This window comes from Aquila chrysaetos, chromosome 3 (assembly GCF_900496995.4).
Source record: "Aquila chrysaetos chrysaetos chromosome 3, bAquChr1.4, whole genome shotgun sequence".
Taxonomy (NCBI): domain Eukaryota; kingdom Metazoa; phylum Chordata; class Aves; order Accipitriformes; family Accipitridae; genus Aquila; species Aquila chrysaetos.
In genome coordinates, this window is record NC_044006.1 from 32,701,252 (window position 1) to 32,815,170 (window position 113,919).

General features: G+C 43.9%; 1 protein-coding gene across 1 annotated transcript; it reads left to right on the forward strand.

Moving 5' to 3' along the window:
- The first annotated feature begins 11,768 nt into the window (after positions 1-11,768).
- LOC115339805 lies at positions 11,769-79,911 on the forward strand. Its single transcript, XM_030010297.1, has 3 exons — positions 11,769-11,860; positions 13,952-14,010; positions 77,419-79,911. Exons 2-3 carry the CDS (start codon positions 13,961-13,963, stop codon positions 77,879-77,881), a joined length of 513 nt encoding a protein of 170 aa, XP_029866157.1. The 5' UTR covers positions 11,769-11,860; positions 13,952-13,960; the 3' UTR covers positions 77,882-79,911.
- The last annotated feature ends 34,008 nt before the right edge of the window (positions 79,912-113,919 follow it).

Sequence of the window (113,919 nt, forward strand, 5' to 3'; positions counted from 1 at the left end):
CCCAATTCTCTCCCCCATCCCACTGTGGGGGCAGGGGGGCGCAGTGAGCTAACGGCTGCGTGGTGTTTAGTTGCTAGCTGGGGTTAAACCATGACAGTGAGCCAGCCCCAAGATCGGAGGAGAAGGGATCTGTGCCCTGAAAAAGATGTGGTGGCCGTGGGAACAAGCAGCATAAGGTAAGGTGCAGTGAGATCGGATGGGTGACAGGGCTGACACATCCTCTGGGTAAGTATGCGACAGCTGAGCAGAGGCCCTCCCTGAGGCTTGCATGTTCATGTCCTGGCCTCAGAGGGCCAAAACTCGAGCAGAAATGTTATTCCTATTAACTGCTTTTTTATCAAAACCGTTCGGGTCAACCTCCTAGCTGATCAGGGCAGAGTATTGATGTAGGCAGCTCAAAACCAGACAGCAAGCCAAAAATTACCTGCAACCACATCTTTCTTTCAAAAAACACCTCTGGTTATTTCAAGGATTTTGGCTATGGAGGCATTGACCACCCCTACACTGAACACAAGCCCCTTGGGATGCTTGGGAGCCCTTGATTGTGGGATCAGATGGAGGCACAGGTAACCCTTGCGAGCCTCCCTTGCCAAAGTCCCGTGCCGAGTGTACCACCCCGGCCATGTTTCCCCAGGCTGCCCTTGTGTACGCCATGCTTCACCAATGACACTAAACCAGTCAGGGGGTCAAATAACATGCAGGTACGCATGGGGCAGTCCAGATGATGGCTTGGACTGGAGGGTTCCTCCCAGTAACATACAACACATCTAGAAGCAGCAAATGCTGGTTGCTCCGAGAAAAGAAGAGTTCTGCAGCCTGGAATGGGACCTTCAGAGAAATCCAGGGACCCAATGGCTAAGGAAGAAAGGGCTATTTTATAAAAGAAAAAAGTAACTAAGCACATCTGTATGCAGCGCTGGTGAAACCAAACTGGGAATAGTGAGTGTACTTCCAACATCCATGTTACCAGAAGTATTTGGAAAAAGTCAGCAAGCACATAAAGAAGAGCACCCCAAACCAATTGGACAACCAGAGAGCTATTCTCTGCTGAAAGGCTGGGAGTTCAATCTGTTTAGCTCATCAGAAAGAAGACCAAGGAATGATTTGATAGACAGCAGATAAGCACTCTAAGGGATGGAAAATATTGGGTATTAAAGAGCTCTTTTAATCTCATGGAGAAAAGGGACAGCAAGTATCAAAGACTGGATGGTGAGCTCAGACCCATTCAAATCTGAAACATGGCACACATTTTTAGTATGAGGGTTGATGGGCACTGCGAGCAAACTGCCACAGAAAGTTATGGATTTCCTCACCCTTAATTATTTCAATGAATTATTAAAGTCTTTCTGAAAGATATGCTTCAGGCAAACATGAATATCCTGTGCTTCGTACAGAGATAAGTGTGTTACACAGAGGGACAGAGGAAGCACGAAGAAATGAGAGTAGCTTTCTGGCCTTGGACACAACCACCAAGACTAACCTCCTTCATGCTCTTAGGGGCCCTGGTTGCCCCCTCAGAGGAAGAAGACAGATTTTTCTGGACAGCAAGTCAGACCTGGGGGCCTGTTTCTGTGCTATGCAGGGGGACTCTGATTACTCTGCTCCTGGCCTTGCTTCAGTGCTTGAAGACCTTTGGCAGCAATGCAGAAGGCAGGAGACTCTTCTTTTTGTTTGCATTTTGGGTATTTGCAGAAATGTCTCTTCCATTAGCCTCCCTTTCTAACATATGTCCAATCAGCTGCGCCTGTTTGAATTATTGCCTTCTGGGTTTTATTTCCCTTTTTTCTATTAAATAATCCACCTTGTATCTCTGGCTCTGTAAAACTAGCATTACTTTGTAGGATTTTTACTGGTGTTTACTTGGTTACCCTTTAAAACTCTACTAACCACCAATACATGTCAAAACTGGTGTCCACACGCTGCTCACTGCTGTTGGATGCACTTGACAAACACTAGCTGGCAGCACCACATTTGCTGCATACATTAGCATATTAGCCTATAAAGTTATTCATACCAAAGTGCATTTCTGCTGTTTAGTTGAAATCCTATCATCTTTACCCTTGCAAGGCTTTTCTTGGCTGAACATGCAGTTGTTTTGGTCGTTTCCTCGCCAGGCACAACACAAAGGCCTTATTGACTATTCTTGCTCGAGTGAAGGAAGATACCTAGAAGAGTTTTGCTTACCTTGTAGGCTCCAGCACATAAAAGACTTACTCTGATACCATTTTCAGCACAGTGGGAGCCAGGGCTGCTGAGAGCCTGGGTTATTCATATTAATTTTTAATTCTTTGTTATTGCTTCTAATATACTTCAGCTGTTGACAAAAATAGTTCTCTGTACCCACATTTTCTATCCTGTTATTTCCACCTTTGGGCAGCCAGTGTCCACAACCCTGTGAACTGGGAACCACCTCTGGGAACACAATTTCCCCCTTCCAAAACACTGAGAAAGCTGAAGCTGTTCCTCACCACACCAAGGAGGAACCTGACAAAAGGTGTGCCAGAGCCAAAGCACAAGGCAGCAGATGTCCCACGGATGTTCTCTGGGCTGAAACCCCGGAGAAGGCACCTCTCCTGCACAGGGAAGGATGCTTTGCACTTACTGTGAGCCCACTTTGGGACCCCCTGCACTGCCTGGCAGCAGGCATATGCTGGGGACAACCACAGCTGCAGATCTCTGCTGCCTCTCAGACGTTGTCCCATACAACCTCCTGATCTATACATAAAATCCCCTGGCTGAAACGGGGTGGCATTTCTGAGCCAGGCTGGTTGGTCTGGCCAGGGCATCCGCTTCCAGCTAAGCTGGTGAGGATGCAGGTCATAAGCATCTATATTATGCTGGTCCCTCAACACCTGCACAAGGATGGGCATGACTCCTCTCCCACTGAAGGCAGGAGGAAAGAGGGAAGCTTAGCGTATCGCAGTCGGGGCAATATGGGCCACGTCCTGACCATTTCTCGTCGTTTGCTTACTGGGATGTAGCCAAGTGAAAATGCTGTAACTTGGAGTTGGAAATCATTGATGTTAGCTCTGAACATGAGGACAGACACAACAGGTCAGAGGAAGGTCCGCATGGCTAATGGCAGAGGAGCAATGTAGGGTAGTGCTTCTCTGTTAGACACGCTCAGCCTCCAGATGCCGACAGCTTGGAGGTTGATACCTGAGGTTGAGGTGCTGCCTTCATATTTAACAGCCTTTCATGGGGACTTCTTCCCATCAATCTACCTTGCAGTCCATGTAACTTCAGAGGCACCATGTCCTGAGATAACAGGTTCCTCAGCGCACCTGTGGCCTGCGTGAGAATCATCTTCCACCCTTTGTGTTGAATGTCCTCCTCGAGATTTCAGTCGGTGCCCCCTAATTCTCCTGCTGAAAGAGCTACCACAGGTATAATTCCTGCTTTGGAGGCAAACCATACCACCAAGACCTTAAGCCATGGTATAAATTACAGCAACCTTTCATCCCTCCAATGAATGCCGGCACCAGGTGGCAGAGGAAAAAGAAATTGAGGCTGATCTCTGACACCCACCTTTATTCCCTTTACTGAGCCGCCTCCAGCTTTGGCTGACAGTCAAGTTCTGCAGCACAAAAATCTGAGACCTTGTACATGTAGCTCACATGAGCAGCTCTTCCTACAGAAAGAGCCCCTTGAAAGCCAGGGAGCTGGCCCAAGAACAGGTTTTCCTTTCATGAGAAAAGGTTGCAGGTTCAGACTCTAATTTGTTTGATAATTTTTTTATTGTGCTGGCCAACACGCTAAAAAGAGATTTATTCATGAAAAGGACAACGTCAGCATCTATTCCCTGTGCAAACAGATGAGAAAAAAAATTTGTAAACAGCAGAAGTAAGAGAGAAAGCATGAAGAGCAGCATACTAAATTACCCCTGCCATGTGGGTCACTTTGGAGAACGTTTTTATTTTATTTATTAAACAGCTTCTGCACAAAGTGTGTTTTGCTCGACTAGGGCATCGTACAGTGAATATTAAAATGATGCTGTAGCTCTTAAGTGCTGGGGGCAGGGGGAGAGCGGAAACACCCCTTTTATCCTGGAGTTATTGTTTTATAAATAAAAGGTGCTGATGACACTGTGTGTACAACACAGATAGGGCGTAAAGAATCACTGCAGTGGCTTGATAGGGATGATCTGTAGCTGAAAACCCATTAACACAGACAGTAGGTGAGGCAAATGTGCTGAAATGTCAGGATGTGGAATGCCAGGAGAACAACCCTTAAAATAGTTCCACCAAAAATAGCCTCTGTGGACAATAAGAGGGGGGGTTGCCTTCATTTATTTGTATTACCAGCTCCTTGATACACCGTCCCTCGAGCACTCCCAGTTGCAGACAGAGCGGGAGGCCAGGCAAAGGGCACACTTTCGTCCCACGCATATGTGCCACTGCTGCAGTCCACGTAGGGATGGGAGCACCAATCAAAAAGCAAAGCCCACCGCCCCTGGCGTGCTGGGGCTGCCGCTGTCAGGGGAGGAAACAGTCACCTCGAGCGGCTGGCAAATACATCGGGTAAAACTACAGCTCCCCAAATGCTTCAGAGCAGCTCTCTGCAAACAGCAGCAAATCCTCTGACAGAGCCCAAAGGAAATAAATTGAGTGATGCCTGTGAGCTGACAGGGTCTGTGCGAGAGGAGAGGACAAGCACTGATGGGGTGGCTCTGATGGGGAAGCAGACTCCTACACTCCATCATGCCGAGCACACACCTATTTAACAACCTGAAAAAATCACCTCTTCTCGGCATCTATGCTACCTGCAAAGCTGGACCCGCCCTCAGGAGCTGCAGGTGGTGCCCACGCAGTCTTCATTTCTCTGGGCGAGCACCACTTAGATGGCTTTAGAGTTAAAGCCTTAACAAGAGTTAAAGGGAAGGACTCAGCAATGCTTTTTTGCTGCCAGGTACATGTCCCAGCCACATCTCACAAAAGGACCTAGAGTCAACTACACCCATCTTTGGTTTCTGCAGGGAAAAAAAGTCCAAAAACCAGGTGTGTAGGCAAGAACCATGTCACCATGTGTCCCTGAGCATGATGGCCAGAGGACTAGTTATGCCAGACTTAGCTCTTGGTGCACACTATAGGCATGACCCAAGGCAGGGAGGGGAAGCCCCCAAGGAGAAGAAAACCATAGGAGAAACCCACTTTTTGGCATATGGTGAAATACAGCTATGTCAGCAAAGTTTCATTTGCAATATGTGCAGTGAACATAGGTGGGAATTCAGTGCCTGGATTTGCAGCCAACAGCTTGTGATTCAGTGTGATGACTCAGGACTTTCAGTTTCTCTGCAGGCAAAGGCTGCTCAGACCTTACTCAGGCAGAATTTCCATTTTTCATGACAAGAGGCTATGTCTTGCTCTCCTAGCTCTTGTCCTGATAAAGCTGATATTGCTAACTCACAGCATTTCAGAAATTTTGTACACAATAACCATAGCCCTGAGAAGAGTTGTAACCATTGTTTGTTGGCTTTATAGTCACCTCTTCTGTGCTTAGAAATGACGTTGTCACACTCTTCCTGAAACCTACTGATCTGATGCTGCATCTGCCAGATCTCCCTGGGATCAGGAGGTGAAATAGTCATTCTTGCACCCTCTTCCCTCGGGTACAGATGTTAAAGGCGACTCTTACTCCCGATTTTGATTTTGTAATGTGACCGCCGTGTATTTCCATGTACCACCTGTGCAGCATCACCCTATGCAAGTCCAAAGGGTCCAACCTCTCCTTGAAGCAGAGGGCATTCAATGTGTCCAACACCTCCCGTGCTTTGCCTACCTCTAGGTGACAGCAGAAGATGGGAGTAAGATTTATACCAAGGTCAGGCATAATTAAATAACACAGGATTTGGAATAAATGAAGTATAAACAATTCAGGTGTTGGAAAGGATGAGGTGGAAGGAAATCTGAGTGAAGCTTTGACTCTAGAAAGAGTTGAGTGACCACAGACATTGCAGCACTTGGGAAAGTATAGGAAGGAGGCAGACTGTAGCCTTTGGAAGCATAAATCATAGATTGTATCTATCTTCTCCAGTCATTAGGAAAAAAGAATGAATGACAGAAAAAGAGAAAGGAGAGGAGGTCAACAGAGAAGGGTTAAAGGTTAATTACCTGATTGCCAGAATATGAAAGGTAATGGCCCCAGATGCCTGTGAATTTCCTTTCAAAAGAGGCATCATCATTTAATACACTCTTTTATTACCACTTTCATGTCAGCTTCCTTGTGTTCCAAAACGGTCTTTTCTTCTGCTATTAATATGATAACAATTCACATACCGTTTTTGACATGTTAGGTAAGGGCAGTAAATCTGTTAGAAACATAACCTGCTCCTGCTGAAGTCAACGGGAACTTTGCCACCAATGCCTATGGTGATGCGGAAGGTCCGATTCTGATGACTAATGGCATTACTCACATCTTTACTGGAACATGTTGTTTATGAATGATTCCAAAATGTTTGTTCAGAGAGCTCGATTTAGATGCAAACATTGCCAGCTTGTACTCCATTTTATGATATCGGGAGCTCTCGAACTCTGGTGTGTGTCACCTGTAGTCTGCAGGCTGCCTGCTGCTCTCATTTTAAGTGAGGGATTTGCATTTTGGAGGGCAGGTAGCATACAAAGGGCTCTTTCTTACAGCAAGCATCGTACAGCATGGGAAAGCCAGAGAAGCAGTCTATATCTAGGTTTCAAGGTTGAAACATTACAAGCAGGTGGTGGGACTCACAGTCCGTCCCTGGTCCTTTTCCACTGCTCAATGAATGGACAGTCCCATTGGAAAGGATGAGTATCAATGCCTTAGATTCAGCCAGTTCACCTCAGCCATCCTATAGAAGTCATAAATCAAATTTTTGTAGGCCCTTTGCTCTGGGCAATGGCCCTAGCTCCATCATCCCCTGATGGAGGGCAAAGGACATGACAGGGGATGTCCCCTGGGCCACCGTGCAGCTACGTGGTCACACATGGATTGGTACCTCTCCGCGGGTTTCCTAGGTCCTGCCCCGTAGAGGGTTGCTGAACCCACATCTGCTACAACAGGGTCCAAGAAAGGTCCTCTCTGGGGGTGAGGGAGGGAAGCAGAGGGCCGTCTCCTTCCAGGGCTCTGTGGGCAGAAGGGCAGTAGCAAGCCTCTGAAGGTCTGAGCTGCAGTCTGCTGCTTTCACCTCTGCTCTTACTCCAAGCACATGGCCCCACGTCAATACTAGATGGGGAAATCGTTTGTGTTACGCCTTGACCTCACAGGTAAGCTCAGGGCCTCATTTTAAATATGCTTAGTTTGTGGTCACCAGTGTCTAGGACTTAAATAGATGTGGCAGAGCAAGGCAATATTCTCTCTCTATTGCATGGACAAAGGGCTGGTGGCTGGCAGGACAGCAAGGCAATGGTACCCACAGCTCAGGATAGGAGCTAAAACTGAATCTACAAAGTCTTGCTCCCAACACAACCCACAAGCTCACTCTTCCTTGCAAGGCTCTTCAAGTCAAGCTCCTCTGCTCAGAGACGAGAGAAAGAGTTCACAGTACTATAATGGGTAAATGGGGTTTACTGGCTTCTAACTGGGGTAATACGGCACTTACCCTCTTCTCATGTATAGTGAATAAATCAGAGTTCACCTGCTGCTTTGTGGAGAGGAGCTTGAAGTGCCTGGGTAATCAGAAGGCAGCTCTGAACATGTCCTGAGGGTTGCCTGATGGCTGAACTACTGCATCTGCCTGCCCCCAAAGGATGGTAAAAGCTGATGTACAGATCCAGTGCATGCAACTTATTTTTGTATCCTCCAACTATGCCAAAAAAGTATTTTACACTTCAGCAGAGAGCTAGTCTCTACATAAACGGGCCACTAAACAGAGTTATGCCGTATTGGCAATTCTCAGAACATCAGGCATGGATATTGCCATTTTTCGGGATGTGGGATGTAAGATGAATAGATTTCATACCATGACTTCCAAGCCTCCATACTGGGACTTCTGATCAACTGCTCTATTCACCACAGTTATGGCAGCTATTTATGTTAAATAGATTACAGGCTGAGCAACTTAGATTTTCTCTGAGTGATGTGTTGTTTCAGCTTCTTTTACGTTAAAATTTGTTTGCATTAGTGAGGAAATACCATACTCACATTCCGCTGGGACAAAAATTTGCTTGTGGACTCCAGTTTATCTATTTCTTGTTAGAGTAGATATGTCTTCTGGTAAGGGGCCAAACAGGCTGGTTCCTGGGTTCCAGGTGACCATTAATTATTGAAACACTTAATTCTTTACACACGTCTTAAGGAGACCTCTACGGCAGATACTGTGGGAAAGACTTTGTCATCTCCCATTAAAATAATTCTAACACATTTTCAGCCCAGATCTTTACCCACTGAAGTCACCAACCTAATTCCTAGAAATGTACCCTAGCAGGCAAGTAGTACCTCTTTAACTACCATAAGTTGCAAGACTCAAAAGTAATCAACTCCTTATGTTATTCGCAGCTTTGCTATTTATTGGGATTAGAGTCAGCTTCTTTGGAAACACTTTCTAGCACTGTTTAAAGACTTTCAGTTTTCTGTTTTATGTAATTTAACCACTCGGAAGCTTTTGTTCAAAAATAACTCTGCAAGTATTCTTCTACCATAACTATAATGGGATGATTACATTTCTACAGAAATTCTGGAAATTTATATAAATAAGATGACAAATCTTCCTCTGCTTGAGTCAGGCTGCTTGTGTATGTTCCCCGCCCCCTGCCATTGATCTGTGCTACTGATTCATTAGTAGATTGGTTCTCATTTTGGTAGAATTACCAAAACTTCTGTTGTCCCCCTTGTAAGAATCCCTTAGGTAAGGAGGGAGAAGCTACAGGGGTATCATACTCAAGCAGGGATGCAGCCCTTGTTCTTCAGTGCCTTTGTCAGGCTCTATAGTCCCATGTCCCCACCGCAGGCAGATGTTTACTTCTGTCAGCTCTGCAGCCATGGGACAGGGAGAAGAGCTGGTGAAAGGGTGTTTCAGGTGAAGGTGAGCCAGAGACTTTACCCGAGTACTGCTGGGAGCAAAAGAGAGCAGAGGTTTGCATTATAGTTCTTTTGTAACCTGCTCCTCCTGAGCTTTGCTGCTTCTTAGTAGCAGTAAGCATGTAGAGTATCTGTGCACCAGAAAGCCTTCCTAAATCAATAGTCTCCTGTTGCTACATAAATACCTAACTGGAGCAAAGATGTTTATTTTAGAAGTGGGAGATGTTGCTCCTGTGACAACGTTTTATTATAATGATTTTGATCCTGAACCTGCAATCTTTACACCAAGACAAGACTCCCCTTGATTTCAGTGCAAGCTTTGCCTGACTAAGGATTTCAGAATTAGCTCTTTGCTTTTATTTTTATTGAAAAACAAGCCTGGACTTGACAAGGAAAAACAGTAAGTGGATCATGTCAGGGAGACAAGTTCCTATGAGAAATTTCTAGCAGGAAAAACACAGCTTTACGATTACATGGCAGTAAGTTGCAAGGTTAAAGTTTTAAGAATTTTCCAGGAGAAAAAAATGCCAATGCACTAATGTGCAGGGTACCTATTCCATCAGGGGAAAAGGCCCAACCCAGCACACACCTCTGGTACCTCTCTGTCAGAGGCTACACAAATAAGTAAAGGTTGCAGCACTGAAACGAGTAATAAGAAAATATTTCCATGAAATTTTAAAACATCCATGGAATTAAACACATTTTGACCTAAGGATTTCTGAGGGAAGATTCCACATCAGTCTGGCCATACTTTATGCCACCAAAAGGGCCCTGATCCCAAGGGGGCTATAAGCCTACCCAGGAGCAGCAGCCCTGCACCAGCACTCTTCCCTCTATGAGAACTACCTAAAAATGCACCATCTGCAGAGGGGAGCCACACGGCACCCACACCCCGCAGGGATGGGGAGCACATAAAGCTCTGCAGCTAATAGTAATTGCAGAGGCTCGGAAATGGCAGCAGAGGGGCTGGGGGGGGGGGGGCTGCTTGGGGCCAGGGGGGCTGCCCACCAGCCCTGCTGTGCCATGCAGGCAGGCAAGAAGTACCAGGCGAGCAGGGCAGGAGAAGGAGGCCGGGAGCACTTGGCGTGGGACAGGCAAATGCAGAGTCAGGGCTTCACTCCGTGCCTGTCCCCTGCCCCCCAGCATCAGTGGACCCCAAAAAAGCCTGGGACAAAATGTCAGTGGGGCAGGTGCATTCACTGGCTAGCCTAGCAAACAGGGGCTAACGGGGCATTTGGATGGGTTTGGGGTCTTGTCTGTGTTTGGGGTCTTGTGTGTGTGTGTGTGTGGGGTGCGTTTGTTTTAAACCAAAAATTCCTGAGGGTCGTGAGCGTGTTGCTCAGCCCGCAGCCGCTTGCTCAGCCCTTGTGTGTGTTTCGGTGCCTTGCTGAAGCAGGTGGGTGCCCCCGGTAGCTCATCCCAGCTCTGGTTGGACCAAAACCAGGGGATCGGTGATACTGCAGGCACGGAGATGGCAACGGGGAAAGCGGGGGGTGCATTCTCTGGGGGTGGGTTGCTACATGAAAGAGCAGCAACCCCAGTGCCCACATAGAGGGCACAGGAGCCCGCATTAGGCAACTTGGCGACCTCAGGCATGCATTTCAAAGGTGGGCAGCCCTGAGGGACACATGTCGGCCAACCCCGCAGCCCCTCCGGTGCCCCGCGCAGGGGGCAAGGCCCCAGGGCAGGATCCCATCCCCCTGCAGAGGGGGTTCCGCCCCCCGTTAGGAGGCTGCGCCAAATAACCGATCTTCAGAACCAGAGGTGCACCGGCAGCACTCAGTAAAACCCAGCGTTCAGCTCATCCTCACAGCGGGCTGCCAATCCGTTTTAATGGGATTTTGTAGCCCCCTTGATCCCGCTTTTTAAAAAGAGACAACACCGGGGTCAATGTGTTTAAACTCATTCCTTCATAGGCGTGAACCGCCGGCATCTTCCCTCCGCGAGCAAAACGCGCGGGTGCGGGTGCAGGGGCGGCTTCTCCCGCCGCGCCCCCCCCCGGGCCCCTCGCTCCCCGCCGCGCCGCCCGCCGATCACACACCCGCGGGACCCACCTGCCCACTTCAAAAAGGCCTTGTCGCACCAATTTTTTTTATTTCCCCGGCCCGCCCCACGCCCGAGCCGCGGATCCCTCCGGCCACCGGGGAACTCACTGCGGCGCTATTAAGCGATCGGTACCGACCCCCGGGGGGAGGCAGGGCAGAGCAGGGCAGGGCAGCCCCCCGCCCCCGAGGGCGGCACCTCCGAAGGTGCGGGCCGGCAGCCTTGCCCGCCGGGCTGGGGCTGCTGCACGGGGTCCCCCCCCCCGGGCGGGCGGGCGAGCAGCCGTGCCGGCAGGCAGCGCCGGGCGCGCGTGCGGGCGGTGGACGCGTTCTAGAACGCCGCGGGGGTGGGGTGGCGGGGTGGCGGGGTGGGCGGTGGAATCGGGAACGGCTCCGTTCTAGAACACCGGGTGGGTGACACCCCCCAGCCCCCCTCGGCGGCGTTCTAGAACCCCGCCCGTCCAGCGCGTGGCGTGGCGTGGCGTGGAGTGGCGTGGCGCGGCGTGGCGCGGAGCTCCCCCCCCCCCCCCGCCGCGGCCGCCGCCCGGCGGGGCCCGCCCGGCTCCGCAGTGTAGGGGGCTGCCCCGTCACCTGATCACCGCCGCGCGCGCGCGCTCTCGGGGGGGGGGGGGGGGCGGGCGCGCGCGCGCGAACCGCCCCCCCCCCCCCCGAGGAGCGCTGCGCGGGCGCGGGGGCGGGGGTGCCCGGTATATACGGCCCCGCCGCCCCCGCCCCTGCCTGCCTCCTGCAGCAGGGGAGGCTGCGAGCCGCCGCCGCGCCGGGCCCCGGCAGGTGGGCGAGCCGCACCGCACCAGGGCTGCTACGGGGTGAGTGCGAGGGCAGGAGGGAGAGGGGATCCGGCACGACATCCTAACACCCAGGGGGGGGCGGGGGGGGAGCGGCGCCACCGCCGCCGCCGTGGGAAGGTGCCGGGGGGGCGGCGGCGACGGCGTCCGCGGGGCGGCGGCCGCGGGGGTCTCGCCCGGGCCGTACCTGTTGCGGAGCTCGGGGGGCTGGGGGCGTGGGCGGCGGGGGTGTGGAGTTGGGGGTGGCGGCGGCCGGCAGCCGCCCGCGCCGGTGGGTAGAGCCCCGCGGATCCCCGGAGGTCCGGCCGGCCGGCCCGCCCCGCCGCAGGGGAGCGGAGCGGCTTCGCCCTGCCCGCCCCGGGGCCGCGGTGCCGGCGCGGAGAAGCGCGGGTGGCGGGCCGGGCGGCGCGGCGGGGGCAGCCAGCGGCCGGCGGCACCTGCACTACGGCAGCCCGCGGGCGCAGCCCCCGGCCCGGCCGGGCTCTTACCGGAAAGTTTCTAGAACTCCTTAAAACGGGAAGTTGCGTTAAAAAAAGCAGGCAAGCTCCCGGGGACCGGGCTCCCGTGCCGCCGCGGCCCGGTGAGGACGCTGGCGCGGAGGCTCGCCTTGGCGACCTGCCCTTCCCCGCACCGCACCGCTGCGCGCGGGCTGGCGGCGGGCGGGCGCGCGCGCGGGCGGGCGCGCTGCCGGAGCGGGGGCGCGTGGCCCGGCCTCAGGCTGCCGGCAGCGGTGCGCTCGGGTGCTGCGGGCGGCGAGTTCGCTCCCCGCGCCGGGCAGGTCTGTACGGGGAAGGGTGGCGAAGGCTCGCCGCCCTGCGAACAGCTGCGGGGGAAAATGGTTTTGCGGTACCTGTGTTGTCGGGGGAGGGGGGGCGAGTGAGGGTTTGGGGGTTCGGGTGTTTGGGTGCTGGGTTTTTTTTCAGTTAAAATCCCTCCAAACTTCTGCAAGCATCACCTTCTAGCCACTCTTTGCCTCGCAGGATCGAGCAAAAGCTACAACTAATTTTTTTTTTTCTTACGTTTTGTTGGGAAATCCACTATAGGAAAAAAAAACGAAACCCTGTTCTGCTTGTCGGTGTGTTGGGAAGAGCAGCCGCTCTCCGGGAGCATGCCTTTGCCGGGCAGGTTGTGGGATGCCAGTGCTGCGCTGGTGTGTGCAGGAAGGTTCCAGAACGGCGGTGGTGCTGCCCGTTCCCCCAGCGAGGCGGGCGCTGCCCACTCTGCGGGAGCGCCCCGGAGCACCCACCTCTCGCTAGGGACCGCGCAAGGGGAATGAGCAATCAGGCTTCCACACCGATAGAGCACATCTCGCTGTAACCCGGCGTGGGGGGGGATGACAACGTAAAGCTTCCACGCTGGGTGCTTGTGATGAGGAGAGGTCGGCTTCCCTCGTGCAGTCGTGGTTCGGTGACCAAGCTGTAGCTCGGTGCAGTCAGTAACAGGGAAGCACCGGAAAACGCCTTTGCTGTGCTGCTTCTACTGAAGTGTTTTTGAGAAATCCAGGTTGCTACAACCTGGAAGAGGTTTAAAACGGCAGTAGTTGATGATGCTCCCTTTTAACAAGTCCTTTCCTCTGGCAGTAGAGCACTAGCTCTCTTTGTAGCATAGGCGTTAACACGCTTTATGCAGCAGGATGGGTTCTTTTTGCTTTCTAACAAACTAGCCCAATTACACAAAATCTGCTGAGAGGGGCGACCTACTTGGGGAGAAAAGGCAAAAGAGTGTTTGAGGAGGCCTTGATTTCAAACATCACCTCGCATGTCCTACCGTTTGTCCTAACCAAGCAGGGTTATTACCTCCTGAAGGTGTGAAATGCATGGTGTAAAGGCTTGCTCCTTTTTTTTTTTTTTCCTTGCTGCTTTAGCAGGAAGGAAATAGTTATTCATTAACATACATTTCAGGTGTTTCTTAAATGTTCTTGTATTACAGCTGTAACATCAAGAGGTTAAAATACCTAGAACGCTTCTCATTATCCTGTCTCTCTCAAACCATATTTAAAATTAGAGCATCATTAGCCAAGTCATAGGTGGTTCTGGGGAAGTGGGGGATGTTTTATGGTTGAAAGTCGCAAAGCCAACAAATAACATCTTCACAAATACCTGGGTCTTGCAGGTCTTCAACATGGTTGGCATTGCCACAGCTACCTTCCTGCATGCGGCTCAGTGCAACATGTAAGTACAAGAGGTGTTCCTGTGAATGCTCGTGTGTGTGGATTTTGGTAGATTAATGGTTTCTTGCCCCCCTCTTTAAATAGGCGGGTTGATTGCGACAAATGGGGAACGTAGCATATTGCAGATGTTTTTGGTTGGGAGGCATCATGGGTAATATTCGAAAGGCTCTGCCTTTCGTACCAAAAAAAAAAAAAAAAAAAATAGTAACTAGGAAAGAATTTGCCTGTATTTCCAGTGCTTGCATCCCAGCACCTATTCCCTGTGAAAGAATGAGATATATTTCAATTAATTTGTGGCAATGTTATGGCCTTTCTTGAGCCATTGAAATGTCAGAAGGTAGGTACCCCAAGAATTTAATTAATACCACTCAACAGTCAATGAATACATGAAAACCACAAAGCAAAACTAAGGTATGATAACAAATACAACTTATTTCATGTGAAAATAGTGTTTTTAATGTATTAAGAATATAAACTGTCTTACCAGTGTGAAACATCTACGTATTAAATGCCTGTTCAGAAGGGGGGAGTTGGCCGCATTTCACCACAGGTTAAGTAATTGTGGGTTAATAGGATTCTGTCAAATACATGCTGGGAAATATTAGTGTAAGAAGTAATGATTCTTCTTAATATGCCTGCATTTTACCCTTGAAAAGAAGTCCACATTTCTGAAAACTTAGTACTGCATAGATGCCTGATGGCTGTCCGGAGATGTAAAATAGGTTTTAAAAAGGTGCTGTAGAGGGGATAAATAATAGATGCTCATAAGATCAGTTTTAGAAATAGAAGCGGGGGATGAATTGGGCCTTCCACAGTGAAAACTGTGTCCTATCTGCTTATTTTCCCTTTGATACATTAGCCTAAATGATGCTCCATTTTGACTTGTGTTAATATTATTGTTGGCTAGTCTGTCGGGCTTGTGTTTTGAAAGATAGATGAGGGTACAAATTCTTTTTAATTAAACTGAGTGTACATAGAGAGACCTAGGAGAATGTGATATTACTTGAAATTGTTTCGAAAACAGAAAATATCTTCTGTACTTTAGCAGTGTCTTCAGTATTTTCTCACAGTGTGTAGTTGGTATTCAGTGTTAAGGTATGGCTGCCTCAAATCAGTCACATAAATAGTGATTAAGTAAATGTGACATTATTTCATGAGAAACTTGTCATTTACTATTCTTATGAATTAGGTGGTTAAATTCATGTGTTTACTGAAAATCTTATAACTTGGATTTCATAAGTATAAAGTTTTTAACATTCTTTTCGCATACTGTGCATTTGCGTAGTAGTGTCAATACATATGCATGGTGCAAAGAGAGGAAATCGTATTTACTTCATCTTATTTTAACCTTTACATTTAATATGTAATACACAGAGTGAGGTAGATGCGGGGGCTCTGTGTGTAAAAATCCTTGTTCTCAAGATATTTTTGGGAAAAATAATTGATCAATATAGGCTTGTCTGTTTTTTGGGGGGGAGTGGGTGCTTTGAAGAAGGGTGGGGTTGTTTGTTTGGGGTGTTTTTTTTTCTGGTAATTCTTCATTTTTAAAGAATTGGTTTCCTACTTTAAGAAACCAGCAAAGGAGGGAGAGATGTGAGACCTTATTGCAGGAAAAGGTCAGTACTATCCTGTTCCTTCATTGTTTCATTCGTGGGGTTTTTCTTCCTCGAGTCTGACCTGCCAAAAGATTGTTTGGGAGGAGAGGGAAAGAAGAGAGTGTGTCTTTTAAGGTAGATGCCTGTATCGGAGGGGATGCTTAATTAGAAAATTGTAATACAGCCCTACAGCCTAATGGAGTGAGAAGATGACAATTCTCAGCCAGCTGGGTGGGGCACAATGCAGTGCTAACTGTAAGCCTTTTGTCTAATAAAAATGTCTGAAACAAAGTGATTGTCTGGTAATCAGCATCCCACTTGACCTTTTTAAAGACAGGAAAACAAAGTTAATTAATGTATCTTTCAGTTGCCACCCGGTATGTCGGGATTTTTGTGCATTACTAGAGAGCCACGACTTTTGCAGCTTTGGTTCCTATCACAGCGTGGCTATTCAGAGTTTGAAAGATTATTTGTGAAATAGTGCCTGTTGGAATTATTAAAGCCTCGAGCAAAAGAAAAGCCCTCTATACAGCTGCTAAATTACTTTGCCTGACTGTTTTTAAGGTTTCTTTTCTTGTCAGTGCAATGAATTAACTTCACCAGAGTTTCACAGGGTTGCTGGAAAACACAAATCTTGCTGTTCCTAAGCTGCACTTTAAGTCTCCTGTATTACTGAATAGTTGGAATTACTAGATAATTACAGAAAACCTAGTGCATTATGTAAGTTAAATGTAGGCATTGTTTAAAAACCTTATTTTAATGAGATAAGGCATTCTTAAATGCTTTTGCTAGAAAAGTGAATTTGAGCTTCTTTAAATGCTGAAAATACTGCATGATTATTAAAGAATTTGTAGCGTTTCGTAAGCAGGATGCTTGCAAGACGCTGTTATTCTTTTAAGGCTCTAGAATGTAAAATCAGGTCTAATAATCCCAGGTATGTGTAAGCAGCTATTTAGTTTTGCTAAATTTGAAATGGTATAAATTGTATAGCTTGTGCAAGAATCCAGTAAGCCTGAATCTATTGAAAATTGTGTAGTACAAGAGTCTGATTGTTCTGATGCAGAAGATCATCAGTGGGAGGGGAATTTTATATGGTTGTGAGGTACCTTGGAAATAATAAAACTAATAATTGTGCTGGTTTGTTAGTCCATTAAATGCTTAATTACTTCCTTTGAACACGATTGAGGAGGTTCATTTACAAATTAATACTTGTTTTTAATGCTAGGTGACAGTATCACCACTGAAATGCAGAATTCTCTGTGGTTTACACTTTTTGTAGAGACAAACAATTTAATTTGCATGTATCGGAAAGAAAATGGTGGCTTCTCATCTCTCGGTGAAGACTGAATAGAAAGCTGATGTGGTGATGTCTTAACACTGGGGCACTGTTTTGCAAGGAATAATGTATAAGCTGAAGTATCATCATAAAATTAGCCAAACTTGAAAGAGAGCAGTAAACGTTTTGAGATGCAGTTCCTCTGCTGCACTTAATATCTGAATGTTATAATGGGTGTCTACGTTAATAGAACACACTCAGGCTTATGTATTGTATTATAGATAAAATAGGGAATGGGCTAAAGAGGGGGAATGTAAGTGCTATCCAGGAACTGATTTTTCTTAAGCTTACTGTTGGATATTCAATGCTAAGATGAAAAAGTATAAATGGTAAACAGTACGTATTTATCATCTGTGCAGTATTGATCTAGATGAAAAGGAAACAAGTAAAAATCAGCATTTTAAATAGAACTTAAAAATGAATCTATAAGACTTTGAAACCTGTAATCAGTGTAAATTGGAGGGGAGGAGAAGGAGGGGATTGGGGGAACGGTTGCATGAGTAGAGCACATGCTCTACTTCAGCTCTGTATAAGGAAGTAGGTATCGTGATGGAGAAGATAAAGTGACCACCTAAATTTATTGGATTCCAAATCAACTAGTAGCACTTGTGAATTATACGGGTATTTCTGCAAATCAGTGTGTTGTGTCTGTGCTTTGTTGGAGCAGCAGACCTATTTGCAAAGCTGTTTGTCACACTGTCGTTTTTATTATAATAGGGCTTATATGGAAATATTCCTGCAATGCATCTAAAGAAAAGACAAATGGCAGCATTTATAGAAGGTGGCAGATTATACTGCAGTGTGTGTGTAGGGAGGAGGGGGTTGGTGTTGTGTCATTCCCCCCATCCCAGCTCCCTTACTAAAGAGGGATTGACATTATTTTGTTTAAATATGGTGCGTGTTACATTGGACTAATGTAAAGATTAACACAATAGGGCCCTTAACCTGGTTAAGGACTCTGGGTCCTGCCCCAAGGTAAATAATGAATACGGTTTTGTTTGCTGAGCGGGTCTTACTGTGTGGAAAAATAGCTGGGAGTCTGTTCTTTTTTCTTTTTAACTGCTTGTCTCGCGTATAAGTCAATTAAAATTAGGAGTGTTTTGGAAGAAGTTTGGCCTTTCTAACAAGCCAAGAGACTTGGATTTTGTTGTTTTATTTCAGCTGGAGGGCCTGATCCCATTTTAATATTTTTGTCCTTAAAGAGCAAAAACATCAATTTCAGGATTAAAAAAAAAATGGTGACCTTTTTAGCTGATGTAAAGGAGCGATTGCTCTTGTGGACTTGTGCTGTTCGTCTTCTGTAGTGAATGTGGTCCTTAGTAATTCAGCAATATACTGTTAATTTTTGTGTAAATTTGGAATTTAATTTTTCTTAAAGTGTTAGAGGGGAAAAACATGAACAAGGAAGGCAGAGATGAGATAAAATGGTATTTTTTTTTTCTCAGTGGGAAAGACTGCTTTCCCTCCTGAATAGGTTTAATTTCTCCATCTTCTCTAGTAAGGGGTAGCATGCAAAGGGATGCAAGTCTTAGACGACGATGCAGGCTTTATTTGCAAGAAGGTGCAAAGCTGGACCCAAGTTCCTTGGTGTCCTGGTGGGTCACACCTTCCTCCCCGTGGACCCTACCTGGTGAAGGATAGGTCTGGCTGAGTTTTTGGCTGCTCTTTGTTCTGGTGAAAACCAGCGTTCGTCTAGGAAGCTGACAAATAAGAAATAGGTTATTTTAAGGATTTACTAAAGTGTGAGCTTAAATTAGAATGCTTCTGAAGACAGATCTAGTCTAGATTTAGACTGCAACTGAAAGAAAAGTTGTAAATTATTATTATTTTGGTTAACTATCAAGGTAATGATGCCACAGGCAGTTTTGGAGTGTATTGCAGTAAAATGGCTGCCTCCAGTTGTCTTGGCTGTGCTTGCAGCAGCACGAGCTCTGCCCCAAGTCCTTCATCTGTGCTGGCTTATGGTCCCATTAGCCAAGCTGAGAGCCCTTTACTTTGAGATGCACCTTGCAATTCTTGCATCCTTGAACAGCTCTGTTAGCACAAGCTGAGTGTTTTCACTCAGCTTGCTGGCATGCTATGGACTTTCATCCTGAGTTGCTTGACTCATCAAGGCTTCTTAAATATTTTCAAGGTTGACACAGAAAGCACTGGCGTCACTGCAGCCAAGGAGAACAGTGCTATTGACTGCAGTTGAGGTGAGGTGTGCCCCGCTGGCGGTCATATAGTGGCTGTGCATCCCTTTCCCCTTGCACGGTGTCCTCCTGAGAGAGGAGGGTCTGCAAAAGACACCATAAGAGTCTCTTACCACCTGCTTTCCAATTCAGTGTTAGATAACTTACCAGAACAGGGTTACCCTACCCTAAAGAAAGAAAACTGTCTAGCAGTTAAGTGACTCATGCTGTGCATGTCACACAGCTGCACAGAGGCAACTGGCAGCCTCGCTGTGCCAGAGCAGGTACTAGAGCTTCGACTAGTCTGGTTGCAAGTCACCCTTGAGGACTTGCAGGTTTACTGGAAGCACGGTGGAAACACTCTTGGCATGCTGTGGTAGGTATTGCATTGGTGAAGATGCTGGTGGCTGTATCTTAAATCTCTGCTGTTGACTGATCATCAGGTCCAAGCGAGCCAAGGAAGGACCAGACATAAAACTGGACAAAACCCAGGTACTTCCAGTGTGAGTTATGCCCTGCTTTCCCCCTGCCCCAGTCCTGGTATGTTACTGGTCCTGAGAGCCGTTGAGGATGGGCACAGCCTGAGGAGCTTGGAGCTGGCACTGGCAGGGCAAAGCTTGCTCCCAAAGGGGAGGATGATGTTGCAGCTAATTCCAGATGTACAGCCTCATCGTATCCTCTAGTGGTTCTCTAGCTAGGCTGTAAAAAAAAAAACAAACCAAAAACATTTTCCTTCAAAGCTTCATCTTTAAAAGTTAGAGGCGCTGCCTGGTGACTAACTCTAGGATTGGAGGATGGATGTACAGGGACTTAAGACAGCTCAATCTGTCACAGATGCCAAGCCTGACCTTGGATGCATAGATAAGCTTCCCTCCAGCGTTGCTTTTCCAGCAAAGAATTGGGTGAGGTGGTGGAAATGGCATTTATCGACTTCTTGGGAGCATGCTGTGAGGTCTAATGTTTGTAAAGATGTTTGTGATCCTTTGGGAAGAAGTACAGTGTGCTCCTGGCTGGCACTCCTGCTTCATAACCCCCTTTGTAGGGGTGAGGTGGGAAGCATGGTTTGAATCTCCACTCCTCAAAACCTGCTCACTGTGGGCTCCTTCAAAAAAGACAGGGACAGCTTTCCTGGATAAAGGGGTAGATTCCCAGAGCATTTGAATGCGTTATCCAGCTAGCTGTCAGTATCAGAGCTGCTGAAATGGGGAGTGTACATGGTTGCATGCAGCCTTCTTTTGGGGAAAGGAAGGTGGTTTTTTTCCTTGTTTTGTGTTTTAAGTGAAAGCAATGTCTGCTGGCCAGAGAAGACTGGGAAGAGCTGTGTGCTTCATAGCCTGCAAAGGGGGCTTTGACGCTGCTTGGAGCCAAGCAACCAGAGCGTGGATGGGATTTACAGCTGTGAGTGATGTGCCCTCTTCCCTCTGCAGTGTGCTCAGCAGGAAGGCTCCACATCTGCCTGTGGCTTTCGCCCCTGGACAGCATCACTTGCTGGATTATGGAGGCTGTCATTTATCATCACTGTCTCTGACTGTAAAAGACAGTCCAGCGCTCCTGACAAAGCGATGGGAGGATTGGGTATGGTCGAGAAACAGCTTGCAGGGTTGTCAGGCTTTTTTTAAGTAGGAAAGTGATTTCAAAGGAGGAAAAGGAGGTTGGGAGTTGGGCGGGAGGGAAAGATCCCCAAAGACCTACAGCAACAACTTTACACTTGCACAGAGAGTTGAAATTTGCATGAAGAATGAAAAGTGGTATAAATAAGTGTGCCTGAGCACAATTGGAGATAGGGATTATTAAAAAAAAAAGGGGGGGGGGCACAAGGGCTTGTATTCAGAATGGTCAGCAGGCTTAGTATTCCTTCCAGGGAAAGCTGATGGGAAGCTAGTAGAGTTTTCTGGGAGGGAAGATGCAGCATATGTCAGAAAAGGGAACTGGTGGGTCACCTGGATGCTGCAGGGGGATTGCTGGGGTTTGGGAGCACACCAGGCGCAGGGGACCTGGGAGCATGCTTCTTGCCCTCCATGTGCCAGGAGGCTGGTGTCTAGCTGGACAACAAACAGCCTGTTTGAAGGTGCAAAGGTTGAATAGTAATGGGATTAACAGCACATTTGCAGTCTAAAAACTAACAAGTCCTGGTACTTGGCTGGATCGATTCTATTCCCATTAAAATATGCTGGTTTTCTGCTTTTGGTTTCAGCAGGTAAAACTACTACACTGAAAGAGTTACCTCACACTGGATAAACTGCACAGGCTTACCATTAGCATCTCCTAGAAAGGTGTTAAGTATTCATGTACCTGTTTATACTGAGAGCTGTGGTGTGCCCTGTGCTGCTTTTTTATTTTAGGGCTTGTTACCTATTCATGCAATGTCAGTACTCTGGAGACCCAGTCTTCCTCCAGATATGTTTTCAGCAATATTAAAGTGACTGTATAAACCCCATTTGCATATATCTTGAGCAGGGTTGACAGTTTAAAAGATAATCCAACAGCGTTAGGAAAACAGGTTGGAGGCTCCATGCAAATTCAGCAAGCTCTTCCATCAGAAACCAGAGTGTGAAGGGGCATCTAGCGGGATGCATCTGCTGCTCTCTGGTACCTGTACTGCCCCAGTGACACATGCAGGACCTCCGGTCACTACCAGCAGTTGCAGGAGAACAGCTGCTGACATTGTGCCATCTGTGTCCATTGTGCATTAAATCCTTGCAAGGCTTGCCTGAAATGTGTGGCAACTTGCAGTGGAGCCAGCCTGCGGAATTGGGGTGTGAGTCCCTCCTCCTGTACTGCGCTGCCTTTACCACCAAGGTGCCTTCCTTAAAAGCCACTAATCTGCTGTCTCTTGGAAAGTGTGTTTGGGGTTTTTCCTATTGACTGTCAGCTCCTGCCTAGTCACATCAGTGTCACATAATCTGCTGCCCACATGTTTCTCAGTTGCCATCCCAGTCTCGATGACTTCCCCTCATGGCTCACCTTGTTGTTCTAACCTGGCTGCCGCTGTGCCTGCAGCAGATCTGGGTGCTGTCGCAGGCTGGCATCGCTGTGCAATGGTGCTGTGAATTGCAGGTCGCGCAAGAACTTGCATCTTCAATGCATCCAGGAGAGGTGCAGATGTAAGCTCAGGCTCCTTAGCAGCAGGGATTTCTGAAAACACATACCCGATAGGCAGCAATGGCAGCAGCAGCAGTAGAAAGCTTCAGTAGGTACCTCCACCCACAACCCATTTCAAAATAGTAATGAGAACATTCAGCAGTTGGTAGTCTAATGTGTCTTGGGATATACTGATTTTTTTTTTTTTTTTTAAGCTGGCTTTGCTGTTTTTTCAGGAGTCATGTGATCAAAAGTTAAAGGGGTTTTATTTCTCTGAATCTCAAAGGTTAAAGTGGCAACAGTTTCTTTGTGCTGTTTGACGCAGGATCTAGCCATAGCCTGAGAGCACCGGAGCTTCCCTTTGGTGCTGCGTGGCTAGTGGATGATAACATATCAAATACCAAGGAACAGCTGAACAAAAGCTCTTTTTAAAACAAACAAAAAAAGCCCTATGCCCAACCTTACAGAGGCCGTAGCATTGCTGGTTCTTAAACTGTTTTGCCTTGTTGGGCTAGGGTTGGAAAGTTCTCTAGATGCATGTGCTGTCAGGGGAACAGAAAAGACTGAGTAAACCCTCTGTTCCTGCTTCCAAAAATAATCCAGGCTAAGTCAAGCAATTCTTTAACTCCACCTGTTCTGAAACTTGGGGGAAAAACGTAATTCCTGCTACTTTGATTAGGTCAGAAGGTGTAACTGATGCCTCAGGAAATGCGGAGGGAAAGGGCTGTAAGGATGCCTACGGCTTACCTGCTGTTATGGAGCTACCAAAAATGCAGCTGAGTTCTTGCTACAACCTCATGAAAAAGTTGGTGAGGGCAGTGTTAGAAGTTGTGGTGTTTAATCGCCTCCAGACTTCGGGGAATAGAAAATTGAGGTAATACAGGAGATGTTTCTGTCAGGCAGAAGAACAAGCTGTGGGTTGCTTTGCAGGTACCAGTTCTCGCATTGTCTGCATCTTGCTTTACATTGCTTGTTTATGTTATAAATAGGTCAAGGCAGGAATATGCCTTGTTTATACAAATCTGCAAAAAAACCAGCATGCTTCTGGGTGTTGTGTAGCTAACCTACAAGGGGTTTTGTTCTTGTATCTGTTTCTGGAGGGGCCAGGCACTGTGTGTGATCTGCGGTGCTAATGGGAACGTAGGTGAGAAGCGAGACGCAGAAGGGCCTTTGCGCAGAGCAGCGTGGGAACAACCTTTCCGTGGCTCTCGCCCAGACTGAGAGGAGTTTAACCTTGCAAACTCTGAGCTGTCGGAGGATTTGAGGGAGCGAGATAGGGAGTGCACAGTTTGGAAAATCGGCATTAGGGGTTAATGCTGCCTGAGGGTTTTGACCCCACAGGTGCGTGCCTGGGGCTGGTGGGAAGAGGAGCCAGCCAAGGGGCTTCCCCTCTTGCTTTTGAATTTGTCTGGTTTTTTTTTTTTTTTTTTCTTTCCTCTTTCTCTTGTCTGCCCTCTCATCACAGGATTGATCAGCCCGGTTGTGCCCTCTCCTGCAACCGGGCGAGCAGGGTGAGGCCCCTTGTCTGCCAGCAGCACCCCAAGGGGGCACGGGGAGCAGGGCTGCGGGGGGGCCACCAAGGCATCCCGGCCTGGGGACTCCCCACCCTGCGGGAAACGCAGCTGTGCCTGCAGCCCCTCTCCCTCCCTTAAAAACAAACTCGCAGGGGATTCAATAAAAGGTGAAACCCAACGTAGTAATTCCAGAGAATGGCTAATATTTTATTACTGGGAAGAAATCGTCTCTCCCTGTGAGTAGGAAAAAGGAAAATGTGAGAAAGAGCGTGTTCTGTAAGGACGACAGGGTGTGGCTCAAGCATCAGTAACAAATGCTGGAAGGAAAAAAAATGCTCTTTGTTCTGCAGTCAGGTGGGTTGACAACTATTCTCACCCATTCCTGGCATGCATAACACCCAATGCAATTAAAAGATCGGGGAAGGCTTGACATACTGAAATTGCTGCAAATGCAGCAAGCAAAGAGATTCAGCCTAGATTCTGCTGCCTTTTTTTTTTTTTTTTTTTTTTAGTTTTTAAACAATTAAGTTTCAAAGCTCGTCAGTATCAAAATTAGCATATTTGTGTTTCATGCAGCTGCATTGTTTTAATATCAATGTTTTGTGTGTTTAGTGCTTCAGATGGTAAGTTAAAGCTCTCTAGCACCAAAATTTTTACTGGCCTATGTGTGACTAGAATTGGACCAAAGTGTGTGTTAAAGTGTATTAAAAATGTGTATATCCATATACGCATGCAGTACAGCAAATTGACTCATAATGACTGTCTTGCTAATTGGAAAATAATTTCAAAGTTATTCCTTTTACACTACCCTGGTTTGTCTGGCAGGTTTAGTAACACTTTTTAAAAAAAAAAAATAAATACATGGAAAATAAAAATATATTCACAGTTGCTTTTAGATTGCTACAGGCTAAAGGAGTATCTTGAGCTTAAAAAAACTATTATCTTTTTTTTTTTTAATGCTTTGTTCATTCTGCTGTAAGTTGGTTTGAGTAAGTGACTAAAATGTTGCTGTCTTTTTTCCCCCTAAGCATCGGAGCTAAAACTTGGTCTCATTGCGGTTGCTGGCGGGAAGTGAAATCCTTGTGTAAGTGAAATACTATGAACTTGTTTGTAGACAAGCAAGCTGGAATGAACGTATAAAGCAATGAAAAGAGGGTATGGCCAATATACATCTCCTCTCTTCCCATTTCATATAAATTCTTTTAAGTTAGGGGTCAGGAATTTGGATAGTTACTTATTTTGTGTGTCTGTATAAATATATGTATATCTTCATATGTTCTAAAAATGTCTTATTTTTTTTTCTGGGAGGAAGAGAAGTCTACTCGCAAATTTACATCTTGTGACATTTCCTTACAACTGCACGCTGGCGTATGTACTGCTAGAGGCCAGCCCATCATTTCTTGGTAAAAAGAACCTTTCAGCTCGGTTACCTCCTGTAGAGAGCTAATTTTCCAGCAGTCAGGCTTGATCTGGATAAATAATTAGAGAGCGCGAGAGAGATGAAGATGATCACATCAGCGCTGTCTGTAATTCAGTTAATACAGCCAGACCCTGTGATTTCGCGTCTGCAGCGTACTTGCGTGGTCTCAAAAGCCGCAGAGGCAAGCAAGCAACAAAGCCAATCGGTTACATTTGTCTTGGAAGAATTAGCGGCACTTTTCATTCATTTGTCGAAAGCCAGCAAACAGCTGCAGCATGCATCTGCAGCACGAGAAGGTGATTCTTGACACGTTCGCTCTCTCCCCCCCACCCCCCCGTATGCAAAAATTTCATCACGCAATTAATGCTGGGGTATTGCCATCCTTAAGGATAGCTTTTTTTTTTTTCCTTTGCGGTTTGAGACGTTGCAGTGCTTTTTATATTTGAGTTAAAATTGGTATCTTGTACAGTGGAGTGAAAGCTGACTAGGTGAAGCCTACCATTTTGGCATTTCTTGATTTTTTTTTTTTTTTTTTTTTTTTTTAAATAGCTGGTCAAAATTATCTGATAGCAATACTAAACTGCAGCGATGATGTGCCTGGTTCCTTCATAAGCGGTAGCATTTCACATGACTTTAATATCAGTGGAAGAGATCCAGTTAAAGCAAACTACATTCTCATTAAGTCTTTGAGGATACTTTTATTCTTGATGCAAATTTGTTCCTCCTGCGTATGGTGCTATAAAGGGGTTAAAAATACATCTTTGGTTCACTTTATTCCCAGTGGTAGCTCCATCGCATTTATACATGGATCAGATTAAAATAGGTCAATATCTTCTGTGGAAGGTCTTTTGACACTTTGGTGCATGACTGCAGTACACCTACCTTGAGGATGAATGGACCCGGAGGAAATCCATGCATTAACAAAAACACAGCCTAGGGATACTTTAGGATCACATTCCTTTATTCATCAACTAAATCAAAGGCTTGACAGAGGATACTTTGTCATCAAGTCAGTCTAAATAATACTTTTTAAGGTGACAGATAACTTCTGCTGAAGAAATAAAACCCTGTATTTAGATAGGCAAGAAACATCTGAATGGTGTGGGTTTATTCTGTTCTTTATACTGCATCATTTGCATTAAAATATATATGTATATGCTCTAGCTGAAATTTTTCAGAACGTTATTAAAAAGAAAAGTGTGTATTCAGGAATTGCCTTATGGCAGGAAGTCTTTGTCTGCCCGTTTGCTTTATTGCAGTTGTTTACTGCCTTGAATTGATTTTGTCTACCAAATCAGTATATTGAGGATGGCTGAGGAAGGCAGGGTGGAGGGGGGGTGTGCAGTTCTGCAGTTAGCAGGACCAAGAAGCTGTTTGCTGCCTCATGGTGTGTAGGGTTTTTTTTTCCTTTTTTAAAAAAAACAAAAAACAAAAAAAAAAAAAAAAAAAAAAAAAAAAACCAAAAAAAACCCCCTTGGAATTTCCATATTATAAAGAGGAAGAGACTTCTTTTCGATATAATGGTGCCATTAACATCTATTAATAATGCAGACAGGGTAAGTAGCTGGAGTTGGAGCTCCCTGGGGGCCTCGTAAAACAGATGTGCACTATATCTTCCCGGATTTGATAGCTGCTGGGGTCGAGGGGGTCGCTGTGGTTCCCGTTTATTTCCTCTGGCAGCGGTTTTCTAATTTAAGCACCTCTGTCTCCTGGCTACAGTTGCCTGCTGTGATGTGGAGGGGGTGTTCGTGCATTGTCATGCCTGCTGCCGGAAAAAGGGGCACAAGCAGAGTCGCCCCTGCCTTGGTGCTGCCTGCCGGCTTGCTCACTCTCGGCGCTGTCTTCTCAGATGCGTTTTCTGTTCAAGGTGATGGAGCTGGGCTCTTTTGTTGATTATTCCCCCCCCCCAAAGAAATTAAGGTAAGCATTTCCTCCTCCTTGCAGCTGCAAATTTGTTGTTTGGGTTTTTTGGTTTTGGTTTTTGTTTTTTTTTTTTTTTGCATGGGAAGGAAGAAATATTTCAGCTTGCAAGAGCATGTAGTCTATCGCTTGAGGTGAGGTCTAGCCCCTGGTGGGAAATGTAGTTGCTCTATCCCCATTTTCAAGATTATGCTTCTCAGTTTTAATTTAATATATTCATGGTGCTGCCTCTGAATAGATAGCGCTGCATGTTCTTTCTATAGCTGTCTGCGTTTAACTTGGAGAGGGTGGGCTATGCCAGAAGGACTTAAAATATAGAATAAAAAAAGAAATTTCTTTAATTGCGGATGACTCTGCAGAAGTAGTGATAAAATATTAGTGGTCATAGTGTGTGGCAGAAAGACTTTATAATCAGTACCATATCGGATGTATTCACATCATACAGGTTTAGGATTGCCTTCAGTCAAATATGAGATGTGAACATCTGTCCCTGTGTGCACTTGTATTGCAATATAGTCTTGCTGTATGTGTTTAAATGTAGAGGTATGCACTTTTGCTAGCTTGTCACAGATGTGAGGGGGGGGGGGAAAATCCTGGTGTCAGGTCCAGATCCTTTTCAGCTGCTTCCACCAGCTGTGTGTTACAGTTAAAAGTTAGAAATGTGCAGAAAGGTAATGTAACTCCTTGGAAAGGAACAGACAGAACAGTTCTTTCTCCACCTCTTTTATTCCTCCATTACTATGTATGCAAATGACCGTTAGTCTCTCACTGCAAGGAATACTGTATTATATAGGGAAGCATAATTTCTGCTGTATATCCTACAGTAATACCCTCAGCTGAGAATCAGGTTGCATCTGCCTTTTCAGAAAGATGAAGATACATCAGGTAGAACAAAACAACAGAGGCGCGAGCAGGGTTTTTTGGAAGTGCTGTGTAAGCCAGTCTATGGGATTTCGGCAGGGAGCCTGCAGAATAGGGTGGATGGACCTTACTCCTCCCCAAAATTCGTTGAAAACTTAAAATAAAATTTGCCTCTGACTTATTACATGCTTAAAAACACTTGCTGTACAGCTTGCTTTCTGTATACTGAGACACTGTGTATTAGCTTGCCTGTCCTTGTGAATGCACACTGACATACCAGGCGTTTCACTTAAAATGGTACTGTGTGATTGCTACCAGACGGCTATTAAATTGGGGTGTGAATGGACATGTTAATAACTTGACTACCTGTCATATTTTAAAAGCATAAATATTTATAACATTTGTTCCTCAAATGTTTTCTTTCTCTAATAGTGTCCAAATCCAAAAGACAGAAATTAAATAATAAATTTTTTTATGTAAAACTTGGAGGGGAAAAAAAGACTCAAAAACAAAACTACACTTTTACGTAAAAGTTTGTTATTCTTCTCTTTTATTAGATCCAGGCTATACTTGCAGATGGTTGTCTTTTTTAATATATTGATTGTTCCTCTTATCTTTCTGATAGAATTCCAGTGTAATACTAATATGTTAGACTTCAAATATATATGTGCAGATTTTACAAAACATCTAAATTAGGTATTGAAATATGTGTAACTTTAAAATGAGTACATTTGCAAATAACTTTTAAAAATAGAGCCATTTTTCTTGGGAAAACTTGCTGTCTGTTACTTCTGGTAATTTTGGTTGCTGAATAATACAGAACATTTGCCCCCTCATTACAGAAGAGGTCAATAAGGCTCATAACTGACAGGTTCAAAAGAACAATAAAATGCCATGTGTTTTTAATCGGATACTTGAGTCAATGTTTTTTATTGATATTTTGCTAACTTAGTCTGTTTGGTAAATTGTTATGCATTTATGCAATATTTGTATCCTTCAGCCCTTTTTTTTATGAAATCAGTATGTGAAGCTATGACTGCTGTTAGTGCTTAATGATTCCTTTTCTCCTGGCTCTATAAAAATAATCCCTTCAGAATTAATTGAAGACCTAAACATTAAACAGCATAAGGAGAGATTGTAGGACCAAGCTGTATGTTTTGTGATTTGCTTATTTGTTAAAACAAAACCACCAAACCTGAGATGTTTGGGTTTTTTTTTTGTTTGTGGCATCAGTTGCTTATTTGGGCCCCCTTTTGGATTATCAGTGGCAAATCTTACATCCAAAATGCAGTTCAGATGTGTAGTATTTGGTGGTTTAATATTTAATGACTGATTATGATTGAGATTATAGATAATTCTTCTTTGACCTGGTAGGAGTTTCTCTGTGAAATGAAGACAGACTGTGGATTTTGTGGTGTTGGTGTACATTTTAGTGTACGTTTTCCCCTTACTCTCCCATGAGGGGAGAATAAACACACAGATACAATCAGTAATAGGAAACAGTAATTTTAATGACTTTTATACTATGCTTGTCCTCTGGATGATCAAACCATTTTTGTTAAGGTAGAATAATAAACAAAGCTAGAAGCAAAATTGTCCACTTAAGGAACTTGGTTAAATATAAGAATACATTGCTAGAAGTCAGGCTTCCGCATTCTTTGGGAAACAAAGGAAAGATCCTCTTTCCTTTGTTAATGGTATTTATCATCATTAACTCATTAGTTGCTGAAGGCAGAGATGAAATGTTGGAGGGATTAGAGATGATCCATTGATAAAATTCACATAGGTTCTTTGAGGAATGCCTGTGTGCTGGTATTTTGCAGATAAAATACACACAAAAATACATAAGCTGCACGCACTGCTCCTCCTTAAATAACACTGAATTTTTATCCTGTGTTGATGCATGTGTTTAATGCTTTCTAAATAAAGAAGAACAATTGCAGAATTCCTTTTTATCTAAACTTTGGGTGCGCCCTTGTGTAAAATGGAAATGCTTTGTGAGGCATCCATGAGAAGGGAACAAAGTAGGAGGTAATATGGGGCTGCTTTATATGACAAGCTGTGATTCAGCCTCTTCTGGAAATATATCATTGTAATTTTGTCTGAGCAGTCTTAATTTTTTGAAGAGTTAACCTTTTTTAAGTGATCATCTGCAAAGCAGGATCAATTGTGGGTTGACACACAGCAGTATATAAAAATACATAAATATATAGATGTTTTTCTTTGAAAATTATCTTTTTTCTCTTTATTTACATGTTGAGGGAAATATGTCCAAAATGTTAGGAATATTTTTTTCCTTTAGGTAGGTATAGCACTTTTGCATGATGCATACTCTTTGCTTTTTTCAAGTCCAGTGAGTTCTACTCTAATTGAATTTTAAAGAACTGTGTTTCAGTGGATGCTGCACTACATTGTGTCTTGCTTACAAACCCACAAATAATTTGCACAATTTTTTAAAATTTATTCCCATTAAATCATATATATGTGTTCCTTGAACTTTCTGTTAAAGGGGAAACAAATTATTCTTTCTAGTGACTCTTATGGTTTTGTGTGAGATCTTGCAAACCTCTAACCAGGATCCTTACTGCAGCTGCTTATGATAACCTCCAGCATGTTGATGTGAGGGGAGGAGCAGAAATCTAACAGCTCACACTCCAGACACCTACGCTGATTGCAATAGAGGAAACTCTGTACAGTAGCAAAACAGAATAGTAAATATAGAGTAAGAAATCATGAAAATGTAGGTCCCCTCTTCATAATTATAACTTGCCACATCAAGCTGAATACTCTTTTCTGTATATGATGCAAGTGACATTACTTGCAGGGGAAAAATCCTCAAATTTATTCATTGTATTTACTATTTATAAATGTATGTTTCTGTGTCTCCTGATATCTGATTGACTGACCTCAAAAGGAGGGCTTGTTCTTCTCTGGATTGTGACTCTAGCTTCATACTCGTACAAACAGATGTAGCATTGGTGGTGACAGCTGAAGAGCAGCGGTGATAAAATTTTCTCCATCTTTCTCTTTTGTTCAAGTCAGATGTACAGTTGTGTATATTTATTTGTGTGGCTTTGTACATGTGGCAGAGTGGCTGTGAATGTACTTGGGAGTCTCCAGGGATTCAACACGGGTACCATGGATGTGCAGGGACAGCGCTTCTAGTACCCTTTTTGAGTTTCCACAAGCAGGAACTTGAATTACTTTTCCCAGAATCTTCCATCAGGGAGCAGATTATTTTGATCACAGAAGGATATGAAGTAGTTATTTATCGGATGTGCCTTTAAAGACAGGAGGCTGCATTTGTGTACAGAATAGGAGACAACTACTGATTAATTATGCTATAAACCACACATAGCTTATAAATGTGTGCATGATAAATGTCTGTATCGTATACCCTTTTCCACTTTATCCATGGACAACCCATTCATTCGTCTCCCTGACTGCTGCAAATATTTCAAACACCCATCCCTTTTAAAATAAAATAAAACCTGCCATCATAGTGACTTTTTTCTTCCTCCTCCTTGCTGAAATGGTGAATTTCCCCCTCTGCAGATCATGCCTGTTTGTTGTGTATAAGAGATTTGAAAGTGATTGGCATGTTGTAAGCAGCCTCACCTGAAGGAGGGGGGGGACAAGGACCCCTGTGCTGGCTGTGGAGCACAGCCTTTGCCTCTGCAGGAGAGATGAGCACTGGGCTGTGTGGGAAAGGGCTGGGGACGATGCTTTGGGTAGAGCCCCTCATCTCCATCCCTTTCAAGGCCTCTGCTCTTGGTGCTCTAATGGGAGGGGGAGTGGCGCCTTCTGGGCTTGAAAGGGTTAAGAAAATGTGACTTTGTACCCACTAGCCTTGCATGTCTGCATTTACTAAATTACATTTTATTAAAAGGCAAAGTCACTTTCCTGACACTGTAACTCTGACCTTCCCTCAGGGGCACTTGTTATCCCAAAGGTATGGCTTTCTTCCTTGAGGAAATAACATCGCTGTCCCTCCCTCCTGCTTGCTTTATGCACCAGCACTTAATTTCTGTGAGATGCAATGTATCTTCTTTGTGTGTTTAGACCATGAACGCTGCATACGGAGATTAAGCTACTCTGCATGACAATTATGTGTACGTGAAACTCTTCATTAGCCTCCGTACTAAAGAAAGGAGAAAATAGATGTCACAGAAAAATTTCTGCCCAGTTTTGCTTCTGCAGCAGATGAGTGGGAGTGTTGAAGTACCTCTTCTGACTCCGGAGCGGCAGCGTGTGGGTCTTCAAGCAAACTTCTCCAGTGATAGATGAACAGGGACTGCAGCACGGTGGTCCTGGTTGCGTGGCCAAACCAGGAGCTGGGGTACCACTCGAGTGAAGGAGGCGTTTCCAGGCCTGAGCATCTCCCTGCATCTGCATTGCTTTGTCCGTGACCCTGTGTTACCTCCAAAACAAAGCAGCAGAGCCCGATCCTTTGTGAGATTGTGGGCCGCGGGGGAGGGGCTGGAAGTGCTCAGCGCTGGGTGAGAGAGGGTTCAGGTCTTGCATTCATGTTGAGTCATTGCCCAAAGCTGTGCCAAAAGCCCACTGCGGCTGGCAAGGCAACGCATCAATTTCTGCTTGAACAGCAGAAGGATGTCTTGTAGGCTCTTTGCTCTGTTGGACTTGAACTGTGAACCATTTTAAATTCATAAAACATCTAGGAATATGCAGATTTTCCAGTCCAAAGTCAAATCCAAGAGCTTAATAAATACTAGAAGTACTCTATAATTGGCTTGATTAGGCTAATATTAACTCCAACTGACACTTCAGTGATATCAGCTGTGACAATGGAAGTGACATTTCTGCATTGCCTTATTTTAGGGAGAATGTTGATTGTGGCTTTTTCAATTGTTGCTGTGGCATAATGCTCATAGACCAGCATATTTCTGGCAAGCGTGACGTGTCCCTTCTCTCTGGTTGCAGGGGTGTGGATGGTCAGACTTGCTGTTGCTCAGTAGGGTTCCTGTGCTGACAATAGGCAGCGATGGCATTTCTGTCAACAGAAACCTGTGGATTTCTGATAACCTATTCAGAATTAAAAGATTTTTTGAGAAGCAGTTCTTGGTTAGATATCAGTAATGTTTACTAAGGCAAGGAAGAAGACAAAGACTGCCAATGTTAATGATAAAGCCTATGAAGCAATGGCTTCAGCGGTCTGAGCATATGATAAAAGAGCATCAACAGTGCAGCATCCTTTCACTTTTCTCCTCAGCAGTGGACTACGTTTTCAATTCTGGTGTAGCTTTCAAAGGATAACAGCTTCAAGTACTTGGCATCTAGAGAGGGGCAGTTCTTGCCACCGCCTGTATTCCTGGTCCCACGTAATTCGCTGACTCCTAGGCTGATACCAGATGTAGATAGTGATCTTCTCTGCAAAGTGCTGTGCAAGTATTTGCTAAGCCCCACTTTAGATCTTGAAGGTTGTGTTAGCCTCAATAGTATAGGCCAATACTATTCTTGGAGCTTATGTCCTGGCAGGCTTCATTCCTAACAGTCTATGAAGGCAATCTCAAAGTGTCCCCTAGTCAAGAGCCAATGACTGTAGGCAATCTTTTTATTGAGGGAAAATCACTAGTTTTGGTGAAACTTGTTCTCTTTTAATGACTGTTTCACCTACATTTATAATCATGCAGAAGAAGATAGATGCAGAATAATTCTAATCATGAAAGAGATTGTTTAAATAACTTCTTATCTTGGTAGGTTGCCATGATTGGGGTACCACTTCCCAAAAGGTTCAACGCAGAATTTCTGGTTTGTTTGTCGTGTAGGAAGTGCAACATGGATTGTAGCTAAGCAGATGGAGTACTGTCATTGTCTCTTCTGATTGACTAGAAATAACCATATCCACTGTTTTATTATTCTGTTCTCTTCACCTGCTAAGTCTTAGCTTTGAAGGCCCTTGAGATACAGGCTTGTACTTTCTCAGTCTGTTCCCTGGACAATGGAGCCTTGGTCAGTTTGGCTGATAAATTCTGCTGTAATATATGTCATAAGCCTGGGTAGGAACTTAATTAAATTGGCCTGTGCTTCCCTTTTGCTTCCCATCTTTCAATCATTGATTGGACTTTTATCCAATATCTTCTATGTAACTTGAAGGAGTGCAGCTGTCTGTACAGAACCCGTACTGCAATGCAACACGTATCCAGCTTCTACCAGTGTACCCAACCGTATGTGCAATAACTTAGCTTCATATCCAGATCCTAAATACATTTTCTTGCTTGATATATTTTACAGAAAAAGAACATTTACGCACTAATTATTTTTCCTATATATTCCTACTGTGTTTCCTTTCCAATAGGCTCATTGAAATTAAGCCTGTGATAAGTCTGTCACTCCTAAAAATCAGAGATTCTTGTCTGTCATTCTCATGATTACATGAGATGAAATCTATAAAAGAGATATTTACTACAGATTTGGCTTAATTCAATTACTTTGTTTTGAAAATGGGGGCAGGGGGGGTGTCTTGCACTTTATGGCTTTTGAGGTCTTAAATTCCGACACTGAACGTTGCCTGCTTCACTGCCATTGCTGATGACAAAGTGTTTTATTCATAATATAGTATTTTCTATATAAACATTCCAAAGCCTCCTTATCCATAGTGCTTTGGATATGACAGGGTGAAATCACATGTGATTAACCAGGGCAGTATGTCTTGTTGCACGCCTATCCAATGACACTGTCTTCGTTCATCTAATATGTTGCAGCTCTGTGGCTAATTATCCAAGAGTAATAGCCACGTTTAGTCTACTTGCGTGTGATGTGGAGTCTATTCATTGTTGTTGCATGATCTTCTGGAAGACCATTTACTATGATAACTTTGTAATTTAAAAATTGTTTAATGGTTATGTTCAGGTGAAAAGGAACAAATCGCGTATTCTGTGTGTCCTACTTTATTTGAAATGGTTTTTTTGCCTAACCAGTTAGTTTATTTCATATTCTAATGTAAGACTCTTCTCTCCAGTTTCCACCACAAAATTGTGAGGCTATGTTGTACATGTGTATAGCAGCCTGGACTACCTGTGGTTTGGTGAACCCAGCTTCCATTTCAGCTTAATAAAAGCTGATTGCTGTAAAGCTTGGAACATTATTACAGCTGAAACGATTGTTGTTATCTGCTAATGCCTGGAAATTTATTTGTTTGCTATCCTGAAGTCAAGGGAACATAGTGCAATGCAAGAAGAACCAAAAATAGGAAGTTTCTAGCATGGTTTAACGTAGTGGATCAGCAGCCTTTAGTTTAGTTGTGTGTTGTTAGGTAGACATGGTATGTTCATCACTTGAGCTTAAATATTAAAGGATTTTGCATGCAGCTCTGTTTCTGTGTTTTCCTAGATCATTAGGATGCCGTGATCATTAGATAACAGAAAAGTCCATGTGTGGGACTGTCTGAGAGCTAAGAGCACATAGAAGTGACCACCAACCCAGAAGAAGGCTCTTGTGAATTTTGAAAAAGTTTTTTGAGTTCCTATTTTTAGGACTGACCTGTTTGGATAATGAAAGGCTGCTGTTGGCCCAGTGACTGACAGATGTCAACCCTGTACTGTATATCTCTGTTATCCAATTTAAAAATCTGTTTTAGGCACCACCACCAAGGATCCTGCTTAATTGGGTTTTTTCTGTTTGTTTGTTTTTAAATATCTGTAAAAAGAAGAAAGATAGGTCTGTCTATCTTTAAAATGACATGAAGAAAGATAGGGAGAAGCATGTGGATTAGTGGTCACCTGGACTGGAACATCTGCTCGGTGTTCAAATTAAGTGCTTTTCTGGTTATTTCCATTGATCAGGGCTCACAAAGGGTTTTCTGTTTGAGCTGTAGGCCTGTTAAACCTCTGACCATGCAGATGATCTTCTTAACATATCTGGTCAGTTGTCCTGGTTTTGCTTATATCTGAGAAAATCCTGTAGGAAATAGCAGTAGAGCTGGGTTCTGTGGTCATGCCCTAATACTTCACTTGCCGAATAAAGCAAAACCTTAATTACAAACTCAGCCACATTAAAAAATTGTTGAAGGTTGACATTTGTGCATGAATTAAATGCGTGATGTGTTTGTTGTGGGGGCATGAGGTTGTAATTAAGGTTTTATATGATATTGTAAAAGGAGATTAATGTATAGTGTGTTTCCTTATCAGCAGGAAGCAGGAACCAGTTCCCTGTGACAGCGCGGAGCCAGTCCCCATCCCCGGACGTGTGCCGTACAGGCGCGGGCTTGAGGAGCCCAGCTAAAGGGTTTCCATTAACTAGAGTTTAAAAATACTGGAGAGGCAGAGGTTGGTAACAACGTAGGAGTCAGAAGTGCTTTTTGAGCTTAATTCCAGGATTTCCTAATTTGCTAAAGGGGCAGAGTGCCCTCCGTCTGATCATGACACAGTGCCTGAATACTTCAGTGGGGCTGTCTGGGGGTACCTGGCACCCCTTCAGAGAGGACCCCATGGTTGCTGTTGGTAGTCCTGTTCTCCAGGCTGCGAGTCAGCAACAAGGGGTGGCAGCGGCAAGGTGGTCCAGCCAGCTCTTGGGATAGTTGGGCACGCTGCACTGCTCATGTTAAACATCAGGGAGCTGCACAACTGGGCAACTTCTAGTGGAGTCTATCTGTCTTTTTTCTTCAGGGATCTGCTGTGGTTCCCGAGTTTTGCCGTGCTGCAGAGCTCACACACAGCAATTCCTGTTTCAGTCCCAACCCATCACCAGCCAATTTTTCAAATCAATTTACTCATACAGTCGTCTTCCCCTTCCCACACCTATGCAAAAGTCTTTTATTGTTTTCTTCTTCTGCCTTCTCCCAGCTTCTCCCCGTACCAACTGAGCCACACAGTGAAGGTGGTTATGAAATCTTTCGCATATGGGCAGGGTTGATGTTTTCTACATCTGTCCTCTATTGAGTCAAAATTGTATTTTTAACTTCATCTGCAAATCTTGTTTTTTATGTCCAACACAATGGATGGGATGGGCCCAGCCCTCTGTACACGCTCTCTGCTATTCTTTCTCTCCCTAGACGGGAAGCCCCCATTTCCCCATCTTGTTGACATAATTTCAGGATTCTTTAAAGCCACCCACGTGCGTATGTAAGTGGTTTGCTGAGCCATGCATAATGTGGTCACTTGAATGCTTCTGGAATGCATAGGTATCATGTGAAGATAATGATCCATATAAATGCATTTCGTAGCAAGAGACTCATCTATAGATTGCGTGCATGTAGGTTGCCTTAAGCGTTGGAGCTGCTTTTGCGTTTTGTTCCTCTCTCTGCTTGCTCAGCTTTAGATCCCTTTTTTCAGCTTTATTTTTAAAAAGGTTTTCTTTTGTTAGCTGTGTTAGAGATATTAATTGTGCTCTCAGAAAGCCACGGTTAGGTGCATATGTATCAAAAGCCTCTATGCTCTTCATCTAGAGGAAAATTGCAGATTGTTTTCTGTAGTGATTTAGTGGTTGGTTGCTGCACAGTGGGAGAAGAAAGTAGGACTGTGTTTCATACAATTTCTACATTCCTTTTTTTTTGTTGTTTGAGGAAAAGTGTCAGGTTTTTCCCACATGGTTCATCTTGGGTCTGCAGCCTTCCAGAAAAGTTGTTCTGTTCTTAAGGACTATAGAAACAAAAAAGTGTAGGTTTGCAAAACTATTAATTAAAATCAGCTCCAAAATACATTTTTCTCTTTCTTTCTCAGTGAGACAACTGAGATAATTGACAATTTTAGGTGTTGGTTGGTGAGGGGTGGAACTTCCTTTTCCTGTCCGTATGTATAAAAGTATGGCTTGTCTTTGATGTGCCAGAACCTCACGGTCGAGTCATCCCCGTGGCCCTCGGTCCTTTTACTCCAAGACTTTGCATCACGCTTCCTCCTGCTGCACAGCCCTGTCATTTCCTGCTGACACTGTGGATCATGCCCTTCAGATGCCTGAAGCTGGAGAGCAATTTCTGCAATTAGTGAGCATAAAAAGTAATATTGCCCTCACCATGGCCATATGAAGACTGCAGTCTGATGTTACGAGTCAGGTCTTGGGTTGGAAAGAAATCGGATCTTTGCTTAACAGGGAGCTTAGATACCACCGGCATGGTCTGATTAGGGCTTCTTCAACAGTTAATGTGAGGAGACCTATCTCAAACACATTTACAGTGTTTTCCTATGTTAGTCTCCATATGGAACTCCTGTGAAGCCTGTCTTGACTTGTGCCTTTAACCCTATTTGTTCATGGAGGGTGAAAGTTAGCACTTCATCTGTCTGCATATCCCACATCTTAGGTGTTGAATGAAAACACTGTAGCTACAAGGCATGCTGATGGGTCATTAGATGTCATTAGTCTGGAAGTGCTTCATTTGAAGCATACTGTGAAAAATCCCCCAAATTAGACCAGTTCTTGGTTGGGAAATCCATACCTTCTCTGACCTCAAGTCAACAGGAGAGTTCAATGACTTCTTATTTGTATGTTCTTAGAAAAATCTCACTACAGACATATGAATTGGAGAATAGTGTAGGATTTAAAATAATCCCCAGAAGATATTTTCTCAGCTAAAAACAAAAGAAAGCAAGTTGTAATTTTTGATCCACATAATCTTGCCTTCATTTTGAAACAACATAGCCTATGAAACTAAGCCTGTTGGTCACAAACTAATGCTTCCATAAATGTTTAAACTAAAAAAACCCAATATTAGCATAAATATGCTCAGAATTGTGAACAATAACTCAATTTAGAAAACCACGTTAACATTATCAATCAAAATAGTGAAGACAGACTGCTGACAACACTGATCTGTGTGCAGCATATTAGTGAAACAAGGAATAAGGCTTGTACTCTGAAATCATCTTTATACTGCAAAGCCAGGATGTATCCATCATGTCACTAAATGTCATTTATAATCCATTGTAGAATAAACTCCTGAGTTAACATTTTTGCACTGCAGGCTGCCAGAAAAAGCAAGGAAGCTTTTTAACACTATTCATGATTTGAAAACATTCATATTTTTGGATAAACCTAAAAATCCTGATAGAGCATCCCTATCAGAGTCTATGAATGAAGAGGATCCACCCCAAGAGAGTCCCTGCTACACAGCAGATTATTGGGTTTTCAGGAGAGTAAATGGATAAGCTTTTCTCATAGCCAGATAGCCACAAAGGCATTCTTCCTGGGGCTGAAGTGGCATTGGCATGAAATCAGTTTGTAAATCACATTGTGCATCACAACGCTATCTCTAATTATTATATGTATTCTAACTTCCAAATAATGTCTTCTCCAGAGCCTTCAAATACTGCCTTACCTAGTCAAGCAAGGTCTTTTTTTTAATGATTCCGCATATTCACATGTGTAAAAGGAAAGCTATGACAGGGTTTCGTGGCTCCTGAGCAAGCAGTTTTTCCTCTACGAGTTGACCCAGGAGCGTCGAGCTGGTGAAATACCTAACCTTTCCTGCCTGGCAAACCCTGGCTGCGTTTTTTTCTGGTGCTGCAACATCAAACTTTTAGCTTCTTCTTGGAAATAAATGCAGCACTGGAAAAAGGTCCCTGCCAGAGAGCAGTGGCAGGATGTTGGTATCTTCCTCTGCCAAGGGGACAGGGAAGCTATGCCAGCTTCTTCTAGTCTGTCATGCTCTAAGAGACTGAAGGGACAAGGATTTAATCTCAAAACAAGCAGTCTTTGGCTTGTCTGCCAAGGTTGCCAGCAGTTTTAGGGGCAGGGGCACCCATCCCCTGCAAGTGCAGTAAACATCCTGCTGCATATGATGAGCCACCAAACAGCTGCTATGCACTGGTGACTTTTGGTTTCTAGCAAAGTGCAAGAATTGTACCTTGCTAGGTAAAAGATGCTAAGTTGTCATCACACTTTTTTTTTGTCTTTACCAGTTCTGTAGGACACTTCTTAAAGCAGTCTGTATGAAAAAGCAATAGCTATTTGTCTGTCTTCTGTCTTGTCCCAGTATATTTATTATATCATACTATGCTATGTTTATGTCATCAGACATGCTCTTCATTTTCATTTTGCTCTGTGGATTCAGAACAGAATTCTGTCTCCTTTTGGATTTTTTGCTAATTCCTTTAGTGAGCAAGTAAGACCACAAAATTCTTGGTAAATGTTGTCTATGAACATTTGGAGGAAAACTTAAAAATACTCGCCTTCAGAACGCTTTTGGGACCCCTGTAAGAGAGACAGTAATTTTTTCAGGTGTACAAAAATGTTACTCAAATTACTGATGTGATAAAGTACTTTAGTGAAGGATTCCTGCCTGATTTCATCACATCTACAGCAGTTTCCATGTGACACTTGCAAAAGGACAAGCCTTGAAGTTAAGCCAAGCATATGCAGAGAGGTGTGTTTGTAAGTTCTGGCACTGGTATAGATGCTGGCACTGGATACCTTTGCTTGACTGTGTAGTTTAGCCCTTGCAGTGGCAGTGGACCTCACAAACCAGAGGTGGGAAATGAACGGGATCTTACAGTGGTTAAATTACTTGAGCAAGCAAACACACACAAGCACAAAAAGCCTTGTGCACTGGGCAGTGTTTGCGTTACAGCCAGAGAATCTTCACAGGTTCAATTTTTATACACTAATTAAGGAAACGGATCTTTTTCATGAAGCAGATTTGGAGTCTGTGTCTGCTCCTGTAGAAGTCGGTAGAAGTTGACCTTGGGGCTGTGTCAGAAGAGATGAATGTGATGTGAAAGAGAGTGCTTGGATTTACAGGGGGGAAACCCTGAAATTATCATTACCCCTCTTGGTATAACGCTAAGCCACAAGCAATAATTTCTGTGAATTGTTAGCATTGTTGAAGAAATCCACAACAATGTGAAGGTTAGCTAAAAATATGCTACCTGGCTTTTTTGTAATATGCGTTAAGCTCCTAAGTTTTTTAATCAGTATTAAATTTGGGTTGAAATACTACTTTGCAATAGGACAGGTAATTGAGAATGTGTTTTCACTTTACTTACATGCCACTGAGCTAGGATTCAATGTCCCCTTTCACAGCTGGCTTCATCAGTGCTGCTTAGGTGAGAGCCCAGGTGTGTGGCCCCCACATTACCTAGCTGTGACATCATTTTCAGTCGAAAAAGAAATACAGAATCTGAAATGGAGGAGGAGTGAAAGGGGCTGCAGGCTCTAGTGTATAATTGGAAATCTTTACTTTTATTAAAAAATGTCTTAGCAGAAGCTTTGTTGTTCATCTTTCCATATATAAGTGGACATATTCTCATTGTCTGCTGTTAAGAGGAATATTTTTAACAGCTATGGAAAGGTCCTTGGGGTACATGTGTGTAATAATAATTTTCTACTTTTAAAGGAAATCATCTGTAAATCCCATTAGTTATCATTTTTCAATTTTCGTCTTTCTAAGCATGATTTAACTTCAAGTGTTGCAGTTCTTAAATCTAATTAAAGAATCGCCTTTTGTTCCCATCAGAAAGTCGACCTACTGTAGATTGTTTGATTGAATGTTGGAGATGAACAAATTAAAGCCCATACCTGTTCTGGTATAGAAGAGGTACAGGGACGTTCCTTGGGTGTGGAGCAGGGCTGAATGCGGCTGTCCTCCCCCTGGGAGGTGCAGACCTCTTCTTGTGCCAGCAGGGCCACAGGAGGACCTGGTGGGACTGACATCAGGCGGATGGAGGAGGCACGTTTCCATCCAGCGCCGCTCTCCTGATGCCTTTGTGGGAGGTGGTCCCTGCCGAGGGGAGAGGGCTGTGAAACCAGCCTTAACTCTGTCCCTTCGGCCACGGTCCCGGTGGGCAGCGGTGGTCCCTCTCCTCACCAGCACAGAGCGTGGCCTCCCCCTCCCCCTGCTGCTGCAGCCCCGTTTTGTGCTCTGCAATATCCGATAGCAGCATCCATGGAAACCACCACTGACTGTGGCGTGCAAAAGAATTTGTTAATTAAAAGACCTTTAAAATTATAATAAAGTCTCTATCTTAAATCCAACAGGGATATTGCAAATGGCATCCCACTCTGCCATCGCTCTCCAAAGCTGAAATGCAGCTGGAGATGAAGTGCCCCTTCGCACCCAGTTCTCATCTTCTGTTATCTTAGCGTGCAGTCAGAAGGCATATATTAGTATTAAAATTTCTATAGTTGCAGCAGTGAGGGCTTGACCCAACCCTGTGACCACCCATAAACTCTGTTATCTGTCCCCCAGTTTAGCACGGGATGAGGCAGTGCGGGGTTTGTCTCAGTCCTCGGTGGAGGAGTCTCTTCAGTGGAGCCATTCCCAAGAGCACAGAGAAGATAAAAAGGGCTGAGCAAGAAGGGAACAAAACTCAGTAGCCTGGAAAACAGAGCAGAATCACTGCAAAATGAACACGAGAGCAAAGATCAGACTAACTTCTCACAGACTGAAGGGAAATAAAAAGCTAAAATCTTGTTAGAAACTTGTGGGTGATTGAGCTGAGGAAACACTACATGTGCTGAGCCTGGGGGGGTCTTCGTGCGAAGTAACTCAAATTGTGTTCAAGGGCTGGACCCATGCTATGTTTGAAATGGAACATCATTTGCTGCCTTTGCATGCAGGAATCACAGTGCAGGAGGGTTGTGAACCTGAGAAGTTAGCAGTCTTTACAGCTCCAAGTGTCACTTAACCAGCACCTAGACATTACTCTTTAAGAAAAGGTGATGTTCTCACTACGTGGAACAAAACCAGGGAAAAAGTAGAAGCTAGTAAGGGATGTTCTTTGGGGTAGAAGAGTCAATGCAGTTTTAATACCAGCCTCTGGCTGATCACTTTCCTAGGGCAATTAAAGGTAGCAGCCATAAGGTTATGGGAGAGCCTGGGAGAAGTTGGGGAGCAGTATCAGCAAGGCAGGGCTTCTGCAGGAGCTCGCCTCCAGCAGGGTCCGTGAGATACGACACTCCACATAAACTCTGAGGAAAAGGTACTTGGCGTTCTTATGGACACACAGGCAGATGAGTTCAACCCCTGCTGTTTCAAGACTTCTTTACTAATATTTTTTGGCGGTTTTCCCTTTCCATTGATGAATAGTTCTTGCTAGCATAAAGTATCTCTGGTAGCTGATACTCAGACTTGAAAGATTAAATGTGTGGCATGCAGAATAGGGAGAATTAATTTATTGGTGTTTTCTGTTCAGCAAGGAAGGACAAACAGCCTGGACATTGAAAATTGCCGTTTTCTTTTTAGATTAGTTTCCCATATAAAAGAGTGTAAAATAAAGGCTGTGTTTAAATATTTCCAATGAAAATATTAACTTACTCTAAGGTAAAAATTTTTCAAATTCTTATCCCTGTTATTTTGTTCTAATTCTTACCACAATTTGATTTTTTTCTCCCAGCAGAAATAACTGGTTCCAGCTAATAACAAATCCTCATCTCTATTTCATTGGCTTGTATCTTGGGCAACGCAAGAGACATTCTGTAATGGCTCAAAATATCCCTACTGGATAATGTAAGTAGACCACCAAATTAATCCAATTAAACTTTTTAACCTTTCAAAGTTAAACCCCAAGGATTTGGACACTGCCCACAAACAGAACTAAACATGCTCAAACCTTTTTACTGCATGTCATTTTTGCATGTTAACATACACTTAAATGAAAATGCAGTTATATCTATTGGTTATTTGTGTTTACTAGTGCCACCAGGTAATTAATTTTATGGTTAAAATGAATGTATTAAAATAGAGAACCGTATCCCAGCAGCATACCTGCAGTTAAACAGTATTACCCCTCTGTGTGTTGAGGATTCAAACCAGTCAATTTATAATTTGTTTCCTAACCTCCAGGAGGATCAAAAATGAACTGTACAGAGAAAGAAAAAGAACAGAAATTGTATTGGCCTGTCGTGCTGAGTAAAGTGATGGCTAAAGAGCAATTCTGTGAACAGCGTAACTTACTTTATTGTGGAATGAAAGAACACGCTCAGAAAATGGTCACTCTCTCACTGTCTCTCTGGCATGGTTGTTTCCACATCTGACACCTACCAGTGCCGCTCACAAGGGCGCTGATGGCAGCTGAAAGTTGTGTTAAGAGGAAGGAAAGCATTTCGAGCTGACTCATTTCAATAACTGAGCAAAATCCCTGGATCCTCTGACAACGGCATGTAAAAAGCTTGTGTTGGTGTTTCTCCTTTGCTAGCAACGTGAAGTAGGAGTACGAGCTTTTTTTCACACCTTTTCCCCCCTCTTTTACATGACGGGGTTGGCGAGTGGAGGAAGAAGGCAGGGAGCTCTGTAGCAATGCCCTGTCTCTTTCAGACCACTGCCTACTGCAGGTGCAGGAGCCTCTTGTCTTCTTCCCTATAAAAATGAGGCTCTCAATCACTAACAAAATATTCCCCAAAAGCGTAAAAACAGTGTGTTTGTATCAGGTACAGGTGTATGTTGATTTGACCTGATTTTATCAAACCAAATGGAGTTTTCTGTTGCTTTTTCTAGTATTTCATGTTACTCAAGTCCCGTTCAGCAATGCTGTTCCAGGTAGGAGATACAGCAGAGAACTATATTGGTACAGGCTGAGACCAGAGGAGACTCCCTCAGCACTGTGGTCTCAAGAGGGGTTTGCTTTCTAAATTCACTATACAAGTCAGATGCAAGTCAGAAAAGAAAAAAAAAAAGAAAATAAAATCCTTTTTGCCAGCCATCAAGGTTGGGTTTCGGGAATAGCCATCCCTAACCCCTCTGCAGAGCTTCTGCCTCAAGCAGAGACCAAATCATGTAGGTCTCTCTTATTCTGGTTCCTGGGGAGATGCTGAGCTGTTCGGTGGTGAGTGGTCGCTTTATTGTGAACGTTTGTTGGATTGTTTCAAGTCAGCTGCTGGGGGTCAGGTCTGGCAGCCGGGCTGCTCATTTGTCTCCCAGCTGCGCTTGCCGTGGCCACCAAGGACGGAGCGAGAGGCTGATGGTGAAAGGTGTAGTTAAGCACTCCTTCAGAGCAGTCCCTGTGGGTGAGTGGCCCTGCCACGGTCTTTCTGCGGCCATCAGTACTCAGCTTTCTGTGGGGACCATGCTCTCGTGCAGGGTGCAGTTCCAGGGGGCAAGTGAAAAAGGTGCTGTGCAGGCTGCCCAATTCACTGCCCGGGCAGGGGATGACTCCTAAGGGCTGTCGCTTCTGTAGTATGAAAGTTAAAAAGTATCACAAACTACATGCAAGTCAACAGTGACGCGCTTTTGCAAGAAGATGAATTGCTGGACATGAAGCGTTTCATGTATGACACAGGAGTTAATAATTTTGAGGTAGCTGGTACTGATAAGGACTCAGCTGGAGTTTTTGTGTGTCCACTTCTGGGCACAGCCCTTCAAGAAAAATAAAAGGAAGGGCAAAGGTTAACAACAAGAACGATGAGGAATTTAGAAAATAGGATGTAGGACAGCAAGTTGAAATAATGCAAGCTGTCATCGGGTCTCTTGACTAGGCTGCGCGACCTGTGAAAGGTGTAAAATCCTGCTAGAGGGAGGGCACTAGCCTGTGATCTGTCTGCTGTGAGTTGGATAAAGGGCAGTAAGTTGCAGCACGGAAAATGTAGGTTAGATTTTAAGAAAAAGTTTTGCAACGGAGAAGGGAGAGAAGCTCTAGAGAGTCTGCCTGCAGCGGTCCTGGGGTCTTTAGCACCAGGGGGGTTTGAGGAGAGCTGGATAAATGCTGGTCAGGAGGGGTCTAGGTCACTGGTACTGCCAATGGGGGGGGGGGGGCTCCCTACAGTCTCTTTGAGCCATGTGGTTCCCTCATTCTTTATTTTTGTGATAGTTAATATTGGAAAATTACTACTGCAGATGTGAAAAGTGGGAACATGCCTATGTCCGGCAACTGTGTACGTGCGGGGATGGAAGTGGGCGATGCAGTAAGGTAGCTCTCCTAACCTGCTCACACCATCCTAGCAATTGCAGCGTTAGTGGGTAGCTCTGCTTCTCTTGAAGATATCGCCTTCTTTGCATGTTAATAATTTCTTAAATTTTTTCAATGCTTTTGCTTATGAGATTTGTACTGATGGCTAAGTAGTATTTTTGCATCTGATGTACACTGCATAGAAATAATATCAGCACATCTTCCAGCCTGGAATTCTGCATTGCCTCACTGGGTTTTTTTGTCATGTGTCAGGTCACTAACATCACTTCAGTAGGGTTTTATAATTGCATTTAATATGTCACTTACTATGCATGCCTCATCTGATTTCTATGGTACTAATGAGATAATTTATCTTTGCTGGGTTGCACAGTCAGTTGTGTGTTGATAACGCATTTAATTTTACTGAGTTACAAAATCTTGGCTGATTTTAGAGAAGGGTCAAAGCCAAGATAATTTTGTATTTTAAAATACTTACCAACTCCAAACCCTTAATATTAGCTTTCTCTTTGTCTTGTCAGCTAGGGCAACTCCATCCTGAATTTTATTCAGAGAATTCATAAAACTTCCATCATTTGACTGATAGAGGAAACAAAATGAGAAATTCTGTGCTAATGTTTATTAGCTGTTTAGGGCTCATTTGGGGGAGGGGGAAGATGCCGGGGAGACAGAGCCAGCTTTCCAGTATCAGAACTATCAAAACAGCAAGCCTTCCTACCTTGCAGCAATAAAAGCCCAGCAAACAAATTAGTGGGTGTGGGGAATATTTTCCATGACTACTTTTTTTTTTTTTAATTTCACAGGAATCTCTGGAGCTGCGTTCTGTCATTTTAGGCTGAACAAGGGATGTCACTTGTAGTAACAGTTTTAGTTTTTAGACACTTTTTCCAAGTACTGTATTTCACTCCTGTACAACAGTTTTCTTGCAAAGTTAATTGCTCTTTTATTTTACAGTGACCTTGACTGTGTTTCATATCTGAAGAAAAACGACATTTGGGTTTTCTAATTTAGAAGCACAAAAGAGGTTGAAAGAGACAGCGTTAGTACCTGATTCGCATGCCGAAAAAAGGTGCTTGTGTTAAATTATAGGCTGCTGAAGCTGGGACCAAAGATAACATTATTAGACTTTTGGAATAAATATGATTAATGGGACAACAGGGCTATCATTTGGGCCACCTCTTGTATATGTACCTTATTTATTTTCATGAGTAGGATTTCATCATTTAAATCAAGTATGTGCATGCATGTATTTTTTTTATCTCTCGTTTTCTCCTCATCTGGAGGTTTAAAATGTCTAAAAATATTCATATTTTCTGAGATCCACCCTGGCAGAATTTTGGGAAAAGGAGGAACTTCCCCTTGTGTATTGTCTCTTCCTCTGGTTAAGATCTATGAGATTTAGGAGAATACAAGTTACTCTTTGTAATGGAAAAAAACTCTCCTGAGATGTGGAAAGAGTAGTCAATTAGAGAGAGCTGCCATTTTTTTAAGGCTATGAAAAGGTAGGATAAAATGAGCACTCTGGCTCGTGCTGAGTTCGCTGGGAACAGCTGCCGTGCAGGATTCCTCTTAAAAACCTTGTCCAAACAAATCATCATTTAAATACAGAATTGTTGCTTTACCAAAGCCTTAGTCTTGTAAGATCTTTCACGTCTGTGCTTGAGATGGATGTATTGTAGTGCAGAAGCCTACAATACATCTTTCTGTAGTCTTTTAAACTCTGTTTGGTACAAGGGGAATCAAAGCATAGGGCAACACTCAGCTTGTGCTCACTCATGTTCCACAATGGCTTGGTTTTTGTCAAGCCTTTAAGGAAATTTGGAGTCCAGCAATGATGCTTTCCTCTGCATTGCCTCTCTAAGTATGGATACAGATTGTATAAATTTCCCGCTATTTTTAAGACTGAGATAAAGGAAGAAATATCCTTTCACAAAACCAATAGGTTTTTTAACCTTTTAAAAGCACAGACATGGTAGATACTGGGTGGACAGTGGCATCAGCGTGATGGATTGGCACGATTCCCATGCCTCCCATGGGGTCAGCAGAAGCATGCATTATTCTGACACGCTGTTTTGAGGGGTAGGGGGAATCTTTCAGATACTTAAATCATCTTTCGTGAGGAAAGATCAGAAAACATTACTCCAGCAGCTGAGCTAGGCCTATCAGTGCTATTTTTTTTTCCCTTAAAACACTGCAGTGCACTTTGTTCCCCACTTCCTTGCCTTGAGTTCAGCCTGCAGGACAGAGCACTGTGGCTTCATTGTGTATGTCTGGTTTTGCACCAGCCTCCATCGTATTTGTGTTTTGAAAATCAGTGCGTCTATCAAGTCCCCCCTGGGAAACAGCTGATTTTTTTTTGTTTTGGCAAACCAAAATAAAAGCTGAAAACAGAATAAGCACATTTTTTGAATACTGGTGTGACCTGATATGCTAAGAGGTTTTGTTTATGCTTATGTCTCTGACCAAGATGTTAATTGCTATCCCAGAAGCTTAAAATCAGTTAAAATGGCAAAAAAAAGAGACATTTGGCCTATCTGAAAGATGAAATATTAATTTTTTTTTCCCTAAGGGCCTGGAAAACCCTTAACTGTTAGCAAGAAAAAATATTTTTTAAAGCGTCCTAATATTTAACAAATGACCAAAAGCATTTAGTGTACTTTTCCTGTTGGTGAAAAAAATTACCTTTTAAGCCTGTGGATCTGAAATATTTTCTGCTTGTATCCCTACCTGGAGGTGGTAATCAAGTGTGGCCTGAGTTCTAGCAACAGTATGAGATAAAAGGAGGTGAACGTCCATCCTGCTTGTGGTCCCTCTCTGAACTGCCGTGACTGCTGCATTTGGGAGTTGGGGTTTCACTGGAAGCAGGGGGAAAGGCTGTTGCTCTCAGATAATGTGCAACGTATTTTTTGTGCTTGTAAAACTCATGCCCAGTGCCATTTCACCAACCAGTCAGCAAACCTGTGTTTGCTCACCAAACAGGTCTTTGCCGAGGTGGTATGTCAGCTCTAAAACCCCAAGTGTCGGTCCCTTTTCCAGCTCTTCTTGTGCAGAGGATAAAATAGGAAGTGCAGCTTTCCCAATGTGTCCTCTTATCTCTGTCATCCAAGGGTGGATAAAATATGTTTTGAAGGCATGGGCTCCCTCCTAGTATGCCTGTTTGAAGTTGGTTTCCCTGCTGCGAAGCTGGCTGCCTTCCCCTCGGCTAAAATCCGGTGCCTGTTCAGGAATTGTGTTTGTAAAACCAGTTTTAATCTCCGCACAGCGTGTTAAACTGATGTTAACCTGGCAAAGGGTCTGTCCCAAGAAGTGCAGCGGATTGCAATCCGTTCTGCAGCGAGTGCTGTCTTGTAGGCTCTCGCTTTTAAGGCAACAATGCTGAATTTAAACACGAAGCAGGAACAGCTTGGCTTTTTGATCCCTACACTGAAAGACATCCTCATTTGAGGATCAAGGCAACTCTGGAAATTCCTACATCTTGAGCTGTTAAATGAGGTAAAAACCTCCAGAATAAATATACATGCAGTGCAAAGGTGTTAGCTAAGTGCTGAAAGCAGCATAACTACATCAGTCCATGCCAGAGCCCAAATGAATAAATCCAGCCCCAGAAGTTTTCCTGGTGGGTCTGAGCTGGCTGACGAGCAGAGCTTGCTGTGACCATGCTGCTCACCCTCCCAGGTCTAGCAGAGCTTGGGCTTGGGCGTTTGCACTGCGGGCCTTTGCTCAGTTGAGATAGGTTCTCTAATTTACATCTGATATTTGAAGGGACTGTCTGCGGGGAAACCCTTCGGAGAAACACCAGGGTTGGGTCACATCTATTTCTACTCTCTGCTGTCTTGGGTAAAGCGGCTTGCGGCTGATAGATGCGATGCTTAATGGCAGTGGTGAATGTATACATATTTCCCAGGATGTCACTAGGGAGAGGGAAAAAAGCTAAAACATAGTACTGTGTCTTCAAAATAATGTGGCCCCCGTGCTTTTTACTGTCACGGATGTGTGCTTAGAACAGAAACCTGCAGTGTATTTCTCATTCCAGATACTAACCTAGTTCTGTACCAGTAATGTAGAAAAAGGCTCGGATAACTCTCCATGAATAGCCTTTATGTATTTGGGATTAGCCTTTTTTTTTAATCTTTTTTCTTTTTTTTTTTTTTTTTTAAGTGAAATATTTTTATTAAATGTCTTTATATTGCCTCATATTAACTGACTGAGTAGGTATTTGCATCTGGCTGGTCTGTAGCCAGTTTAAGAAGTGTCATCACATAAAGAATTTATCTGGGAACCACATTTAGCTCTTGAGTGTATAAATATAGAAGAATGTAGGAATTTCCTGCAAAGTGGTGCATGATAAAATTAAGGAAGAACAGGAGGAAGTTCAGTTTAATTTCTGGCAGGTCAAGGTATAGAAATACTTACTTGCATGTGTCTTGCTTTGTAGCATCAAAGACAATTTTTTTTCCTTATCTAGGATCCCTGTCAAATTATCAGTTTGGGAAGTGAGATGTACATTGAATTTTGACACCAGCGACAGCCCAAGGAAGGGATCGGTATGATTTTGGTACCAGGTGACATGGCTGTACCATAGTTTAGCAGCTGGCTTAGTGATCTCCAGGGTAAGAATTTCTTCCACTTCATTGCCAGCATCCTCTTCCAAGGAAATCAGTGCAGACTCTTGCACATAGCTTTGTTCTTTCTCCAATAGACTGTGCTCTTTAATAATCAAAACGAGTTGCAGGCATTCCATTAATTGTCCAGATAATTAGCTTTAGGCAATCTGGCATTTCATCTTTGTCTCTGACTTAATCTCAGCTAGTTTTTGTTCAGTCGCTGGCATGTGTAATTCCTCATCTATTTTGACATTTCTCTGTCGCATTAGCATTTGTCATATTTCAATTCCTCTAGACTCGAACAAGCTTTAATCAAACGTATTGGTTTGCAACTTACTTATGGTACATAAAGCACATATAGTTGTAACTTTTGTATCTGCCAATTTGATAAACATGCGTTTTCTGTTCCTAACGTGCACTTGCAGTCTTAACTGGCTTGCCTTGTTTTCTCGTAGTGCCTCTGCGTAGGTTCTTAAAACTTTCTGCAAGAATTCTCCTTTCCTGGGTGCGTATGTGGAATTTAAACCTAACTTTGTTTTTATTAATCCCTAGAACAATGCCAGATGGCGAAACGCAAGGGTATGTGATCGGGCTGCATGTGTGCGCGCCCATGTGCGCACATGCACATTTTATCTCTGTGTGCATGAACGCACAGGGCGATTCAATGCGATGGAAGGTTTTATTAGGTAATAAAGCTGCGTTTTAAGTTATGCAGGTCACTTCACGTGAGGACTTAAAAAAGGATTTATTTAGCTCTATGCTGTGTATGGCTTTATAGAAAAGCTGTTTAGAAAGCTCTGCTATTAGTGATTGGGAGCACTTATATTACCTTTCCCTAGAAGTTGGATGCCTTCTGCTGCTGGGTCCAGATAAAAAAGGAGAAGCCATTATTCTGTGTTCATTTGGAAAACTGTGAACCTCCCAGTTAGTTATATTGGTCCCAAAGTGCTAGTCTGAAACACTGCATGGGCATCAGGGGCTAGCCCTTAAATCTGTCACTGGTTCCCTGGGTGTTGCACACTTTGCATCTGAAACCAGTAACGAGGTGGAAAGATTTGGCAGTAAAAAAGAGGAAAACATCTTTATGCTAAGTACATTTTTTAAATTTTTTTCTTAATTAGGTTTGAAACTGCTGAAAAATTGAGAATATTAGAGCAAGATCTGGTGGAGAGGTGTTGCGTATGCAGAGGAAAAGCAGAAGTGTGTTCCCTGTTTGAAAATTGGGGGGAAGGTATTTACAATGTGCATGCATTCATGTCTGTGCTATATAGCAGAAAGAAAAAAAAAAATGCTCTTTTGCTCAGTTGTTCTACACTTTACTGAATTTCCTATCCTTGGTTCGCTTTTAAAGGGGAAACACTGTGGCTTCTTCCCCTAAGGCCAGAAAAAGTTTCCTCTGGGTTTGTTTTGTTTTGTTTTGTTTTTAAGGACAGGAGCAATCAGGCAGAGAAAACTTCATCAAGATATAAGTGCTTTGAAGAGCTGCGTACGCTCGCATGGCAGTGTAGCGGTGCAGCAGCCGCTGTCCTTAGGGCTCTTCGAACCAAGACGTGCCAATCGGGGTGGAAGCACCAGCAGCGTTGGCATCTGGCATCCCGCTGCCACAGAGCCCGCGTGCTCGATGATACCACCTCGTGCTGAACCTGCCTCGGATTGTGCAGATTAATTGATCGATGAAATCATTGCGAATATCAGGGGTGCTACCTAACACCTTCCTAAGGAGCCCCAAGGCTAACTGCCCAGTGCACCGTTGGAAGTGCTGTACCTGGGACCTAACCAGGACCAAGCACTGAGCATCCCAGCGCTGCACAGGTCCTTGAAGACCATGGCGCATTATTCTCAATGATATCTCTGAATCTTGGGTCCCTTTCCATGCGGGAAACCTGCCTTGTGCTGCTTATCTTCAAGGGAAAAGTCCAAGGGGCTTCAGAGCTGCTGTTTCGGCTGTGAAGTGTGAGGTTGTGGCTCAGCAGTTCACCTTCAAAGATATCTGCTTCTCGGGAGAGGTGTCGTGTGCAAACACCAGTTTAGGGGAGAATAGTATGTAGGGCGCTGATTTTGCATGTAAAGTACAGATAGATAAATTCCTAACTTTGTGCACATAAATCATCCTGCCTAAGTACGTTGTGGAGTTGGAACCCATAAAATCCATGACTTCGCTGATATCTAGTTGCTGTATAAGTCCTCTCAGTGGAGTTTTAAGTACAGTTATGCCTTTTTAAAGATCCTAGTCCCCTTCAGACTGAGAGGAACAGGCTGCACCCTTTTTCTTTTTTGTTTTTTCTGCTGAAACTGATAAGGTCTCTCCAACCCAAGATGCTGTGTAATGGCTGGATTTTTCATGTTTAGGGTTCAGTTTCTGAAACACTGTGGTAGATTAGGTATTTGTAGCTTTTAGTACAGTTTAATTGGGTTCATACTGTAATCTGTTCCTCTTTATGTATGATTTCCTCTTCAAATACACTGGTGTTTTATGGCAAGAGACGTTATTTTATGTAGTCTTTTTAGAGCTTAGTACAAACTGATCAAAAGTTCCAGGCTCTGAGATTTTACCATAACTCATCTGATCTCTTTCATAATGACATAAACTTCTCACCCACTGGCTTACATGGGGCTTTGATTGATTGTTTTTAAAAAGCCCTGTTTTTCAAGGCCAAGTTTACTCTTCTCTTGGTAGAAGGATTTACCACCTGTGGTGCAATAGGTAGGGTTCCCTAACTAAGAGATTTTAAAGCCAGAAGGGGCTGTTAAATTATTTAGTCAGCGTGACACAAGATATAAAATGTGATTTAAACTAGGTATTTTCTGCAGTGAATCCCCCAAGTGGAAGGTGGAAGCTGTTTCAGCCCTCTTGGCTAAAAAAGCATGTTCTTCTTGGTCTCTCCATGCATTGACCGAAGGAAGGGAGACAGCTGAGGTTGCTCGTATACTCCTTCGGTAAATACGTACAGTTTGTTTTTAATAAGGACGACTAAGTGGTGTGAATCCTTGTACTTGCGGATGACTCTTTCTCAGCCTCCTCACACATTTTGCAGCCGTGGGAGGAAGTATTTGAACACAAACATGATTCGGGATTTATGGATACTGCTCGAGTGAGTAGCGTTATTCATTTGCATTGCTATTTGCTGGCGTAAGCTCATGCATTATGCTTCGCCTTTTATTTTCCCTCCATGGATCCACTACCACCCTTCACTGCGATGCGCTTGCAGGGAAGAGTACAAGCACGTGGTGGGATTTGGGTTCAAGTTCCAGCTTCAGCCAGGCTGTTATGCCCCTGCCTTTCAACATCTGGGTAAGAGCTTTTCTCTGATTTATTGCAGGTGTTTCTAGAGTAAGAGGTGAGCTACTGCATCTCTGCCACATGTGCTGGCTGTAGATAGGCGTTTGTACGAGATTACCTGAGAAATGGGTTAGGGAGACTTTAAAGCAGACGGCGCTAATCAGCGGTCTATCAGGCACATGAGATTCACAGAAGGACAGAAATACTGCGTGCGGGAAATAAGGGTCAGGAGTGATGGGTGGGGAAGAGGGAGAGACACATTTAGGAACCAGCCAGCAAGAAAATGGAAAGAGTCAGAAATGCATTTGCTGTTGCTGCCTGTCAAAAATCAGAAGCTGATGGCATGCTTATAAGAGGAGCCATTTTTTGCTTTAATATCTCAAATTCTAGATTGTTGCTGTTTATTCTGTAGTGGTTGGGCAGAACATAGCACGGTGAGGTCCTGGGCTGTGATTCTTTGGTTGTCATCTTTGTGGTCCTCTCCTAAATTACAGTAATAAATGTAATAAATGAGAGTAATAAGATATAATGCTACTTTTTTTTTCTGGGTGTGACAACAACAGTTTGCCTTTAATCAAGAAGTTATATCCTCCTGAAATTTCATTTATAGGCTGTTTCCTAAAATTAGGAGCTTAGACTATTTCCTGTCAGTCTTAGTCTGCACTATTTCTCCTAAATTATTTAAAGGTATTAAAAATGCATAGCACATACACTGTATCAAGTTTAATGAAAGAAAAGATTGGTCCTGACTTTACATGGAATTACACGTTAGCCATTATTTATTGTTGCACTTTATTTCATTTGGGAAACAGAATTAACTCAGATGAATACTTTCTGATGGACATTACTCAGTAATACCCCCTGTGTTATTTAATGTATTTTGTAGATCTACGTATTATGTTTCTAAAGAAAGCTCATTTTCCATTCAAATTGAAATGAGCAAAGTCACCTCTTTAAATTGCAAGAATTTACCATGATAAAATCTAGTGGATTTTTTTAAATCGTGTGTCTATTTCTGTCTCCAGTCAAGCTGGAGGAAGTCAAATAAAAATTTAAGACAAATCCCTTCTCCTTCCTCTCCTCTCTCTGCCAGTCTCTTCTGTGATACATTTATTTTTTTAAGGATCTGTTTTTTTGCCTTGAAACTGCAGAAGAATGTCACCAGGAAGCTGCAACTGTGTTAAAATACTATGAAGTTAAATGAGCCTCATGTAAATGGTTAGCTATTGTATTAGATTTCTCTGATGCTTGCCACCTTCCTTTGACTGGAGAGTCTAATAGGTTGGTAAATAGTAAAGCAATTCCCCTGGTAATTGGACATGTATTAGCCTGGCTTGATACCGAAATGTGTTACTGGAAGAGAATATATATGTTACAGAAAGACATAATACTTCTCTCCTGACATCACCCATGCAGATAGAGGCAAAATCTGGCAATGCTGGGGACTGTGGCTGAAGACCTCTGAGTCACGGCTGAGCTCTGGGGCTGTGCATCGCAGTTACGGGAGGAGTGTTTGCATGGGCAGATGAACGCCATTTGATTCCGCTCGTGTTTCCTCTCATGTGTCAGCAAGGCTCACGGGCTGCTTGCAATCTTTTAATCCAGCACTTCTTCAAGAAAAAAATAGGTCATTTAAACAACCGTTCACAACAAGGCTGTAGTTTAGTTGCTTAGGAGAAGGGCACTGTATGAGGTTGTAGTTGTCCAGATCTCTCTTACAGGCTTACGAGATGCTATTTGTCAAGGGGTGTCTTACGTGAAGTTTTTCTTAGAACCTGTGACCAGGAGTGGGACTGTCCCTTTCCCAGCCTGCAGACCATCCAGAGTCCGGTCAGTCCCCGCATCTCTCATTCAGCATCTTCTGGTGGTTCCCTGACTGGAGGGCTGACCACCCCCTTCGCTGGGGGATTCGTCTCCCGCCTCCCTGCCGTGGCAACGCGCTCTCAGGCAGCTGAAGCCCTGGCTTTAGAAACAGTCTGTCTTGTGGCAAGACATCCCCAGCCAGCGCTGACAGTCTCCACCGAGAAAATCTCGGCCAAAACGAGGAGTGACCTTGTCAGTTATGCCGGGTGTGGTAATTATGCACATTTGCATAAATGTCGCTAACATGTGCTATTGCTTCTAGATGAGCTGGTCCTCGCTTAACAGTAGCACAGTACTAAGCCATTAATTATAGGAGTCAAAGGAGAGGTACAGCTGCAGATCTGCCCCGTCAGGATTTATCAGGCTCCATTTTGTAATCAATGGTTTATTTATTAAATCATCACAAATGGTGCATGCGCTCTAACCATGGCCGGCCGCAGCTCTGCTCAGATATTTCATGTGAATCAATGGAAGCAATCATCTGCTTTACATCAGGTATTGAACCTGTGCGGGTCCTCAAGTGATAAATGACTTTATTGTCTGGGTGGAATTGACTGGAGTTGGTGCCTGGGGGTGGGGGGGGTGGTAAAAACACTGAATTCCTCTATAACTGGTGCTTTTGTGCCTTCCCCCCCCCCACCCCCGACCCCCCCCCCCCCAGCTCTAGCCTTCTGCAAAGCAAATCAGAGTCTTTATCTCTGCGCGGCTGAATCTGATGCAATGAGGGGGGAGGCTCGTGAGCTGGGGCGAGAGGGAACATGCTGGAAAGCAAGAGGGAAGGGGGCTCGTCATGCTTTGGATGTGTTTAGATGTCAAGGCAGTGACCAGAAGCGGTAGCTGCTGCGCTGCTCTTGGCTCTGACCTCTCCGGAGCAGACATCACACACAAATGGTCCCAATGGGCTTTGGGGATGCCATGGGGCCCTTTGGCTTTTAGGGGCTGCTGCCAAAAAAAGCAAAGCAAACAAAAATGCATTTGAAGCAAAGCAGTCCCCAAACCCCTGGAAATACCTCCTCAGCACTTCTTATTAACTTTGACCAGGCAGGGAGTTGACACTAAGGTCAACAGATCATAAAATTTCAAAGCACAATAGCAGTATCCTTTTTATTTTTCAATTTAAAAAAAAAATCCGCACAGTGTTTCTCTGCATGTTTGTGGCAGTTGATTTGTTCTGGGAGATGGCAGGGCATTGGCTTAGGTTCATTTCTGCACACAGGGCTCTCTTTTTAACGGGGACAGCGTGTCCTCTTACATCCCTCTGAAACATGGGGCTTTGGAGCTCACAAGTTTTGTGTTCTCGTAGCCTTCATTTTTCTCTTACCTCTGGCCAGAGGTCTGACAAAGAAGCCAGAGTTGCTCAACTCTCATCGCTTGCTGGGTGTAGGCCCTATAACATGAAAGGAGAGTACTCACCTAAGGACGTTTTGGTTGGAAGCTTGCTCCGAGGTCATCATTCTTGCACCGTGTAGTCACTTCTGTTGTTGCAACAGCAGAGGTTCTTCCTTGCCCAGTAATAGGATACAGTGAATAACTTTGGCTAGGTGGCCCGAGACTGGAAAGAAGCCCTGTTTAGGGTGCTTTTCACAAGGCCCGTTGAAGTCCACACAGGGTGTCCTGTTTTCTGCAGTGAGCTCCAAGACCATGGATGTTTTAAGAGGGGTCTGACTCAGTGTGAATCCCTTGACTTTGCACTGGGGATAATTTCAGCCCAGACCTGTGTTCTTGACAGCTAATTCACCCTCACACGGGCTGCTTTACAGGAACTGTACGATTTGCAAGTTGTGTGAGGTCTGTTATTGACATAATGAGGCTTTATTGGATTAAAGGGCTTGCTGCCAGAACTAATTGTTCAAAAGAATATATAGGTTTTTATAAGCCTCCAAAACTAGCCTTTATAAGATCTGCATTAATATATTTCACGCCTATCCCAGCAGTAATTCAGGCATACTGTTCCTCCCTTATGACCAGTACATACAGGAAGGTAGAGGATTGCAAGAAAGACATGTCCCCCATAAGACCTTGGTATCCAACCCTGTTATGCAAAAGAAAGGCTTGGGCCAGTGTATTATAAAAATACTGCATTAAATAAGTATTTACAACCTGTATTTGCTAAATTATATCCATGACACTTTGTACTCAGCCCACTGTCCTGAACATAGAAAAAGATGGGGAGGTCATTTTGTTTTCTCCTGGGAATAACGTGATCTTTTGTCTTTTCCAAATAGTTAAGTCTGAGCAGGTTTCTGTATGGGCTACTGTTGGTGGTGTTAGGCAGCAAAAAACCAAGGCATTGAATACTCAAGTGTAGTCCTCACTGCGCACTCACTTTCAGAAGAGTATGCAAAACTTTATACTAGCACATGTAGCTGCAAAAGAGCAAATCTGATACAGCTCCACCTCTGCCAGGAATGCCTTACTGTTACGTGGTGTTACTGACCCTTGGTGTGGGCTGTGCAAACCCCCTCCCTGACTTCCAATGCCTGTGGGTGCTCGCAGCCTGCGCCGTGCGGGTCCGGGCTCATATTCCTGGCTCTGCTACTGGGTGCCGTTTGACGTTGAGCAAGTCACTTAACATCAGCGTGGCTGTCTTCCCCCTTCTTGGGGCTTATTTAGCGATGCATAGCTGTAAACTCACAATGTGAAGTGGAAACTTTCCTGAGTAGAAGCAGGAGAGAGAATTAATTTCCCACTGAAGCTCACAGTTGATGCTGCGTGATGGGGTAGCACCAGGGGGTGAGAGGGAGAGAGATACATAGCCATCTGGCAGCCACAGCCCGCTCCCTGCATTTCTCTAACGGCTTCCTCAGAAGTGCTGCCTGGACCATATGAACCCGACCTGCAGGTTGGGAGGTGAGGGCAGTTGCACTACTAAACCACACAGAGAGATAAATATTCACCTGTCATCTTGGGCAGCTGTTACAAAAACCCGCTCCCAAAGGGCAGCTCTGAATAGGTACAAAGCAGCATTTTCAAGGATTTGCACAGATAAAAGGGAAAAAAACCCCTGAGTGTTTAATTCAAGACATCCAATCGGCAAGCATCAGCATAGAAACAGAAAAGCATGAATATACCTAGTCCTAAAGACCAGCTCCTGCCCATTAGTGAGTGGTCTGTTGGGGGGGGGGGGCACCAGTGTAATGTGTGGGTGAGCAGATCAGTTCACACCAGCACAAGGCTTTTGGGGTGTATCCCTGAGAGCTGCAGCCTGAGCACATGTTTGCTCCGGCCTGGGCTGTCCCCTGGGAGCAGATGAGGACCACGTCAGTGGCTCGACTGATGCCAGTGGCGCCTCAGCGGTTGACGTCCACCAAGGAAGCTTTCCCACAGCGACCTCAGTCATCTTGATGCTTACTGCTGTAATACTTTCAAAAATGTTCGCAACTGAAATTCAGCTCAGAATAAGTCAGGCTATCTGATTTATAGAAGGGAGAGCTGCTATTTTCCACTGTAGACATACATCCTAGTCATTTTTGGTGCTGTATTACAGTGAGAAGTTATGTACGAGATCGAGTTCCTAACTGGTGACTAACAGTGATACCTTTCAGATGCGTGTTTACTCGTAATGTTTTCCCCTCCAGTACTACTAGTAATAAAAACTTGGTGAATCTAAGAAGTATGTAAAGCTGCAGATGTTGTATATTCTTTCCATCAACCGATTTTCTGTATAAAAGAGGTTAAATCACATTAGGTTTTTACCATTGAGATCCCAGGGCTGTGTGAATCTGTTCAATGGAAGATTAAACTAATGTGTGCTTATAGTAACGCACTAAAACCTGTACTGATTTTTTTTTTTCTTTTCATTAGTTTAGAGAAGTTAATTAGCTGACCATAAAAGTGCATGGCAAAAGATCATGAATGGAAAGCGATGACTCTTTTAAACATTTTGTTGGACAGCGAGTTACACAAAAAGGAGAGATTGTTGCTTCAGAGTTACCATCTTGCTCCTCACTTGGGTAATAAATGCATTCAAATTTATACTAGCCAGTTCTTTGGTGTGCAATTTGTGTGCATGTTGATAGGGTTTCAAAAAGTGTTGGGTTTTTTTTAACCCTCCGGGGACTTTTTATGTGCAAGCCAAGTGCTTCTGCACGCATGATAGAGCAATTTCTTCCCTCTGGAAAGTGCTGCTAGATAGAAATACGATAGCAGAGCAAACACTGACTTCCTCAGAATTGTTACTTGTTCAAATAAGGAACCATAACAAAATCTTACACGGGGTCAAAAGTGCTCGCCTCTGTACTGATGAGATCTCTCTCAATAATTTTTGATAGGTTTCCAAACAGAGGGCATAGTTTATTGAAAAGTTGGTGCACAGTGTAGAGAATAACTCCTGATCTGGAAAATCACTTAATTTAAACCTTAAATCTATTACTAAGTATTTTTCTAATTATTTAGGGCTTGTTCCCTAGCTAGAATAGATTGGCAGGGTTTTGTTTTGGTCAAAGGACTCATACTGATTTACCCTCTTGGAAAATCTGAAACTTGATGGTGATGTTTTGGAGGGTTTTTTTTGAAAGTTTAGCACTTCATCTCATTGGAATTGTTTAATGCAGTGCCAGCAGAGCCTGGAGAGTAAAGGGGCATATGTATATATACACACACACACACACACCCCCCCCTTATCAGAAGAAGAGTGGATTCTGACATTCTGAGTGGAACAGTATACTATTATACAAAAGTCCGTCACGAAAACTTGAACCCAAGCTAAGCATGTGCACATATATGCAGAACCCATTTCAAGAGCAGATTCAAAGCACATAACAATTTTAAGAAGATTAATAATCTATGAATAATACATATCCAAGATATATAGCAGCAGTGTGGGTTTGGAAATGGAGACAACTTTAGCGAAAGGTGGAGGCTGTGTCTGCACTGAAAATGGACTCATTGGGGCAGATCTTCTAACAGTGCAAACCAGCACAAGGTCTTTTGGCTTTGGAAAAGGAATACTGATATAAAACAATGGAGCATCTAGTTCAATGTGTATAGCATACAGATCTATTACCATTGCATATAAGTAACAATTTCATACTAGCATTTTAAACTATTACTCCCTTCTTAAACCATATGCTAATTTTCTTAAAAAGAAGTCTAATTGCTCTCTTTATATGCAGCTCCAAGTCAAAAGCTTAATTTATCCCTCCAGTTGGATAATTAAATCATACAATGTTCGTCTCTTGTGACTCTTCCTGTCCCAGAAATCTTAAATTCTTCTTCTCTAGCTGTCTTCCACAGAGCACAGCTCCTGACAAAGCCTTCACCTTTAATTTACTTGTGCCAGTAAGACAGCAGTTTGTCTCAATTCAGAAGTGAGGCTTCATTTTCCTTTCCTTGAGTTTCACTGCGTATTTCTTTTCCTAGAAAAGAAACCCCATCTCTCCCACATGTACCTTCTTCAGGCATTACAAAACAGGAATTTTATTTTTTTTTCTTCCCTGTGACCTGATTTTGCAAACCTGCAAGTACTCCCGTTTAAATCAGCAGCCTGGCTTGCATGGGTATGGTGTGGGGAATGGATTAACTTGAAAATCAAAAAATGCAACTTGAGTTTCTGTGTAGTGTGGTATGAGTATTACTGCGTTTGGGCAGTTAGAGCTAGAGCTGCAAGGGTGAAGCTGCTGCTGCACGGAAACAGATGATGACAGCCCACTGCAGGGAAGTCCTGGGAGTCACTGATGCATAGCACCCCAGAGGAGCAGGCTACAAGAAGTATAGACTTGTATTGGAAAATAGATTGAAGGTCTAGAAGAGTTCACGCTTGGTGAGGCATTTCTATTAGAATTCCTTCCTTTGTAAGGTTCAACCTCCTTGCTTCATTTCTTTTCTTCAAAATAAGAAGTTTTTGAAAGCTCAGCTGTGCATCAGGTAGACCTAGGCATAAGCAGTCCTGCTGAAGTCAGGAGGACCGTGCACATGCCAAAAATGAAGACCTCCTAGTCAGTCTTGCTCAGAGATTTTGCAGGATTGCATCTGGTAAGAGGGATCTCTGAAGGGCTTTCCTGTGGTGTGCTTGCGGGCTTATAAGAGATGGTACGACAGTTAGTTTGCAAATTGGCAAATCTGGTGTTGAAGCGTTGGTTCCGATATTATTTCTTGGGTCTAACAGTGCCTGTACCTGCAATTGTGTTAACTTTGCTTGGCCATTATGCTCTCAGTGGAACTACTGTGTTGGTGTTAAGGCAAGGGTTTGGTGAAGCAAGAGAAGCTGACCCTAAAAAGGCTAGCTAAGGACTGGCTTTGTGCTTTGCTTTGTGTTAGGGTACTGCCTTGCTTTTGAGGTTTCACAGTGTAGCATGTCTACTAGCAATGCTGACTTCTCTTTACTAGAACTGCAGACCAGCATCTCATACTTTCTCCATTGATTTTTAAATGCTTCATGTTTTCCAGTACATTTCATTCATGTTGCTATTCAACATCCATATTTAAACATCGTTTAAAATGACTACACTGGTTTAGCAGGTGCTGAGACACTGCTTGCCCTCCTTCCCCATCTTCCCCAGCATCAACCCTGTAGGATCTTCTGTATCTGCTGTCTGGCTCCCGGCTGACTCAGGATGACCCCTTAGGAATTCCTGATGGAAAAGTCGAGACATAACTAGAATTTAAATTAAATGTGCTTTGTACCCAAATATACGCAAAGTGCATTTATTTTGGGTCATGCAGGAGTCTATTTTGCGGTGCAGTACCTTCTTGAAAAAAGACATCAGTGCTCCTGATGGCATTTGTAGTGTTGGCTCTCACTGACTGCTTTGGGCTTAAATGGGACCACAGAAGTGATTGAAATTTCACTCTCCCTGCAGCTAGCCGGAGAGCAGAGGTGGGAGGTGTCACAACTACAGATTTTTTCCCTTCCCTTTGATTTTGAAATAGCTCATTTGTCAGATTTCAGGTAATGGTCTTTGCTTGTGCTGAGGTTGTGGGTCCTTAAGTGAGCAGGTTTGAGTGCAAATGTGCTGCTGCTTAGTTTGCAGGAAAGTAGACTCTTTTTTGTCTTGCGATCGGGTGGCCTGGTACCTATGTAGGCATTCTTTAAGCATCACTAAAGGGTTTTTAAGTGTTGTTTTATTCAAAATTTGCAGAAGAGTAATGCTTAAAGAATAGACTGTAGTTGAAAGAAGGGGCTGAAGTGCCTGAACTAGTTTCCAGAATAGTGCACTACATGCTGTGGGTCAGCTTTAGTATCTACAAGTGGATTTTTTGCGTGTGTGCATGGTAGCCTTGAGACAGCAAGGAGCCACACAGGAGGAAGCGCTGTGATATCGGGGCAGCGATTTTGTCAGAGGTCTTGTGTGCATCTTGAAAGGTCTGCTCCTGAGATTACCCAGACTGCTGAAGTTGCACGGAGATGCAGACAAGGAATCCCTTTGAACACCAACCTTTTGCTTTTCCGTTTTTAGCAATAAAATATTCAGGGGAGCAGAAAGTGACCCATTTTGTGTGCTGCCTGTCAAAGCAAGCAGAGGAAGGAAAGTACAGCAAGGGCCCAGGTGGAACCCAGTGAATGCAAATGATTTATGGAGTAGCTGCTTTAAGTATTTCCAATTGCTTCCATCATCATCCAGTAGCATCTATTTACGGGTATAAGCTTAAACACATTGCCTAGAAGAAACGGATGGCACAGGCAGCTGCAGGACTGATGTGCACTCCGGCATCTCTCTTTGTCCCTCTGCTCACTGGGTATTTCCTCGTGATTTGCACAGGGAAGAGAAGCCCTGCTAGGCAACCCCTTTGCTTCAGCTTCGTTCTTCCTCACAACTAAATAAGCAAAGTTAGATACTTGGTGCATCCTGAGCTCAGAAATGCCTTGCCAGCTTTAACAGGGTTTATTTCTTGTAGGCTGGGAAGGAAGGCAGTTCACCTGATCTGGCTGCATATGAGCAGGGAAGATGCTTGATGCAGCAGCTGGTTATACAAGTGTGTGCTCTTCACGTCCAGCCCAGAAGGATCCCTGGGCTCTGCCTAGCTGAGGAGTGTCTGAGCACCTTTGTGAACCACAGCCACACCACCCTACCAGTGCAGAAAAGTGGCAATTAGCTGACTCGGAGAGAGAGAAGACTAACTTATATAGGCAGAGTCTTTCATTTCAAAAAAGGTGCCAGGGTATGTCTGGTGGTACACATTCTCCCAAAGTAAACTTAGGTAAAAGTGAGTATTTCATTCCTCCTACGTGTCAGAGGCTTCATCCATGGTTAAAAAAAAAAAGGCAGGGGGAGAGGCATGCTGGAAATAACATCATCTTCAAACAGGAGTGAGTTTGCAAAAGGAGGAGGCTGGGTTGAGCTGACAGAGTCTGAAGTTACCAAGAAACACCCAAGCCAATCCACATTTTACGCTATTTAAGGTGGGCTTGGCAGGTAGTTTGTGAAGTTGAACAGCTTGGCGCACAGCAGAGCTTTTATAGGGCTTCAGCGTCAGTAAGCAGCACGCTTCACAGTCCTGAGAGGCTTGGAAGTATTTTTTCCTCCCTAGTATGGCCATACGAAGAACATAAGTACTTACAAGTGATAGCAACCGATCAGCTAAAGATAGGACCTTTGGATGTGCCTTAAAGGATGGTACCAATTCTGCCTTTATGCCAGAATTCTTGTCCAGTTTCAGGAGTGAGAGCTATTTCAGGGCAGCTTCTTTATCTTCCCTTCTGCTTTTTACTTTTTTTTTTTTTTTTATTAAACCATGTCCTATTTCCGTTTAATGCACCAAAGAGCAAGCTTTACACTGATATAGCTCCAATTCCTTAGCGGCTTCTTTAGCAAATGAAAAGTTATCAAATTCCGTTGTCAAGGAGGACACTGACTTAGAGATCCCTCTTTTCTTAAAAATATAACCTAGAGATAAAACTTTAAAAAAACTTGCAACCTAGATAGTAATTATGTGCATTTAAAATGTAAGCCAGGACAGTTGGTTGTACAAAACCATTCACAATCAAATAGCCTCCAAAAGACCACTGTACTATCTTTTCTTCACGGGCACTTAGGTCCTATATAGTAACCGATTTTATGAAATACAGTATGGCTGTTAACCAACAGAACTGAACTCTTCAGTTGCTTAGTAACTAATCCAATCCAAGGAGGAAATAAAAATAGCATACATAATTTTAGAACCTTTAGGACCTTTGCCAAGCAAAATATTCTCACTAGCAGCAGTCAGGTTTGTGATTTGAACGGGTTAGCTTAATAGAATAGATTCTATTTGTTTTATGTAGATAAATGATCCTTGCTTTTCAAATCTGATTAATTACGTATCCGGGCCATTAGGTCTTGTAGCTTCTGTACTCTTCCACAAGTTTATTTAACTAAAAATATAACATAACTAAATATAATATAAATAAAAATGGAAAAATGTTTTAGTTGCCGGCTTCTTTGCAGCCTTAATCTGGTTAAAAAGCTGAAGACTGCAGTATAACTCAATAAATCACATTATACTGCCAGGAGGAATGTCATAAGCATCTGCTTAATTCAAGTGTGGGTTTTTTCCTATACTCGTCTCTAAAGCTTGTTGAGAGGAAAAAGGATATTATTTAAAAAAAGATATTATTGCCACCATTGGTGGAAATTGCCATGTGGTACCATAGCACTGCTTATTCAGGCAAGGTAGGAACCTGATACGTTTAGTTTCTCTAAAAGTAATTCTTTAGCTGACAAAACATGCTTCCTGTTTTAAAATATGTCTTCAAAAATTTATCATTTGTCTGCATTTTTAGAGGCTTGCTCTGTTTATGCGCATTGCCCGCGCGTTTGACAAGTTTCATATACAAGACTTTTGCAAATTATGGCGAGGATCTGCATTTTTTCCCCACAATTTTATCAGCGTCACCACTGGATGAAGGATTTGCAGGACTAAATCCTAACGTGTCTGAATAGCGTCGCCGAAGTCAGCTCTCTTGCCCTTATTCCTGAATAAGGTAGGCAGTACAGGATCCAATATTCATGTAATGCATGTATTCTGAAGCAGTCACGGTGCGTTGGGTTATCAAAACAGATAGAGTGCTCCTTTTGCAAAACAATTTGAATACCAACTTCTGACTACATGAATTCTGATCTAATTCCCCACTCCTCTGAACCATGCATTTGGGAAGGTCTCAGGTATTCCTTAATCTCTTTCAGTTCAATAAGTATTTTAATGTAGGGCAAAAAGCACTCAGATTCAGTTTTATGTGGCTGGTATATTTTGCTTGAAGAATACATTTTTTTAGATGTAGTGATTCAGCACGTTTTTCATTCCACTTCAGGATTATCATCCTGTAGGGTAAAAAGCTAAATATAGCAAATACATGCCTTGCACAGTAGTTTTAATACTTTTTGCTTAATGCTTTTTTTGCTGGTGGAGTTTCAGGCTCTGCTATTCTTATTTTTGGTGTTTTAATTTATTAATACAGCTAACAGGCTCGTCTGAAGCAAATTAAGATTTTTCATCATTGTGTGCTGAAAGAATAGCGTGCCAAATCAAAAAGGAAGTTTCCACTGGAACATCATTGTAATTAGTTTACCTGCCTGAAACCAGGAGAGATGTAGCTACATCCGTGACTGAGAAATAGAGCCGTGGGAGTTACCCTGCAAGGCCATAGCATGGCCCACGGAGATGCCCGGGGTGAAATTTCTGGGCACAGCAGCTGGAGACGTGGTGTGGTCCTCCGCATTGGCGTTTGGGGTGAAACCAGCAGGAAAGGAGCTCTCGCATGGAGCCAGTGCTCATTTTCTGCCTGGAGCTCCTGGTCTTTGCTGCCCTGTCAGCTTGCCCGACCTCAGAGGTCTGCCTGAACGTTTGTATTTTATTGAAGATAAAAAACCACAAGTGCCGTGGTAAAATGCAACTTGATATGCTACTAATTTTTTTCCCTAAAGAAGTTCAGAAAACACTGCATTAATACAAGGATTTGTGGCCAAAATGTATTATGCAGTTAATTCAAGTAAATTGCAGTTACTTTGTAGCAAATAATTACCACCTGTTTCACATCTGCCTCAAATCCACTCAAAATACAGCAATCTAGTCATCATTCTTATATTATTTATGTAATTTTATTATTTGCAGTTAGACTTCTATTTACTTACCCGATTCACAACACTTTTTTCATGCCTTCTGTACACAGAATGGTGAATTTAATAACCTCCTTTGGATTTGTTCATAAAGCCTTTCAAAATATGTTTGCAATACATGACAGGGCTTCCGATACACCGCAGACACTCAGTGGCCTTTTTCATCATGAACTGTGGTTGGGAGAGTGCCACTTGCTGCCCTCAGATCTCAACGCCTCCGTTTCACCTTCAAAAATAGTCCACATTAACCTGTCACACACATGGTCTCCTGAGCTTTTTCAAAGTCACATTTTGCTCTGTCAAGATGGGAGCTTCTGGGTTGCTTGTTCAAAGCGTTGGGATGCTTTGATGTTGGGATGGACAGTGAGGCAAATGTGGGATTTTAGCAAGAGTGATCACCTCCTGCAAGGGTGGCCAGGTATGACGGAAATGCAAAGGAAAGATAGGGACAAAAGGCAAATGTAAACTGCTTTAAAATACTCAAAATGGTCTGCAAGCGGGGCTTGGGCATTTTGTGCTTTGTGCCTACCACAGCAAGATGTGTCATCGTAGTGGTTTCTTTCGATATTGCACTTCACAACCAAATGGCGAGTGCAGGAAGGAGGGCGAGGGGTTAATTCCTTGCAGCACATCTAGGCCATCCCCTGAAATCACAGGAGCAAAACCAGCTGAGCAGTGAATCAGGCCACCCTGCCTCTCCAGGACAGGAATAGCAAGAATCAGAAATCTTGCCCTCAGCTGTGCTGGCGTGCAGGGTTGCAGAGGAAAGGCACGGGAAGTACAGCCAGTTACTCAGCTCTGAGTTTCAGGTCTTTTCCATTACACCCAACCCGTATGTATGGTTTTGCAGCACCAATATTGAGAGCAAAACATGGTCCCCCGCACTTCCAGTCTGAGTTAGGGTGATTGGCCTCCCAAGATGTGTTTCTGTGGCGACACCCTGTCTCCCCTTAAATTTTCCATCTTAGGTAGGAATTGATTTTCCATATGGGCAACTCCATTTCATTTCTGTAGTGCCCTCTTTATGTTAACCTCTCTCACAACAGGAATGGCGTTCCCCTCTGCTAGAAGCATCTCTGCGTGGTTGTGATGCAGCGCTCGTGCCCAGCACGTGCAGACGAGGGAAATCTGGATGCACGTTTCTGTTCTGACATGTTTCTTTGGGAGGGGAGGGCAGCCATGGGCTGGGATCTCCAAATATTTCTTAAAGGTGGAAAAAAAAATTATAGCTAATAAAAGTTAAGCTTGGAGGATTCCAGGGGAATGAGTCACAAACTCAGCAGCACTATTGCATGTCTTTATGATACCTCTCAAAACTGCCTGTCAAAATCTCCCATTAAGGAGCATCACAGATTAGTAATTATGCGCATCTATTAGCTAAGCATCCATTCTTTCTCTCAAATGCTTTGTGGCAATATCTCTCCAAAGAAGCGCATATCTCATCTAGGTGTCTGCTAGATGGCCGTAACACCTCCCCAAGGGAGATGCCTCTGATAACACTATATTAAAGACAGGGCTTGGTTTTGTCTTTTAAACCACTATCACACAAGCCAGTGCACAAGGAAAGACACCTATTATAATTTTGTAGACAAACGCTAACAAAAGCTGCCTGCACACATGCACACACAGAGAAAAATTCAATGTTAACATTGCAGGAGGCTGTGATGATGACAGGAGTACTTTTATTGTCAGCTCTGCTGGGGAAAAAAAAAAAACAACCTTACTTGTGCAAATAACCTGAGCGTAGCTTCATTCCCGAGCATCCTATTTGCACATGTTGAGTATGTTTTGTCAGCTATGTCTTTAGGTACAGATTCTCATCTTCAGATATTTGTGCTTGTTTGTGTTAAACAGATTAGTGCCATAATAACACGCACACGTAAAGATATGAATATTGTATAATAAGAATCCCAAATACATGGTGGTTTTGGTGTGGGGTTTGTTTGTTTGTTTGTTTGTTTTTCTAAAAAATGGTTGAACTCTCTTATGCTTAGTTTTCCTGATTATATTCTGTTCATTAATGGAGAGTAAATCTGAAAAAGAACTAAGAGCAAAATTGGAGGCAGAGGATAATAAAACTCATTGCCATTAATTAAGCTGAAATCTTCAGACATGCCTCCTTCCAACTTGTTACCTTCAAGATCCTAGATTGCCTCATTCTTTCGGTGACTACTGCTAGACAGACGCATCCTGTTGTGATAAAGGAGACCAGCTGAATTTAGGACTGTGGCTTCGCGTTTGTGGTACGACTGACCATATGTGATTCTCTGTCAAGTTTGCAGCTTTAATGGGAAATCTCTGAAGTATTTGCACTTGATTCATGTTTTTTCACTGGTTTGGTAACAAAAGAGGGGATGGCTTTGTGCGGCTGGCTTGCACTAACATAGATTGCAGTGTGGTCTTTGCAAAGGAAAGGGAAGCTCTTGCATACTTGCATCCTTAAGAGCTGCTTTGGGCTGGTTTTTTGTTTTGGTTTGTTTGGGGATGTTTTGGGTTTGGGTTTTTTTAGGAAAAAATATCTGGGACCAGAAACTACATTTCATTAGGGATGTGATTTTGAATTCTTATGCTGATTGTGGTTTTTATCTGGCTTCAACAGAACTGAATAATTCTGTTATCTTCCTGCTTGCTTTGAGAAATGTGTGTCTCCAGCTTCTGTAGGTCTGGGAACAGAAGGGTAGCTACTTGTGAAAGAAGCGTAACAAACAGCAGATGGAATTTGCAGGAGTTTGGGGTCTTTTTTTCCTGAGAAGGAGCACTGTAAGACCCCTGGTCAACTTTTCTGATATTTCTGATCTCAGTGTAATTTGATTTGAAAGTGTGTAAAGAATGTGCTTCCATCCTTTTATCCATGTAAGGCTCTACCGTGTCCACCATGTCTAACCCCCTTTGCTAAAAAATCAAAGCCTGTATATTTGTGTAAGGTCACAGACCTGAATTTCTCATTTAAGTCTTTTGATGCATATATGTTGTTCTCTTGCACATATGGTAATGGACAGCTGGTATCTCTGGCTGGAGGGAGAAATGGTACGTTGTGCAAACCTTGCCCACTAAACTCTGCTGGTGCATCTCTGTCCTGACCTACGACATCCTTGCTGATCATTGGGGTCCTGTCCTGAGTTCTGAATATCCTTCCCATCCACTGAAGACTGTAGCAGTGTTCCCTTAGGAGAGGCACCATGCCATAACACTGAAGAAAATCTCAAATTCCTACAGCTTTATTAGACCTTCTGTTAACCTGGCCATCATGTTATGTTAGCTCTCCCTATCCCTGGACTATGACTTGACTGTTAAAGGTGTAGTGGACAAGAGTTGAAGGTACCTGTGGCATTTGGCTGAGGGCAGGAGGGAGGAAATTTGATTTTATTAAAGGAGAGAGATGAGGAGAAGGACTGTCTCTTCAGACATTAAGATTGAGAAATTAATTGCAGCCTGAAGAAGGGTTTGCATTTACTGGTCTTCCAGACTTGAGAGCAATACACATAGGAGCAAAGGACAGTGATGGTCACCCGGGTATGGAGGAAATACGAGTAAGGAAACTCCTTTCCTTTTGCACTCTACACAAGTTTTACTCAGAAGGTGTGGTGAGTGTACTATAATTTTTTAACGGGTTACTTTCACGTCCATTCTGTCTGCTCCTCTGAGCTCTCTGGGTTTCAGCCAGAAAAGTCAAATGCCACAGGAAAATCTCATCTTCTAAGATTTACAGCCTGAAGGCAATTGGAGAGGCATCAAAACTTCCAAGTCAGCCAAGCGTCTTGAAGTCCCGTGTTAAACACGCACAGAGAGAAAGCGTAGGTTAACACTCAGTACCCAGCCCTGGGCTTACCATTTGCCCTTTAGTTGAATACTTACCACATTTGTGTTTTATATTGCCGGTGGCTTGTGGCTGGACTGTATCTTCGCTGCACCTTATCAAACATTGTACATTTGAACAGTGCCTTAATTTTAGTGATAAATCGGGGGGGGTAGGTGGTTCACCTGGGACTGTCACAACCGAGGGACTGAGCAAAGCAGGGAAAGTGGGGAGCAGCTCCCTCTTCCATCAGTGAGGATGATGCTCAGTAGTGCTGGGTTACAGAACATGGGGGAGGTGGGATGCTTCTTACTGAATTGCTGCACCTTTATGCTTTTCATCCAGGACTTTTCTGATAAAGGAGGGCCAGAGAGGAAGCATCCAAAGAGCGACGCAGGTGTCCGAGCTTCTGCTCACCTCACGGCTGCGGAAATCTCCGTGCTGGTGGTGAGGGAGGATGTCCTTCGCTGCAGCCAGGAGGGAGGAAGAGGCGAGGGGCCGGGCGCCCCAGTGCTCTTCCTGAAGTGCCCATCATTTTGGGTTAGGTGTCAGCACCATCAGTCCAGGGGCTGTGCCTCTGTCCCACAGGGGGCAGGTAAATAGAGGAGGAAAGATTCAAACTGGTGATTTGTCACTTGGTTTTGCTGGTAAGTCCTCTAAACAACGAACAGGCAATCTGGTAACAGGCCACAGGTTTCCCAGATGAAAACCAGCTCGTTATCACGTAGATGTGAGTATTTTCTGATAAAGAGTTTCTAAAATGGAGGCGTTGGCATGCAATTCTGTATGAAAATCACATATATATCTAAATGAAGGCTGCATTATTTAAGTACACTGACAGAAGACGGTACACTGAAGTATTTTGTGCATATTTGAGATCCTTTTTCCTTTGAGGCAAAACTTTAATTTTTCTAGAGCTAAAAGGTGTTTAAATTAAAAAGGAACAGTACAAAATAAAAACCATCAGCCTCTGTCCCTGAAGAGGCTGTACTGCAGCAGAGCATTTAGCAAGGACCACGTTGTTACCTGCTCCAGTGGCAGGATACCGGTGGGCAGAAGGACACTTCCAGGTTTTCACAGACCCTGCTGATGTGGCTGTAGTGTTGGCAATCAGGTAGATAATACCACGCCTGCATTTTATTTTAAAGTGCTGTTTTACTTGCACAGTTCTCTATTGTTGTAAATCAGTTTCTTAAAATGTATGGGGTTTTCTTCCTCCTCCCAGACCTGTACAGTTCAATACTTCTGAATATTTGATCATATAAGCATTAGACTCTAATCTCCAAGCCTGTGAAGCAGGTTGTGTGAAGTACCACAGAGTGAGATCTGTCATGAATGGTAGCAGCCCTGTCCTGCTGCTACTCAGTTAATGGGGGAAAGGCTCCAACTTGTCTCAGTATTGCATTCAGCAAGCAAATCTTCATGTTACGCCTTTAAATCAAAATGCACAGTGACACCCTAGACTAGTACAGTGCCTATCGGAACTGTACGTTTCATCTAAACATGTCTTGGAGACTATTTATTTTCTCATTATGAAGAACATAGCGGCCCAATGTAAATGTCAGTGAGCTCAAAGCATTTTGTGCAATGAAATGGACAGATCTAAAACAGTAGCAATAGCAAGTCAGGCCTGAGTCCTAGGAACTGAGCTGAAGAGCTCTTGCTTTCCCTTTTGTTTTTTTAAGCACTCTGCGTTCGGGTTGCACTGCCCACTAATTTGAGTCTCAGTCGGCCTCAGAAGAGCAGTAACTTTGCACACACCTCTTTCCCTGAGAGGGCAAGAAATTATTCTTCATAAAGTAGATGATCTAGCAGGTTGTGGTGTGGGGGGTTTGGTTGTTTTTTAACAAATATTTCCTTAGCCTGGATTTAAACATTCCCATAGACAGTAAGGGAAATGTGAATGATATGTCCTTCATGGTGAGCAGGTGTGTTGGTGGGAAGGAGTCTCCTGTGTGCAAACAGGGCAGTGTACAAACCGTGTGGTGGTCAGTTTTGTTGTCTGCAATCGGTAACACTTAGGAAGAGACAGTAAAGCATCTGGAAGAATATTTTGAAGTACACATGTATTGTTTTGGTGAAAACATCAGCAAAAAGCCAGAAAATCTTTTTGAATTTCACCATGATGAAACAGAGTCCCTCTATCAGAACATCTAAAAAGCAATCCTGAAGTCCCCAGTGTTAATGATCAACATTGATTACAAGGTGATTTTTCCAACAGAGAATCAGCTCACTAAAAAAGCATCTTGCTGTGCATATATAGCACATAGCAGTCTTTATTAAGGGATCAGCTGATTATTATTCTGCTACTGGCTTTTATTTTCTTCTTCTACTCCCTCTCTTGCAGGAAGGCTGCATACAAATACAGCAATCGATTGAGAGGAGATGTTCTTCCTTTACGAGATTAATTACAAACATAGGGATGCTGTGTCTAGCCCACATGTATGATTGATCTTGTAGGAGGAAATGCAATAGGAAACTAATGCTTCCTTTTATCCAGTAAGCAAAGTTCAGAGATGTTTACATTCTGCTAGGTAAGCACAGCTGTCTAAAGACGTGAAGACAGATGGACTGTCCTGTCAGCACAAATTCATGCCGAAGTAACAGGCTACACCGTCCCTGCGGACCTCTCTCCGGCCAGGAGGCTGTAGGGCCAGAATCACCAATTTAGCAAACAGCTTAATTGTTTCACATTTTAATTAGCAGGGAGATCCAGGCAGAGCCGACGTGCTACGAGGGGAAGGTGTTGGTGGACCATGCTGGTGGGGCTGCGGGATGAGGAGGAAGGCTCCTGGTGATGCTGAGCACGGGGTGGCCGTCGCAGGGCAGCTTTTCAGAAATTGCAAGGGCTTTTTCTTTAAAACCTGGCTGGTGTAAGGAACGATCTGTGTATTCGCTCTCAGTAGCTCACAGCATGTGGCTGTGGAAGCATCTGCAAAAAGTGCAGCGCTTAGCTGCCCTTGTTTCTATTTGTATATAAACATAATCTTACGAGCCCTGGATTTGGCTCAGGGTCCTTCTGAAAAGGTTCATTTCATTCTTGGGCACAGGCTGGCACTTGTATTTAGGCTGAGAACCAGTGTCAGAGGTGATGGATCCAGCTAAGTGACTCAGCCTTCTTCCTCACGGTATTTTAAATAATGGATGTACTACTGCTGATATTTAACTCCTGCCAGAGCTGCTGAAATATATGGTGTGTATAAAATACTGATACAGCATTGAATCTCTGCTCAGGCAGAGGAGGAGATCTCCACCTGGGACTGGTTTTCTCAAAAGGAAAAAGAAATCTGAGGGAGGAGGAGGAGTGGGGAGCCCAAGCCATAATATCTTGTAACAGTGTAAAAATGCCCTTCACCTGAGGCAGTAAAGCAGTCAGCTCTAGCAGCGTGTTGACGGAGAAACCTGAAATCGATACTGCAGTCTGCGTTATATTTATACAAGCATATGCACTGCGCTGATGACGAGGGAGAGAAAGGGCTGTTCCCTGCGTTAAAATAATTAGTGTAATAAATACAGCCTGGTGAGCGCCAGAGGACGTAGGGATCCCTTTGTTCACATCTCGCCACGTAGAGCTGGGTAAGCAAGTCTTGTGGAGTTAAGCTCAGAATTTACTTACCCTTTTATTCTCTGTCCAGAGGTCTCGAACAGGATGTTCTGCTGATGCCAGAATTAACAAGCGACACTGGATCTCTGCTGCCTCGAGCAACGTCGAGGATTTCAGGGGTCTTTACTTTTTCTTCTTTCTATCATGCAAATCCTACCTGATAAACATGGATCCGTTTGCTGTTTAGCAGTCAGTTTCCTAGGCTTGACAAAGGTTATTGCAATAATTGGTGTTCCTCTTCTAATAATTAATGTTAATGAGTCCACTAAACAGTAAACAAGACAACAAAGAACTGTTAATGAGACAGTCTTTACTCATTTGTTTAATCTTTTAGTAAGATAATGGGCGATAAATATATCGCTATTCAGCCATCTTCAAGTCCTTAATGCGTGGAGAGTGTTTTAAAAAGCGATTTGAGCTGATTTTTTACACTTGCATTTAGTAAATTTGGCTGACTGGGTAGGTGGGGCGCCTGAAAGAATTGGGAGACCTATATAATTAAGTGCCTTGACATTCTGCTTCTGAAGGACATTGGCGGATATCCAAATGCTATGTTCTGCTCTCAAACCATTTAATTGAAACCATACAAGGGGGGGGGGGGGGGGGGGGGGCAAAAGAGAGGGAGATCTTGGCAAAAACCTTATGTGCAGTTTTTCGCTATTGGATTGACCAGACAGGGCAACAAAGCTGATAAAACAGGATTAGCAAAATTGCATTGTTGGATATTATATGCTGTGTGACATGTACTACAGCAAAGGAATTTGGCAGGATTAACCTGCAGAGGATAAAGATGTACCAGACAAGAGGGCTGAATTAATAGACTGCTGTGACCAAAGCAAGGAAATCTATTTGCATGGGATATTAAGGGCAGTAATAACCTTGCGGGGTGGGGTTGCAGTTGATGTCCCGAGTCCTGCACTGACCCTGCACCTGAGTCCTGCTTACCACCCAGAAATTCAGCATACAAAAAACAGCTTGTTGGCACAGTTTCTCGTTACACTTTCCTGTTTCTAAATATAAAAAAATGCTAATTCCTAGGCAGGATTATCTGCATTATTGGGTTTTTTGTGGTCCGCCCCCCCCCCCCCCCCCAAACTGAGAAGTTTATTTTCCAATTTATAAGAGATGAGATTCTTCTCGTAATGCACTAATGTCATCCTAACGTAAATATTTGGTTTTGGTGGTTTTCCTCAGGGCTTCTAGACCCAGCCGGTGGGATGGCATGGGGGAATGCAGTTCCCTAGCTGCTAGTTACTCAGCTGTCATAAGAAAGCTTTCAAAGCACATAGTGTTAAAGAACATGAAACCTATTGCCAATAGATGAGTGAATAAAATCATACTAAGTAAAAATGGGAGAATATTAAAATTTCAGCTCAGACGTACTCTAAGACTACATCAGACTCTTTGGCTGAGGGCGTAAAGAAGCAGAAAACCAACCTCCATCTCTGGTACATTAAGAGGAGAGAAAGCCTTAGAGTAAGTGCTCATTTCTCACTTGTACAACATATAATACTGGTTTTTACTTGAAAAGGCTTTTAAATTGGCTTCTTCAGGGAGCAAGCAATGCATATACAGTAGCCTGCTTTTTTTAAGTAGTCTGATATACTTCAGCACAGATTGCATGAAAGGTTTCAGAAGGATTTAAACAACCTTGAAAAAGGCTCGTATCATTTGTTTTTCTTTTCCCACCCACAGTACTGGTGGCAGACTTTAGTGTTCCCAGGGAACAGAGAACATACAAAAAGTATTTGGCATTACTCTTGTGTGTGACATAATGTGCTTCGTCAAGTGTACTCAGTGCCACCACACACGGTGAAAGATCTGCTCAGGGGAGACGATTCACCTTCATCTGGCATTATCGTGTCACCATTGATCAGCACCAGCCACAACACAAGTTCAGCTTTCAGGCTCTTCCTTTCAGGGTTGAAGGCTGAATAATAGATACGCATAAAATATAAATACATTGGTATTTTCAATGTGTTAAAATTCCAGAAACTGCTCTTTAAATAAAAGCTCTGTAGTACAACATGACTTAGACTTCACAAGTGTACACACATGCACAGGTGTCAAGAAATTTAGCTCCATTTCCTACAGCGACTAAATTGCATAACCTGTCTCTCTGGGATGTCTTCTGTTAGTGCATATGTTAATCACTTTTGCCCAGGGACTAAATGTGACCCTGTCTCCCTTCTCTGCAGGGGAAAGACAGTGCATGAAGTTTCCTTCGGATTAAATTGGGCAGTGGGGACGGTTGGGGGGACACTTCCTTTGTCAGCAAGGTCGGAAGTTTTGCCGCCACATCTAACCCATTTCAGGAGAACTATTAAAAACCAGCAGTTTCTCCCTGGAGGTTTGCTAGGCTTTGCATCACTTTTTTTTTGTCCCGTTTGCTTAAGGACTCCTGCAATGGGTCCTCATCCCAGGGATAGTTCCAAGCTGATTCACAGAAACTCTTTTGGGTTTTGGTTGCTGAGGAAAGTCTGTATTACACAGGATGAAGTTCATTATTTGCTTATTTTTCACATGTGCCTAGATGAATTAGCCCAAAAAGGAGTTGTTGGTAACCCCTTAAGAGTGACCTGACTATTTCAAGCAGGTCATTGTACCATCCATGCAGCATTTTGAGGGGAATTGGGGAGAAGCCTGTGTTCGCTTCCACGTTTTTTTGTCTGCTTGAAAAGCTGCAGGACTGCCTGGACCTGTGCTCTCCCCAGGGCCGTTCCTGTAGTGCTGCAGCCCTGCAACACTGAACTCTCTCGTGCTGCCCGAGAGGCACGCTGCGTGCAGGCTACCGTGGTCAGCGTGCTCACCACCATCAGCCCTACGCTGGCGAGGGAGATTTTTTTTTTTCCCTTGAGCAATACAAAAGCCCCAGAATCCATAACTCCCTGTGTGGTTTTAAAAGAGGATCAGCTTTCCTGGGCAGCAGTGGGTTGTGTCCCTCAGCTTCTGCGAGCTCCTGAGGGATGGGTGCCTCAGAGGGGAATGAAGGGCCTGCATTCATGGGTCCCAGCAGGACTTTTGTGGGGTGGGGGCACCTTCCTGAATGCCCACACAGTGGGCAACTTCTGGGAACGGACCACGGATGTGCTGGTGTCTCACCCACCTCAGAGGAGCGCACAGGGTGCAGGCGTGAGGGTTAATGGCAGCATCGTGCTCGGGAAGCCACGTGGTCCCTGGGGCACCGCTCTCCTTTTGACAACGTTCTGGGATCTGTGAAAAAGCAGCCTGTTTCTCCTGTGTCTCTGAGGGCTTGGCTGAATTTCTAGGTTGCTTCCCCCACCTGCCAGCCTCCAACCCTCCTGAGATGAGCGCAGGAAATGAATAGCAAGAGCGCAGCTGTACACGTTACCGCATCGCTCTGCAGGGGCCACCTCTACGAAGCAGTAGATCTTGAGTGCAGAGCCAGTTTGCCACTTTTATTTCTTTTTTTTTTTTTTTTCCCTTGGAGAGATACACCCTTCACACTTTTGTATTTTAAACAGGCAGGGGTGTATAACCTGTGGGATCGATGGACCTAACCCTGTCACTTTGCTTTCCAGCGTGTGGTGGTGTGGAAGATGGACCCCGGAGGAGGGCAGAGCACGGAGGAGCCCGGCGGCGGGGACCCCATCCGGGGGACCCCTTGGGTGCCGTGCAGCAGCTGGTGTTGTGAATCAGGCCGTCACCAGTCGGAGAACGGCTACTTCACAACACCAGGGTCGCACCGCACCACGGTTCGACCGCCGGCCGGAGAGGAGCAGAGGTTCCCGCGGGCAGGCAGGGGATGTGGAACACCTCCTGGCTGCCTCTGCCCAAGCCCAGACCTGCAAAGGTAATCAGGTGCTCAACTCCTATTTAGGCACCAGCCTCCCACTGAAGTCTGAAATAGAAGTTAGGCCCCTAAATATCTCTGTGGGTCTGGCCCCGAGACCCTGCCTTGCTGTGCAGTGCAGAGCAGAGCTTCAGCAGGCACGGGGCAGTGCTGTCAGCAACACGGTCACTGCCTGTTTGCATGCGGTGTGAACGCTAAGGAACGGGTAACTTTTATTAAGCTGTGGCAAATAGCGAAAAAAAACCCAAACAAAAACCCTTTGCGTGTTCCATGTGTATTTCTCCCTGACAGTCATGTCTGTGGTCCTTGCCTGTGACTAGTCCTGATCCTTTCCGTATCTAGACACCTGATCACATGTTCTCTGTAAAAGATGCTGTACATACCAGGAAAAAAGCCAGACTCCTTGGAAATGACACTAAAACAGCCCTAGGTGTGTTGTAATGAATGAAAAAGCACCAAAAATAAACAGTGGGGTTGTCCAGAAGTGGTACGAACAGCTGCTGTCCTTAAAATAGAGAAAACGTTTGATTTTGCATTGCTTAAGCAACCCCTCATAAATCATTAGGCATAGAGGGACAGCGAAGCACACTCAAACTGACCCTGTCTGGGTGTGTTTCAGGTCTGAAACACAGGCTCTTTCCTGCCTCTTCCCTTGCACTGCAACACCAGCATGATGTTAGTTTGAGGGGAGTGGGTTACAGCAGAGTGCTTTCCACCAAACCCGGGTCTTGTTCACGGAGGTCAGCACAAAGCTGATGGCCATATACAATCCCTTAAGTCAAACTGAAACACTGTTCAGTTTTGATCTCTGAAAGCAGCTATCTGCCCTTGGACTTGGGATGGGGTTTTCTCTGGTGGGTTTTCCCTTCTTCCCACCCCCCAAGATAGTCTAGCTGTATGCTCTTAGGTGGGTGTTGGCTGGCTGTTCTCTTGTATGACATAAAACACTGGAAATGTCTAAAACAAAGAGTGGAGAAATGCAGAAAGCAAACAATCAAGGTAACAGAACTGATGAGGGATTTTTTTTTAAGTTTTCTTCATTATCCTAATTCATCTGATTGAAGCTGCCAGTAAAAATGACTTAAATACCATCCTGGATGTATGATTGCTGGCGGGGAGATAGACGTAGGGGAGATTCAGGATATACACAAGATCAGAAATAGCATGGGACAGCCTGGAAATGCAAATGAAAGGAGACAAAGATGGTTACGTTAGACCCACCCTAATCTTTCTGTTCAGGTGGGCTTCCTACAGAAGTAACCCTGAATTCCTTTCATAGCAAAAGGTCCACAGCAACGTAAGAGATATATGGGAGGCTCACTCATACATTAGGAGAGGGCAGCCTGTTGATGCAGGCTAGCATTGGGTTGTTTTCATTGATTAGAGGAAAAGCAAGACTGTATTTCTAGTTCAGGCACTATGGCAAGGAGTATGAATCTGTCGACCTAACATGCAAGAAGTCTGTTTTATTAAACTTGTTCTCTGCTAACACAAACTGTGTGCTCTGTGTGGTAGTCTCATTGTTCATTATAACCTTGTTTTAAAGCTCGATACCTTTCACTCCAGGGTTTGTTTCATGGGGTAAATTACACAATTCTTTAGAAACAGGAGGCAACAATGAAATAACCCCAATAACGCCTGTACACACTGGTTTATGTAGCAGCTATTCATATATAGAACTAAACACCATTTCATCTTCTCTTGAGAGCCAGAAACCTGTTTCACCTACTCAGCTTCTGTCAGTAAATACACATAACATTTGAAATAGGTTAATGCTTAATATCCACTGCCAGGTGACCTGATAGACTACTTCCGTACTTCTCCAAGTATGATATGTGGAGACAGGTCATTTTCAGTTCCCTTTGTTAAAGAATTTTCTCGGGAACATCACACTTTGGAGGTACTTTTGGGGCATTTATTGTACTCCCTGTTTCTAACTTGAATCCATCACACTTTATGCTCTTCTAAAGTGATTTCCTAGCAAATTAATGCATGCCATAATGTAGGACTGCTACTGAAAGTCAAGCACTCCTGCTTGTCATTAAGGAGCGTGATCGTGTCATTTTGTGAGGTGGATTGCAGGCTGAATAGCCAACCATCAGCTTCAGGTGATGGAAGCAATTTCTGTTTGCTCCCTTCAGCAGTTAGAAGTACTTGATGTTAGCATGTGCTGCAGTGAAAGGTGAATGCACAAAATAAATAGTTCAATATGAGTTATAAATTTGTGTGAGTGTTCTTCTTAAATAAGTGCTTACAGTTCATGTTCATGTCAACCCCAGTTCTGGCTGCTGAGCTGGAAAAACAGGGGTTCGCTGGGTTTCTGGGTAGCCCCCAAAATGGGAGGCCCTTGCAGTCTGTGGGTACGCCTGGAGAGCTTTCTGGTGCTTTCGAGATCCTTTCTTCTTCTTGTGTACTATTATAAAAAATGGTAGTTTACCCCCCAAAATACCCCATTAGAATTGTTGAAAGGCCTAATTTATAATCTTAATAAAACACTGTGCTCAGCAGTGGAGAAAAAAAAGAGCGAAGTCTATCAAAGCCGAAATGCTGGGCTGTAATCTCTTATGAGATATTTTTAAGGGGTTGTTATTCTGAAAGTGCTTTTTGTATTTAAGCAAATAATATTTCATTTCACCCTTGAACCCTTTAAAATCTAAATCTGATGGGTTTATTTTCTCAGTGCATCCACTTAGTACTACGGGTGTTCTTCAGTTATTTTGAATGGCTGTCTTTGTTTCCTTCATGGGCTCACCAGCAGTGCACATAGCACTTCAGAGAGTAGCATCCTTGTAAATTTTGTTCTCTTTCCCCTGCATGCAAAAGCCAAGCTGACAAGCACAGTAGGGCTCAGCATCTTTCACTTTCTGGGTTCGCACGCACTCTGCTTTGTTATCGTGGGGTTCCTCATGAAAAGTGCCATTAACGGATTTCTGTTTCATCTCTTTAATTGGGCTTCCTCTTTGGCAAACAACTAATACGAAATTAAAATGCTATTTCAGGCAGCATTGCAAAGCAAACAGTAGGTGGGACTGAATTTTGGTACCCACAAACCTGAGTCAGGTTTTATTTCAGTGCTATAAAAGCTTCTCAATAGGAGGGAGAAAATACAGAAACAGTCTTCAGGCATCTTAACACAGTGAGCAAGAGGTGACGCTAAGGAGGAGGAAAAGGGGCTTGTTCACAGCTACTGTTTTAAAAACTAAAGTAGGAGTTTGATAGGAAGGCTGATCAGATTAAATAACCTATGAAACTCCCGTCTGTTTATTCTGTGCTTGGCACTTTGAAATCGTTTCTGTGGGACTTGTGCTTTATCCAGCATGTGGCAAAAAGATGGCCGGTGGCAAAGAAAGCAGGAAAACAGAAAAAAAAGGCAAAATGAACAAACAAAAAGGAGCTGGGAGGGAAGGGACATTGCAGCAGACATTGAGGCCGTGAGGCCAGTGTGCCTCACTGCAGCTGCCCATCCCACCAGCAGCAGCAGCAGCAAGCAAGGCAACAGCAAAAGCGTGAGCCGGAGAGCAAGCACCGCTCAGCTGACGGCACCGAGTGGACATTATCTCACTGTGGGTGAAGCAGCTGTGAAATGTGGGTCTTGGGCAGCAGAGGCCTTGTGCTACTTCAGCACTTGATTTCCATAGCCCTGTATGTATTGCTGTGATTGCTCTGCAGTGAGGCGTGCCTGGTGATGCCTAGCTTGGTCACCCTGTAGTAAATGACTGACAGAGATTTTTTACAGTTCACAAATGCAAGTCTATATATATTAGATACATATTTTTAGAAAAATCAGAGTCCACCCACTCAGGCCTCAAACATGCATGTAAAAGGGGCCAAAGCATCCCCATTGGGCAATGAAGTGGCACCACAAAGAGCATAAAAATCATGAAGTAAGGCTAAATAACCATTTCACTCAAAGTTTGATGTAAACAACAGAAGAGAGTAAGCAGTCTCTGAAGATCACATAAACTACTCAGAGAAGTTTTATAACCCTTTCTCTAAGGATATTCTCCCTGCTTAAAAGCCAAAGCAACGGAGACTTTGCTGTGTCATACTCCTTGTCTTTATGTATATTCCAAAAATTATGATGCTTCTTTGACAAACAGTCACCTCTGTTCTTTAACAAGACTAATTACGTGTGCCTCAGTAAATGAGTTTTTACATTGCATTTGATTAGACTTAGTCCTCCAACCATGCAGTAGCAGGAAAGAGCTGCCCACGTGTGCAAGCTTAATGCATGCAGCTCTCACCACCACAGAGACCGTTTTGAAAAAGATGTACAGAACAGCCCAGCCAGACACTCTCTGCTGCCTGCTTCATGCCAGGAAAACTCCTCTGCTCCCAGGGGGACACGGGCACTATGCTGGGAGGGAGGCTGGGACCAGTCGCCCATCCCTGTGCCACTGCAGCTTTGTCCCCCACTGCTGCTCTGTCCACAGAGTCCGGGGAAGGGGCTTGGGATGGGCTGGTTCGTTCCTGGGCTGGGACAGCACAAAAAAGCAGAACGAGGAAGAGACCTGAGGTCTGTATTAATATTTTGAGTGCATGGCATCAGTTAAAAATTTTGGCAGTTTGGGAAGAAACGCCCAGTTCTAGAGAACTCTTTGGCATATGTCAAAACTCAACATCCAAATACATTGTCCCCTGTATGCCTTTAGTGAAGTGGTTATTAAGATGACTAAACCTGTATTTTAATTCCTTCCTTTGCATAGGGGTCTTATGGCCTGAACTCTTTCTACCCTGGTCTCCCTGCCATTTGGGATGTGTAGCTGGGGTAGCACGTGTGTCCCTGGGCTCGCCAGGAAAGCCAGCAGCTCCTCTGTGTGAATAGCAGCCGTGGACGGAAGCGGCTGATAAGGCTGCAAATTACATTTCATTTCCAAAGCTCCAGCTGAATTTCATAGCCACAGAGATGCCAGATCAGGTAGAGGTCTGAGGAGGCAGCTCTTTGTGCTGGTTTTACCCCTCCCTGTTGAAGCACATTTCTGCAGGAGAAGCTGAGAAATTCCTGTAGCTCGCACCCATTACGATAGCGAGAAGCACTTGGATCGTGCCAGAAAACAAGCCCTGTGAGCTGGCATAGAAAGTCCTTGGGCAGGCCAGGAAAGGCAGCGAGGTGGCAATCAGGGCCCTGCCGGGAAGGGGGGCAGTGATGGGCACCCACCCAGCTGCTCCCCTCTCCAAAGCCTCCCCTGACCACCGAAACGCATGTAGGTGCCCACCACCCTCAGCCGATGAAGAGCGGGATGGTCTTCTGGAAAAGACACCGCTCTCTCCACATGCCTGATATCTGGCCGTATTCCTTGCCAAATGGCAAAAGGCTTTAGCGCTGACAACCTACAGGGGTTTTACATGACTATTTTTTATGATGTAAAAATACTAGTTTCCATAGTAACAGCCATGTGGGCCAGCACTTACCCAGCTCTGGAGATACGCTGCAGAAGACTCTCGGAGAATAAAAATCCCCACGTGCCCCGGGAACCACTGCACATCAGCAGGGTGTTTCCAGGGGAAGCACTCCTGCTCTCCATAACCTCTCCCTTCGCTAGATTTAATATATCTAGTTTATAATTTTATTGTTCCAAATAAACTTTTGTTGTTGTTCTACCTTAGGGACCTCCAGAGAGACCCGTAACACAATGGCAGCATCTCCCACGTCATCTGCAGTGTGCGTTAACTCTCTGGTGAAAAGCAGCTGCTCTTTTCCTCCAGGAATGGTTTTTGATCTCTTCCCACTTTCAGCTAGTCTAAACCCCAAAGTATTGAATAGCATTCTGCCGGCTGCCTTGCTGAAAAAGCCCTTCTAGTTTCATCCCTTGAATTAAAAGCATACTGTCTTCAAGCTTTGAATTCAAAATGGCAACGTCTTTGCTGCTTAATGACAAGGGAAGGGAAGGGGAGCTGGTGACTGCTCCCAACAGTATGTGCCGAGGGAACAGCATCACTCATCCTGTCATCGGGGCAGAAGTGTCTGCTGTCAGGGAAAAGTAACCTAGAAATCCCACACCCCAGCAATGCGACCGTGAGCGTGCAGGCAGCTGCCTGCGGTGGGAGGTGGTGCATGCCCTGGCACCAAGGTGAGAATAACCCCAGGGCCAGGGCAGCCAAAATGAGCTTTCCATGCTCTGGACTTCAACAGGCGGCTCAGTCCTGGGCAGCTTTGGGTGGAGTTGGCTTGTTTTAACCCATGTGAAAGAAAGCCCACCTAGTTGGGGCTGGGTTTTTTGCCTTTGTAAACAAAGTAGCTACGTTTGTGCTGGGGAAAGGGGTGACGTTCACCAAAAAGCCTCCCCGTCCCTGCCGGGATGAGTGAGCAGCTTTCCAGCAGCCTAATACCGTTAACACAGATGCCTCCGGCACAGCACAGCCGAGCTCCCCGCTCAGCCCCTGCCCTTGGCTGCCCCTGTCCCACGCACGTCACAAATTCAGGCACCTTCACCGGGGCTGCAGCTTTGTTCACAGGAGCTGAAGCCTTACTCCCTCAAAGCTAAGCTCCAGAAAAATACCACATTGCAAAATACAGATGTTTCATAGTGACGGAAATAGTCAGTGACCAAGAAAACCCTCACGCGAGCTTTCTTTTTTAATAAAGCAAACTGCATTGCCTTGTCATGTGAATTAATATCCCCACAGCATGGCTTTGTGTATTTATTCCTTGCTGATGTTGCTTTTGATCACTACTAGCTGAAAATGAAATATCAGATGCTTCGGGGCTGCTGTTAGGACAGATTCAATGAGATGAAAACGCATTTCAGGAAATACCACTGAAGCCAGTTTTTGTTTTAATTTCCAGGGACACGCAGGGCTCCAATTCCCTGGACACAGGAGGAATTGCAGTCAAAGAAAGGCACACTGAAAACACACATCAAGAGTCTGTCCTCCCAACCCACAGGAGCAAATGTCATTCAGAGGCATTGCTGTTATCCCCCTCAGTCACAAGACTCTTCCTTTTGAAGGCAATATTTGGGAATCCACGTCCCTTCCTTCTCAGGCTTTTTGAAGAGGACGTGGTCCCTGAGCACAGACTGCAGTCAGGGCTGTAGCACCCCGGCACGCTGTGTGCTGGTCCCACAGCCCCTGTCCATCTGTCCGTCAGTCCATCAGTCTGCCTCATCAGTCCTGTCTCCAGGTTACTCAAAACTCCACTTCGGTGACTGACTTTCTGCCCGGCTCATGGCCTCGCAGGCAGGTCCCCAGCTGAAGGCATCACCCCTTGCTTGGGGAGCATGGGGAGCTTTTCCCTAGCTAAGGTCCTCTTCTCACTCTAATTTGGGATAACCTCCTTTCTCTTCTTGAATTTATATCCCCACATACCCCTCTGGGAGGTGTACCTGATTGGGGAGCTGGTATGAACATCAGATAAGGCATGAGGTGCTCCTGTTACTCAACACTTGTAATTACACAACCGGCCTAAGGCAAATAGTGCCAGACCAGATGATTTATGCTGTGTAAGTAAGTCACTGCTTTTCACAATCATCTGCTTTGTTCAAACCCGACATCAATCAGTTTAACCTACATCTGAAGAATCGGGTCTCTTCTTATTTAAGCACATGAATGGAATCCACTGAGTCTCATAGTTAGATCTGGTCAGGAAAAAAATTGAGTTTTCCCCATACATTCAGAGAAGGAAAAATCCATATTTGGAAACAGTTTAATTGAAAAAGTCAGACACTCTGTTATTGAACATAACCCAGATTAACAGTGAAAAACTCCAGGATTTTCTTAGAGGGGAAAAAAAAAAATCCAAACCACTTCAAAATGCAATTTTTCCTATAAAAATCGGCATTAAGTGGGGGAGACCAAAACTTCTGCCCACACCATCGTCCCCCCACAGCGCAGTGGCAAGGGTCCAGGTGCCCTGAGTGTCTCCTGCAAGAGCGTAGGATGGGCAGGCACAGCTCTCCTACCACCCCTGCTGTGCCAAGGGGGCTTAAAAGGCCAAGAAATTTGGTCCCTTTCAGATTTTCCTTCAGCATTTCCCCAGCTTTCTCTGTGTAGGCATTGCACGTAGCACAGTGGGGTTATGACACACAGCAAGGTTTTCTAAACACTTGTACAAGTAATAATAAAAAGCCCTGACCATCCCCATCTGGGTGTCTCATAAAAACGGATTTAAAGACCTCATGGGCTACAGACAGGGAGGGACAGAGCCTACAAAGAGGCTGACAAAATCCCACCACCCTGTTGCAAGGTGGGGAGGAGACCTCTGATGCTCTACAGCCCAAAACTGGGTCACAACCACCCACATCGCCATTTTGGCTCAGTTTCAATCTTGATGTCCGCACCTCTCCAAAGACTGCCAGATGGGGGAAGTGAACAAATTAAGTTTGCTGCCACATCAGCCCAAAAACTTTGTAGCAAGGAAACAGACCTTGGACCTGGTGTTCTTAACAAGATCCAAGGAAACCCTCTGCCATGTGGGAGGCTTGTTGGGGGCATGTTTCTGTGCATAGACCAGCATCAGTCACCTGCAGTGTGAATGTAGTAATGCAAATATACTGATGAAGCGATTCAGGAATTAGGGAATAAAAAACCTTATACCTTCCTCCTGTCCAAAACTGTAGGTTGGGAGAGGAGGAGATAGCTGGGAAGAGTCCTAGTGCCTTTGGGAAGCAAAAAAAGTTATATTGTGTTCATTTTAATTACCCTGCAAGGGAGCACAGCAGCCTGGGTGAGTCTCCTGTGATCGCACAGCAGGGTGTTGTTTCAGCGTAGTAAAATACAGCAGAAAAAATACCAACCCAGGTGAGAGTTTCTGAAACTCTTCATCAAGTCTTTTCTCTTTCCCCAGATAACCCAAGCTCTCTTATATGTCCATGACACAGTAATTTCACCTTTGTTTAGAGCAGAAGGTACTGAAATGGAAACTTGGGGGGTAAAAAAACCCTTCCAGACTGAAATCAAAACAAATCACTTTTTTGCATGTTAATAAGGCTCCTGATTGAAAGTGTTCTAGCTGTTCACGGAGGAATATCAACAGTAGATGCTTCTAATTTAAGCCTGGCTAATTAAAAGCAAAAAGAAAAAAATCGCTCCCCTAGAAACAGCCGCATACAAGATGCACTCACCCAGCACATTTCATCAAGCTCCGCTTATTATAGCTGGGTTTAGGGAAACAAACCCATGGCTTTTTTTCTCTCTTACTGGGTGGGGTTTTCCCACCGCACGTTGCCTCTAGCACCCTGCCCCTCTGCCGAGCCGGCGGCAGTGACCGGCGGGACCCGCAGGGACGTCCGTGGCTGCGACCTGTTCGGGGCTTCGGCAAGGCATCACCAACGGCACGGGGCATTAGAGGGGGCTGAGCTGGGACTGTCCCTGCGCCAGAGCCTGTGAAGATTGACAGCTGCCAGAGTGCCATCGGGAACTTGTCACAGGTGTGCTCTGACCCTTGCCCGGCTCGATGGTAAAAACATTAAACTCTGCCAGCCCCAGAACTGACCCCCTAAGAACCAAACCACTTCTCACCAATTTGGCTACAAGGATACTATGGGATATTGTGGCAAAACCCTTGCTAAAGCAGGGAGAAACGGCATCCACTGCCATCCCCCGGCCGCCAAGGCTGTCATCTCACCTCACCGCACCAAGCAATCTGGTTGGGCACGATCCTGCTTCCCCCCCCCCTTACCGATTACAGATCGGTAATTTCATTTGACAACGGCACACACAAATGATGCAAAAACTCAGGGAAAAAAATTAATGCAGGCAAAGCGTAGGAGGAAGGAGGGCCGTATCCTTGACTGCAGAGCGCTGGCGGTGTCCAGCGGGAGTCAGGAGAGTGGGAGGCAGTGAGATGCCACTTTCCCCAAGCAGCAGTTTTGAAGCAGAGCTATTGTAGAAAAAGCTGCTGATGGGCTCTCAAAAAGCCACCGAGAGCTTTGCGTTAACGGCTCGGAGGCGTACAGCTCGGGCAGCACGGCTGCTTACATTCACCGGTTCAAAAGCGATGGGGGAAAAGAGTCGGCTCCGTAAGCATCGGTTCTGTGCAGGCTGAGGGTACCTGCTCCCCGGCAGTGCCCATCCACAGCTGCTCTGCGAGGCAGCGGCCAGCCAGACCCATTTTCTCGCTACCCCTTCAGCAAGCATCCCTCTTCTCCCTGTGCTGGGTCTGGGCTCTGCAGCTCAAGCCGGGAGGAGAAATGTCGCCGTAAGTCTGCTGTCAATCAGCACATTCTCCCTGAAATGGGAAACAGGGTTTTGTTCTCTTTTTCCTTTTTTTTTTTATTTTATGGTTATTTATTGTGCCTCTTTGAATTTGCATCCCAAGGGCTTCTGTATGACAGAATGTAATAGTATTAGTCACCGTTTTACACATTAGGGAACATAATATTTAGCACTCATAACAATTTCCAGCTTCAAAGTGCCACACAAACATTAGAAATACACTGTATTTTTCCCTGTTTTTTTCAGGGATAGCTTGTACTTGCCTGAAGCTGTACCACTTCTCTTTGTGTTATCCCTCATGAGAAATGGGGCTTTTCTATCACCACCTCTGTCAACACCAGAGGATGCCAGTTTTCTGGCCTCTTACTCGGAGCAGCTCTGAACAAAAGGGACTTCCCTGGCTCCCCCTTTTCCCCATCCATCCACAGCTCCCACGCACCTACCATATTCCTGGCTACTGAAGTCCAAGTCCAGCATTAGACAGCACCAGCAGTGGTCAATCAGTCCTTCCTTTGGCAGCTTGTCCCATTGCTTGTAGGATAAAAACTGCAAGATGTTAAATTTCTTTCTTCTTTTCCTCTGGCGCTTTGCTTGTGCTGCCAATAAGCTCCTTCTCTGTACGGGACTAGAGACGTGTGTTGTAACCCACCTCATCGCCCCATGGTTTGAGTCTTGACAATGACCCAGGTGTCTTGCAACAGGCACGTTTGAACAGTGGAGGTCTGCAGAGCTCATGGAGGTAATGGTGAGGCTGCTCAGCATCATTCTGGGGATCAAAAGGACCTTGTCTAGTAAATCTGTCCCCTGAGAGGAATGCGGAATACATCTAATGGAGAAGTAATATCTACCATGTGGGAATACCCAGCTCGTGATGTATTCTCATAACTTTCACTTGTTTATTTGTTAGACTGCAAGAAATGCAATTTATATAATCGGTGACATAATGTTTTACATGCTATGACATTTTATGACTTCTTGGTCCCATACAGCAGCATATCAAAAGTGGTTAAGAGTTTAAAATCTGTTCTCTTTAACACCAGTAATTTTTCCACCTGCAAGGTTCTATGAAGTTCCTCCAAGTGTCCTGCAAAAGAGGACCAAGATAAACAAGCTTATCTGTTATTCAATATATTTCTGCATATATTACATTCCCAAAGGCCTCTGCACCTCTGCTGGAAAACATTTGGGATCCCCAAATCAAAAAACACCTCTTAATGTTATGTCTCAAATAAATAAGATTTTTTGATCCTTTGCATAACAGGTCTTAATCCTGCCTTCAATTTTACTGCGTTTAGGCAACTGAGAAAGAAGGATTAAAAATACCGTCTCAGCTGGAGACATCACACAGGATTTGTATTCATTCCCCAGCTGTGATTTGTAGCGCAATGAATTCTCAAGAAATATCTTAGCTTGGCAAGTGTATTCCTGGAAAAGAATGATTCAGGCTGGTATCTCTCGTGGGTCATCTAGCCTATCGCCCAGTAGCCATGGCTATGCTATGACATCAGTTGCACTGAAAGGTCTTCAGTGAAAGAAAAAGAAAAGTCCGTCATGGTATGTATGTCACACGCTAGATTTGACAAACAGAAAATCCCAAATCTAAGAACAATGAAGCACATAAATATGCCAATTCAGGAGTCATAACAATCCACAGTTTCCACAAATTGCACGCATTTTTCTTCCACCAGCCCCAGCCTTACACGCCTCATGCATTTTAATGCACACTTGCAATGTAAATGAGTTTCGAGTAACTCCTGTTTGTCAGCTGAACAAAACCCGAAAGTCTCAACCACAAAAAGTTTCTCCAGACTCAACAGATGATCAGCTGTGCTTCCAGCCTCAGCTTTTGCAGACGAGTCAGTGCCTGAGCTTTGGGGAAGAAAGGGCTGGGATGCTGGTCCTCAAGCATGCTGCTTTGGGAGGGGGGAAAAACTCGCAACCGGGAGATAGTTCTCTCAAATTAAATTCCCTGCCTACGTGCAATTGCCAGGTAGAATGAAGTCTGTAGCCCACTTCAGAAGAAGAATAAAATGTGCTGCCTCTGGGAACCACCACAGAAGCATCCATAGTTTCTACAGTGGTCAACTGCAAGCCTGTAGACATCTCAGCTGAGCAGGAACTGGGGACCAGTGCTCATATAAGCCCATGCGGCCCCCGGGCCCTTACCTCGTTCCTTAGTGCAGGCAGCCAGCAGCCAGGTTTTTCCCATGGTATTTCAGCTGGTGTCTTTTGGCACTTCCTTAATTTTATTTCATGATGGGTGGGGAAAAAAGTCATGGCTTACATTTCACTGAGTGCTTTGTACAATCACTCATTTGCGACAGATATAAGCATGGATGGATTCAGTACAACTTCTTAGCCACACATGAAAAACTCCCCAGCCTGCTCATGGAGGCACCAAGTTTCATACATCCATATGCACATCCCTCCTCTTTTCCTGGTTGTCTACAGGGACAGAGACCTACGGCATGTCATCATAACCCTCCTGCAGCCTCCAAGGCTCAGCCACCGACCAGAAGCTGCCTGTAACTTGCCCCAGTAAGGCTGGTACCTGCTCTCAAATTCTTTTTTCTCCTGTCAGATTTAAGCAGTGTCTTGTCAAATTAATACATGTATTTGATCACCTGCAAGGGGAGAATAAGGGTATAGGAAGGAAAGGACATCTCTAGGTTAGTTTTCATAGACTACCATGAAGTGCATGTCAGTGTGCGCTGGTGTAACACACGGTGGGACCAGTCCAGGGTGCAAACCAGATGTATTCTGGGTCTTCATGGGGCTCTGCTTCTGAACCTGCGAAGTTGGAAGCTCTGTTTTGCAGGATGATTGAGCCTACCATCATAGGAGATAAAAAAGGTTTGGTGCAAATTATGCCCTGTGTTCTCCCTGTTTAAATAGTTTTTTAGCACAACTCCTACTACAGAGCTGCCTCCAGCCTAACTAGCCAGTGGTCTTTGCTCCCAAGCTGGATGAGATGTGGCGAAGTAAAGTCTCTGTGCGAGCACCATTTCTAAACTCCTCCCAAGCCTTGCTCTTATGCTCTGGTCATCCAGGAAGCTCCCAGGAGGCAACGCGATCGCCTCGGCTCCGATTCACAATTTTTTCAGCAGAAGGCAAAAGAATTATATGGACTATAGCCACATCCCATCGGTGTGAGAGCACAGAGGATTTCTGTGGAGAGGACCATTTGAGCTTTGATGTATGGGATCAGGTCTATTCATATGTGGGCCATGAAAAGATCAGCTACATGAACAGTCCCCGTCTTCAGCTACATCTACCAAGCCCGTGCGGTACAGACTTGACCCAGGGAACCAGAGGCCCATCGCAAGGTCACAGTTTTTGAACAGTCTTACCAGCTGGGCTTGCACAGTCCTCCCCCAAACCAGTCATGGAGTCCCTAAGATTTTGCAGGGCTAGGTGTAACTTGCTGATATTTAGCTGGAGACCTTTAACGTATTTATTTATTTGAAACAGGTCAGAAGTGAAATAGGGCAGATAATAGATACTAAAACACAAATCTGAGACTTCTCCACTTTTGGGACAGACATTTTCCAAAGACTTAATCTGGATGCCTGCACCCACTTTGCTACCCAGCATTCTCCATATTAACATTTGCAAATGATGCTTTGAAACATTCCAGTTCTTTCAGGGCAGAGAGATTTCCCTGAAAGGAAACCCAAGTCAGCTATGATACATTGCTCTGCCTCTTCCCTTAGCAGGTCTCTGCAGAATCTGGGTGTCACACTGACAGGCAGCTGGTGAACTGGAGGCAGCAGTAACAGCCAGTTTTTAAGTAACATAGGTTGCCGATTCTCGTGTGCAAAAAGTGGGTGCGTGGAGACACCTAGGATCTAATATGAGGTTAAATCAGGGTCCTAACCTTGCCCAGGCTCACAGCAGAAGCATGTAATTCAAGGGGTATTGTCAAGAGTCTTTGCTCCAAGCACACACTTATAGAGCAGCTGGGAGGGAGTCATTCTTCCCCGGTGCTGGCTCCTCTGCATAAAACAGCATCAGGGTTGTCCAGGTTTACACTGCACCTCTTAAAGAGATGGTAGAAACTGCTCAATTTCTGCTTCTCCGCCCAGCCCACAAACCTAAAATAGACTCTGGATAAAGCCATGGCCTCGTGACTAGCTCTTGTGCAGACTGAATTAAAGCTATCACTGAAGGTGCCCCATTGGCAAAGCTAAATGGCTATACGTACTGAGTTCGGACAAAGCAAAGAACTGATAAAAGGCACTGAACAGCTTTAGAACTATTAGAAGATGTCACCTTCTTCTCCACCTGAAGAAGGAGGCGTTCAGCCAGAGCCTGTTCATTCCCTGTGACCCAAAAACCAGACACAGGGCCGCTGACTGAGCAAACTGAGCAGGAGAAGTAGGCAGCAAAGAGAATTTGGAGTGACTGAAGATCAGAATGGGTAGAGGGGGTCATAAAATAAATAACGAGATAAGGAGCCAGACGTGAAGCAGAGACGTCACGCAGAGCATCAAAATGAGCAATTGCCAGTGGGCAGCGCATCCATCACAAAGACATAGTATGTCGGAGGAATCTCACAGGTGACCAGGGGAAGCAGAAAAAAGCCCTGTGCTGCTACAGGACCCGCTCCAGGCAGGGGGCTGTCACTCCTCCCGCAGAAAATAGGAGTACAGGTGAGCAAGAGCCTTTTTATAGCAGTCAGTTAATTTAATGCTGCTCACAGCATAAGTGCAGCAAGAATGCAGAATCTCAAGTGTCAAGTAAGTAAATTTGTATTAAAGTAACTGCAATTATACACAGCCTACATCCACTCCCACGGGAGGCTGTGGCAGGTTTGTGATGGACTTCACTGGAAGCAGAATTAGGATGATAATCGATACAAGCACAGCCATCATTTTGCATTTTCTTGTAGCTGCCAAAGCCTATGATAGTAAAAAGCAAAGGGCTTTTTAGATTACAGAGCAAAGGCCTGCAGAGATTTCAGCTACTCTCTGAATAATGGCATGTGATCAAGTCCTTTTGTGAACAAAAAAAAAAAGAGAATTTCCTGCTACGTGCATGTAATTCCAATGCTGTGATAAGTTATTTGTTTCACTGCTAGTTAGATCACTGCACAGTGTTCAGTGGCACAGAAGGTTTTGGTCAATCAATGCATTTTTCATCTCTTGTATAAATACTGGTTTGTGCCTTAACTGTGTTAGCGGCAAATGGATCTCTGGTCTAACAAAAGCAAAACTAATTTTAGTGCTGTGAATAACCCACTGTGCTCAAAAATTAACCACTTCCTTCAATTACGCACACAACCAGGTAGCTGAAAAAAGTAATTCAATATATTATGAGTTTGATTGTTTTTTTGGAAAAAAAAAAAAAAAAAAAAAGGTAATAACAGAAAGAACAGCAGTTTGCCCATCCAAATGGTGGGAGGCCAGAGGGGATTAATGGGAGGCAACCAGTGCTGCGGATGGGTACCGAAGGTTGCTCCCTCGGTGCATCTGAAGTTGGTTGGGAAGAGAAACACTTGCTGAGCACCACTACCACAGAAAAGCTGAGGCCTACAAAACCGAATGTGTGATTACACCGATGAACGGCCAGTGCAAAATATGATTGTCCCTTCCCAGATAACTGTGGCTTATTCCACACTTCTGCTCTGAAGATTATGAGGAAAATCCTCATTTGGCTGCTGTGTCCTGCTAACCTAAAGAAATAGCAAGTTCTCTAAACAGAATTTATTTTCCAAGCAGATACCTTGATCTGCTTCAGAATGAGCCCAGACAATTCCCACGGACCGCACGCAAAGTGGACTCACTCACCATCTCCTCCAAGAGCCCACCTGCCTCGGAGCAACCTGATATCCCCAAAAGAAACAGGTGGGAGAAAGGAAAGTGCTAAGCACCCACTGTTCTTCCTGGGACACTAACTTTCTACTGACGAGACCTCTAGATTTCAGAAGGTACCTATAGAAGCATAGTGCAAATGACTTGCAAGGAGCCAGAAGCTCCCTTTTGCATCCCAAAACAGAAACTCACAGTTCGCTTTGCTCTTGTTTGGGGCCCGTAATGTCACTTGCCAGAAAACCTCAGTGGTTATCACAACGAACAGACTCAGACAAAAGAGAGACAAGAAAAAGGGACAGCAGTCCCGCAGAACAGCCAGACCAAAACGATGCAACCATCGCACGAGTCGCTGCTCAGGGAGCTGAGGCCAAGCTTCCCTGCACTGGCTCTCAGGGTGTGCACTGCCAGCCCACCGCTACCTCCTTGAATTCCCTTCTGAGCAGGCTCAGGTAGTGCTGGTGTTTGGGGGGGGGAGCAATATACAGGGCACGCTTTGGCTTTCAGGTGCTCCAAGAGGAGCTCAAAGACCTGAAGGAGCTTGAAATGGAGAAGAGGCTCTATCCACCGGCAAGGCGTGTGGAGAGCTGGACCCAGGTGGGGTTAAAATCCATTTTGCACAGTGCTGGAATTAGAAAAAAACATATGCATGTGCACAAAGTGTCTCTTGTAGAGATTGGCCAAGAGCAGGTGGAGACAGGGAGAGGACAGAGGAAAGATGGTAGGACAGTGGCGGAGAAAATCCTTACCTTAAGCTGCCATACGGAAACTTTTCAAAAAGAAGAGAAGGAAGGTAATGATGATGACAAGAGACCTTAGGCTGGGGAATTAGTAGATTTTTTTACCTCTGCTGTATGTTGAAGTTCATGTGAGCTGCCCACCTGCTCCCTGCTGCCCGTTGGGCGCACACGGCTGAGAAACTGGGGAGCTGCCCTTCACAGAGGCAGGTCACGACGATAGGGAGTGGGAGACAGAAAAGGGGGATCCAGCTCCCTGGTTTGTTACCTGTCCCAAGCCAATCACCCTGCCCTCTGACAAGCAAAATCTTTTCACCAAGGGCTGGCAGGATTTCTGCAGCTTTTACAATCTTTGGGTTCCCTATATAGTCTTGGGGAGATCTAGTCTCCTCTTTCCTAAACTAACCTCTTCAGTGCAGAGTTTCCTTCTCCACTGACTGTAGAGCAAAGCATGCCTCTTTCCCCTGCAGCCCCAGTTAGAGGGGTCACTGCCCCCTCGGTGCCAGAGGACAGAACGGGACACATCCTCCCTTGCTCCTGCACCTTCTTGAATCTCTCCCAGGAAGACAGAGATGAGCAGCAAGAGTTGTTCATGCTCAATTCTTCTCTGACCCTGTGAGGGTGCAACGCTGAGGCGCAGGGCTGAGACAGTTGCAACTTGTCCTGAACTTTGCGCCTCTACCAAGAAAATGCCAGAGCCTGGGAAGGTACACTTTTCTCCCCTCCCTGTCTGCTTTTACCTGCATGCAGTCAGGAGGAAGATATATCTGAAAAATGGTTGTACAGTTCTCTTAGTAGCAAGTCCTGCTACTATTCAGCATGATTGCTGGGATTAAAAGGGGTTTGATTTTCAGCACTTTCCTCCGTGTACACCTTCTTTTGACAACACGATGTCCCATTGCAGCTATTTTGCAAATCTTTTAGCCATCTGGGAGAAGGGTGTGTTGGGCAGATTTGGCTATTGCCTTGTACCCTCAGGTAGGGCACAAGGATAAGGAGAGTCGTAGCCGATCTCTGCCTTCCCCTGGTTGTCCTAAGGTCAGCCAGATTCTATGTTTGCATTTTGTTTGATTCATTCACCACACTATCAGCGTAACCCAAGACAACATGGGTGACATTTGTTGTGAGCTGGCCCCTTTTTCATTAAGAATTGGCCTAAATCCACACACATTTAATGGTAATTGCTAGGCAGGCATCACAGAGCAAATACCTTTTATTTCAAATCCAAGACAAGTCAGTGCTGGCTGATAGTTTGTTGGCACTTTCCTACATTAATTAAGTACCTCTCATCTAATATTACACGCGGTCTTTCTGAAAACCTCTAGTGAAAAGTCTATTTGTTAAAAGTGCCAGTTGAAGTCAAAACAACGTCCAATATTGCAAATTAGGATTCCAGATTCCAGGATGAGATCTATTAATCTTTCTCTGTTTAACTAATTAAAAACATGGAGGGACAGAATTTGTTTGGTCATTCTTCTGTCCGTAGGACTCCTTACAGTAGCTAAGAAAAGAAAACAAAATTCCCTTCATTTATCTTAAGATATCGGCTAGCTTACCCATCTGTGAGCAAAGAATGTTTTTGCTTAGCTTGCTTAACTAAATGAATCTTGGTTCACTTGCTTGCAGCTGAAGACAAATTAGGCTGATTATATACGAAAGGGCATACAGTACATCTAGGAATTAAACTGTGACTGGGTATTTAGGATGAATGAAATGAATAGGCAGCAACAGCTTTGCCTTGCTCTGAACAATCAGCAGTCCCCTTCTCTCTCAATCTTTTTAAAGCACCTTCAAAATAATCCTCAGTCTTATTCTTGTGTGTAACTTGCTAGTTTGCAAGTATGGATTTTTAAAGAAACAAAAAAATCCCCATGCAAACTTTTCCCCTGTGGTATGGGAAGCATTACCAAGCTCAGCAGCTCGCTGCGATGCTGCCTTTTGTACTCAGCTGAGGAATTCCTGCCACGCCACACTGCCGGGCTGCTCCATGTACAAATCGCAGAGGCAAGCAATAGCATCGCATCCTCCAGCACTCTTATTTCTCACGCCTCTCTTACTCCATAGGACACTGCAGAATGTATATCGTATCTGCTGCAAGTGCCTGACAGGTGGTATTTCACATTCACTGCTCTTGGTGGTATGGGGAGTAGGCTGAAATACTGAGTTCTTCACGTGTCGATGGTTTTCAGTAATTAGCATATTTCAGCCCAAATCACAAACATCCTCCCTTGAAAAGAATGATAATTGGTGACAAAATCTGTGGCATGCAGTTTCATCAAATGCAAATTTGGGCTAATAAGATAGACACTAGGCTGCACTAGGAGAATAAAATGCACCATAATTTTGGTAAAAAAGTAATTTTTGCTAACATTTGGGGCATAATGATTTTTGAGAGGACATTTGTAATTTTAGTCTTTACATGATAAAAGTGTGGATTTGAAATACACGGACAAAAAAAGTCTTACAGGACTGTTCTTGTAGCACACAACTGACCATGCGCTGTACAACTGCTTCTCAGTATGACCATGAAAGATGAATACATCTTAAACAAACTGCAGCTTTAGGTGTCCAGATCTTCTCTGAAACACACGTCCTCATTCGTGCTATTCCAGGTACTTGCTGAGATGCGGTAATTCCAGTTTTGTGCTCTCTCCCCTCAGTATGGATGCAAAAGAGAGGTGGAAGACTTCCTCTCTGGTTGTTTGAGTCAACACAGGCTTAGGTTGGTGCTAGCTTCTTTGCAGTGCTAGTTTTGCAGCTTCATAACCCAAGCATGGCGTCAGGAAGATGTTTGCTCCTGTGATTGATGTCAAGAGGGGAAAGAAAAGCAATCCCTCAAGCAACAGAAAACATACATTTCTTGAATAGTGGGTGTTGCCCCTATACTGAAATCAGATGAAAACTGAAAGGCAAATATTTGTGCCCCGGCAGGACAAACCTCTCTTTTGAAAACAACAGACAGCTTCTGGGAAAGGTGGTAGAGGCTTGAACTGGCCAGAACCCTGCCGGGGAAATTCCCAGGGAAATATCTCTAAACAAAGAACTACACTAAGGTGTTTGGAGCTTGTTGACCGAAAGTCTTTCTACACTACGATCATCTTAAGGAGAGATGGTCTTGAGAGGCACCTTGACTTGTATTTGGAACTACACATAACTCCTCATCCATTTGGTATTGCATGCAGATACACTGCTACCTCTTAGGTGCCCATGGGCCACTGAAAGACAGAAATACTGAAGTTGTTTTACTCACCATGACACAGGGAGCCCAAGCCAAATTGAATACTGAACCTAGGTCCTCGAGGTCTCAGCTCACAATTTCAGCTAAAGCCATCTTTTCTTCCCATCACTTGTTTCCAAAGTCTGATTGTTCTTTCCATCTGCACCTGCTTCCCTGCAGCTTGGTCATCCTCTCTCCACGCTGACCCCTGCCTCTACGCCCGCGACCATCCTCCCTCCCTAGCGAGCGGTGACTCAGTCGCTATGGGTGCAATACCTAATGCCTCCAACGCCTGCTGTGTTTGCCTCATGCTGTTTTAGCAGCATGGATAGTCATGGTAGGCTGACTCTCTGTCTTCTCATTTCAGCTGCTCTAACACATATTCAGGCTAAGGAGAAGCAATAGAGCACTTTCTAGACCACAGGCACAAGCTTTTTTCTCTTACTAAAAATACCCAAACTACTGCAGCAACTGCAGACCCAGCCACTCTCTGTCAACTGAAACGTGATTCTCATCTCAGTAAGAAATCAGAACAAAAGTTTTCTTTCAAAGACTTTCTGACTGCAAAAACATGGGAAGCAAATATAACAAGTCAAATCCCCAGCCTGAGATAACATAGTCAATACAAGGTAGGATATGGCTTTTAGTCTGAATTGGATGCTGCCTTATTAATGCTGATAGGTCCTCATGAATACAAGTTAGCGGTTTCCTTTTATCTAATGTTTTTGTTTTCCTCTGATATGGCAGGTTCCTGTTTTAGTATATAAACTTGCTTTTGATGTATTGATGCACCAAGAATTTATCAGTCATGTGGAAAACAAGACAAACGATCATAATATTGGGGGTTTTGTAACACAACTGTTGAGCTTTCATGACATAAGCATCATAGTAAAATGATTAACTACATACAGGAGTGCACAACCAGCTTGCTTTTGAAAAATCGCGTTCCAAACACACACACATGTATTTCTATAACAGCCATATAAACAGATACTTGGTCATACCCTAACTTACAAAACATGCACTACTGGCAATCAGAGAGATAAACCCTTGTCTAACACTGAACAGCTTTGTCTCTTCCCTCGCTACAATTCTCTACCATGTTGAAAACAATTTTGCATCTACCGCTGAATCCAGGCTCTGAAATCTGAAGACTGTTATATCACCGTGCCGTACAATCACCGAATGCCAGGTTAAAATAAACACAGGCACCGTATTATTTCATTATCAGAAGAGCACAAATATATCTCTTTTCAGATATTACTTATATGGTTTTAAGAAGTTGTATTTCTTTCTAGAAGAGACTGACTGAGAATTTCCATCTTTATAATATAGTAATGTTACAGGTATCTAAAGGAAAAAAACAAATGCAGCAATTAATTTTACACATATTTTGTATAGAATGATTAGATTCTTAAAAATGAGGACAAAGTTACACCCATCAGAGATGTGAGCATTTTGTAAAATAACAGTGCTTTTCTTGGCATCACAGAGGATGAAACTTAATTAAAATTTTACATTACTGCTGAAATACATTTAATGTCACAAAAAAAAAATACACTTAGTAACATTAATAGCCAGCTTGCTTTAACAGCCGTCAATAACTGATCCTCACAATTACTTCATGTGGCACAGAAAGCCGCAGTATCTCCAGAAGTCTACATGCAGGGAAATTTTAAAAAGCAGTCACACGGTGAGAGATAAACCAGGATCAGAACAAAAGTAACCCCAGAAGCTTTTTTTTTTTTAGCCTTAGAGGCGTGCCAGTCCTCCTCTCATCTGCAGCATCGACATTTCCTCGCGGAGCCTCGTCAGCGAGAGCTGGGCAGCTCGGGGAGCAGGCGCTCCTGGGGCCCAGCGTGTGTCAGGAAATTCCTCCTCTTTTCCGCTGGCTGGGCTGCAGTTACTGCGCTGGCGGTGCAGCTCAGGGAGCAGAGCGGGGAGACGCGCTGCGGGGGCCCGGGGAGGCGGCGAGCACGTGGGAATAACCCAAACCATGCTGGCCTTCTGCCTTACAGGCGTTTGCAGGAGTTTCTGCAGGGAAAATCCGATTTACAGACAAGCCAGAGAGCGCCCCTTTTCTATAACGTGCGAAATCAGGCTACATGGCATACATGTGAAATTAAACCTGCCTACACATGATGGAATTGCAGTCTCGATTCAGCTGCATCATTTCCTATTGCTGCTGTATAAAGAATAGCATTTAAAACCTGACATCAGCCCTTTTAGACATACAGGGCTTCCCCAGAGAGATGACTGAACAAATGCCTAGGTAAGAGGTGTAACGAGTATTTCGGAGACTATCTTTGTCTGGAAAAGACCCCCATGCACAGATAAGAACTGTGGCCAGAATTTTTAAGTGATTCACAAAAGGCTAGTTGTTAATAATCTAAGATTTCTCATATAGGGCCTTCCTCTCCACTGGAAAAAACGGAGGGATTTATAAATTAAATATTTAAAAAAGGCTGAAAACTGTGGAATTGGCATCACTGAGATGCACAGACAAACAGGAGGGAAGGACGGTGTCATTAACCAGAAAGACTGGCTGCACTAGCTGCCTTCACCATCCTGACCAGTGTGTAATTGGGAGGCTTCCCCGGGAGACTAGCTCGTGGAAACCCCAGCAGGTTCCTTGTGCAACACACGGACGAAGAACAAAGCCAGAACTTAGACTTACTTTGTCTAAAATTCACCTGCATGATGTGCGTTCAGACATCAGGAGACACCAAACCTCTCCCAAGCCCAGGGTCTCTGTGTCCCTACCACTGAGCAGACACGACGCCGATGTGTGAGCCACAGCTGGCAGTTTGTACAAGCCCACCGCAAGGAACAGCGAGCCATCCTGGAATGAGGCAGTACAAAACTTTTCCCAGGGTAAAACTGGGTTTCCTCCATTTTGGTTTCCTACTTTTCCTCAGTACTTTTTTGTTTCATGTACACTGACATTTCCCAGTTCTGAGTGAAACCGGACATAAATGCCAGCTCTCTTCCACAGAAGCAGGAAAGCACAGACCGCTCACAACACTCCTGACTAAATTTGCAGACTCACTCCTGTGCCAAAGCATCTAAAATATTTGGTTGCTAATTCCAATCTACCCAGCAAACCCTCCATCCAGGATTTCCTGGAAATGACCAAGCCATTTATGATACCCAGCAACCCTCTTTTCTGGGGGGGGTGGTTCAAAAGCTAGGAAAATAAATGTGTCAAACGAGGATTTTAAAGGAAAAATTAAGGTAGCAGGAAATATGAGCCAAAAATGGAGCCTGTACCTACTATCCTCTAGTATTTTCCCTTTCATATTATCAAAAGATCAAGTTGTTAAGCCTGCTGAACTCCAATGGCTATGAAAACCTGAGCTCAAACAGAAGCTGCTAATGAGAGGCATTTCCTAAAGCTGCTTTAGCAGGTGTTTCCTGCTGAAACGGGGAGGGTCGCAAATGTAAATCTCATTTGGAAAGTTTCTAACCCCGGGGATAATATTGAGTGGTGCTGCCACTCTCACTGCCATCTGCACTAGAAAGTGGTTCAGACTGAACTAGATAGCACTTGATCCCACTGAGTGAGCCCAATTGTTTGCATTCTTGCACAAATGTGTGAATGGCAGCCTTCCGGCGAAGCAAATGCTGGGTCTGCTCCCTTCAAAGGCTTTGCCAGTGATCCTTGCCCTGCTGGCTTCATCCTTAATTGGCCTACACGGTGGGGAGCAATTAAAAATAAATGGTAGCTTGCTGCGCTGCTGGAAGGGGAAGTTTTGCCACTCCAGGCATGAGCGCAGCTACCTTAGTCCACCGTGTGCGCCATGCACAGGGAACAGCAAGAGGAAAAGGGGAGAGACCTGGCTATTCTGAGTAAGCGCCAGGGGAAAAAAATCATGTTGCAGGCTGCAATAAATCATCATTAGCCTTACAATTAAAGGTTTGATTGTCTGGGGCAGGAGCATGCTTCCCCTGGAGTTTCTGCGGAGTGTGGGAATGGCATTTCCTATTATGCCTGTAGTCCAGAAATGGGATTTTTCATACCGTCTTCGCAAGACAGTATGCCCCCCTTCCATACAGTCTCAACGGAGGGAGCAGAATGGCTCTTATCCACATGGAAAAATGTGGTTTCTTCAAATGAAACATCCAATACCAGAAGTTGTAAAACTAGTCTTTAATGAAAGACAGCTAATCTCGAAGAAAAGCAGTGTCCCATAGCTGTCTCATCAAGCTCTCTGAAACTTTAATCATAGGTGGGCAGTTCTGAACCAGCGATTAACTTGCCATAATCATCTGTATCAAGCAATGGAGTTTCTCAGATAACCTCCTACTACTTATTAATGAAGGTCCACTATAAGGATGAACCAAAAATCCCGATTGTTTATGGAATTAAAACCTGAATTAAAAATACAGACTTTCACTACACACCAACCCGTATTTCCATGATATTCAGTAGTGGATTAAAGCACAAAAAAAGGAGTAGCTGAGAGTCACTTGATTTTCCTTTGTTCCCTGAAGATATTTGACACTGAAGGTGGTCAGCTTCTCCCAGGAACTAACCAGGTAACTCATGTCAGCCACAGCCATTTTATAAACACCACATGTATGTCATTTCCTAATGACAGAGTTGCACATAATTTTTTGCATCTTGCTGCTTTACTACAAAGCATCTCAATCCTTCTTGTATCAGAAATGTGTGGTACCTTCAGGGATGTCTCTTCATTTCATAGTGGAATAAAAAGGGACGAAGTCTGCACTGGGAAGTCTCCAGGACATCCTTTTCTCTCGTCTCCCTTTGTTGACACCAAATTGAAACTAACAAAAGGCTTTACTCAGATAATATCCTAAGCAATCTGTGACACAGCTTTTAAGAGTTTATCATCTCTGGGAAAAGCTACCACTCTTTTTAAGCAGATTCAGTGTGCATGGGATAGAGCTAGTGTACAAACACACACTTCTTGTTGCACTCATTTTTATGCCCAGTGTTTAGAATGAAAAGCTAGAAGTACCTCTAAAAGTTATTTCTCCCGTAGCTAACGTGTGGTGTTCTAGTGTCTGCAACACATATTGGGAGTGGGCCAGAAAGGTATATTGGTTATGTACCAGCCCAGTTCAACCTCTCTGATTATAGAGCTCCCCTCTCCCAGGAAATGACCTACAAGAAGCAGTAGCGAAAGATTTTTTGCAGTAGATTTCATCTTCAGAGGGGAAACAGGCTATATAAATCGGATCTCTGCATAGAAATATCCTGTGTCTTGTGCTGCAATGTAGCAAGCCATCTGAATTGCATTGACAGAGTACGATTTACTCAACTGCAGAACTAGGACATTTATGCGCAAGCACATACATTTGATATATTGTTTGCAGGCACCTCCAAAATTCACCTCCAAAACCACAAGATGTCAACAGCAGTAGGGTGCTGTGGGGGCTGCAGAGACGCTTTTCATGTTCTCTCCATAGAGGGCTGGAGAAGATAATGTAATCCACAGTTCTTCAACAAAGAAATGCCACTCACCCAAGGCCCTTTCCTTTTAGTCCATTAATTCATGATAAAGTTTCTAAAAAAGAAAAAGTTCAAAATGATGCAAATCTCTCTAAACCAGTTCTGAGCAGAGAAACAGTGAGGGGCCAGTTGCTTAGTGATAATCACAAAGGCAAGGAAGAAAATACTGCAAGCCCTGCTATATCTGCACAGTCAACGTGATGAAAAGGCCATGGCCTTGCAAGGGAAACAACATTAAGCTGCTTTGTTGTGTTGCTTGTGAAGATTTCTTATATGCTCATTCTACTTGATTACACTCAACGTTGATAATCAGGTCTTTCGACTCCAGGGTGAAAAATTTCCTACTAAATAATGATAAGGGTTCTAATATATTGTTACTATGACCTTTGTAATAACGCCTTTAAAAATCAGGTGGTATTTCAAAGCACAGGGTAATCCATAGCATTTCGCATGTACTGTTTTCCTTCCACATACTTACAATACACCACTTAAGCACTATGGAATGTGTCTAGATGAGGCACAAAATATGCTAATGATATGAAGGCTGCCCTAAAAAGTTTGTCTGCTCAGATTGTTAGACAAACTCTGTGGGAAGAATTTGATATTAAAAAGTTACTATTGCTTGGGCTGGTCTTACCAGCTACGAGGTTACTTATGGGGTCCCTTCCCCATTGCTCAGGAACCCTGATCCCCTATTAGTCACTCCATGCCCCACAGGCAACTGGTCCTCCATAAGGTAGGAGGACATCAGCAAAATTGTTTCTGACTGCTGCCCGTGTCTTCCTGCTCGAGAAACACAAGCCAGAGCTTAGTGAACACTCACATTTTTACTGTCAATTCCTGACCACAATGCTTGTGATTACAATAGCAAAAATGTGATTTTATAAATAAAACATAAAAATTGTGGTTTTGCTTACCTAACTGCTAAGTGCTTTTCACATTTACACATCACTCCAAAATACTAGAGTATGAGGTGATCCAAAGATTTTTTTTTCTTTTTTTACCAAAAGGCTCAGTAATTCTTTAATTAAGACTGGAAGAGGAGCACTGCCTTGGCCCATCTAAGAGGACTCATGAAATGAGGGTGCACATTATTTCTAGCCCCAGAAGTATGCTGTATATTTATATAAATTATGCAAACCTTGAGGCAATACAATACAAAGCCAACAGTGCAAATGAACTAAAGATTAACACAAACTTAATGAAACACGACAAGGGGAAATTCAGATTGTGCAGCACCTAAGCATATGCATAAACAGGCCACTTCTACATTGCACGATGGCAGTTTCCAGTGTCCTCGGGATCCCTTTCCCTCCATAAAGGTTGCATCTCAAGTTGCGTATCACGAAGTGCTGGAGAAGAGCTGGTAGCAGGACAAGGAGCAGTCCGAGGCACGTCCCTCGCTCATGGCCACCAGCGCAGCACCATCTGCTGGGAACACGCACATTTTGGACAAACCTTTCCAGCACCAGCGTTTGTCACAACCCATCTTCTTAAACACAAGACGCCCAGAAAATTTCCACCTCTCTGGTTCTTCGCCCTCCTTTTCAGCGGAGATGAACTGATTAATCACTGCAAGTTAATCAGATTGTTACTTGAGCAATTGGCAGCTCGGAGGGCTTGGCAAAAAGCACGGTACAGCCCGCAGAAAGTTTGCATTTTAAGGTCCTATCCAAGAAGTCATTTTGTTACGGTCGTCTCTAATCTCTGCAGGCTAACTTCACAGGCAGGCATCTTCAAGAGGCTGGGACAGGCTAGTGATGCCAAAATGAACCTGGGAAGCTGAGGCAGGGCCCCTTGTACTGAGCAATGGTTTTGGGTGTTCAACCCTTCCGAGGAGACTGGTTTCAGACGTTCAGAAGTGAGACAGAAAAGGCAAGGGTTAATTCAGCAGAAGGTGCTGCTAGGTGAGAGATCTAAGCTAGTGAGCATAGCACAGACTACGGTATTTTGCCAGCGTTAAATCTGTGGTAGAATTAGTCACATTTCCACAGTCAAAACTAACCTTCATTATAAAGTAGGACATCAACATCTTTACTAGCTATGAAAAACACCATGCATCCTCCCCACATTAACAGCAAGAGCCAGCTGGAAAATTTTGGCAGGCTTTTTTTTCTCTCAGAATTTTTTTTCTGCTCAGAAAAACGTCCATTGGAGGAGTCAGAACCTTTGATGGAAATCAGAAAGCTTTCACCCTGAAAGGGTACTTCAGGACAGAATTTCTGCAACCTCAGAAGGGCTGGTTAGGGGTATGGGCAACACGCTGAGACAACCATACTGCTGGACCTTTGGGAAATACTTCAATTTGGCCTCAGGGATCTCCTCACCCCATCTTGTTGTGTGGCACAGGCAGGGACAGAAAGACATTACTGAAAAATGTCCAAAGTTTTTGCTTGCAGAAGGAAATACTCTATTCAGTGATACTCCTGAGGGTTTTGTGGTTTTGGGGTGGGGCTTTTTTGGCAAAACCTTAATTCTTAGATCTCCTTTAAAAGCAAAACAAAACCTCCAAGAGCTAAGGATCCCTTAGAAAGATGTAGGTAAGAGTGAGTTGAACTACATGATATTATCTTAAGGTATAAACTTTACATTGAGTAAAAGATATAGAAAAGATGCCCAGGAACCCCTGACAGAGTTGTAAGCTTTATTCGGTATCAGCTAACCAGTTGTGCATGCCATAAAGTGGTTCAAGATGACAAAATATATCAGAGACTTAAAGACCAGATGCACTTAGGAGAGCCAATTCATCTAGATCGTTAAAGAAACTCTTTTCCACTCTTACTGGTAATCCCAGTGGACTGAGTTAGCACAGGAAAATCTGCTTGTGTGTGCAGACTTTCAGTGAGACCTAACTTTGTATTCACTGAGAATATCATCATAGATTAACAATCAAGAAAGGGCCACCCATTATGGTTTTCAAATAAATGCTTCCTGTTTACAGATATTAATGTATCAAAATATTACTAGGCTTTATCACTATCTGTCTACAGCTTTGCAAATTCACTATGCTGCTGTGTCATTTGCCCCACAATGGTATTTGCAAGCAGAGCAGCCATTCACTCCTGAAAAATCCAATCTACTACCCACAACCTACATTTCTCCTAAAACATTTTATGATTTTGGAAAACAATTTCTATCATGAGAATTTCATAAAATAGCATGGAAAACTGAGCATATAAATCTATATAAATACCTAACTGTAACAACATCTGGCACTTTAATTCAACATAGTTTAGTTTCCTCATAAAAATGGTTTCATTTCACAAAAGGTACATTTTAACATAAAGATTACTATAGTTTGAATAATCTGAATGGCATTCCTGATTAATTCTTTTTCCAACTACTTTTAGTAACAAAAAATGAACAGGAGGGAAGGTCACTGTGACCAACAGTGTTCTCCGAATCCAGCTGGAGACTGCTAGCAGTAGCTATTTACAGTTTTAGTAGACAAATCCACAAGCCCCAAATATTTTTCAAGTGCTAAATCAATTAGTCAATATTTAAAGGCCATATATGATAAAATTCTTCGTTCAGTTGCCCCTGCAAACGTTATTGCTGTTATCTCATGTGTACAGTGCACAGCGGCAACTTGCAGGCTCTACCAGCTGGTGCCTCAACTCTGCGAGTCAAAGACACCCAGAATAATGGTCTCTGACCCAAAAGCCTGCAATTTCAAAGGCAAGTCTCCCCAAAAGGGTGACATAAATGAGGGGTTCTATGAGAGGAGACAATAAAAATGTATAGGTTGTGCATGCTAGTGAATACTACTGCAGTGCATATAATTCCTTCTCAGAACAGTATCTCTGAATCTCCACCCAACTAATGAGGCGTGCTGTTTTAGTTTGCTTTTCTTTCACATAGGCCATGTACTAATTCATATTATATAGCTTGAAGCCTTCATGCATGGTGGAGCAGGAAGCAGAGGAGGGAAAAGAAATGGCAGCCTCCTCACAGAGCATGCCAGTATTTCTCTGTCCAAAGTCTCCTGCTTCTCCTTTTTCTTCTCCCAAAACGCAGAGGTTTGTATGTGCATGAAGTCTGGCCATGGTAGCAGAGCACAAACTGCAGCTCACGGGGCCAGCCCACACTGGTTGAGGAGGTCAGCTGTCACTCTGAAAGACAATAACAGATACAAAACCCAAGGTGAGGGTTCAAGCGTACTGGTTCTGGCATGGAGGCATTTGTTGTATGAATACTAGTTTTCATTGACACTGAGGTATGCCCTTAGCATCTACTCGCACGTGAAAGAGGAAGACATAGGTGTTGGGAATTCAGGGAAATTGTTGGCCAGCCATTGATTTCAAACAGCTTTCAGGCCACCTTTAAATCCTTACATCACTTTATTGAGAGAAAAACGTGGTCAAATGCCAGGAATGTGGACAGTCATACAAAATGAAGGGTCAGCTAAAACATCAGCTAAGGCTTCAAAGCCTGAGGCCGCAGCTCTGCAGAAGCGAGAGCAGAGCTTCCTAGCAGCCCCCAGGCTAGCACCAGAAGGCTGTGCCTGCCAGAAACAGGTGCCGGAGCATCCTGCCTCATTTTTACATTTTAGCAACACTCGTGTTGGTTTTTGTCCTGCTAATAATATCCAGTTGAATCGAACTGAAATGACAGTCTCTGCCTAGCATTCACTGCTCAGGACTCCTGGGGACAAAAGAGCATACCGGAGCGCAAAGGTGTTTTACTGAGATCAGGCAGCGACTGGCACAGGACCACTTCCTTGCTATTTCTCTGGAGTTAAGCAATACCAAAAAAACCCATCACAGAGCTCTACACGACCCCATGCATAGCTTCATGGCAGTGCGGTACGTCCAGCTGCACTGACAAATTCCAAAGTGAATGTAAGGACTCGGTGCAGCCCCTGAACTATTTACAATAACCTCCTTTCCATCTCACTTCATGGAAAACATTTATTTAGGCAAAGAGAAGAGGAGGATGAGAGTATCAGAAAACAGATCTCTGAAAAAGGAGCATCAAAAATAAATGCTGTACATAGTGCCTGACTTTTTTAATGAGGCAGCAATTTGTTAATTCATCTTTTTGTTTTAATAAATACAGCCTATAAAGTAAGGGAACATATTGTATTCACAGAAGTCTGTAACTACACCAAAGGGAAGATGTTAGTTAAGAATATCCAAACAGATTCCTGGTTAGAAATAATTATTTGTCTTTGGTTACATCTTTTAATTTCCTCAATGGCCAGGAACAAGGTAACCCCCCAGGAAGACCACAAGGTAGGTTTATGTGACAAACCACTACCTGAAGATGAAATGTTAATGTTATGGGATGGTGGGGAAAAGACAAGGTACCAAGTGTATCCTGCGCCACAGGTAGAGGTTTCAGTTCAGCATTTGCTTAGCCCTGATCACCTGAATCCCTGAAGGCATCATTCTTAGCCCACAGAAGGCAACTGACTGATTTCACTTGTCTCTTTTCAGACTGTTGAGGATGCAAAATGAATACAAATTATTACCTGTCTCTTTTCAAGGTTCAAAACAGAACAGGAAACGCAAGCATAGGCTGCAAAGATAAATAACTATTTGCATATTTACAAGAGCAACTTATATACTTTTAATGTAGATAAAGATATAATTTATTTACATTATTTACAGTTCTATTACACAACATAAACTATATATAAAAATGATTTTGCTGTAAATTCACATGGACCAAGGAAGAGGCTCATTTACTGGAACAGTCCTGAAAAATCATTCAGATGCATCACATATGGAAACATATTAATCCACGTATGGATTAATACTGCTTTGCAGCTACTAGCCTGTGTACCCCAACTTTAGGAAACCCTCAAGAGCAACATTTAGGGCCTTCTGGTCATGAAGCTCTGCTAGTGAGTGTAATTCCCATGGAAGCTCTCTCCCCTCCAGCAGGTCTTCTCATAAGCAACATGTCCCCTGACAGCAAGTCCTGCCTGAAACGCTGTTATCAGTAGCTCTGTAAGCAGTAGGACAAGACCTGGTATCCGACATCTCTTTTTTCTGTGGATTCTCTGATGTTTAATAAAGGGTGAGCCTTTCTTTCCATGGACGATTTCTCATCTACATGGATGTCCATCTTCAGGAAATATGCAGGAACTTAATAGCTCTGTGGTCTCTGTCCCATCACAGTCAAATTTAGACAAAATTGCCCAATGTTTGATACTTACTCAGAGGCCAGGAAGGAATGACTGACATAAGCAGGCGCACAAACAGTGAGTGCAACACCATCATTGCAGCCAAGAAGGAAATAGACCGCCTTGCTGTTCTGACTTGTGTGTTGAACGATGACAACAACATTGCTATTAATTGAGAATTATCACTTACTGCCAGCCTTATTACAGCTTTTTAAAGAGAGGCTCCCAAGCTGCAAGGAAGGTAGTTCTGCATAGATACAGTAACATCAGAGGACACCTACTCTTCTTGATTTCTGTACCCTATGCCATGCAAATATGTATCCTCACTTCTCACCCAATCATCACAATATGATTAATGCAAAGCACTCCAATTCTCATGTTGAGCAGCATGCCAAAAAAGCAGTGAAACTATTGTTTTAATTATCATCATGAATAAAAGTCTTTAAACCATCCGTGTACAGTCTCTGCTCAGAAAGTCTTCATGAAACCAGCACTTGAGATGGCTCATTCAACCATCCTCAGCTGACTGGCCTGGGCACCAGGAATATAATTACTCGTTTTAGGATTCTACTTGTGCAGAAAGCCTACAGTGGAGTCATGACTTATAATAATAAGCATGACTTAGAGCTGTTGTGAGTATTATATCATTAAAGCAGTTTTTCTTTATTTAGAGCCAAAGGAATTGTTCCAGAAAGTGGCATGGCTGAAGGGCAGTCCAGCAGATAATTCCTTCTTTAACAGTGAAACATCTAATTTCTTCAGTAATTACCTATTTGTCTACACCTGACAGGTACAGAGACATTCTGATCAGCTCTCTGCAGTCAGTCACAGCATTGCTGTTTCTGGGACACGGACTCCAGAAAGAACACTTTCCATAATTACTTACGTGCTCAGTCTGACCCACTGGATGACAGCCAAGCACAATAGTGGACACTCTTGCAGTTAACACAGTATGGAACCTGGGCCATCACAAGCACATCAACAATACTCTTGCTGATTAGAAAAATATTTATCTAGGTGAAGAGATGAAAAAGAAATTATGTGTCCCCAAATGCTGGTTAAGCAGCAGAGTGTACAGGCAAGGAGTATTTAGATTTTAAATGAACCTATCTTCTCATATGCAGAATACAAACAGCTGAGATACCACTTAGAGGTTATGACCCAGCCACTCAACTCATCAAAGTATGAAAATATGCAAGTGATGTTGATATTAACTGAAGAATTTATGCTGGATGCAACTCCCTGTTGAACGGTGCCTTGCTTTGACTCAGCATCAATGAATTTTACCTCAAACCCTCACTACAGCACCTAGTATGTGCCCGGTTTATCTGAAGATCATTTTCTGTTGTTTTCAAATAGCATAATTAATTACATATGAGGAAGTAAGCAGATGAATGCAAAAGCAAGTAAATCTCTGGTCTCCTCTCCCCTTTCCTAAACAGCAGTTTGTTGCACACGTGCACCAATAATGTCAACCTTCATGCAACTCTTCCCATAGAGTACCCTGGATATGCCAGTGGGAAAACGTTCAGTGGTAAAGTCAGCACATGTTTTAAAATGGTTGTATGCTGCTTTGGTTAGGAGAAGCTTTATAGTCAGTCCAGTGCTCAATACAGTCACCATGCCTGAAACAATTATGTTTCATCAATTGCAAAAGGTCGTTTCATTGCTAGAGAGTAATACTGTCTCAAAAAAAAAAAAAAAAAAGAGGTAAGCAGCAGCCATTTCCTAAGTCTGCAGCTCTAAAAAACTCACATTCAAGTTCTGAAAACATACAGTAACTGCAAATGCACTCCTCAGGTTCAAAACTATATATACAAACTATATAATATATTGGGGGATGTGGAGTGATCTGATGCTTATGGATTAATCACCCGAGGAAGAAAAGACACAGCAAGTTATTCTGGGGCTCCACACTTTGTATGTCAGCCACCTTGACACTATTAAGCAGACAGAGATGTAAGGCGTTAATGGATGACCATAGCACAAGAAATTGAACCTAGAAGCCAGTCACTGTTCAATGCCCAACAGCAAGATTAATTAGGATTCAGATTTGGATTCTAGTTTGTGATTGATCACTGTCACCATTCAAAGTTCAAGGCTCTATTTACTTTTCCTAGGAGCACTGCTGAAGATGATCCTCCACTGTTTCTTCAGTCAGCCTGAACCACTGAGAAGTTTCCCATTACTGTGTTTTGTCTTCACCTCTCCTTTCTTTTCTTAAGGGTGATTTTCTGAAGCAATTTGCCATTTTTTTTTGTCTGATTTCTGTCACTGTTTTCCCTGTTTATCTACTGTTTTATTACATTCTGCCTATACCCTACCCCACCCCTACCGTTTCTAATCCTATGCCTGTTCTAGCTCTGATTTACTCAACTTCCATTTCCTCTTTTCCTTTCTTTTTTAATATTCTCATTTAGGAATCACATTTCATAATCTTTTTTGGCAGCGAGATGGAGGTGTCATGTACTTGCTGGTGTGCAGATGCTTTCCTCATAAGTCCAACATCTTTTTCATCCAGCCACTAAAAGAAGTTGATTCTAAAGGCAGATTTAGTGGTAGGTACATGGCTATGTACTATCTAGTTAAAGCAAAGATATGCTTTATTTAGAGAATTTTAAAATAAATTGAGACTGAATATGTAGTCTCCTATTTGACTAGTTAATCCTCTACTGCGTCTGTATTTTTTTAATCTCAAATTCCAGCTAGCTAGTTAAGTTTGTTTCTTAAACTCCTAGCAGTGGAGGTTTAAAAAAGAGCCATAAATGAAAGGGACTAAAACAGAATACGAACCTAACACAGGAGTTCCCTTGTGGAACCTTAAAACCGATTAGTGCCACTTTCTGTAAGGTTCAGATCAGATGGGATCATCTGGAAAGCTGGTCTTCCAGAATAAACATCAAGCGGCATGATTACCAAAAAAAAGGCAAATGGTATAGATGACTTTCAAGCTTTGAAAAGCTCCATGTGAGAGGTCCTTATCCCTCCTATGACCATCCTTTGACAGAAACTGAAGGAGCACAAAATGTGCCAGAGGGAAACGCTGATTCCACACAATCAATAATTTTGATTTTCACGCTGTCACAATTCAGTAGTAAATTAGGAATCAGAGGAACTACCAAGAAATGCCAGATGGTTCATTATGAAATACACCAGCTGTCCTTTTCCCTCCAATGTCTCATTTTAAACTGGTGGAAAACGAAGTTACTTTAATCTACCCTGTACAGCCCTATAATAAAAACAGACACCAAAATGAAGGTTGAAATATCCAGCTACTCAATGGATTCACCTAGTCTATCATCATGATGCCATGTAGTGTAATCACCCAGCTACTTCACAAAACAGATCATACACTTCCACTGAGGTACCTCTGCTCTCAGCACCATACTGGCCCCTGTCTAACAGAGTTCGCAGTGTCAGGATAGACAAGCAGACAAACAGCTGTTAGTATAAAACGGATCAACACCTATACAGCTGAGCTACCAAGGACATGAGTTGAATGCGTACATTGTACCTCAAGCCTAACAAGGGCAGTTAGCATGATTGTCATTAGATGTCATGTCAAAGGTGGCTCCTGCATTAAGTGCCTGGGAATGGAAAGCAAAGGCAGTTTTAGAAGGATATACATGAATGGCTTCAGACAAAATGCCTTAGTTCAACAGATTAGCAATACACCTACTTCCAAAACATCCATGTATTTGAACAGAAGGCAGGGGATAAAGAAGTTACTTAAAAATCATATCTATGTTTACTATCTTTGGGTGCTACCTTTGCAAAACCAATAGCTCAGAACTGTTAATAAATAAATCCTTGGGGTTAAAAAAGGATACTTTCTTAGACCTACTGGACTAAAACTCTTCCCTGTTTTATTTTAGTTGTATTACGTAAGGGATTAATTTGGCGCATTTTAAGAATGTAACAGACTACGCATATTCTTCAGAGCTCAGTCTCAGTTATTACAGCACAGCCAAACTCTTTCCACTACGGTTTGCTAGAGATAACAAATCTATCCCTCAGCCAAGCATGAAGATGTAAGCAGTGCAAAAAGAAGTGGTCCAGGGGGACATTTTTCACATTGCCTCACAAAAAACCCAATTCATTTTCAAGTTAATTCTTTTCAGTTCCCTAGCTAAAAAAGAACTAATTCCTGTTGCTAGGTGAGTGTATTAGCAAAGTCTGAAATACAGCCCAGTAAAAAATTTATATGACTTGCTCACCTATGTAGCTGGTTTATGTGTTTATAAATTTCAATCCTTCAAAAACTTTTGGAAGGTTACTCAAATGTATCATTGTTAGATCTGCAGCCACGATTTCTCCACACTAGTAATGTAAACTACATTAGCTGGGGTGCTAAGCGCACACACTCACTCATCTGAGAGAAGAAAGAAATAGTAATTTCATGGACTTTACACAAATGTAGTCACACAAGCTCCTTTTTCCTTCTTGGAAATTGCCAGGCATCACTAAGTGTACTGATTATTCTGGAAAAAAATGTTTTTAGGCACCAGGATTCCCTTTTTACTTGGTACCTCATATTTCTATTGTGTCTAAGTGTCTAGGATGAACAAGAAACCAGTGAAACAAAACAACAGATCAGCAAAAGCTGAATTAGTTCTAAAATTTGGATATGGCATTGAGATACAGGACGTACAAAACTCAAAAGAAACAAGCATTTGTCTTTATTTCCAAACAACATATAAT

Excerpts from the sequence above, each read along its gene's own strand:
- LOC115339805 (XM_030010297.1), top strand. The coding sequence starts at position 13,961 with ATGGTTGGCATTGCCACAGCTACCTTCCTGCATGCGGCTCAGTGCAAC. Across the intron at positions 14,011-77,418 it reads CATGCGGCTCAGTGCAACAT|CGTGTGGTGGTGTGGAAGAT; the intron begins GTAAGTACAAGA and ends TTTGCTTTCCAG.